This window comes from Vicugna pacos, unplaced genomic scaffold, assembly GCF_048564905.1.
Source record: "Vicugna pacos unplaced genomic scaffold, VicPac4 scaffold_19, whole genome shotgun sequence".
NCBI lineage: Eukaryota > Metazoa > Chordata > Mammalia > Artiodactyla > Camelidae > Vicugna > Vicugna pacos.
The window spans coordinates 52427167-52571345 of record NW_027328740.1 but is presented as its reverse complement, the minus strand read 5'-3'; the positions used below and the strand labels follow the sequence as shown (position 1 = coordinate 52571345).

At 45.9% G+C, this 144179-nt stretch overlaps 2 long non-coding RNA genes across 7 annotated transcripts; both read right to left on the bottom strand.

The window, feature by feature from the left end:
- Window positions 1-80596: 80596 nt before the first annotated feature.
- On the bottom strand, window positions 80597-128339 carry LOC140693104 (uncharacterized). 3 transcript variants are annotated; one of them, XR_012068762.1, is made up of 8 exons: window positions 128110-128339; window positions 125440-125554; window positions 120362-120496; window positions 105570-105682; window positions 93852-94026; window positions 93578-93675; window positions 86832-86955; window positions 80597-80774 (listed from the first exon to the last, which is right to left on the bottom strand). It is a non-coding gene; the product is annotated as an uncharacterized lncRNA (long non-coding RNA). The 3 variants fall into 3 exon arrangements; XR_012068760.1 differs by lacking the exon at window positions 86832-86955; XR_012068761.1 differs by lacking the exons at window positions 86832-86955; window positions 125440-125554 and having other exon boundaries at window positions 128110-128317.
- An 18-nt stretch (window positions 128340-128357) lies between these two features.
- On the bottom strand, window positions 128358-141015 carry LOC140693105 (uncharacterized). Of its 4 annotated transcripts, none has more exons than XR_012068765.1 (4): window positions 140847-141015; window positions 131359-131506; window positions 129143-129337; window positions 128358-128397 (listed from the first exon to the last, which is right to left on the bottom strand). It is a non-coding gene; the product is annotated as an uncharacterized lncRNA (long non-coding RNA). The 4 variants fall into 4 exon arrangements; XR_012068763.1 differs by having other exon boundaries at window positions 129143-129290; XR_012068764.1 differs by lacking the exon at window positions 140847-141015 and adding an exon at window positions 139961-140184 and having other exon boundaries at window positions 129143-129290.
- Between the last annotated feature and the right edge of the window lie 3164 nt (window positions 141016-144179).

The following is a 144179-nucleotide window of genomic DNA, read 5'->3' as shown; positions in this document are numbered from 1 at the left end:
CGCCTGGGTTCTAATTGAATCCCTTTGCTTGTCTTCCCTGATGGAAAGCCTAGGCGGGAGTGCGGGGGACAGTGTGGTTTGGGCTCCGAAACCAAATACTTGTGATGACCTCTCTATGGTTTGTGGAGGTGTTTAAACTACATCCCTAACCTGGGAACACCTGTGCCCCCATAAAGATCCGTGGAGTCTGTTTCCACACCTCCAGCACACACACGAACACTTGCACAGTTATCCTGAGAGTGGGCAGCCTCCTCCAACTGAGAGCAGGGCCTTGGTTCTTATACAATCGCTTAACTTGTCTACCCTGTTTGCTTGCCTGATACGGAGTGCTGGGGAAAGGGTGGGTTGGGCTCTAAATCCAAGTATTAGCGAGTGCTTCTCCATGGGATTTGGAGGTAATTAAGCAAAAACCCACAACATGGGAATACCTGTGCTCCTTGAAAAATGCGTGGACTCTGTATCCCCACCCCCTGAACACACATGCAGAAGTGTTCTGGTATCCTGAGTGTGGGCTGGCACTTTCAGGTGACAGAAGCGGCTGGGTTCTAGTAGAATCCCTTAGCTTGTAATCCCTGAGTGTTTCCCTAGGACTGACTCTGAGAGAAACCTGGGGGTTGGGCTTTGAGGCCAAATAGTAGCGAGTGCCCCCCGATGGACTGAGGAAGTATTTAGATGAATTCTCCATAAAGGGAATCACCTGAGCACCCATTCATCTTCGTGGAGTGGGGCTTCATACCTCCCCACCACACAAGGATGGGTTCCAGTATCCTGACGGTGGGGTAGTTCCTTCAACTGACATCTGCGTCTTGGTTTTAATAGAATCCTTTTGCTTGTCTTCCCTGATGGTTTGCCTAGGGCAGTGTGTGGTTGAAAGTGGGATTTGGGCTCTAAAATTAAGTGTCAGCGTGTGCCTCTCCATGGGTAGTGGAGATGTTTAAACTACAACCCACAACTTTGGAATTACTGTGACCCCTGAAAAATGCGTGTTATTTGTTTCCCCACCTCCAGCACACACACGAAGTTTTCTGGTATCCTGAGTGTGGGGAGGCTTCTGCAACTGAATATAGCAGCTGGGATCTAATTGGATCCATTAGATTGAGTTCCCTGATTATTTTCCTTGGCCAGGTTTTCAGCGAAGTTATGGGTTGTGCTCTAAAACCAAGTATTAGCGAGTTCCTATCTTTTGGCAGTGGAGGTGGTTAAAGTATATCCCCAAGCTGGGAACACCTGTGCCCCCATAAAGATGTGTGGACTCAGTTTCCCTCCTCCAGCACACACACGATATCTGGCTCAGATGTTTGAGTGTGGGGAGGTTCCTCCAACTAACAGCAGCGCCTGGGTTCTAATACAATACATTTACTTGCCTTCAATGATGGCTTGCCAAGGGCGGAGTGCGGGGGAAATTGGGGGTTGGGCTGTAAATCCAGGTATTAGCGAGTGCTTCTCCATGGGAAGAGGAAATTATTCACCAAAATCCCACAACCTGGGAATACCTGTGCTCCTTGAAAAATGCGTGGACTCTGTTTCCCCACCTCCAGCACACACATGAAGAATTGTTCTGGTATCCTGAGTGTGGGGAGGCACCTCCCACTGACAGCAGCATCTGGGATCTAATAGGATCCCTTAGGTTATCTTCCCTGAGTGTTTTCCAAAGACGTGATGGGAGCGAAAGTGGGGGTTGGGCTCTAAAGCCAAGTAATAGCGAGTGCCTCTCTATGGGCAGTGGAGGTGTTTTAAGTACATTCCGTCCCTGGGAACACTTAGCCCCCATAAAGTTGCGTGGACTATGTATCTCCAACTACAGCACACACACAAAGATTTGTTCAGGTATCGTGAGTGTGGGGAGTCTCCTCCAACTGACAGCAGCGCCTGGGATCTAATAGAATCCCTTAGCTTGTCTTACCTGATGGCATGCCTAGGCTGGGAGTGGGGGAAAGTGGGGGTTGGATTTGAAGTCCAAGTAGCAACGAGTGCCCCCCGATTTACTGAGGAAGTACTTAGAGGATTTCACGCTAATGTGGAACACCTGTGCCCCCATTCATCTGTGTGGACTGGGTATCCACACCTCCCCACACACAAGGCTGGGATCCGGAATCCTGAGTGTGTGGAAGTTCCTCCAACTGACAGCAGCGCCTGCGTTCTAATAGAATAACTCAGCTTGGCTTCCCTAAGTTTTTTCCTAGACCTAGCAGTGAGCGATGGTGGGGAATGGGCTCTAAAGCCAAGAATAAGCTAGTGCATCTCTGTGGGCAGTGGAGGATTTGAAAGATCTTCCCCAACCTTGGAACACCTGTGCCCCCATAAAGATGCGTGGACACTGATTCCCCACCTCCAGCACACACACGGAGACGTGCTCAGGTATCCTGATTGTGGGGAGGCTCCTCCAAATGACAGCAGCGCCTGGGTTCTAATAGAATCCCTTAGCTTGTATTCCTTGAGTGTGTCCCTATGCCGGGCTGAGAGGGAAATCTGGGAGTTTGGCTTGGAGGCCAAGTAGCAGCAACTGACCCCGATGGAATATGGAATTACTTAGAGGACTTCTCTCTAATGGGAAACAAGTGTGACCCCATTCATCTACTTGGATTGTGGCTCCACATCTCCCCGCCACACAAGGTTTGCTTCCGGAATTCTGAGAGTGGGAAAGTTCCTCCAACTGAGAGCAGTGCCAGTGTTCTAGTAGAATCCTTAAGCTTCTCTTCCCTGATGGATTGCATAAGCTGGAGTGCGGTTCAAAGTGGGATTTGGGCTCTAAATCCAAGTATTAGTGAGTGCCTCTCCATGGGAAGTTGAGGTGTTTAACCAACAACCCCCAACAAGGGAATACCTTTCTTTGCCCCCTGGAATATGCGTGGACACTGTTTCTCCACCAACAGCACACACACGAAGAAGTTTTCTGGAATCCTGAGCATGGGGAGGCTACTCCAAATGACAGCAGCACCTGGGTTCTATTAGAATCCCTTAGCTTGTGTTCCCTGAGTGTTTACATAGGCCAGGCTTTGATCTAATGTGGGGTTTGGTCTCTATAGCTAGGTTTTAGCGAGTGCCTCTCTATGGGATTGGAGGTTTTTAAAACTACATCCCTAACCTTTAAACACCTGCCCCCCATAAAAATGCGTGGTCTCTCTGTCCTCACCTCCAGCACACCCACGAAGAATAGTTCTGGTATACTGAGTGTGGGTAGGCACCTCCAAATGACAGCAGCAACTGGGAACTTATAATATCATTTGGCTTGCTTTCCCTGAGTGTTTCCATTGGCCAGGCTGTGAGCGAAGTTGGGTGTTGGGCACTAAAGACTAGTAATAGCGAGTGCCTCTCTATGGGCAGTGGAGGTGTTTAAAATACATCCCCAAACTTGGAACAACTGTGCCCCCCAAAAAATGCGTCGACTCTGTTTCCACAACTCCAGCACACACACGAAGACGGGTTGAGGTTTCCAGAGTGTGGGGAGACACCTACAACTGACAGCAGGGCCTGGGTTCTAATACAATCCATTAAATTGTCTTCACTGTTGGCTAGCCTAGGCGGGAGTGTGGGGGAATGTGAGGGTTGGGCTCAAAAACCAAGTATTATTGAGTGCCTCTCCACGGGATTTGAAGTGGTTTAACCTACAACCAAATATTTGGGAATACCTGTGCCCCCTGAAAGTTGCAAAGACACTGTTTCCCCACCTTCAGCACACACACGATGTGGTGTTCTGGTATGCTGAGTGTGGGGAGACTCCTCCAACTGACAGCAGCACCTGGGATCTAATATAATCCCTATGTTTGACATGCTTCAGTGTTTTACTAGGCCGGGCTCTGAGCCTAGGTGGGTGTTGGGCTCTAAAGCCATGTATTGGCGTGTGCCTCTCTATGTTCAGTGGAGGTTTTTAAACTACATCCAAACCTGGGAACACCTGTGCCCTCATGAAGATGCGTGGACACTCTTTCACCACCTCCAGCACACACACGAAAATGTGTTCAGGTATCCTGAGAGTGGGAAAGATCTTCCAAATGACAGCAGTGCCTGGGTTCCAATAAAACCCCTTAGCTTGTATTTCCTGTGTGTTTCCCTACGCCGGACTGCGAGGGAAAGCTGGGGGTTGGGATTGGAGGCCAAGTAGCATCGAGTGCCTCCAATGGACTGAGGAAATATTTTGAGGAATTCTCCCTAACGTGGAACACCTGTGCCCCCATTCTTCTGCGTGGGGTGGGTCTCCACACATCCCCCAAACTAAAGGCTGGATTCCGGATCCTGAGTGTGGGGAAGATTCTCCAACTGACAACAGCGACTGGGTTCTAATACAATCCCTAAGTTTGCCTTCCCTGATGACTTGTCTATGCCAGAGTGTGGGGGAATGTGGGGTTCAGCCTCGACAAACAAGTACAATCGAGTGCCTCTCCACGGGATGTGGAGGTCTTTAAACTGCAATCCACAACCTGTGAATACCTGTGCCCCTTGCAAGATGTGTAGATCTGTTTCCCCAACTCCAGCTAACACACGAAGAACTCTTCGGCTATCCTAAGTGTGGGGAGGCTCCTCAAACTGACGGCAGCACCTGGGATCTAATAGAATCTCTTGGATTGACACCCCTGATTGTTTCCTTTGGCCGCGATATGAGTTAAGGTGGGGTTGGGCACTAAACCAAAATAATAGCGAGTGCCTCTCTATGAGCAGTGGAAGTGTTTACCTACATGCCCAACCTGGGAACACCTGAGATCCAATAAATAAACGTGGACTTTGTTTCCCCACCTCCAGGACACACATGAAGAACTTTTCTGGTATCCTGAGTGTGGGGAGGCTCCTCCAACTGACAGCAGCACCTGAGATCTAATATAATCACTTGGCTTGAATTCCCTGAGAGTTTCCATAGGCCGGTCTGTGACGAAGGTGTGGTTGGACACTAAACCAAAGTAATAGCGAGTGCCTCTCAATGAGCAGTGAAAGTGTTTAACTACATCCCCAACCTTGGTACACCTGTGCCCCATAAAGATGCGTGGAATCATTTTCCCCACGACCAGCACACACACGGAGACGTGCTCAGGTATCCTGATTGTGGGGAGGCTCCTCCAAATGACAGCAGCGCCTGGGTTCTAATAGAATCCCTTAGCTTGCCTTCTCTGATGGCATGCCTAGGCTGGAGAGTGGGGGAAAGTGGGGGTTGGGCTCTAAACCAAGTATTAGCGAGAGCCTATGCATGGGATGTGGGTTTTTAACCTACAAACCACAACCATGGAATAAATGTGACCCCTGAAAGATGCTTTGACTCTTTCCCTACATCCAGCACACACACGAAGATATGTTCTGGTATTCTGAGTGTGGGGAGGTTCCTCAAACTGACAGCAGCACCTGGGTTCTATTAGTATCCCTTAGCTTCTGTTCCCTGAGTGTTCCTTTAGGCCAGGCCATGAGGGAAAGCTGGGGGTTGGGCTTGGAGGCCAAGTAGCAGTGAGTGCCCCCTGATCCATTGAGGAAGTACTTAGAGGACTTCTCCCGAAACGGAACACCTTTTCCTCCATTCATCTGGGTGGAGAGGGGCTGCACATCTCTCCCACACCTAAGAATGAGTTCTGGAATTCTGAGTGCAGGGAAGTTCCTCCAACTGACAGCAGCGCCTGGGTTCTAATTGAATCCCTTTGCTTGTCTTCCCTGATGGAAAGCCTAGGCGGGAGTGCGGGGGACAGTGTGGTTTGGGCTCCGAAACCAAATACTTGCGATGACCTCTCTATGGTTTGTGGAGGTGTTTAAACTACATCCCTAACCTGGGAACACCTGTGCCCCCATAAAGATCCGTGGAGTCTGTTTCCACACCTCCAGCACACACACGAACACTTGCACAGTTATCCTGAGAGTGGGCAGCCTCCTCCAACTGAGAGCAGGGCCTTGGTTCTTATACAATCGCTTAACTTGTCTACCCTGTTTGCTTGCCTGATACGGAGTGCTGGGGAAAGGGTGGGTTGGGCTCTAAATCCAAGTATTAGCGAGTGCTTCTCCATGGGATTTGGAGGTAATTAAGCAAAAACCCACAACATGGGAATACCTGTGCTCCTTGAAAAATGCGTGGACTCTGTATCCCCACCCCCTGAACACACATGCAGAAGTGTTCTGGTATCCTGAGTGTGGGCTGGCACTTTCAGGTGACAGAAGCGGCTGGGTTCTAGTAGAATCCCTTAGCTTGTAATCCCTGAGTGTTTCCCTAGGACTGACTCTGAGAGAAACCTGGGGGTTGGGCTTTGAGGCCAAATAGTAGCGAGTGCCCCCCGATGGACTGAGGAAGTATTTAGATGAATTCTCCATAAAGGGAATCACCTGAGCACCCATTCATCTTCGTGGAGTGGGGCTTCATACCTCCCCACCACACAAGGATGGGTTCCAGTATCCTGACGGTGGGGTAGTTCCTTCAACTGACATCTGCGTCTTGGTTTTAATAGAATCCTTTTGCTTGTCTTCCCTGATGGTTTGCCTAGGGCAGTGTGTGGTTGAAAGTGGGATTTGGGCTCTAAAATTAAGTGTCAGCGTGTGCCTCTCCATGGGTAGTGGAGATGTTTAAACTACAACCCACAACTTTGGAATTACTGTGACCCCTGAAAAATGCGTGTTATTTGTTTCCCCACCTCCAGCACACACACGAAGTTTTCTGGTATCCTGAGTGTGGGGAGGCTTCTGCAACTGAATATAGCAGCTGGGATCTAATTGGATCCATTAGATTGAGTTCCCTGATTATTTTCCTTGGCCAGGTTTTCAGCGAAGTTATGGGTTGTGCTCTAAAACCAAGTATTAGCGAGTTCCTATCTTTTGGCAGTGGAGGTGGTTAAAGTATATCCCCAAGCTGGGAACACCTGTGCCCCCATAAAGATGTGTGGACTCAGTTTCCCTCCTCCAGCACACACACGATATCTGGCTCAGATGTTTGAGTGTGGGGAGGTTCCTCCAACTAACAGCAGCGCCTGGGTTCTAATACAATACATTTACTTGCCTTCAATGATGGCTTGCCAAGGGCGGAGTGCGGGGGAAATTGGGGGTTGGGCTGTAAATCCAGGTATTAGCGAGTGCTTCTCCATGGGAAGAGGAAATTATTCACCAAAATCCCACAACCTGGGAATACCTGTGCTCCTTGAAAAATGCGTGGACTCTGTTTCCCCACCTCCAGCACACACATGAAGAATTGTTCTGGTATCCTGAGTGTGGGGAGGCACCTCCCACTGACAGCAGCATCTGGGATCTAATAGGATCCCTTAGGTTATCTTCCCTGAGTGTTTTCCAAAGACGTGATGGGAGCGAAAGTGGGGGTTGGGCTCTAAAGCCAAGTAATAGCGAGTGCCTCTCTATGGGCAGTGGAGGTGTTTTAAGTACATTCCGTCCCTGGGAACACTTAGCCCCCATAAAGTTGCGTGGACTATGTATCTCCAACTACAGCACACACACAAAGATTTGTTCAGGTATCGTGAGTGTGGGGAGTCTCCTCCAACTGACAGCAGCGCCTGGGATCTAATAGAATCCCTTAGCTTGTCTTACCTGATGGCATGCCTAGGCTGGGAGTGGGGGAAAGTGGGGGTTGGATTTGAAGTCCAAGTAGCAACGAGTGCCCCCCGATTTACTGAGGAAGTACTTAGAGGATTTCACGCTAATGTGGAACACGTGTGCCCCCATTCATCTGTGTGGACTGGGTATCCACACCTCCCCACACACAAGGCTGGGATCCGGAATCCTGAGTGTGTGGAAGTTCCTCCAACTGACAGCAGCGCCTGCGTTCTAATAGAATAACTCAGCTTGACTTCCCTAAGTTTTTTCCTAGACCTAGCAGTGAGCGATGGTGGGGAATGGGCTCTAAAGCCAAGAATAAGCTAGTGCATCTCTGTGGGCAGTGGAGGATTTGAAAGATCTTCCCCAACCTTGGAACACCTGTGCCCCCATAAAGATGCGTGGACACTGATTCCCCACCTCCAGCACACACACGGAGACGTGCTCAGGTATCCTGATTGTGGGGAGGCTCCTCCAAATGACAGCAGCGCCTGGGTTCTAATAGAATCCCTTAGCTTGTATTCCTTGAGTGTGTCCCTATGCCGGGCTGAGAGGGAAATCTGGGAGTTTGGCTTGGAGGCCAAGTAGCAGCAACTGACCCCGATGGAATATGGAATTATTTAGAGGACTTCTCTCTAATGGGAAACAAGTGTGACCCCATTCATCTACTTGGATTGTGGCTCCACATCTCCCCGCCACACAAGGTTGGCTTCCGGAATTCTGAGAGTGGGAAAGTTCCTCCAACTGAGAGCAGTGCCAGTGTTCTAGTAGAATCCTTAAGCTTCTCTTCCCTGATGGATTGCATAAGCTGGAGTGCGGTTCAAAGTGGGATTTGGGCTCTAAATCCAAGTATAAGTGAGTGCCTCTCCATGGGAAGTTGAGGTGTTTAACCAACAACCCCCAACAAGGGAATACCTTTGCCCCCTGGAATATGCGTGGACACTGTTTCTCCACCAACAGCACACACACGAAGAAGTTTTCTGGAATCCTGAGCATGGGGAGGCTACTCCAAATGACAGCAGCACCTGGGTTCTATTAGAATCCCTTAGCTTGTGTTCCCTGAGTGTTTACATAGGCCAGGCTTTGATCTAATGTGGGGTTTGGTCTCTATAGCTAGGTTTTAGCGAGTGCCTCTCTATGGGATTGGAGGTTTTTAAAACTACATCCCTAACCTTTAAACACCTGCCCCCCATAAAAATGCGTGGTCTCTCTGTCCTCACCTCCAGCACACCCACGAAGAATAGTTCTGGTATACTGAGTGTGGGTAGGCACCTCCAAATGACAGCAGCAACTGGGAACTTATAATATCATTTGGCTTGCTTTCCCTGAGTGTTTCCATTGGCCAGGCTGTGAGCGAAGTTGGGTGTTGGGCACTAAAGACTAGTAATAGCGAGTGCCTCTCTATGGGCAGTGGAGGTGTTTAAAATACATCCCCAAACTTGGAACAACTGTGCCCCCCAAAAAATGCGTCGACTCTGTTTCCACAACTCCAGCACACACACGAAGAAGGGTTGAGGTTTCCAGAGTGTGGGGAGACACCTACAACTGACAGCAGGGCCTGGGTTCTAATACAATCCATTAAATTGTCTTCACTGTTGGCTAGCCTAGGCGGGAGTGTGGGGGAATGTGAGGGTTGGGCTCAAAAACCAAGTATTATTGAGTGCCTCTCCACGGGATTTGAAGTGGTTTAATCTACAACCAAATATTTGGGAATACCTGTGCCCCCTGAAAGTTGCAAAGACACTGTTTCCCCACCTTCAGCACACACACGATGTGGTGTTCTGGTATGCTGAGTGTGGGGAGACTCCTCCAACTGACAGCAGCACCTGGGATCTAATATAATCCCTATGTTTGACATGCTTCAGTGTTTTACTAGGCTGGGCTCTGAGCCTAGGTGGGTGTTGGGCTCTAAAGCCATGTATTGGCGTGTGCCTCTCTATGTTCAGTGGAGGTTTTTAAACTACATCCAAACCTGGGAACACCTGTGCCCTCATGAAGATGCGTGGACACTCTTTCACCACCTCCAGCACACACACGAAAATGTGTTCAGGTATCCTGAGAGTGGGAAAGATCTTCCAAATGACAGCAGTGCCTGGGTTCCAATAAAACCCCTTAGCTTGTATTTCCTGTGTGTTTCCCTACGCCGGACTGCGAGGGAAAGCTGGGGGTTGGGATTGGAGGCCAAGTAGCATCGAGTGCCTCCAATGGACTGAGGAAATATTTTGAGGAATTCTCCCTAACGTGGAACACCTGTGCCCCCATTCTTCTGCGTGGGGTGGGTCTCCACACATCCCCCAAACTAAAGGCTGGATTCCGGATCCTGAGTGTGGGGAAGATTCTCCAACTGACAACAGCGACTGGGTTCTAATACAATCCCTAAGTTTGCCTTCCCTGATGACTTGTCTATGCCAGAGTGTGGGGGAATGTGGGGTTCAGCCTCGACAAACAAGTACAATCGAGTGCCTCTCCACGGGATGTGGAGGTCTTTAAACTGCAATCCACAACCTGTGAATACCTGTGCCCCTTGCAAGATGTGTAGATCTGTTTCCCCAACTCCAGCTAACACACGAAGAACTCTTCGGCTATCCTAAGTGTGGGGAGGCTCCTCAAACTGACGGCAGCACCTGGGATCTAATAGAATCTCTTGGATTGACATCCCTGATTGTTTCGTTTGGCCGCGATATGAGTTAAGGTGGGGTTGGGCACTAAACCAAAATAATAGCGAGTGCCTCTCTATGAGCAGTGGAAGTGTTTACCTACATGCCCAACCTGGGAACACCTGAGATCCAATAAATAAACGTGGACTTTGTTTCCCCACCTCCAGGACACACATGAAGAACTTTTCTGGTATCCTGAGTGTGGGGAGGCTCCTCCAACTGACAGCAGCACCTGAGATCTAATATAATCACGTGGCTTAAATTTCCTGAGAGTTTCCATAGGCCGGGCTGTGAGCGAAGGTGTGGTTGGACACAAAACCAAAGTAATAGCGAGTGCCTCTCTATGAGCAGTGAAAGTGTTTAACTACATCCCCAACCTTGGTACACCTGTGCCCCATAAAGATGCGTGGAATCATTTTCCCCACGACCAGCACACACACGGAGACGTGCTCAGGTATCCTGATTGTGGGGAGGCTCCTCCAAATGACAGCAGCGCCTGGGTTCTAATACAATCCGTTAGCTTGCCTTCCCTGATGGCATGCCTAGGCTGGAGAGAGGGGGAAAGTGGGGGTTGGGCTCTAAACCAAGTATTAGCGAGAGCCTATGCATGGGATGTGGGTTTTTAACCTACAACCCACAACCATGGAATAAATGTGCCCCCTGAAAGATGCTTTGACTCTTTCCCTACATCCAGCACACACACGAAGAAATGTTCTGGTATTCTGAGTGTGGGGAGGTTCCTCAAACTGACAGCAGCACCTGGGTTGTATTAGTATCCCTTAGCTTCTGTTCCCTGAGTGTTAATTTAGGCCAGGCCATGAGGGAAAGCTGGGGGTTGGGCTTGGAGGCCAAGTAGCAGTGAGTGCCCCCTGATCCATTGAGGAAGTACTTAGAGGACTTCTCCCTAAACGGAACACCTTTTCCTCCATTCATCTGGGTGGAGGGGGCTTTACATCTCTACCACACCTAAGAATGAGTTCTGGAATTCTGAGTGCAGGGAAGTTCCTCCAACTGACAGCAGCGCCTGGGTTCTAATTGAATCCCTTTGCTTGTCTTCCCTGATGGAAAGCCTAGGCGGGAGTGCGGGGGACAGTGTGGTTTGGGCTCCGAAACCAAGTATTTGCGATGACCTCTCTATGGTTTGTGGAGGTGTTTAAACTACATCCCTAACCTGGGAACACCTGTGCCCCCATAAAGATCCGTGGAGTCTGTTTCCACACCTCCAGCACACACACGAACACTTGCACAGTTATCCTGAGAGTGGGCAGCCTCCTCCAACTGAGAGCAGGGCCTTGGTTCTTATAAAATCGCTTAACTTGTCTACCCTGTTTGGTTACCTGATACGCGGTGCTGGGAAAAGGGTGGGTTGGGCTCTAAATCCAAGTATTAGCGAGTGCTTCTCCATGGGATTTGAAGGTTATTAACCAAAAACCCACAACATGGGAATACCTGTGCTCCTTGAAAAAAGCGTGGACTCTGTATCCCCACCACCAGAACACACATGAAGAAGTTTTCTGCTATCCTGAGTGTGGGCTGGCACTTTCAGGTGACAGAAGCGGCTGGGTTCTAATAGAATCCCTTAGCTTGTAATCCCTGAGTGTTTCCCTAGGACTGACTCTGAGAGAAACCTGGGGGTTGGGCTTGGAGGCCAAATAGTAGCGAGTGTCCCCGATGGACTGAGGAAGTATTTAGATGAATTCTCCATAAAGGGAAACACCTGAGCACCCGTTCATCTGCGTGGAGTGGGGCTTCAAAACTCCCCACCACACAAGGTTGGGTTCCAGTATCCTGACGGTGGGGTAGTTCCTCCAACTGACATCAGCGTCTTGATTTTAATAGAATCCATTTGCTTGTCTTCCCTGATGGTTTGCCTAGGCCAGTGTGTGGTTGAAAGTGGGATTTGGGATCTAAAACTTAGTATTAGCGTGTGCCTCTCCATGGGTAGTGGAGATGTTTAAACTACAACCCACAACTTTGGAATTACTGTGACCCCTGAAAAATGCGTGTTATTTGTTTCCCCACCTCCAGCACACACACGAAGTTTTCTGGTATTCTGAGTGTGGGGAGGCTTCTGCAACTGAAAATAGCAGCTGGGATCTAATTGGATCCATTAGATTGAGTTCCCTGAGTATTTTCCTTGGCCAGGTTTTCAGCGAAGTTATGGGTTGTGCTCTAAAACCAAGTATTAGCGAGTTCCTATCTTTTGGCAGTGGAGGTGGTTAAAGTATATCCCCAAGCTGGGAACACCTGTGCCCCCATAAAGATGTGTGGACTCAGTTTCCCTCCTCCAGCACACACACGATATCTGGCTCAGATGTTTGAGTGTGGGGAGGTTCCTCCAACTAACAGCAGCGCCTGGGTTCTAATACAATACATTTACTTGCCTTCAATGATGGCTTGCCAAGGGCGGAGTGCGGGGGAAATTGGGGGTTGGGCTGTAAATCCAGGTATTAGCGAGTGCTTCTCCATGGGAAGAGGAAATTATTCACCAAAATCCCACAACCTGGGAATACCTCTGCTCCTTGAAAAATGCGTGGACTCTGTTTCCCCACGTCCAGCACACACATGAAGAATTGTTCTGGTATCCTGAGTGTGGGGAGGCACCTCCCACTGACAGCAGCATCTGGGATCTAATAGGATCCCTTAGGTTATCTTCCCTGAGTGTTTTCCAAAGACGTGATGGGAGCGAAAGTGGGGGATGGGCTCTAAAGCCAAGTATTAGCGAGTGCATCTCTGTGGGTAGTGGAGGGTTTTAAACTACTTCCCCAACCTTGGAACACCTGTGCCCCATAAAGATGCGTGGAATCTGTTTTCCCACCTCCAGCACACACACGGAGAAGTGCTCAGGTATCCTGATTGTGGGGAGGCTCCTCCAAATGACAGCAGCGCCTGGGTTCTAATAGAATCCCTTAGCTTGTCTTCCCTGATGGCATGCCTAGGCTGGAGAGTGGGGGAAAGTGGGGGTTGGGGTCTAAACCAAGTATTAGCGAGAGCCTATCCATGGGGTGTGAGTATTTAACCTACAACCCACAACCATGGAATAAATGTGCCCCCTGAAAGATGCTTTGACTGTTTCCGTACATCCAGCACACACGCGAAGAATTGTTCTGGTATTCTGAGTGTGGGGATGTTCCTCAAACTGACAGCAGCACCTGGGTTCTATTAGTATCCCTTAGCTTCTGTTCCCTGAGTGTTCCTTTAGGGCAGGCCATGAGGGAAAGCTGGGGGTTGCGCTTGGAGGCCAAGTAGCAGTGAGAGCCCCCTGATCCACTGAGGAATTACTTAGAGGACATCTCCCTAAACGGAACACCTTTTCCTCCATTCATCTGGGTGCAGTGGGGCTGCACATCTCTCCCACACCTAAGAATGTGTTCTGGAATTCTGAGTGCAGGGAAGTTCCTCCAACTGACAGTAGCGCCTGGGTTCTAATTAAATCCCTTTGCTTGTCTTCCCTGATGGAAAGCCTAGGCGGGAGTGCGGGGGAAAGTGTGGTTTGGGCTCTGAAACCAAGTGTTTGCGATGACCTCTCTATGGTTTGTGGAGGTGTTTAAACTACATCCCTAACCTGGGAACACCTGTGCCCACATAAAGATCCGTGGAGTCTGTTTCAACACCTCCAGCACACACACGAACACTTGCACAGTTTTCCTGTGAGTGGGCAGCCTCCTCCAACTGAGAGCAGGGCCTTGGTTTTTATAAAATCGCTTAAATTGTCTACCCTGTTTGGTTACCTGATGCGGAGTGCTGGAGAAAGGGTGGGTTGGGCTCTAAATCCAAGTATTAGCGAGTGCTTCTCCATGGGATTTGGAGGTTATTAACCAAAACCCCACAACATGGGAATACCTGTGCTCCTTGAAAAAAGCATGGACTCTGTATCCCCACCACCAGAACACACATGAACAAGTTTTCTGCTATCCTGAGTGTGGGCTGGAAATTTCAGGTGACAGAAGCGGCTGGGTTCTATTAGAATCCCTCAGCTTGTAATCCCTGAGTGTTTCCCTAGGACTGACTCTGAGAGAAACCTTGGGGTTGGGCTTTGAGGCCAAATAGTAGCGAGTGTCCCCGATGGACTGAGGAAGTATTTAGATGAATTCTCCATAAAGGGAAACACCTGAGCACCCATTCATCTGCGTGGAGTGGGGCTTCAAATCTCCCCACCACACAAGGTTGGGTTCCAGTATCCTGAGGGTGGGGTAGTTCCTCCAACGGACATCAGCGTCTTGGTTTTAATAGAATCCCTTTGCTTGTCTTCCCTGATGGTTTGCCTAGGCCAGCGTGTGGTTGAAAGTTGGATTTGGGATCTAAAACTAAGTATTAGCGTGTGCCTCTCCATGGGTAGTGGAGATATTTAAACTACAACCCACAATTTGGGAATTACTGTGACCCCTGTAAAATGCGTGTGCTCTGTTTCCCCACGTCCATCACACACAGGAAGAAGTGTTCTGGGGTTCTGAGTGTGGGGAGGTTCCTCCAACAGACAGCAGCACCTGGGTTTTAATAGAATCCCTTAGCTTGACTTCCCTAAGTGTTTTCCTAGGCCTAGCAGTAAGCGATGGTGGGGGATGGGCTCTAAAGCCAAGTATTAGCGAGTGCATCTCTGTGGGTAGTGGAGGGTTTTAAACTACTTCCCCAACCTTGGAACACCTGTGCGCCATAAAGATGCGTGGAATCTCTTTCCCCACCTCCAGCACACACACGGAGACCTGCTCAGGTATCCTGATTGAGGGGAGGCTCCTCCAAATGACAGCAGCGCCTGGGTTCTAAAAGAATCCCTTAGCTTGTCTTCCCTGATGGCATGCCTAGGCTGGAGAGTGGGGGAAAGTGGGGGTTGGGCTCTAAACCAAGTATTAGCGAGAGCCTATCCATGGGATGTGGGTTTTTAACCTACAACCCACAACCATGGAATAAATGTGCCCCCTGAAAGATGCTTTGACTGTTTCCCTACATCCAGCACACACGCGAAGAAGTGTTCTGGTATTCTGAGTGTGGGGAGGTTCCTCAAACTGACAGCAGCACCTGGGTTCTATTAGTATCCCTTAGCTTCTGTTCCCTGAGTGTTCCTTTAGGCCAGGCCTTGAGGGAAAGCTGGGGGTTGGGCTTGGAGGCCAAGTAGCAGTGAGTGCCCCCTGATCCACTGAAGAAGTACTTAGAGGACTTCTCCCGAAACGGAACACCTTTTCCTCCATTCATCTGGGTGCAGTGGGGCTGCACATCTCTCCCACACCTAAGAATGTGTTTTGGAATTCTGAGTGCAGGGAAGTTCCTCCAACTGACAGCAGCGCCTTGGTTCTAATTGGATCCCTTTGCTTGTCTTCCCTGATGGAAAGCCTAGGCGGGAGTGCGGGGGACAGTGTGGTTTGGGCTCCGAAACCAAGTATTTGCGATGACTTCTCTATGGTTTGTGGAGGTGTTTAAACTACATCCGTAACCTGGGAACACCTGTGCCCCCATAAAAATCCGTGGAGTCTGTTTCCACACTTCCAGCACACACACGAACACTTGCACAGTTATCCTGTGAGTGGGCAGCCTCCTCCAACTGAGAGCAGGGCCTTGGTTCTTATAAAATCGCTTAACTTGTCTACCCTGTTTGGTTGCCTGATACGGAGTGCTTGAGAAAGGGTGGGTTGGGCTCTAAATCCAAGTATTAGCGAGTGCTTCTCCATGGGATTTGGAGGTTATTAACCAAAACCCCACAACATGGGAATACCTGTGCTCCTTGAAAAAAGCATGGACTCTGTATCCCCACCACCAGAACACACATGAACAAGTTTTCTGTTATCCTGAGTGTGGGCTGGCAATTTCAGGTGACAGAAGCGGCTGGGTTCTAATAGAATCCCTTAGCTTGTAATCCCTGAGTGTTTCCCTAGGACTGACTGTGAGAGAAACCTGGGGGTTGGGCTTTGAGGCCAAATAGTAGCGAGTGTCCCCGATGGACTGAGGAAGTATTTAGATGAATTCTCCATAAAGGGAAACACCTGAGCACCAATTCATCTGCGTGGAGTGGGGCTTCAAATCTCCCCACCACACAAGGTTGGGTTCCAGTATCCTGAGGGTGGGGTAGTTCCTCCAACTGACATCAGCGTCTTGGTTTTAATAGAATCCATTTGCTTCTCTTCCCTGATGGTTTGCCTAGGCCAGTGTGTGGTTGAACGTGGGGTTTGGGATCTAAAACTAAGTATTAGCGTGTGCCTCTCCATGGGTAGTGGAGCTGTTTAAACTACAACGCACAACTTGGGAATTACTGTGACCCCTGAAAAATGCGTGTGCTATGTTTCCCCACGTCCAGCACACACAGGAAGAAGTGTTCTGGGGTTCTGAGTGTGGGGAGGTTCCTCCAACAGACAGCAGCACCTGGGTTTTAATAGAATCCCTTAGCTTGACTTCCCTAAGTGTTTTCCTAGGCCTAGCAGTAAGCGATGGTGGGGGATGGGCTCTAAAGCCAAGTATTAGCGAGTGCATCTCTGTGGGTAGTGCAGGGTTTTAAACTACTTCCCCAACCTTGGAACACCTGTGCCCCATAAAGATGCGTGGAATCTGTTTCCCCACCTCCAGCACACACACGGAGACGTGCTCAGGTATCCTGATTGTGGGGAGGCTCCTCCAAATGACAGCAGCGCCTGGGTTCTAAAAGAATCCCTTAGCTTGTCTTCCCTGATGGCATGCCTAGGCTGGAGAGTGGGGGAAAGTGGGGGTTGGGCTCTAAACCAAGTATTAGCGAGAGCCTATCCATGGGATGTGGGTTTTTAACCTACAACCCACAACCATGGAATAAATGTGCCCCCTGAAAATGCTTTGAGTCTTTCCCTACATCCAGCACACACGCGAAGAAGTGTTCTGGTATTCTGATTTTGGGGAGGTTCCTCAAACTGACAGCAGCACCTGGGATCTATTAGTATCCCTTAGCTTCTGTTCCCTGAGTGTTCCTTTAGGCCAGGCCATGAGGGAGAGCTGGGGGTTGGGCTTGGAGGCCAAGTAGCAGTGAGTGCCCCCTGATCCACCGAGGAAGTACTTAGAGGACTTCTCCCTAAACGGAACACCTTTTCCTCCATTCATCTGGGTGCAGTGGGGCTGCACATCTTTCCCACACCTAAGAATGAGTTCTGGAATTCTGAGTGCAGGGAAGTTCCTCCAACTGACAGCAGCGCCTGGGTTCTAATTGAATCCCTTTGCTTGTCTTCCCTGATGGAAAGCCTAGGCGGGAGTGCGGGGGACAGTGTGGTTTGGGCTCCGAAACCAAGTATTTGCGATGACCTCTCTATGGTTTGTGGAGGTGTTTAAACTACATCCCTAACCTGGGAACACCTGTGCCCCCATAAAGATCCGTGGAGTCTGTTTCAACACCTCCAGCACACACACGAACACTTGCACAATTATCCTGTGAGTGGGCAGCCTCCTCCAACTGAGAGCAGGGCCTTGGTTCTTATAAAATCGCTTAACTTGTCTACACTGTTTGGTTGCCTGATACGGAGTGCTGGAGAAAGGGTGGGTTGGGCTCTAAATCCAAGTATTAGCGAGTGCTTCTCCATGGGTTTTGGAGGTTATTAACCAAAACCCCACAACATGGGAATACCTGTGCTCCTTGAAAAAAGCATGGACTCAGTATCCCCACCACCAGAACACACATGAAGAAGTTTTCTGCTATCCTGAGTGTGGGCTGGCAATTTCAGGTGACAGAAGCGGCTGGGTTCTAATAGAATCCCTTAGCTTGTAATCCCTGAGTGTTTCCATAGGACTGACTCTGAGAGAAACCTGGGGGTTGGGCTTTGAGGCCAAATAGTAGCGAGTGTCCCCGATGGACTGAGGAAGTATTTAGGTGAATTCTCCATAAAGGGAATCACCTGAGCACCCATTCATCTTCGTGGAGTGGGGCTTCAAATCTCCCCACCACACAAGGTTGGGTTCCAGTATCCTGAGGGTGTGGTAGTTCTTCCAACTGACATCAGCGTCTTGGTTTTAATAGAATCCCTTTGCTTGTCTTCCCAGATTGTTTGCCAAGGCCATTGTGTGTTTGAAAGTGGGATTTGGGATCTAAAACTAAGTATTAGCGTGTGCCTCTCCATGGGTAGTGGAGATGTTTAAACTACAACCCACAACTTGGGAATTACTGTGACCCCTGAAAAATGCGTGTGCTATGTTTCCCCACGTTCAGCACACACAGGAAGAAGTGTTCTGGGGTTCTGAGTGTGGGGAGGTTCCTCCAACAGACAGCAGCACCTGGGTTTTAAGAGAATCCCTTAGCTTGACTTCCCTAAGTGTTTTCCTAGGCCTAGCAGTAAGCGATGGTGGGGGATGGGCTCTAAAGCCAAGTATTAGCGAGTGCATCTCTGTGGGTAGTGGAGGGTTTTAAACTACTTCCCCAACCTTGGAACACCTGTGCGCCATAAAGATGCGTGGAATCTCTTTCCCCACCTCCAGCACACACACGGAGACCTGCTCAGGTATCCTGATTGAGGGGAGGCTCCTCCAAATGACAGCAGTGCCTGGGTTCCAATAAAACCCCTTAGCTTGTATTTCCTGTGTGTTTCCCTACGCCGGACTGCGAGGGAAAGCTGGGGGTTGGGATTGGAGGCCAAGTAGCATCGAGTGCCTCCAATGGACTGAGGAAATATTTCGAGGAATTCTCCCTAACGTGGAACACCTGTGCTCCCATTCTTCTGCGTGGGGTGGTCTCCACACATCCCCCACACTAAAGGCTGGATTCCGGATCCTGAGTGTGGGGAAGATTCTCCAACTGACAACAGCGACTGGGTTCTAATACAATCCCTAAGTTTGCCTTCCCTGATGACTTGTCTATGCCAGAGTGTGGGGGAATGTGGGGTTCAGCCTCGACAAACAAGTACAATCGAGTGCCTCTCCACGGGATGTGGAGGTCTTTAAACTGCAATCCACAACCTGTGAATACCTGTGCCCCTTGCAAGATGTGTAGATCTGTTTCCCCAACTCCAGCTAACACACGAAGAACTCTTCGGCTATCCTAAGTGTGGGGAGGCTCCTCAAACTGACGGCAGCACCTGGGATCTAATAGAATCTCTTGGATTGACATCCCTGATTGTTTCCTTTGGCCGCGATATGAGTTAAGGTGGGGTTGGGCACTAAACCAAAATAATAGCGAGTGCCTCTCTATGAGCAGTGGAAGTGTTTACCTACATGCCCAACCTGGGAACACCTGAGATCCAATAAATAAACGTGGACTTTGTTTCCCCACCTCCAGGACACACATGAAGAACTTTTCTGGTATCCTGAGTGTGGGGAGGCTTCTCCAACTGACAGCAGCACCTGAGATCTAATATAATCACGTGGCTTAAATTTCCTGAGAGTTTCCATAGGCCGGGCTGTGAGCGAAAGTGTGGTTGGACACTAAACCAAAGTAATAGCGAGTGCCTCTCTATGAGCAGTGAAAGTGTTTAACTACATCCCCAACCTTGGTACACCTGTGCCCCATAAAGATGCATGGAATCATTTTCCCCACGACCAGCACACACACGGAGACGTGCTCAGGTATCCTGATTGTGGGGAGGCTCCTCCAAATGACAGCAGCGCCTGGGTTCTAATAGAATCCGTTAGCTTGCCTTCCCTGATGGCATGCCTAGGCTGGAGAGAGGGGGAAAGTGGGGGTTGGGCTCTAGACCAAGTATTAGCGAGAGCCTATGCATGGGATGTGGGTTTTTAACCTACAACCCACAACCATGGAATAAATGAGCCCCCTGAAAGATGCTTTGAATGTTTCCCTACATCCAGCACACACACGAAGAAATGTTCTGGTATTCTGAGTGTGGGGAGGTTCCTCAAACTGACAGCAGCACCTGGGTTGTATTAGTATCCCTTAGCTTCTGTTCCCTGAGTGTTCCTTTAGGCCAGGCCATGAGGGAAAGCTGGGGGTTGGGCTTGGAGGCCAAGTAGCAGTGAGTGCCCCCTGATCCATTGAGGAAGTACTTAGAGGAATTCTCCCTAAACGGAACACCTTTTCCTCCATTCATCTGGGTGGAGAGGGGCTGTACAACTCTCCCACACCTAAGAATGAGTTCTGGAATTCTGAGTGCAGGGAAGTTCCTCCAACTGACAGCAGCGCCTGGGTTCTAATTGAATCCCTTTGCTTGTCTTCCCTGATGGAAAGCCTAGGCGGGAGTGCGGGGGACAGTGTGGTTTGGGCTCCGAAACCAAGTATTTGCGATGACCTCTCTATGGTTTGTGGAGGTGTTTAAACTACATCCCTAACCTGGGAACACCTGTGCCCCCATAAAGATCCATGGAGTCTGTTTCCACACCTCCAGCACACACACGAACACTTGCACAGTTATCCTGAGAGTGGGCAGCCTCCTCCAACTGAGAGCAGGGCCTTGTTTCTTATAAAATCGCTTAACTTGTCTACCCTGTTTGGTTGCCTGATACGCGGTGCTGGGAAAAGGGTGGGTTGGGCTCTAAATCCAAGTATTAGCGAGTGCTTCTCCATGGGATTTGAAGGTTATTAACCAAAAACCCACAACATGGGAATACCTGTGCTCCTTGAAAAAAGCGTAGACTCTGTATCCCCACCACCAGAACACACATGAAGAAGTTTTCTGCTATCCTGAGTGTGGGCTGGCACTTTCAGGTGACAGAAGCGGCTGGGTTCTAATAGAATCCCTTAGCTTGTAATCCCTGAGTGTTTCCCTAGGACTGACTCTGAGAGAAACCTGGGGGTTGGGCTTTGAGGCCAAATAGTAGCGAGTGTCCCCGATGGACTGAGGAAGTATTTAGATGAATTCTCCATAAAGGGAAACACCTGAGCACCCGTTCATTTGCGTGGAGTGGGGCTTCAAACCTCCCCACCACACAAGGTTGGGTTCCAGTATCCTGACGGTGGGGTAGTTCCTCCAACTGACATCAGCGTCTTGATTTTAATAGAATCCCTTTGCTTGTCTTCCCTGATGGTTTGCCTAGGCCAGTGTGTGGTCGAAAGTGTAATTTGGGATCTAAAACTAAGTATTAGCGTGTGCCTCTCCATGGGTAGTGGAGATGTTTAAACTACAACCCACAACTTTGGAATTACTGTGACCCCTGAAAAATGCGTGTTATTTGTTTCCCCACCTCCAGCACACACACGAAGTTTTCTGGTATCCTGAGTGTGGGGAGGCTTCTGCAACTGAAAATAGCAGCTGGGATCTAATTGGATCCATTAGATTGAGTTCCCTGAGTATTTTCCTTGGCCAGGTTTTCAGCGAAGTTATGGGTTGTGCTCTAAAACCAAGTATTAGCGAGTTCCTATCTTTTGGCAGTGGAGGTGGTTAAAGTATATCCCCAAGCTGGGAACACCTGTGCCCCCATAAAGATGTGTGGACTCAGTTTCCCTCCTCCAGCACACACACGATATCTGGCTCAGATGTTTGAGTGTGGGGAGGTTCCTCCAACTAACAGCAGCACCTGGGTTCCAATAAAATACATTTACTTGCCTTCAATGATGGCTTGCCAAGGGCGGAGTGCGGGGGAAATTGGGGGTTGGGCTGTAAATCCAGGTATTAGCGAGTGCTTCTCCATGGGAAGAGGAAATTATTCACCAAAATCCCACAACCTGGGAATACCTGTGCTCCTTGAAAAATGCGTGGACTCTGTTTCCCCACGTCCAGCACACACATGAAGAATTGTTCTGGTATCCTGAGTGTGGGGAGGCACCTCCCACTGACAGCAGCATCTGGGATCTAATAGGATCCCTTAGGTTATCTTCCCTGAGAGTTTTCCAAAGACGTGATGGGAGCGAAAGTGGGGGATGGGCTCTAAAGCCAAGTATTAGCGAGTGCATCTCTGTGGGTAGTGGAGGGTTTTAAACTACTTCCCCAACCTTGGAACACCTGTGCCCCATAAAGATGCGTGGAATCTGTTTCCCCACCTCCAGCACACACACGGAGAAGTGCTCAGGTATCCTGATTATGGGGAGGCTCCTCCAAATGACAGCAGCGCCTGGGTTCTAAAAGAATCCCTTAGCTTTTCTTCCCTGATGGCATGCCTAGGCTGGAGAGTGGGGGAAAGTGGGGGTTGGGCTCTAAACCAAGTATTAGCGAGAGCCTATCCATGGGATGTGGGTTTTTAACCTACAACCCACAACCATGGAATAAATGTGCCCCCTGAAAGATGCTTTGACTCTTTCCCTACATCCAGCACACACGCGAAGAAGTGTTCTGGTATTCTGATTTTGGGGAGGTTCCTCAAACTGACAGCAGCACCTGGGTTCTATTAGTATCCCTTAGCTTCTGTTCCCTGAGTGTTCCTTTAGGCCAGGCCATGAGGGAAAGCTGGGGGTTGGGCTTGGAGGCCAAGTAGCAGTGAGTGCCCCCTGATCCACCGAGGAAGTACTTAGAGGACTTCTCCCTAAACGGAACACCTTTTCCTCCATTCATCTGGGTGCAGTGGGGCTGCCCATCTTTCCCACACCTAAGAATGTGTTCTGGAATTCTGAGTGCAGGGAAGTTCCTCCAACTGACAGCAGCGCCTGGGTTCTAATTGAATCCCTTTGCTTGTCTTCCCTGATGGAAAGCCTAGGCGGGAGTGCGGGGGACAGTGTGGTTTGGGCTCCGAAACCAAGTATTTGCGATGACCTCTCTATGGTTTGTGGAGGTGTTTAAACTACATCCCTAACCTGGGAACACCTGTGCCCCATAAAGATCCATGGAGTCTGTTTCAACACCTCCAGCACACACACGAACACTTACACAGTTATCCTGTGAGTGGGCAGCCTCCTCCAACTGAGAGCAGGGCCTTGGTTCTTATAAAATCGCTTAACTTGTCTACACTGTTTGGTTGCCTGATACGGAGTGCTGGAGAAAGGGTGGGTTGGGCTCTAAATCCAAGTATTAGCGAGTGCTTCTCCATGGGTTTTGGAGGTTATTAACCAAAACCCCACAACATGGGAATACCTGTGCTCCTTGAAAAAAGCATGGACTCAGTATCCCCACCACCAGAACACACATGAAGAGGTTTTCTGCTATCCTGAGTGTGGGCTGGCAATTTCAGGTGACAGAAGCGGCTGGGTTCTAATAGAATCCCTTAGCTTGTAATCCCTGAGTGTTTCCATAGGACTGACTCTGAGAGAAACCTGGGGGTTGGGCTTTGAGGCCAAATAGTAGCGAGTGTCCCCGATGGACTGAGGAAGTATTTAGGTGAATTCTCCATAAAGGGAATCACCTGAGCACCCATTCATCTGCGTGGTGATGGGCTTCAAACTCCCCACCACACAAGGTTGGGTTCCAGTATCCTGAGGCAGTGGTAGTTCCTCCAACTGACATCAGCGTCTTGGTTTTAATAGAATCCCTTTGCTTGTCTTCCCTGATGGTTTGCCTAGGCCAGTTTGTGGTTGAATGTGGGATTTGGGATCTAAAACTAAGTATTAGCGTGTGCCTCTCCATGGGTAGTGGAGATGTTTAAACTACAACCCACAACTTGGGAATTACTGTGACCCCTGAAAAATGCGTGTGCTATGTTTCCCCACGTCCAGCACACACAGGAAGAAGTGTTCTGGGGTTCTGAGTGTGGGGAGGTTCCTCCAACAGACAGCAGCACCTGGGTTTTAATAGAATCCCTTAGCTTGACTTCCCTAAGTGTTTTCCTAGGCCTAGCAGTAAGCGATGGTGGGGGATGGGCTCTAAAGCCAAGTATTAGCGAGTGCATCTCTGTGGGTAGTGGAGGGTTTTAAACTACTTCCCCAACCTTGGAACAGCTGTGCCCCATAAAGATGCGTGGAATCTGTTTCCCCACCTCCAGCACACACACGGAGACGTGCTCAGGTATCCTGATTGTGGGGAGGCTCCTCCAAATGACAGCAGCGCCTGGGTTCTAAAAGAATCCCTTAGCTTGTCTTCCCTGATGGCATGCCTAGGCTGGAGAGTGGGGGAAAGTGGGGGTTGGGCTCTAAACCATGTATTAGCGAGAGCCTATCCATGGGATGTGGGTTTTTAACCTACAACCCACAACCATGGAATAAATGTGCCCCCTGAAAAATGCTTTGACTGTTTCCCTACATCCAGCACACACGCGAAGAAGTGTTCTGGTATTCTGAGTGTGGGGAGGTTCCTCAAACTGACAGCAGCACCTGGGTTGTATTAGTATCCCTTAGCTTCTGTTCCCTGAGTGTTCCTTTAGGCCAGGCCTTGAGGGAAAGCTGGGGGTTGGGCTTGGAGGCCAAGAAGCAGTGAGTGCCCCCTGATCCACTGAGGAAGTACTTAGAGGACTTCTCCCTAAACGGAACACCTTTTCCTCCATTCATCTGGGTGCAGTGGGGCTGCACATCTCTCCCACACCTAAGAATGTGTTCTGGAATTCTGAGTGCAGGGAAGTTCCTCCAACTGACAGCAGCGCCTGGGTTCTAATTGAATCCCTTTGCTTGTCTTCCCTGATGGAAAGCCTAAGCAGGAGTGTGGGGGACAGTGTGGTTTGGGCTCCGAAACCAAGTATTTGCGATGACCTCTCTATGGTTTGTGGAGGTGTTTAAACTACATCCCTAACCTGGGAACACCTGTGCCCCCATAAAGATCCGTGGAGTCTGTTTCCACAACTCCAGCACACACTCGAACACTTGCACAGTTATCCTGTGAGTGGGCAGCCTCCTCCAAATGAGAGCAGGGCCTTGGTTCTTATAAAATCGATTAACTTGTCTAAACGGTTTGGTTGCCTCATACGGAGTGCTGGAGAAAGGGTGGGTTGGGCTCTAAATCCAAGTATTAGCGAGTGCTTCTCCATGGGATTTGGAGGTTATTAACCAAAACCCCACAACATGGGAATACCTGTGCTCCTTGAAAAAAGCGTGGACTCTGTATCCCCACCACCAGAACACACATGAAGAAGTTTTCTGCTATCCTGAGTGTGGGCTGGCAATTTCACGTGACAGAAGTGGCTGGGTTCTAATAGAATCCCTTAGCTTGTAATCCCTGAGTGTTTCCCTAGGACTGACTCTGAGAGAAACCTGGGGGTTGGGCTTGGAGGCCAAATAGTAGCGAGTGTCCCCGATGGACTGAGGAAGTATTTAGATGAATTCTCCATAAAGGGAAACACCTGAGCACCCATTCATCTGCGTGGAGTGGGGCTTCAAATCTCCCCACCACACAAGGTTGGGTTCCAGTATCCTGAGGGTGGGGTAGTTCCTCCAACGGACATCAGCGTCTTGGTTTTAATAGAATCCCTTTGCTTGTCTTCCCTGATGGTTTGCCTAGGCCAGTGTGTGGTTGAAAGTGGGATTTGGGATCTAAAACTAAGTATTAGCGTGTGCCTCTCCATGGGTAGTGGAGATGTTTAAACTACAACCCACAACTTGGTAATTACTGTGACCCCTGAAAAATGCGTGTGCTATGTTTCCCCACGTCCAGCACACACAGGAAGAAGTGTTCTGGGGTTCTGAGTGTGGGGAGGTTCCTCCAACAGACAGCAGCACCTGGGTTTTAATAGAATCCCTTAGCTTGACTTCCCTAAGTGTTTTCCTAGGCCTAGCAGTAAGCGATGGTGGGGGATGGGCTCTAAAGCCAAGTATTAGCGAGTGCATCTCTGTGGGTAGTGGAGGGTTTTAAACTACTTCCCCAACCTTGGAACACCTGTGCCCCATAAAGATGCGTGGAATCTGTTTCCCCACCTCCAGCACACACACGGAGACGTGCTCAGGTATCCTGATAGTTCGGAGGCTCCTCCAAATGACAGCAGCGCCTGGGTTCTAAAAGAATCCCTTAGCTTGTCTTCCCTGATGGCATGCCTAGGCTGGACAGTGGGGGAAAGTGGGGGTTGGGCTCTAAACCAAGTATTAGCGAGAGCCTATCCATGGGATGTGGGTTTTTAACCTACAACCCACAACCATGGAATAAATGTGCCCCCTGAAAGATGCTTTGACTGTTTCCCTACATCCAGCACACACGCGAAGAAGTGTTCTGGTATTCTGAGTGTGGGGAGGTTCCTCAAACTGACAGCAGCACCTGGGTTGTATTAGTATCCCTTAGCTTCTGTTCCCTGAGTGTTCCTTTAGGCCAGGCCATGAGGGAAAGCTGGGGGTTGGGCTTGGAGGCCAAGTAGCAGTGAGTGCCCCCTGATCCACTGAGGAAGTACTTAGAGGACTTCTCCCAAAACGGAACACCTTTTCCTCCATTCATCTGGGTGGAGTGGGGCTGCACATCTCTCCCACACCTAAGAATGTGTTCTGGAATTCTGAGTGCAGGGAAGTTCCTCCAACTGACAGCAGCACCTGGGTTCTAATTGAATCCCTTTGCTTCTCTTCCCTAATGGAAAGCCTAGGCGGGAGTGCGGGGGACAGTGTGGTTTGGGCTCCGAAACCAAGTATTTGTGATGACCTCTCTATGGTTTGTGGAGGTGTTTAAACTACATCCCTAACCTGGGAACACCTGTGCCCCCATAAAGATCCGTGGAGGCTGTTTCCACACCTCCAGCACACACACGAACACTTGCACAGTTATCCTGAGAGTGGGCAGCCTCCTCCAACTGAGAGCAGGGCCTTGGTTCTTATAAAATCGCTTAACTTGTCTACCCTGTTTGGTTGCCTGATACGGAGTGCTGGGGAAAGGGTGGGTTGGGCTCTAAATCCAAGTATTAGCGAGTGCTTCTCCATGGGATTTGGAGGTTATTAACCAAAACCCCACAACATGGGAATACCTGTGCTCCTTGAAAAAAGCACGGACTCTGTATCCCCACCACCAGAACACACATGAAGAAGTTTTCTGCTATCCTGAGTCTGGGCTGGCAATTTCAGGTGACAGAAGCGGCTGGGTTCTAATAGAATCCCTTAGCTTGTAATCCCTGAGTGTTTCCCTAAGACTGACTCTGAGAGAAACCTGGGGGTTGGGCTTTGAGGCCAAATAGTAGCGAGTGTCCCCGATGGACTGAGGAAGTATTTAGATGAATTCTCCATAAAGGGAAACACCTGAGCACCCATTCATCTGCGTGGAGTGGGGCTTCAAATCTCCCCACCACACAAGGTTGGGTTCCAGTATCCTGAGGGTGGGGTAGTTCCTCCAACGGACATCAGCGTCTTGGTTTTAATAGAATCCCTTTGCTTGTCTTCCCTGATGGTTTGCCTAGGCCAGTGTGTGGTTGAAAGTGGGATTTGGGATCTAAAACTAAGTATTAGCGTGTGCCTCTCCATGGGTAGTGGAGATGTTTAAACTACAACCCACAACTTGGTAATTACTGTGACCCCTGAAAAATGCGTGTGCTATGTTTCCCCACGTCCAGCACACACAGGAAGAAGTGTTCTGGGGTTCTGAGTGTGGGGAGGTTCCTCCAACAGACAGCAGCACCTGGGTTTTAATAGAATCCCTTAGCTTGACTTCCCTAAGTGTTTTCCTAGGCCTAGCAGTAAGCGATGGTGGGGGATGGGCTCTAAAGCCAAGTATTAGCGAGTGCATCTCTGTGGGTAGTGGAGGGTTTTAAACTACTTCCCCAACCTTGGAACACCTGTGCCCCATAAAGATGCGTGGAATCTGTTTCCCCACCTCCAGCACACACACGGAGACGTGCTCAGGTATCCTGATAGTTCGGAGGCTCCTCCAAATGACAGCAGCGCCTGGGTTCTAAAAGAATCCCTTAGCTTGTCTTCCCTGATGGCATGCCTAGGCTGGACAGTGGGGGAAAGTGGGGGTTGGGCTCTAAACCAAGTATTAGCGAGAGCCTATCCATGGGATGTGGGTTTTTAACCTACAACCCACAACCATGGAATAAATGTGCCCCCTGAAAGATGCTTTGACTGTTTCCCTACATCCAGCACACACGCGAAGAAGTGTTCTGGTATTCTGAGTGTGGGGAGGTTCCTCAAACTGACAGCAGCACCTGGGTTGTATTAGTATCCCTTAGCTTCTGTTCCCTGAGTGTTCCTTTAGGCCAGGCCATGAGGGAAAGCTGGGGGTTGGGCTTGGAGGCCAAGTAGCAGTGAGTGCCCCCTGATCCACTGAGGAAGTACTTAGAGGACTTCTCCCTAAACGGAACACCTTTTCCTCCATTCATCTGGGTGCAGTGGGGCTGCACATCTCTCCCACACCTAAGAATGTGTTCTGGAATTCTGAGTGCAGGGAAGTTCCTCCAACTGACAGCAGCGCCTGGGTTCTAATTGAATCCCTTTGCTTGTCTTCCCTGATGGAAAGCCTAGGCGGGAGTGCGGGGGACAGTTTGGTTTGGGCTCCGAAACCAAGTATTTGTGATGTCCTCTCTATGGTTTGTGGAGGTGTTTAAACTACATCCCTAACCTGGGAACACCTGTGCCCCCATAAAGATCCGTGGAGGCTGTTTCCACACCTCCAGCACACACACGAACACTTGCACAGTTATCCTGAGAGTGGGCAGCCTCCTCCAACTGAGAGCAGGGCCTTGGTTCTTATAAAATCGCTTAACTTGTCTACCCTGTTTGGTTGCCTGATACGGAGTGCTGGGGAAAGGGTGGGTTGGGCTCTAAATCCAAGTATTAGCGAGTGCTTCTCCATGGGATTTGGAGGTTATTAACCAAAACCCCACAACATGGGAATACCTGTGCTCCTTGAATAAAGCGTGGACTCTGTATCCCCACCACAAGAACACACATGAAGAAGTTTTCTGTTATCCTGAGGGTGGGCTGGCAATTTCACGTGACAGAAGTGGCTGGGTTCTAATAGAATCCCTTAGCTTGTAATCCCTGAGTGTTTCCCTAGGACTGACTCTGAGAGAAACCTGGGGGTTGGGCTTTGAGGCCAAATAGTAGCGAGTGTCCCCGATGGATTGAGGAAGTATTTAGATGAATTCTCCATAAAGGGAAACACCTGAGCACCCATTCATCTGCGTGGTGTGGGGCTTCAAATCTCCCCACCACACAAGGTTGTGTTCCAGTATCCTGAGGGTGCGGTAGTTCCTCCAACTGACTTCAGCGTCTTGGTTTTAATAGAATCCCTTTGCTTGTCTTCCCTGATGGTTTGCCTAGGCCAGTGTGTGGTTGAAAGTGGGATTTGGGATCTAAAACTAAGTATTAGCGTGTGCCTCTCCATGGGCAGTGGAGATGTTTAAACTACAACCCACAACTTGGGAATTACTGTGACCCCTGAAAAATGCGTGTGCTATATTTCCCCACGTCCAGCACACACAGGAAGAAGTGTTCTGGGGTTCTGAGTGTGGGGAGGTTCCTCCAACAGACAGCAGCACCTGGGTTTTAATAGAATCCCTTAGCTTGACTTCCCTAAGGGTTTTCCTAGGCCTAGCAGTAAGCGATGGTGGGGGATGGGCTCTAAAGCCAAGTATAATCGAGTGCATCTCTGTGGGTAGTGGAGGGTTTTAAACTACTTCCCCAACCTTGGAACACCTGTGCCCCATAAAGATGCGTGGAATCTGTTTCCCCACCTCCAGCACACACACGGAGACGTGCTCAGGTATCCTGATTGTGGGGAGGCTCCTCCAAATGAGAGCAGCGCCTGGATTCTAAAAGAATCCCTTAGCTTGTCTTCCCTGATGGCATGCCTAGGCTGGAGAGTGGGGGATAGTGGGTTTGGGATCTAAACCAAGTATTAGCGAGAGCCTATCCATGGGATGTGGGTTTTTAACTTACAACCCACAACCATGGAATAAATGTGCCCCCTGAATGATGCTTTGACTGTTTCCCTACATCCAGCACACACGCGAAGAAGTGTTCTGGTATTCTGAGTGCGGGGAGGTTCCTCAAACTGACAGCAGCACCTGGGATCTATTAGTAAATCTTAGCTTCTGTTCCCTGAGTGTTCCTTTAGGCCAGGCCATGAGGGAAAGCTGGGGGTTGGGCTTGGAGGCCAAGTAGCCGTGAGTGCCCCCTGATCCACTGAGGAAGTACTTAGAGGACTTCTCCCTAAACGGAACACCTTTTCCTCCATTCATCTGGGTGCAGTGGGGCTGCACATCTCTCCAACACCTAAGAATATGTTCTGGAATTCTGAGTGCACGGAAGTTCCTAAAACTGACAGCAGCGCCTGGGTTCTAATTGAATCCCTTTGCTTGTCTTCCCTGATGGAAAGCCTAAGCGGGAGTGTGGGGGACAGTGTGGTTTGGGCTCCGAAACCAAGTACTTGCGATGACCTCTCTATGGTTTGTGGAGGTGTTTAAACTACATCCCTAACCTGGGAACACCTGTGCCCCCATAAAGATCCGTGGAGGCTGTTTCCACACCTCCAGCACACACACGAACACTTGCACAGTTATCCTGAGAGTGGGCAGCCTCCTCCAACTGAGAGCAGGGCCTTGGTTCTTATAAAATCGCTTAACTTGTCTACCCTGTTTGGTTGCCTGATACGGAGTGCTGGGGAAAGGGTGGGTTGGGCTCTAAATCCAAGTATTAGCGAGTGCTTCTCCATGGGATTTGGAGGTTATTTACCAAAACCCCACAACATGGGAATACCTGTGCTCCTTGAAAAAAGCGTGGACTCTGTATCCCCACCACCAGAACACACATGAAGAAGTTTTCTGCTCTCCTGAGTGTGGGCTGGCAATTTCAGGTGACAGAAGCGGCTGGGTTCTAATAGAATCCCTTAGCTTGTAATCCGTGAGTGTTTCCCTAGGACTGACTCTGAGAGAAACCTGGGGGTTGGGCTTTGAGGCCAAATAGTAGCGAGTGTCCCCGATGGATTGAGGAAGTATTTAGATGAATTCTCCATAATGGGAAACACCTGAGCACCCATTCATCTGCGTGGTGTGGGGCTTCAAATCTCCCCACCACACAAGGTTGTGTTCCAGTATCCTGAGGGTGCGGTAGTTCCTCCAACTGACATCAGCGTCTTGGTTTTAATAGAATCCCTTTGCTTGCCTTCCCTGATGGTTTGCCTAGGCCAGTGTGTGGTTGAAAGTGGGATTTGGGATCTAAAACTAAGTATTAGCGTGTGCCTCTCCATGGGTAGTGGAGATGTTTAAACTACAACCCACAACTTGGGAATTACTGTGACCCCTGAAAAATGCGTGTGCTATGTTTCCCCACGTCCAGCACACACAGGAAGAAGTGTTCTGGGGTTCTGAGTGTGGGGAGGTTCCTCCAACAGACAGCAGCACCTGGGTTTTAATAGAATCCCTTAGCTTGACTTCCCTAAGGGTTTACCTAGGCCTAGCAGTAAGCGATGGTGTGGGATGGGCTCTAAAGCCAAGTATTATCGAGTGCATCTCTGTGGGTAGTGGAGGGTTTTAAACTACTTCCCCAACCTTGGAACACCTGTGCCCCAAAAGATGCGTGGAATCTGTTTCCCCACCTCCAGCACACACACCTAGACGTGCTCAGGTATCCTGATTGTGGGGAGGCTCCTCCAAGTGAGAGCAGCGCCTGGGTTCTAAAAGAATTCCTTAGCTTGTCTTCCCTGATGGCATGCCTAGGCTGGAGAGTGGGGGAAAGTGGGGGTTGGGCTCTAAACCAAGTATTAGCGAGAGCCTATCCATGGGATGTGGGTTTTTAACCTACAACCCACAACCATGGAATAAATGTGCCCCCTGAAAGATGCTTTGACTATTCCCTACACGCAGCACACACGCAAAGAAGTGTTCTGGTATTCTGAGTGTGGGGAGGTTCCTCAAACTGACAGCAGCACCTGGATTCTATTAGTATCCCTTAGCTTCTGTTCCCTGAGTGTTCCTTTAGGCCAGGCCATGAGGGAAAGCTGGGGGTTGGGCTTGGAGGCCAAGTAGCAGTGAGTGCCCCCTGATCCACTGAGGAAGTACTTAGAGGACTTCTCCCTAAACGGAACACCTTTTCCTCCATTCATCTGGGTGCAGTGGGGCTGCACATCTCTCCCACACCTAAGAATGTGTTCTGGAATTCTGAGTGCAGGGAAGTTCCTCCAACTGACAGCAGCGCCTGGGTTCTAATTGAATCCCTTTGCTTGTCTTCCCTGATGGAAAGCCTAGGCGGGAGTGCGGGGGACAGTGTGGTTTGGGCTCCGAACCCAAGTATTTGTGATGACCTCTCTATGGTTTGTGGAGGTGTTTAAACTACATCCCTAACCTGGGAACACCTGTGCCCCCATAAAGATCCGTGGAGGCTGTTTCCACACCTCCAGCACACACACGAACACTTGCACAGTTATCCTGAGAGTGGGCAGCCTCCTCCAACTGAGAGCAGGGCCTTGGTTATTATAAAATCGCTTAACTTGTCTACCCTGTTTGCTTGCCTGATACGGAGTGCTGGGGAAAGGGTGGGTTGGGCTCTAAATCCAAGTATTAGCGAGTGCTTCTCCATGGGATTTGGAGGTTATTAACCAAAACCCCACAACATGGGAATACCTGTGCTCCTTGAAAAAAGCGTGGACTCTGTATCCCCACCACCAGAACACACATGAAGAAATTTTCTGCTATCCTGAGGGTGGGCTGGCAATTTCACGTGACAGAAGTGGCTGGGTTCTAATAGAATCCCTTAGCTTGTAATCCGTGAGTGTTTCCCTAGGACTGACTCTGAGAGAAACCTGGGGGTTGGGCTTTGAGGCCAAATAGTAGCGAGTGTCCCCGATGGATTGAGGAAGTATTTAGATGAATTCTCCATAATGGGAAACACCTGAGCACCCATTCATCTGCGTGGTGTGGGGCTTCAAATCTCCCCACCACACAAGGTTGTGTTCCAGTATCCTGAGGGTGCGGTAGTTCCTCCAACTGACATTAGCGGCTTGGTTTTAATAGAATCCCTTTGCTTGCCTTCCCTGATGGTTTGCCTAGGCCAGTGTGTGGTTGAATGTGGGATTTGGGATCTAAAACTAAGTATTAGCGTGTGCCTCTCCATGGGTAGTGGAGATGTTTAAACTACAACCCACAACTTGGTAATTACTGTGACCCCTGAAAAATGCGTGTGCTATGTTTCCCCACGTCCAGCACACACAGGAAGAAGTGTTCTGGGGTTCTGAGTGTGGGGAGGTTCCTCCAACAGACAGCAGCACCTGGGTTTTAATAGAATCCCTTAGCTTGACTTCCCTAAGGGTTTTCCTAGGCCTAGCAGTAAGCGATGGTGTGGGATGGGCTCTAAAGCCAAGTATTATCGAGTGCATCTCTGTGGGTAGTGGAGGGTTTTAAACTACTTCCCCAACCTTGGAACACCTGTGCCCCATAAAGATGCGTGGAATCTGTTTCCCCACCTCCAGCACACACACCTAGACGTGCTCAGGTATCCTGATTGTGGGGAGGCTCCTCCAAATGAGAGCAGCGCCTGGGTTCTAAAAGAATTCCTTAGCTTGTCTTCCCTGATGGCATACCTAGGCTGGAGAGTGGGGGAAAGTGGGGTTTGGGCTCTTAACCAAGTATTAGTGAGAGCCTATCCATGGGATGTGGGTTTTTAACCTACAACCCACAACCATGGAATAAATGTGCCCCCTGAAAGATGCTTTGACTGTTCCCTACATCCAGCACACACGCAAAGACGTGTTCTGGTATTCTGAGTGTGGGGAGGTTCCTCAAACTGACAGCAGCACCTGGATTCTATTAGTATCCCTTAGCTTCTGTTCCCTGAGTGTTCCTTTAGGCCAGGCCATGAGGGAAAGCTGGGGGTTGGGCTTGGAGGCCAAGTAGCAGTGAGTGACCCTGATCCACTGAGGAAGTACTTAGAGGACTTCTCCCTAAACGGAACACCTTTTCCTCCATTCATCTGGGAGCAGTGGGGCTGCACATTTCTCCCACACCTAAGAATGTGTTCTGGAATTCTGAGTGCAGGGAAGTTCCTCCAACTGACAGCAGCGCCTGGGTTCTAATTGAATCCCTTTGCTTGTCTTCCCTGATGGAAAGCCTAGGCGGGAGTGCGGGGGACAGTGTGGTTTGGGCTCCGAACCCAAGTATTTGTGATGACCTCTCTATGGTTTGTGGAGGTGTTTAAACTACATCCCTAACCTGGGAACACCTGTGCCCCCATAAAGATCCGTGGAGGCTGTTTCCACACCTCCAGCACCCACACGAACACTTGCACAGTTATCCTGAGAGTGGGCAGCCTCCTCCAACTGAGAGCAGGGCCTTGGTTCTTATAAAATCGCTTAACTTGTCTACCCTGTTTGGTTGCCTGATACGGAGTGCTGGGGAAAGGGTGGGTTGGGCTCTAAATCCAAGTATTAGCGAGTGCTTCTCCATGGGATTTGGAGGTTATTAACCAAAACCCCACAACATGGGAATACCTGTGCTCCTTGAAAAAAGCGTGGACTCTGTATCCCCACCACCAGAACACACATGAAGAAGTTTTCTGCTATCCTGAGGGTGGGCTGGCAATTTCACGTGACAGAAGTGGCTGGGTTCTAATAGAATCCCTTAGCTTGTAATCCCTGAGTGTTTCCCTAGGACTGACTCTGAGAGAAATCTGGGGGTTGGGCTTTGAGGCAAACAAGTAGCGAGTGTCCCCGATGGACTGAGGAAGTATTTAGATGAATTCTCCATAAAGGGAAACACCTGAGCACCCATTCATCTGCGTGGTGTGGGGCTTCAAATCTCCCCACCACACAAGGTTGGGTTCCAGTATCCTGAGGGTGGGGTAGTTCCTCCAACTGACATCAGCGTCTTGGTTTTAATAGAATCCCTTTGCTTGTCTTCCCTGATGGTTTGACTAGGCCAGTGTGTGGTTGAAAGTGGGATTTGGGATCTAAAACTAAGTATTAGCGTGTGCCTCTCCATGGGTAGTGGAGATGTTTAAACTACAACCCACAACTTGGGAATTACTGTGACCCCTGAAAATGCGTGTGCTATGTTTCCCCACGTCCAGCACACACAGGAAGAAGTGTTCTGGGGTTCTGAGTGTGGGGAGGTTCCTCCAACAGACAGCAGCACCTGGGTTTTAATAGAATCCCTTAGCTTGACTTCCCTAAGTGTTTTCCTAGGCCTAGCAGTAAGCGATGGTGGGGGATGGGCTCTAAAGCCAAGTATTAGCGAGTGCATCTCTGGGTAGTGGAGGGTTTTAAACTACTTCCCCAACCTTGGAACACCTGTGCCCCATAAAGATGCGTGGAATCTGTTTTCCCACCTCTAGCACACACACGGAGACGTGCTCAGGTATCCTGATTGTGGGGAGGCTCCTCCAAATGACAGCAGCGCCTGGGTTTTAAAAGAATCCCTTAGCTTGTCTTCCCTGATGGCATGCCTAGGCTGGAGAGTGGGGGAAAGTGGGGGTTGGGCTCTAAACCAAGTGTTAGCGAGAGCCTATCCATGGGATGTGGGTATTTTACCTACAACCCACAACCATGGAATAAATGTGCCCCCTGAAAGATGCTTTTACTGTTTCTCTACATCCAGCACACACGCGAAGAATTGTTCGGGTATTCTGAGTGTGGGGAGGTTCCTCAAACTGACAGCAGCACCTGGGTTGTATTAGTATCCCTTAGCTTCTGTTCCCTGAGTGTTCCTTTAGGCCAGGCCATGAGGGAAAGCTGGGGGTTGGGCTTGGAGGACAAGTAGCAGTGAGTGCCCCCTGATCCACCGAGGAAGTACTTAGAGGACTTCTCCCTAAACGGAACACCTTTTCCTCCATTCATCTGGGTGCAGTGGGGCTGCACATCTCTCCCACACCTAAGAATGTGTTCTGGAATTCTGAGTGCAGGGAAGTTCCTCCAACTGACAGCAGCGCCTGGGTTCTAATTGAATCCCTTTGCTTGTCTTCCCTGATGGAAAGCCTAGGCGGGAGTGCGGGAGACAGTGTGGTTTGGGCTCCGAAACCAAGTATTTGCGATGACCTCTCTATGGTTTGTGGAGGTGTTTAAACTACATCCCTAACCTGGGAACACCTGTGCCCCCATAAAGACCCGTGGAGTCTGTTTCCACACCTCCAGCACACACATGAACACTTGCACAGTTATCCTGAGAGTGGGCAGCCTCCTCCAACTGAGAGCAGGGCCTTGGTTCTTATAAAATCGCTTAACTTGTCTACCCTACTGGGTTTTCTGATACGGAGTGCTGGAGAAAGGGTGGGTTGGGGTCAAAATCCAAGTATTAACGAGTGCTTCTCCATGGGATTTGGAGGTTATTTACCAAAACCCCACAACTTGTGAATACCTGTGCTCATTGAAAAAAGCATGGATTCTGTATCCCCACCACCAGAACACACATGAAGAAGTTTTCTGCTATCCTGAGTGTGGGCTGGCAATTTCAGGTGACAGAAGCGGCTGGGTTCTAATAGAATCCCTTAGCTTGTAATCCCTGAGTGTTTCCCTAGGACTGACTCTGAGAGAAAACCGGGGGTTGGGCTTTGAGGCCAAATAGTAGCGAGTGTCCCCGATGGACTGAGGAAGTATTTAGATGAATTCTCCATAAAGGGAAACACCTGAGAACCCATTCATCTGCGTGGAGTGGAGCTTCAAATCTCCCCACCACACAAGGTTGGGTTCCAGTATCCTGAGGGTGGGGTAGTTCCTCCAACTGACATCAGCGTCTTTGTTTTAATAGAATCCCTTTGCTTGTCTTCCCTGATGGTTTGCCTAGGCCAGTGTGTGGTTGAAAGTGGGATTTGGGATCTAAAACTAAGTATTAGCGTGTGCCTCTCCATGGGTAGTGGAGATGTTTAAACTACAACCCACAACTTGGGAATTACTGTGACCCCTGGAAAATGCGTGTGCTGTTTCCCCACGCCCAGCACACACAGGAAGAAGTGTTCTGGGGTTCTGAGTGTGGGGAGGTTCCTCCAACACACAGCAGCACCTGGCTTTTAATAGAATCCCTCAGCTTGACTTCCCTAAGTGTTTCCCTAGGCCTAGCAGTAAGCGATGGTGGGGGATGGGCTCTAAAGCCAAGTATTAGCGAGTGCATCTCTGTGGGTAGTGGAGGGTTTTAAACTACTTCCCCAACCTTGGAACACCTGTGCCCCATAAAGATGCGTGGAATCTGTTTCCCCACCTCCATCACACACACGGAGACGTGCTCAGGTATCCTGATTGTGGGGAGGCTCTTCGAAATTACAGCCGCGCCAGGGTTCTTATAGAATCCCTTAGCTTGTCTTCCCTGATGGCATGCCTAGGCTGGAGAGTGGGGGAAAGTGGGGGTTGGGCTCTAAACCAAGTATTAGCGAGAGCCTATCCATGGGATGTGGGTTTTTAACCTACAACCCACAACCATGGAATAAATATGCACCCTGAAAGAAGCTTTGACTGTTTCCCTACATCCAGCACACACACGAAGATGTGATCTGGTATTCTGAGTGTGGGGAGGTTCCTCAAACTGACAGCAGCACCTGGGTTCTACTAGTATACCTTAGCTTCTGTTCCCTGAGTGTTCCTTTAGGCCAGGCCATGAGGGAAAGCTGGGGGTTGGGCTTCGAGGCCAGGTAGCAATGAGTGCCCCCTGATCCACTGTGGAAGTACTTAGAGGACTTCTCCCTAAACGGAACACCTTTTCCTCCATTCATCTGGGTGGAGTGGGGCTGCACATCTCTCCCACACCTAAGAATGTGTTCTGGAATTCTGAGTGCAGGGACGATCCTCCAACTGACTTCAGTGTCTTGGTTTTAATAGAATCCCTTTGCTTGTCTTCCCTGATGGTTTGCCTAGGCCACTGTGTGGTTGAAAGTGGGATTTGGGATCTAAAACTAAGTACTAGCGTGTGCCTCTCCATGGGTAGTGGAGATGTTTAAACTACAACCCACAACTTGGGAATTACTGTGACCCCTGAAAAATGCGTGTGCTGTTTCCCCACGTCCAGCACACACAGGAAGAAGTGTTATGGGGTTCTGAGTGTGGGAGGTTCCTCCAACAGACAACAGCACCTGGATTTTAATAGAATCCCTTAGCTTGACTTCCCTACGTGTTTTCCTAGGCCTAGCGGTAAGTGATGGTGGGGGATGGACTCTAAAGCCAAGTATTAACGAGTGCATCTATGTGGGTAGTGGAGGGTTTTAAACTACTTCCCCAACCTTGGAACACCTGTGCCCCATAAAGATGCGTGGAATCTGTTTCCCCACCTCCAGCACACACACGGAGACGTGCTCAGGTATCCTGATTGTGGGGAGGCTCCTCCAAATGACAGCAGCGCCTGGGTTCTTATACAATCCCTTAGCTTGCCTTCCCTGATAGCATGCCTAGGCTGGAGAGTGGGGGAAAGTGGGGGTTGGGCTCTAAACCAAGTATTAGCGAGAGCCTATCCATGGGATGTTGGTTTTTAAAGTACAACCCACAACCAAGATATAAATGTGCCCCCTGAAGTATGCTTTGACTGTTTTCCTACATCCAGCACACACGCGAAGAAGTGTTCTGGTATTCTGAGTGTGGGGAGGTTCCTCAAACTGACAGCAGCACCTGGGTTCTATTAGTATCCCTTAGCTTCTGTTCCCTGAGTGTTCCTTTAGGTCAGGCCATGAGGGAAAGCTGGGGGTTGGGCTTGGAGGCCAAGTAGCAGTGAGTGCTCCCTGATCCACTGAGGAACTACATAGAGGACTTCTCCCTAAACGGAACACCTTTTCCTCCATTCATCTGGGTGCAGTGGGGCTGCACATCTCTCCCACACCTAAGAATGTGTTCTGGAATTCTGAGTGCAGGGAAGTTCCTCCAACTGACAGCAGCGCCTGGGTTCTAATTGAATCCCTTTGCTTGTCTTCCCTGATGGGAAGCCAAGGCGGGAGTGCGGGTGAAAGTGTGGTTTGGGCTCCGAAACCAAGTATTTGCAATGACCTCTCTATGGTTTGAGGAGGTGTTTAAACTACATCCCTAACCTGGGAACACCTGTGCCCCCATAAAGATCCGTGGAGTCTGTTTCCACACCTCCAGCACACATACGAACACTTGCACAGTTATCCTGAGAGTGGGCAGCCTCCTCCAACTGAGAGCAGGGCCTTTGTTCTTATAAAATCCCTTAACTTGTCTACCCTGTTTTGTTGCCTGATACGGAGTGCTGGAGAAAGGGTGGGTTGGGCTCTAAATCCAAGTATTAGCGAGTGCTTCTCCATGGGATTTGGAGGTTATTAACCAAAACCCCACAACATGGGAATAGCTGTGCTCCTTGAAAAAAGCGTGGACTCTGTATCCCCACCACCAGAACACACATGAAGAAGTTTTCTGCTATCCTGAGTGTGGGCTGGCAATTTCAGGTGACAGAAGCGGCTGGGTTCTAATAGAATCCCTTAGGTTGTAATCCCTGAGTGTTTCCCTAGGACTGACTATGAGAGAATCCTGGGGGTTGGGCTTTGAGGCCAAATAGTAGCGAGTGTCCCCGATGGACTGAGGAAGTATTTAGATGAATTCTCCATAAAGGGAAACACCTGAGCACCCATTCATCTGCGTGGAGTTGGGCTTCAAATCTCCCCACCACACAAGGTTGTGTTCCAGTATCCTGAGGGTGGGGTAGTTCCTCCAACTGACATCAGTGTCTTGGATTTAATAGAATCCCTTTGCTTGTCTTCCCTGATGGTTTGCCTAGGCCAGTGTGTGTTTGAAAGTGGGATTTGGGATCTAAAAATAAGTATAAGCGTCTGCCTCTCCATGGGTAGTGGAGATGTTTAAACTACAACCCACAACTTGTTAATTACTGTGACCCCTGAAAAATGCGTGTGCTGTTTCCCCACGTCCAGCACACACAGGAAGAAGTGTTCTGGGGTTCTGAGTGTGGGGAGGTTCCTCCAACAGACAGCAGCACCTGGGTTTTAATAGAATCCCTTAGCTTGACTTCCCTAAGTGTTTTCCTAGGCCTAGCAGTAAGCGATGGTGGGGGATGGGCTCTAAAGCCAAGTATTAGCGAGTGCATCTCTGGGTAGTGGAGGGTTTTAAACTACTTCCCCAACCTTGGAACACCTGTGCCCCATAAAGATGCGTGGAATCTGTTTTCCCACCTCTAGCACACACACGGAGACGTGCTCAGGTATCCTGATTGTGGGGAGGCTCCTCCAAATGACAGCAGCGCCTGGGTTTTAAAAGAATCCCTTTGCTTGTCTTCCCTGATGGCATGCCTAGGCTGGAGAGTGGGGGAAAGTGGGGGTTGGGCTCTAAACCAAGTGTTAGCGAGAGCCTATCCATGGGATGTGGGTATTTTACCTACAACCCACAACCATGGAATAAATGTGCCCCCTGAAAGATGCTTTTACTGTTTCTCTACATCCAGCACACACGCGAAGAATTGTTCGGGTATTCTGAGTGTGGGGAGGTTCCTCAAACTGACAGCAGCACCTGGGTTGTATTAGTATCCCTTAGCTTCTGTTCCCTGAGTGTTCCTTTAGGCCAGGCCATGAGGGAAAGCTGGGGGTTGGGCTTGGAGGACAAGTAGCAGTGAGTGCCCCCTGATCCACCGAGGAAGTACTTAGAGGACTTCTCCCTAAACGGAACACCTTTTCCTCCATTCATCTGGGTGCAGTGGGGCTGCACATCTCTCCCACACCTAAGAATGTGTTCTGGAATTCTGAGTGCAGGGAAGTTCCTCCAACTGACAGCAGCGCCTGGGTTCTAATTGAATCCCTTTGCTTGTCTTCCCTGATGGAAAGCCTAGGCGGGAGTGCGGGAGACAGTGTGGTTTGGGCTCCGAAACCAAGTATTTGCGATGACCTCTCTATGGTTTGTGGAGGTGTTTAAACTACATCCCTAACCTGGGAACACCTGTGCCCCCATAAAGACCCGTGGAGTCTGTTTCCACACCTCCAGCACACACACGAACACTTGCACAGTTATCCTGAGAGTGGGCAGCCTCCTCCAACTGAGAGCAGGGCCTTGGTTCTTATAAAATCGCTTAACTTGTCTACCCTATTGGGTTTTCTGATACGGAGTGCTGGAGAAAGGGTGGGTTGGGGTCAAAATCCAAGTATTAACGAGTGCTTCTCCATGGGATTTGGAGGTTATTTACCAAAACCCCACAACTTGTGAATACCTGTGCTCGTTGAAAAAAGCATGGATTCTGTATCCCCACCACCAGAACACACATGAAGAAGTTTTCTGCTATCCTGAGTGTGGGCTGGCAATTTCAGGTGACAGAAGCGGCTGGGTTCTAATAGAATCCCTTAGCTTGTAATCCCTGAGTGTTTCCCTAGGACTGACTCTGAGAGAAAACCGGGGGTTGGGCTTTGAGGCCAAATAGTAGCGAGTGTCCCCGATGGACTGAGGAAGTATTTAGATGAATTCTCCATAAAGGGAAACACCTGAGCACCCATTCATCTGCGTGGAGTGGAGCTTCAAATCTCCCCACCACACAAGGTTGGGTTCCAGTATCCTGAGGGTGGGGTAGTTCCTCCAACTGACATCAGCGTCTTTGTTTTAATAGAATCCCTTTGCTTGTCTTCCCTGATGGTTTGCCTAGGCCAGTGTGTGGTTGAAAGTGGGATTTGGGATCTAAAACTAAGTATTAGCGTGTGCCTCTCCATGGGTAGTGGAGATGTTTAAACTACAACCCACAACTTGGGAATTACTGTGACCCCTGGAAAATGCGTGTGCTGTTTCCCCACGCCCAGCACACACAGGAAGAAGTGTTCTGGGGTTCTGAGTGTGGGGAGGTTCCTCCAACACACAGCAGCACCTGGCTTTTAATAGAATCCCTCAGCTTGACTTCCCTAAGTGTTTCACTAGGCCTAGCAGTAAGCGATGGTGGGGGATGGGCTCTAAAGCCAAGTATTAGCGAGTGCATCTCTGTGGGTAGTGGAGGGTTTTAAACTACTTCCCCAACCTTGGAACACCTGTGCCCCATAAAGATGCGTGGAATCTGTTTCCCCACCTCCATCACACACACGGAGACGTGCTCAGGTATCCTGATTGTGGGGAGGCTCTTCGAAATTACAGCCGCGCCAGGGTTCTTATAGAATCCCTTAGCTTGTCTTCCCTGATGGCATGCCTAGGCTGGAGAGTGGGGGAAAGTGGGGTTTGGGCTCTAAACCAAGTATTAGCGAGAGCCTATCCATGGGATGTGGGTTTTTAACCTACAACCCACAACCATGGAATAAATATGCACCCTGAAAGAAGCTTTGACTGTTTCCCTACATCCAGCACACACACGAAGATGTGTTCTGGTATTCTGAGTGTGGGGAGGTTCCTCAAACTGACAGCAGCACCTGGGTTCTACTAGTATACCTTAGCTTCTGTTCCCTGAGTGTTCCTTTAGGCCAGGCCATGAGGGAAAGCTGGGGGTTGGGCTTCGAGGCCAGGTAGCAGTGAGTGCCCCCTGATCCACTGTGGAAGTACTTAGAGGACTTCTCCCTAAACGGAACACCTTTTCCTCCATTCATCTGGGTGGAGTGGGGCTGCACATCTCTCCCACACCTAAGAATGTGTTCTGGAATTCTGAGTGCAGGGAAGATCCTCCAACTGACTTCAGTGTCTTGGTTTTAATAGAATCCCTTTGCTTGTCTTCCCTGATGGTTTGCCTAGGCCACTGTGTGGTTGAAAGTGGGATTTGGGATCTAAAACTAAGTACTAGCGTGTGCCTCTCCATGGGTAGTGGAGATGTTTAAACTACAACCCACAACTTGGGAATTACTGTGACCCCTGAAAAATGCGTGTGCTGTTTCCCCACGTCCAGCACACACAGGAAGAAGTGTTATGGGGTTCTGAGTGTGGGAGGTTCCTCCAACAGACAACAGCACCTGGATTTTAATAGAATCCCTTAGCTTGACTTCCCTACGTGTTTTCCTAGGCCTAGCAGTAAGTGATGGTGGGGGATGGACTCTAAAGCCAAGTATTAACGAGTGCATCTATGTGGGTAGTGGAGGGTTTTAAACTACTTCCCCAACCTTGGAACACCTGTGCCCCATAAAGATGCGTGGAATCTGTTTCCCCACCTCCAGCACACACACGGAGACGTGCTCAGGTATCCTGATTGTGGGGAGGCTCCTCCAAATGACAGCAGCGCCTGGGTTCTTATACAATCCCTTAGCTTGCCTTCCCTGATAGCATGCCTAGGCTGGAGAGTGGGGGAAAGTGGGGGTTGGGCTCTAAACCAAGTATTAGCGAGAGCCTATCCATGGGATGTTGGTTTTTAAAGTACAACCCACAACCAAGATATAAATGTGCCCCCTGAAGTATGCTTTGACTGTTTTCCTACATCCAGCACACACGCGAAGAAGTGTTCTGGTATTCTGAGTGTGGGGAGGTTCCTCAAACTGACAGCAGCACCTGGGTTCTATTAGTATCCCTTAGCTTCTGTTCCCTGAGTGTTCCTTTAGGTCAGGCCATGAGGGAAAGCTGGGGGTTGGGCTTGGAGGCCAAGTAGCAGTGAGTGCTCCCTGATCCACTGAGGAACTACATAGAGGACTTCTCCCTAAACGGAACACCTTTTCCTCCATTCATCTGGGTGCAGTGGGGCTGCACATCTCTCCCACACCTAAGAATGTGTTCTGGAATTCTGAGTGCAGGGAAGTTCCTCCAACTGACAGCAGCGCCTGGGTTCTAATTGAATCCCTTTGCTTGTCTTCCCTGATGGAAAGCCAAGGCGGGAGTGCGGGTGAAAGTGTGGTTTGGGCTCCGAAACCAAGTATTTGCAATGACCTCTCTATGGTTTGAGGAGGTGTTTAAACTACATCCCTAACCTGGGAACACCTGTGCCCCCATAAAGATCCGTGGAGTCTGTTTCCACACCTCCAGCACACATACGAACACTTGCACAGTTATCCTGAGAGTGGGCAGCCTCCTCCAACTGAGAGCAGGGCCTTTGTTCTTATAAAATCCCTTAACTTGTCTACCCTGTTTTGTTGCCTGATACGGAGTGCTGGAGAAAGGGTGGGTTGGGCTCTAAATCCAAGTATTAGCGAGTGCTTCTCCATGGGATTTGGAGGTTATTAACCAAAACCCCACAACATGGGAATACCTGTGCTCCTTGAAAAAAGCGTGGACTCTGTATCCCCACCACCAGAACACACATGAAGAAGTTTTCTGCTATCCTGAGTGTGGGCTGGCAATTTCAGGTGACAGAAGCGGCTGGGTTCTAATAGAATCCCTTAGGTTGTAATCCCTGAGTGTTTCCCTAGGACTGACTATGAGAGAATCCTGGGGGTTGGGCTTTGAGGCCAAATAGTAGCGAGTGTCCCCGATGGACTGAGGAAGTATTTAGATGAATTCTCCATAAAGGGAAACACCTGAGCACCCATTCATCTGCGTGGAGTTGGGCTTCAAATCTCCCCACCACACAAGGTTGTGTTCCAGTATCCTGAGGGTGGGGTAGTTCCTCCAACTGACATCAGTGTCTTGGATTTAATAGAATCCCTTTGCTTGTCTTCCCTGATGGTTTGCCTAGGCCAGTGTGTGTTTGAAAGTGGGATTTGGGATCTAAAAATAAGTATAAGCGTCTGCCTCTCCATGGGTAGTGGAGATGTTTAAACTACAACCCACAACTTGTTAATTACTGTGACCCCTGAAAAATGCGTGTGCTGTTTCCCCACGTCCAGCACACACAGGAAGAAGTGTTCTGGGGTTCTGAGTGTGGGGAGGTTCCTCCAACAGACAGCAGCACCTGGGTTTTAATAGAATCCCTTAGCTTGACTTCCCTAAGTGTTTTCCTAGGCCTAGCAGTAACCGATGGTGTGGGATTGGCTCTAAAGCCAAGTATTAGCGAGTGCATCACTGTGGGTAGTGGAGGGTTTTAAACAACTTCCCCAACCTTGGAAAACCTGTGCCCCATAAAGATGCGTGGAATCTGTTTCACCACCTCCAGCACACACACGGAGACGTGCTCAGGTATGCTGATTGTGGGGAGGCTCCTCCAAATGACAGCAGCGCCTGGGTCCTGAAAGAATCCCTTAGCTTGTCTTCCCTGATGGCATGCCTAGGCTGGAGAGTGGGGGAAAGTGGGGGTTGGGCTCTAAACCAAGTACTAGCGAGAGCCTATCCATGGGATGTGGATTTTTAGCCTACAACCCACAACCATGGAATAAATGTGCCCCCTGAAAGATGCTTTGACTCTTTCCCTTCATCCAGGAAACACGCGAAGAATTTTTCTGGTATTCTGATCGTGGGGAAGTTCCTCAAACTGACAGCAGCACCTGGGTTGTATTAGTATCCCTTAGCTTCTGTTCCCTGAGTGTTCCTTTAGGCCAGGCCATGAGGGAAAGCTTGGGGTTGGGCTTGGAGGCCACGTAGAATTGAGTGCTCCCTGATCCATTGAGGAAATACTTAGAGGACTTCTCCCTAAACGGAACACCTTTTCCTCCATTAATCTGGGTGCAGTGGGGCTGCACATCTCTTCCACACCTAAGAATGTGTTCTGGAATTCTGAGTGCAGGGAAGTTCCTCCAACTGACAGCAGCGCCTGGGTTCTAATTGAATCCCTTTGCTTGTCTTCCCTGATGGAAAGCCTAGGCGGGAGTCCGGGGGACAGTGTGGTTTGGGCTCCGAAACCAAGTATTTGCGATGACCTCTCTATGGTTTGTGGAGCTGTTTAAACTACATCCCTAACCTGGGAACACCTGTGCCCCCATAAAGATCCGTGGAGTCTGTTTCCACACCTCCAGCACACACACGAACACTTGCACAGTTATCCTGAGAGTTGGCAGCCTCCTCCAACTGAGAGCATGGCCTTGGTTCTTATAAAATCGCTTAACTTGTCTACACTGTTTGTTTGCCTGATACGGAGTGCTGGGGAAAGGGTGGGTTGGGCTCTAAATCCAAGTATTAGCGAGTGCTTCTCCATGGGATTTGGAGGTTACTAACCAAAACCCCACAACGTGGGAATACCTGTGCTCCTTGAAAAAAGCGTGGACTCTGTATCCCCACCACCAGAACACACATGAAGAAATTTTCTGCTATCCTGAGTGTGGGCTGGCAATTTCAGGTGACAGAAGTGGCTGGGTTCTAATAGAATCCCTTAGCTTTTAATCCCTGAGTGTTTCACTAGGACTGATTCTGAGAGAAACCTGGGGGTTGGGCTTTGAGGCCAAATAGTAGCGAGTGTCCCCGATGGACTGAGGAAGTATTTAGATGAATTCTCCATAAAGGGAAACACCTGAGCACCCATTCATCTGCGTGGAGTGGGGCTTCAGATCTCCCTACCACACAAGGTTAGGTTCCAGAATCCTGAGTGTGGGGTAGTTCCTCCAACTGGCATCAGCGTCTTGGTTTTAATAGATACCCATTGCTTGTCTTCCCTGATGGTTTGCCTAGGCCAGTGTGTGTTTGAAAGTGGGATTTGGGATCTAAAACTAAGTATTAGCGTGTGCCTCTCCATGGGTAGTGGAGATGTTTAAACTACAACCCACAACTTGGGAATTACTGTGACCCATGAAAAATGCGTGTGCTATGTTTCCCCACGTCCAGCACACACAGGAAGAAGTGTTCTGGGGTTCTGAGTGTGGGGAGGTTCCTCCAACAGACAGCAGCACCTGGGTTTTAATAGAATCCCTTAGCTTGACTTCCCTAAGTGTTTTCCTAGGCCTAGCAGTAAGTGATGGTGGGGGATGGGCTCTAATCCAAGTATTAGCGAGTGCATCTCTGTGGGTAGTGGAGGGTTTTAAACTACTTCCCCAACCTTGGAACACCTGTGCCCCATAAAGATGCGTGGTATCTGTTTCCCCACCTCCAGCACACACATGGAGACGTGCTCAGGTACCCTGATTGTTTGGAGGCTCCTCCAAATGACAGCAGCGCCTGGGTTCTAAAATAATCCCTTAGCTTGTCTTCCCTGATGGCATGCCTAGGCTGGAGAGTGGGGGAAAGTGGGGGTTGGGCTCTAAACCAAGTATTAACTAGAGCCTATCCATGGGATGTGGGTTTTTAACTTACAACCCACAGCCATGGTATAAATGTGCCCCTGAAAGATGCTTTGACTGTTTCCCTACATCCAGCACACACACGAAGATTTGTTCTGGTATTCTGAGTGTGGGGAGTTTCCTCAAACTGACAGCAGTACCTGGATTCTATTAGTATCCCTTAGCTTCTGTTCCCTGAGTGTTTTTTAGGCCAGGTCATGAAGGAACGCTGGGGGTTGGGCTAGGAGGCCACGTAGAATTTATTGACCCCTGATCCACTGAGGAAGTACTTAGAGGACTTCTCCCTTAAGGGAACACATTTTCCTCCATTCATCTGGGTGCAGTGGGGCTGCACAACTCTCCCACACCTAAGAATGTGTTCTGGAATTCTGAGTGCAGGGAAGTTCCTCCAACTGACAGCAGCGCCTGGGTTCTAATTGAATCCCTTTGCTTGTCTTCCCTGATGGAAAGCCTAGGCGGGAGTGCGGGGGACAGTGTGGTTTGGGCTCCGAAACCAAGTATTTGCGATGACCTCTCTATGGTTTGTGGAGCTGTTTAAACTACATCCCTAACCTGGGAACACCTGTGCCCCCATAAAGATCCGTGGAGTCTGTTTCCACACCTCCAGCACACACACGAACTCTTGCACAGTTATCCTGAGAGTGGGCAGCCTCCTCCAACTGAGAGCAGGGCCTTGGTTCTTATAAAATCGCTTAACTTGTCTACCCTGTTTGGTTGCCTGATATGGAGTGCTGGGGAAAGTTTGGGTTGGGCTCTAAATCCAAGTATTAGCGAGTGCTTCTCCATGGGATTTGGAGGTTATTTACCAAAACCCCACAACATGTTAATACCTGTGCTCCTTGATAAAAGCGTGGACTCTGTATCCCCACCACCAGAACACACATGAAGAAGTTTTCTGCTATCCTGAGTGTGGGCTGGCCATTTCAGATGACAGAAGCGGCTGGGTTCTATTAGAATCCCTTAGCTTGTAATCACTGAGTGTTTCCCTAGGACTGACTCTGAGAGAAACCTGGGGGTAGGGCTTTGAGGCCAAATAGTAGCGAGTGTCCCCGATGGACTGAGGAAGTATTTAGATGAATTCTCCATAAAGGGAAACACCTGAGCACCCATTCATCTGCGTGGAGTGGGGCTTCAAACCTCCCCACCACACAAGGATGGGTTCCAGTATCCTGAGGGTGGTGTAGTTCCTCTAACTGATATCAACCTCTTGGTTTTAATAGAATCCCTTTGCTTGTCTTCCCTGATGGTTTGCCTAGGCCAGTGTGTGGTTGATAGTGGGATGTGGGCTTTAAAACTAAGTATTAGCGTGTGCCTCTCCATGGGTAGTGGAGATGTTTAAACTACAACCCACAACTTGGGAATTACTGTGACCCCTGAAAAATGCGTGTTTGTTTCCCCACCTCCAGCACACACACGAAGTTTTCTGGTATCCTGAGTGTGGGAAGGCTCCTGCAACTGACAATAGCACCTGGGATCTAATTGGATCCATTAGATTGACTTCCCTGAGTATTTTCCTTGGCCAGGTTTTGAGCGAAGTTATGGGTTCTGCTCTAAAACCAGGTATTAGCGAGCTCCTCTCTTTTAGTAGTGGAGGTGGTTAAAGTATATCCCCAACCTGGGAACACCTGTGCCCCCATAAAGATGTGTGGACTCAGTTTCCCTCCTCCAGCACACACACGATATCTGGTTCATATGTTTTGTGTGTGTGGAGGTTCCTCCAACTAACAGCAGCACCTGGGTTCTAATACAATACATTTACTTCTCTTCAATGATGGCTTGCCAAGGGCGGAGTGCGGGGGAAATTGGTGGTTGGGCTGTAAATCCAAGTACTAGCGAGTGCTTCTCCATGGGAAGAGGAAATTATTCACCAAAATCCCACAACCTGGGAATACCTGTGCTCCTTGAAAAATGCGTGGACTCTGTTTCCCCACCTTCAGCACACACATGAAGAATTGTTCTGGTATCCTGAGTGTGGGGAGGCACCTCCCACTGACAGCAGCATCTGGGATCTAATATGATCCCTTAGGTTATCTTCCCTGAGTGTTTTCCAAGGACGGGAAGGAGCGAAGGTGGGGGTTGGGCTCTAAAGCCAAGTTATAGCGAGTGCCTCTCTATGGGCAGTGGAGGTGTTTAAAGTACATTCCCTCCCTGGGAACACCTGTGCCCCTTAAAGTTGCGTGGACTATGTATCTCCAACAAAAGCACACACACAAAGACTTGTTCAGGTATCCAGAGTGTGGGGAGCCTCCTCCAACTGACAGCAGCGCCTGGGTTCTAATACAATCCCTTAGCTTGTCTTACCTGATGGCATGCCTAGGCTGGAGTGTGGGGGAAAGTGGGGGTTGGTTTTGAAGTCCAAGTAGCAACGAGTGCCCCCCGATTTACTGAGGAAGTACTAAGAGGATTTCACGCTATTGTGGAACACCTGTGCCCCCATTCATCTGTGTGGACTTGGTATCCACACCTCCCCCACACAAGGCAGGGATCCGGAATCCTGAGTGTGTGGAAGTTCCTCCAACTGACAGCAGCGCCTGCGTTCTAATAGAATAACTCAGCTTGACTTCCCTAAGTTTTTTCCTAGACCTAGCTGTGAGCGATGGTGGGGAATGGGCTCTAAAGCCAAGAATAAGCGAGTGCATCTCTGTGGGCAGTGGAGGATTTGAAACTTCTTCCCCAACCTTGGAACACCTGTGCCCCCATGAAGATGCGTGGACTCTGATTCCCCACCTCCAGCACACACACGGAGACGTGCTCAGGTATCCTGATTGTGGGGAGGCTCCTCCAAATGACAGCAGCGCCTGGGTTCTAATAGAATCCCTTAGCTTGCATTCCTTGAGTGTTTCCCTATGCCGGGCTGAGAGGGAAGTCTGGGAGTTTGGCTTGGAGGCCAAGTAGCAGCAACTGCCCCCTGATAGAATATGGAATTATTTAGAGGACTTTTCCCTAATGGGAAACAAATGTGACCCCATTCATCTACTTGGATTGTGGCTCCACATCTCCCCGCCACATAAGGTTGGCTTCCGGAATTCTGAGAGTGGGAAAGTTCCTCCAACTGAGAGCAGTGCCAGTGTTCTAGTAGAATCCTTAAGCTTCTCTTCCCTGATGAATTGCATAAGCTGGAGTGCGGTTCAAAGTGGGATTTGGGCTCTAAATCCAAGTATTAGTGAGTGCCTCTCCATGGGAAGTTGAGGTGTTTAACCAACAACCCCCAACAAGGGAATACCTTTGCCCCCTGGAATATGCGTGGACACTGTTTCTCCACCAACAGCACACACACGAAGACGTTTTCTGGAATCCTGAGCATGGGGAGGCTACTCCAAATGACAGCAGCACCTGGGTTCTATTAGAATCCCTTAGCTTGTGTTCCCTGAGTGTTTACATAGGCCAGGCTTTGATCTAATGTGGGGTTTGGTCTCTATAGCTAGGTTTTAGCGAGTGCCTCTCTATGGGATTGGAGGTTTTTAAAACTAAATCCCTAACCTTTAAACATCTGCCCCCCATATAAATGCGTGGTCTCTCTTTCCCCACCTCCAGCACACTCACGAAGAATAGTTCTGGTATACTGAGTGTGGGTAGGCACCTCCAAATGACAGCAGCAACTGGGAACTTATAATATCATTTGGCTTGCTTTCACTGAGTGTTTCCATTGGCCAGGCTGTGAGCGAAGTTGGGTGTTGGGCACTAAAAACTAGTAATAGCGAGTGCCTCTCTCTGGGCAGTGGAGGTGTTTAAAATACATCCCCAAACTTGGAACAACTGTGCCCCCCAAAAAATGCGTCGACTCTGTTTCCACAACTCCAGCACACACACGAAGACGGGTTGAGGTTTCCAGAGTGTGGGGAGACACCTACAACTGACAGCAGGTCCTGGGTTCTAATACAATCCATTAACTTGTCTTCACTGATGGCTAGCCTAGGCGGGAGTGCGGGGGAATGTGAGGGTTGGGCTCTAAATCCAAGTATTATTGAGTGCCTCTCCACGGGATTTGAAGTGGTTTAACCTACAACCAAATATTTGGGAATACCTGTGCCCCCTGAAAGTTGCAAGGACACTGTTTCCCCACCTTCAGCACACACACGATGTGGTGTTCTGGTATCCTGAGTGTGGGGAGACTCCTCCAACTGACAGCAGCACCTGGGATCTAATATAATCCCTATGTTTGACATCCTTCAGTGTTTCCCTAGGCCGGGCCCTGAACCTAGGTGGGGTTATGTCTCTAAAGCCAAGTATTAGAGTGTTCCTCTCTATGTTCAGTGGAGGTGTTTAATCTACATCCAAACCTGGGAACACCTGTGTCCTCATCAAGATGCGTGCACACACTTTCACCACTTCCAGCACACACACGAAAGTGTGTTCAGGTATCCTGAGAATGGGGAAGATCTTCCAAATGACAGTAGTGCCTGGGTTCCAATAAAACCCCTTAGCTTGTATTTCCTGTGTGTTTCCCTACACTGGACTGCGAGAGAAAGCTGGGGGTTGGGATTGGAGGCCAAGTAGCATCGAGTGCCTCCAATGGACTGAGGAAATATTTTGAGGAATTCTCCCTAACGTGGAACACCTGTGCCCCCATTCTTCTGCGTGGGTGGGTCTCCATACATCCCCCACACTAAAGGCTGGATTCCGGATCCTGAGTGTGGGGAAGATTCTCCAACTGACAACAGCGACTGGGTTCTTATACAATCCCTAAGTTTGCCTTCCCTGATGACTTGTCTATGCCAGAGTGCGGGGGAATGTGGGGTTCAGCCTTGACAAACAAGTACAATCGAGTGCCTCTCCAAGGGATGTGGAGGTCTTTAAACTGCAATCCACAACCTGTGAATACCTGTGCCCCTTCCAAGATGTGTAGATCTGTTTCCCCAACTCCAGCACACACACGAAGAACTATTCGGCTATCCTAAATGTGGGGAGGCTCCTCAAACTGATGGCAGCACCTGGGATCTAATAGAATCTCTTGGATTGACATCCCTGATTGTTTCCTTTGGCCGCGATGTGAATTAAGGTGGGGTTGGGCACTAAACCAAAGTAATAGCGAGTGCCTCTCTATGAGCAGTGGAAGTGTTTACCTACATCCCCAACCTGGGAACACCTGTGATCCAATAAATAAACGTGGACTTTGTTTCCCCACCTCCAGGACACACATGAAGAACTTTTCTGGTATCCTGAGTGTGGGGTGGCTCCTCCAACTGACAGCAGCACCTGGGATCTAATAGAATCACTTGACTTGACTTCCCTGAGTGTTTCCATAGGCCGGGCTGTGAGCGAAGGTGTGGTTGGACACTAAACCAAAGTAATAGCGAGTGCCTCTCTATGAGCAGTGGAAGTGTTTATCTACATCCCCAACCTGGGAATACCTGTGCCCCCAGAAAGATGCCTGGACTCTGTTTCCCTCCTCCAGCACACACACGGCATTGGGTTCAGATGTCTTGAGTGTCGGGAGGTTCTTCCCACTAACAGCAGCGCCTGGGTTCTAATACAATACCTTAACTTGTCTTCCATGATGGATTGAAAAGGCCGGTGTGCAGGGGAATGTTGGCATTTGGCTCTAAACCAAGTATTAGCGAGAGCCTTTCCATAGGATGTGGGTGTTTGACCTACAACCCTCAACCGTGGAATAACTGTGCCCCCTGAAAAATGCGTGTGCTATGTTTCCCCACCTCCAGCACACACAGGAAGAAGTGTTCTGGGGTTCTGAGTGTGGGGAGGATCCTCCAACTTACAGCAGCACCTGGGATATTAAAGTATCCCTCAGCTTGACTTCCCTGAGTGTCTTCCTAGGCTGCGCTTTGAGCAACCGTGGGGGTTGGGCTCTAAAACCAAGTATTATCGAGTGCATCTCTATGGGCATTATAGGTGTTAAATAACATCCCTAACCTATGAACAACTCTGCCCCCATAATTATGCGTGGACTCTATTTCCCCACATCCAGTACAACACACAGACTTTTTAAGGTATCCTGATTGAGGGGAGGCTCTTCCAAATGACAGCAGCGCCTGGGTTCTAATAGTATCCCTTACCTTGTCTTCCCTGATGGCATGCCTAGGCCGGAGTGCGGGAGAAAGTGGGGTTTGGGCTCTAAATCCAAGTATTATGGAGTGCTTCTCCATGAGATGTGGAGTCGTTTACCTACAACCCCCAACCTGGGAATACCTAAGCCCCCTGAAATATGTGTGGACTCTGCTTCCCCACATCCAGCACACACATGAAGAAGAGTTCTGATATTCTCAGTGTTGGGTGGCTCTTCCAAGTGACAGCAGCACCTGGGATCTAGTAGAATCCCTTTGCTTGACTTCCTTGAGTGTTTTCCATGCCGGGCTGTGAGCGAAGGTGGGGGTTGGGCTCTAAATCCAAGTATTAGCGAGTGCCGCTCTATGGGCAATGAGGTGTTTAAACAACATTCCCAACCTGCAAAAACCTGTGACCCAAAAAAGATCTGTGGACTCTGTTTCCCCACCTCCAGCACACACACGAAGACATGTTCAGGTATCCGGAGAGAGGGGAGGCTCTTCCAACTGACAGCAGCCCCTGTGTTCTAAAAGAATCACTTAGTTTGCATTCCAGGAGTGTTAACCTATGCCTGGATGCGTGCGAAAGCTGGGGGGTGGGCTTGGAAGTCAAGTAGAAGCGAGTGCCCCCTGATGGACTGAGGAAATATTTAGAGGACTTCTCCCTATCAGGGAACACCTGTGCCCCCATTCATCCGCGTGGCTTAGCGCTCCACAACTCCCCCACACAGAAGGCAGGTTTCCAGAATCCTGAGTGTAAGGAAGATCCTCCAACTGACATCAGCGCATGTTCTGTAATAGGATCCCTTATCTTATCTTCCCTGATGGTTTGCCTAGGCCGGGGTGCGAAGGAAAGTGGGTTTGGTCTCTAAAACCAAATATTAACGAGTTCCACTCCATGGGAATAGGAGGTTTTTTTCCTGCAACCACCAACGTGAGAATATCTGTGCGCCCTGAAAGCTGCGTTGGCTCTCTTTCCCCTCCTCCAGCACACACACGAAGAACTGTTCTAGTTTTCTGAGTGTGGGTGTTTCCTCCAACTGACAGCAGCCACTGGGATCTAATAGGATCCCAAAGGTTGACCTCCCTGAGTGTTTTCGTATGCCAGTCTTTGAGCGAAGGTGGAGGTTGGGCTCTAAAACCAAGTATTAGCGAGAGCCTCTGTATGGGCAGTGAAGATGTTTAAATTGCATCCCAAACCTGATAACACCTGGCCCCCATAAAGATTCGTGGACATTCCTTCCCCAAATTCAGGACACACACGAAGGCCTGTTCAGTTATCCTGAGCCTGGGGAGGCTGTTGCAACTGACAGTAGTGCCTGGGTTCTAATAGAATACCTTAGCTTGTATTCACTGTGTTTCCCTAGGCCTGGCTGCGAGGGAATGCTGGGGGTTGGGCTTGGAAGTCAAGTAGAAGCGATTACCCCCTGATGGACTGAGAATGTATTTAGAGGGCTTCTCCCTAACAGGGAACACCTGTGCCTCCATTAATCTGCGTGGATTAGCGTTCCACAACTCCCCCACACAGAAGGATGGTTTCCGGAATCCTGAGTATATTGAAGATCCTCCTACTGACAGCAGGGCATGGGCTGTAACAGATTCCATTATCTTACCTTCCCTGATGGAATGCCTAAGCCGGATTGCGATCGAAAGTGGGTTTGGGATCTTAAACCAAGTATTAACGAGTTCCACTCCATGGGATTAGAAGGTGTTTTTCCTGCAACCACCAACCTGAGAATATCTGTGCGCCCTGAAAGATTCGTGGACACTCTTTCCCCAAATCCAGGACACACACGAAGGCCTGTTCTGCTACCCTTAGTGTGGGGAGGCTCCTCCAACTGACAGCAGCGCCTGGGTTCTAATTAAATGCTTTAACTTGTATTGACTTTCTGTTTCCCTAGGCCGGGTGGCAAGGGAAAGATAGGGGTTGGGCTTTGAGGCCAAGTAGCAGCGAGTGCCCCCTGAAGGACTGACGAAGAACTTAGAAGACTTGTCCCTAACCGGGAACACCTGTTCCCTCAATCATCTGCGTGGTCTGGGGCTCCACTACTTCCCCACACACAAGGCTATGTTCCAGAATCCTGAGAGTGAGGAAGATCCTTCAACTGACAGCAGCGCATGGGCTGTAATACAATCCCTTATCTTATCTTCCCTGATGGTTTGCCTAGGCCGGAGTGCGAAGGAAAGTGGGTTTGGGCTCTAAAACCAAGTATTAACGAGTTGCACTCCATGGGAATAGGAGGTGTTTTTCCTGCAACCACCAACCTGAGAATATCTGTGCGCCCTGAAAGCTGCGTTGGCTCTCTTTCCCCTCCTCCAGCACACACACGAAGAACTGTTCTTGTTTTCTGAGTGTCGGTGTTTCCTCCAACTGACAGCAGCATCTGGTATCAAATTGGAGCCCAAATGTTGACCTCCCTGTGTGTTATCATATGCCGGTCTTTGAGCAAAGGTGGAGGTCGTGCTCTAAAGGCAATTATTAGCGAGAGCTTCTCTATGGTCTGTGAAGATGTTTAAACTGCTTCCCCTACCTGGGAACACCTGGCCCCCATAAAGATTCATGGACACTCTTTCCCCAAATCTAGGACATACACGAAGGCCTGTTCAGTTATCCTGAGTGTGGGGAGGCTGCTGCAACTGACAGCAGTGCCTGGGTTCTAATAGAATACCTTAGCTTGTATTCACTGTGTTTCCCTAGGCCTGGCTGCGAGGGAAAGCTGGGGGCTGGGCTTGGAGGCCAAGTAGCAGCGAGCGTCCCCTGATTGACTGAAGAGCTACCAAGAGGACTTCTCCCTAATGGGGAACACCTGTGCCCACATAAATCTGCGTGGTGTGGGGCCCCACATATCCCCCCCACTCAAGGCTTAGTTCCGAAATCCTGAGTGTGGGGAAGTTCCTCCAAATGAAAACAGCGCCTGGGTTCTAGTAGAATCCTTTAGCTAGACTTCCCTGATGGTTAGCCTAGGCCAGAGTGCAGGGTGAAGTGGGATTTGAGCTCTAAAACCAAGTATTATCTAGTGCCTCTCCATGGGAACTGGTGGTGTTTAACCGGCAACCACCAAACTGGGAATACCTGTGCCCCCAGAAAGATGCGTGGACTCTGTTTCCCCACCACTAGCACACACACGAAGAAGTCTTCTGGTATCCTGAGTGTGGGAAGGCTCCTCTAACTGACAGCAGAACCTGGGAACAACCAGGATCCCTTAGCTTAAAATTTTGAGGGTTTCCCTAGGCCTGGCTGTGAGCGAAATCTTGGGGTTTGGCTTGGAGGCCAAGTAGAAACTTTTGCCAACCGATTGACTGAGGAAGTATTTAGGGAACTCCCCTACCGGGGAACACCTTTGTCACCATTCATCTGCGTGGATTGGGGCTGAACACCTCCCCCACACACAAGAGTGTCTCCGGAGTCCTTAGTGTTGGGAAGATCCTCCAAGTGACAGCAGCACCTGGGTTCAAACAATCCCTTTGCTTGTCTTCCCTGATGGCTTGCCCTGCCAGGAGTGCAGGGGAATTTGGAGGTTGGGCTCTAAAACGAAGTATTAGCGAGTGCCTATCCATGGGATGTGGAGTTGTTTAACCCACATCCTACAACCTAGGAATATCTGTGCCCCAAGTAAAATGCGTGGACTCTGTTTCCACACCTCCAGCACACGTGCGAAGAAGTTTTCTGGTTTCCTGAGGGTTGGGAAGCTCCTCCATCTAACAGCAGCACCAGGGATCTAATAGAATTCCTTCGCTTGAATTACATGAGCGTTCTTCTAGGCTGGGCTTTGAGCGAAGGTGGGGGTTGGGCTCTAAGCCAAGTAATAGCCAGTTCCTCTCTATGGGCAGTGAAAGTGTTTAAACTACATCATCTACCTGGGAATAACTGTGCCCCATAAAGATGCATGGACTGTGTTTCCCCACTAACAACACACACACGAAGAAATGTTCAGGTATCCTGAGTGTGGGCCGGCACTTTCAAAGGACAGCAGCTCCTGGGTCCTAATAGAATCCGTTAGATTGTAATCCCTGAGTGTTTCCCTAGGCCTGGCTCTGAGGGAAAGCTGGGGGTTGGGCTTTGAGGTCAAATAGTAGCGAGTGTCCCAAAATGGACTCAGGAACTATTTAGATGAATTCTCCCTTAATGGGAACACATGTGCCCACATCCAACTACGTGGAGTGGGGATATACAAATCCCACCCCCACAAGACTGGCTCCCAGAATCCTGAGTGTGGGAAAGTTCCTCCAACTGACAGCAGTGCCATTGTTCTAGTAGAATCATTAAGCTTCTTTTCCCTGATGGATTGCATAAGCCGGAGTATGGTTCAAAGTTGGATTTGGGCTCTAAAACCGAGTATTAACGAGTGCCTCTCCATGGGAACTGGTGGTGTTTAACCGGCAACCAGCAACCTGGGTATACCTGTGCCCCCAGAAAGATGCGTGGACTCTGTTTCCCCACCACTAGCACACACACGAAGAAGTCTTCTGGTATCCTGAGTGTGGAAAAGCTCCTCTAACTGACAGCAGCACCTGGGAACTACTAGGATCCGTTAGCTTGAAAATTTTGAGTGTTTTCTTAGGCCGGGTTGTGAGCAAAAGTGGGGTTTGGGCATAAAGCCAAGTAATAGCAAGTGCCTCTCTATGGGCAGTGGAGGTATTTAAACTACAGTCCCAACCCGGGAAAACTGTGCCCCCATAAAGTTGCGTGGACTCATTTTCCCCAACTCCAGCAAACACACGAAGACGTGTTCAGGTATCCTGAGTGAGGGGAAGCTCCTCCAACTGACAGCAGCCCCTGGGTCCTAATAGAATCCCTTAGCTTGTATTCCCTGAGTGTTTCCCTAACCTGGGCTGCATGGGAAAGCTTGGGGTTGGGTTTAGGGAGTCAAGTAGATGCGAGTGCCCCCGATGGACTGAGGAAGTATTTAGAGGACTTCACCCTAATGGGGAACACCTGTTCCCCCATTCATCTGCGTGGATTGGGGCTCCACAACTCCCCCACACAGAATTCTTGTTTCCGGAATCCTGAGTGTACGGAAGACCCTGCAACTAACAGCAGCACCTGGGCTGTAATAGAATTCCTTAGATTGTCTTCCCTGACTGTTTGCCTAGGCCACAGTGCAGGGGAAAGTGTGGTATGGGCTCTAAAACCAAGAAATTACGAGTGCCTCTCCATGGGATTTGGAGGTGTTTATTGTAGAACTCCCAACCTGGGAATACCTGTGCCCCCTGAAAGATGAGTGGACTCTGTTTCCCCACCTCCAACAAACACACGAAGAATTCCTCTGGTATCCTGAATGTGGGTAGGCTCCTCCAACTGACAGCAGCACCTCGGAGCTAATAGAATCCCTTAGCTTGTATTTCCTGAGTGTACACCCAGGCCAGGCTGTGAGGAAAAGGTGGGGGTTGGGCTTGATGGCCAATTAGCATGGAGTGCCCACTGACAGACTGAAGAAATACTTAGAGGAAATCTCCCAAATGGAGAACACTTTTGCCCCCATTCATCTGCGTGGATTGGGGCTCCACACTTCCTCCACACACAAGGTTTTGTTCCGGAATCCGGAGTGTGTGGAAGTTCCTCCAACTGACAGCAGCGCCTGGGTTCTAATTAAATGTTTTAACTTGTATTGAATTACTGTTTCCCTAGGCCTGGTGGCAAGGGAAAGATAGGGGTTGGGCTTTCACGTCAAGTAGCAGCAAGTGGCCCCTGAAGGACTGACGAAGAACTTAGAGGACTTGTCCCTAACCGGGAACACCTGTGCCCCCATTCATCTGGGTGGACTGGGGCTCCACTACTTTCCCACTCACAAGGCTGTGATACGGAATCCTGAGAGTGGGGAAGTTCTTCCAACTGACAGCAGCGCCTGGATTAAAATAGAATCCCTTAGCATGTCTTCCCTGATGGTTTGCCTAGGCCAGAGTGCGGGGGAAAGTAGGGGTTGGGCTCTAAACCCGAGTATTAGCGAGTGCCTCTGCATGGGAAGTGGAGGTGTTTAACCAACAACCCCCAAACTGGGAATACCAGTGGCCCCTGAAATATGCCTGAACTCTGTTTCCCCACTTCCAGCAGACACACGGAAAAGTGTTCTGTTATCTTGAGTGTGGGGAGGATCCTCCAAATCACAGCAGAAACTGGGATCTAATAGGATCCCTTAGGTTGAAATCTTTGAGTGTTTTCCAAGGACGGGTTGTGAGCAAATGTGGGGTTTGGGCATAAAGCCAAGTAATAGCAAGTGCCTCTCTATGGGCAGTGGCGGTTTTTAAACTGCAACCCCAATCCGGGAAAACTGTGCCCCCATAGAAATGCGTGGACTCATTTTCCCCAAATCCAGCAAACACAAGGAAACTTGTTCAGGTATCATGAGTGGGGGAGGCTCCTCCAACTGACAGCAGCCCCTGGGTCCTAGTAGAATCCCTTAGATTGTATTCCCTGAGTGTTTCCCTAACCCGGACTGCATGGGAATGCTGGGGGTTGGGTTTAGGAAGTCAAGTAGATGCGAGTGCCCCCCGATGGACTGAGGAACTATTTAGAGGAATTCTCCCTAACGGGGAACACCTGGTCCCCCATTCATCTGCGTGGATTGGGGCTCTACAACTCCCCCACACAGAATTCTTGTTTCCAGAATTCTGAGTGCACAGAAGAACCTGCAACAAACAGCAGCGCCTGGCTGTAATAGAATTCCTAAGCTTGTCTTGCCTGATTGTTTGCCTAGGCCGCAGTGCCGGGGGAAGTGTGGTATGGGCTCTAAAACCAAGAAATAACGAGTGCCTCTCCATGGGAATTGGAGGTGTTTATCCTACAACTCCCAACCTGGGAATACCTGTGCCCACTGAAAGATGCTTGGACACTGTTTCCCCACATCCAGCAAACACACGAAGAATTCCTCTGGTATCCTGAATGTGGGTAGGCTCCTCCAACTGACAGCAGCACCTCGGAGCTAATAGAATCCCTTAGCTTGTATTCCCTGAGTGTTTACATAGGCCAGGCTTTGAGGAAAATGAGGGGGTTGGGCTTGATTTCCAATTAGCATGGAGTGCCCCTGACAGACTGAAGAAATACTTAGAGGAAATCTCCCAAATGGAGAACACCTGTGCCCCCATTCATCTGTGTGGATTGGGGCTCCACACTTCCCCCACACACAAGGTTGTGTTCCAGAAACCGGAGTGTATGCACGTTCCTCCAACTGACAGCAGCTACTGGCCTCAAATGGAATCCATTAGTTTGGTTTCACTGAAGCTTTGCCTAGAACGGAGTGCGGGACAACGAGGGGTTTGGGCTCTTAAGCCAAGTATTAGCGATTGCCTCTCCATTTGATGTGGAAATTTTAAACCTACATACCACAACCTAGGAGTATCTTTGCCCCCTGTATTATGCGAGGACAATATTTCCCCAACCTCAGCACACACACGGAGAGGTGTTCTGCTATCCTAAATGTGGGGAGGCTCCTCCAACTGACAGCAGTGCCTGGCTTCTAATAGAATTCCTTAGCTGGTTTTCCCTGATGGCTTGCCTTGGCCGGGGTCCGGGGGATAGTGGGGGTGGCCTCTAAAACCCAATATTAGCGATTGCCTCTCAATGGGATGTGGAAAAGTGTAACATACAACTCCCAACCGGGTAATACCTGTGCCCGCTGAAAGATGCGTGGACTCTATTTCCCCACCTCCAGCACAGTCACGAAGAAGTGTTATGTTATCCTGAGTGTGGGGAGGCTCCTGCAACTGACAGCAGTGCCTGGGTTCTAAAAGGATCCTTTAACTTGTATCCCCTGAGCGTATCCCTAGGCCGGGATGCGAGGGAAGCTGGGGGTTACTCTTGGAGGTCAATTAGCAGCGAGTGCTCACAAATGGACTGAGGAAGTGCTTAAAGGGCTTCTCCCTACCGGGGAAGAGCTGTGCCCCCATTCATCTTGGGTGGGTTGGGGATCCACACCTCCCACACACAAATTTGGGTTCTGGAATCCTGAATGGGGGAAGTTCCTCCAACTGAGAGCATTCCGTGCGTTCTAATAGAATCTTTTGTTTGACTTCACTGATGGTTTGCCTAGGCCTGAGGGCGGGCGAAAGTGAGGTTTGGGCTCTTAAACCAAGTATTAGCGAGTTACTCTCCATGTGCTATGCAGGTGTTTTACCTACAACCCCCAATCTGCGAATACCTGTGACCAATGAAATATGCGTGGACTCTGTTTTCCAACCTCCAGCAGACTGACGAAGAATTGTTCTCGTGTCTTGAGTGTGGGGAGGCTCCTCCAACTGAAAGAAGCTCCTGGGTTCTAATTAAATGCTTTAACTTGTATTGAGTTTCTGTTTCCCTTGGCCGGGTGGCAACGGAAAGATAGGGGTTGGGCTTTGAGGCCAATTAGCAGCGAGTGCCCCCCTGAAGGACTGACGAAGAACTTAGAGGACTTGTCCCTAACCAGGAACACCTGTGCCCCCATTCATCTGCATGGACTAAGGCTCCCTACTTCCCCACAGACAAGGCTTTGTTCCGGAATCCTGAGAGTGGGAAAGTTCCTCCAACTAACAGCAGCGCCTGGGTTCTAATAGAATTCCTTAGCTTGTCTTCCCTGATGTTTTACCAAGAACGGGGTGAGGAGGAGAGTGGGCGTTGGGCTCTTCAACCAAGTATTAGTGAGTGCCTCTCTATGGGAAATAGACGTCTTTAAACTACAACCCCCATCCTGGGAATACCTGTGCTCCCAGAAAATTGCGTGGACTCTGTTTCCTAACCTAGAGCACACACACGAAGAATAGTTCTGATATCCTGAGTGTGGGGAGGAATCTCCAACTGACAGCAGCAACTGGGATCTAATAGCATCCCTTAGGTTGACTTCCCTGACTGATTCCCTTGGGTGGGCTTTGAGCGAAAGTGGGGATTTTGCTCTAAAACCAAGTATTAGCGAGTGCCTTTGTATGGGCTGTGGAGTTGTTTATCCTACATCCCCAACCTGGGAACACCTGTGCCCCCATAAAGATGCGTGTAGTCTCTTTCCCCACCTCCAGCACACACACGAAGACGTGTTCTGGCTTCCTGAGTGTGGGGAGGATCCTCCAAATGACAGCAGCGCCTGGGTTCGAATAGAATCCCTTAGCTTGTATTCCCTGAGTGTTTCCCTAGGCCGGGCAGCGAGGGAGAGTTACAGGTTGGGCTTGGAGGGCAAGTAGCAGCGAGTGCCCCCTGATGGACTGAAGTAGAACAAAGAGGAGTTCCCCCTACGGGTAACACCTGCACCCCTATTCATCTGCGTGGAGTGGGGCTCCAAAACCCCCCCAAAAAAGGCTGCGTTCAGAATTCCTGAGATTGTGGAAGATCCTCCAACTGACAGCAGCTACTGGCCTCAAATTGAACCCATTAGCTTGGTGTCCCTTTTGCTTTGCCTAGAACGGATTGCGGGGAAATTTGGGGTTTGGGCTCTTAAGCCAAGTATTAGCGAGTGCCTATCCATTTGATGAGGAGATCTTTATCCTACATGCCACAACCTGGGAAGACCTTTGCCCCCTGTATGATGCGAGGACAATTTTACCCCAACTTCAACACACACACGGAGAGGTGTTCTGCTATCCTTACTGTGGGGAGGCTCCTCCAACTGACAGCAGCGCCTGGGTTCGAATTAAATGCTTTAACTTGTATTGACTTTCTTTTTCCCTAGGCCGGATGGCAAGGGAAAGATAGGGGTTAGGCTTTGAGGCCAAGTAGCAGCGAGTGCCCCCTGAAGGACTGACGAAGAACTTAGAAGACTTGTCCCTAACCGGGAACAAATGTGCCCCCATTCATCTGCGTGGACTGGGGCTCCACTACTTCCCCACACACAAGGCTATGTTCCGGAATCCTGAGAGTGGGGAAGTTCTTCAAACTGACAGCAGCGCCTGGATTAAAATAGAATCCCTTAGCATGTCTTCCCTGATGGTTTGCCTAGGCCAGAGTGCGGGGGAAAGTAGGGGTTGGGCTCTAAAACCGAGTATTAGCGAGTGCCTCTGCATGGGAAGTGGAGGAGTTTAAACAACAACCCCCAAATTGGGAATACCAGTGGCCCCTGAAATATGCCTGAACTCTGTTTCCCCACTTCCAGCAGACACACGGAAAAGTGTTCTGTTCTCTTGAGTGTGGAGAGTTTCCCCCTAATCACAGCAGAACCTGGGGTCTAATAGGATCCCTTAGGTTGAAATCTTTGAGTGTTTTCCTAGGTCGGGTTGTGAGCAAATGTGGGCTTTTGGCATAAAGCCAAGAAATAGCAAGTGCCTCTCTATGGGCAGTGGAGGTATTTAAACTACAGCCCAAACCCGGGAAAACTGTGCCGCCATAAAGATGCGTGGACTCAGTTTCCCCAACTGCAGCAAACACACGAAGACGTGTTCAGGTATCCTGACTGAGGGGAGGCTCCTCCAACTGACAGCAACCCCTGGGTCCTAATAGAATCCCTTAGCTTGTATTCCCTGAGTGTTTCCCAAACCCGGGCTGCGTGGGAAAGCTGGGGGTTAGTTTAAGGAAGTCAAGTATATGCAAGTGCAACCCGATGGACTGAGGAAGTATTTAGAGGACTTCTTCCTAATGGGGAACACCTGTTTCCCCATTCAACTGCGTGGATTGGGGCTGCAAAACTCCCCCACACAGAATAATTTTTTCCGGAATCCTGAGTGTACGGAAGTCCCTGCGACTAACAGCAGCGACTGCACTGTAGTAGAATCCCTTAGCTTGTCTTGCCTGATTGTTTGCCTAGGCCACAGTGTGGGGGAAAGTGTGGTATGCGCTCTAAAACCAAGAATTATCGAGTGCCTCTCCATGGGAATTGGATCTTTTTATCCTACAACTCCCAACCTGGGAATAACTGTGCCCCCTGAAAGATGCTTGGACTCTGATTCCCCACCTCCAGCAAACAAACGAGGAATTCTTCTGGTATCCTGAATGTGGGTAGGCTCCTCCAACTGACAGCAGCACCTGGGATATAATAGAATCCCTTAATTTGTATTCCCTGCGTGTTTACATAGGCCAGGCTGTGAAGAAAAGGTGGAGGTTGGGCTTGATGGCCAATTAGCATGGAGTGCCCTCTGACAGACTGAAGAAATACTTAGAGGAAATCTCCCAAACGGAGAACACCTGTGCCCCTAATCATCTGCGTGGTTTGGGGCGCACACTTCCCCCACACAAAAGGTTGTGTTCCGGAATCTGGAGTGTGTGGAAGTTCTTCCAACTGACAGCAGCCCCTGGGTTCTAATAGAACCCCTTAGCTTGTCTTCCCTGATGGTTTGCCAAGAACGGAGTGCGGAGGAGAGTGGGCGTTGGGCTTTTCAACCAAGTATTAGTGAGTGCCTCTCTATGGGAAATAGACGTCTTTAAACTACAACCCCCATCCTGGGAATACCTGTGCTCCCAGAAAAATGCGTGGACTCTGTTTCCTAAACTAGAGCACACACACGAAGAATTGTTCTGGTATCCTGAGTGTGGGGAGGATCCTCCAACTGACAGCAGCGCCTGGGTTCTAATTAAATGCTTTATCTTGTTTTGAATTACTGTTTCCCAAGGCCTGGTGGCAAGGGAAAGATAGGGGTTGGGCTTTGAGGCCAAGTAGCAGCGAGTGCCCCCTGAAGGACTGACGAAGAACTTAGAAGACTTGTCCCTAACCGGGAACACCTGTGCCCCCAATCATCTGCATGGACTAAGGCTCCCTACTTCCCCACACACAAGGCTTTGTTCCGGAATCCTGAGAGTGGGGAAGTTCTTCCAACTGACAGCAGCGCCTGGATTAAAATAGAATCCCTTAGCATGTCTTCAATGATGGTTTGCCTAGGCCAGAGAGCGTGGAAAAGTAGCGGTTGGGCTCTAAAACCGAGTATTAGCGAGTGCCTCTGCATGGGAAATGGAGTTGTTTAACCAACAACCACCATATTGGGAATACCAGTGGGCTCTGAAATTTGCCTGATCTCTGTTTCCCCCCTTCCAGCAGACACACGGAAAAGCGTTCTGTTATCTTGCGTGTGGGGAGGCTCCTCCAAATCACAGCAGAAACTGGGAGCTACTAAGATCCCTTAGGATGACTTACTTGAGAGTTTGCCCAAGCCGGGCAGTGAGCGAACGTGGAGATTGGGCTCTAAAGCCAAGTGTTAGCGAGGGCCACTCTATGGGATGTGGAGGTGTTTAAACTACATCCTCAACTTGGGAACACCTGTGCCCACATAAAGGTGAGTAGAATCAGTATGCCCACCTCCAACACACACAAGAAGACATGTTCATGTATCCTGAATGTGGGGAAACAACTCCAACAGCCAGCAGCGCCTGGGATCTAATACAATCCTTTAGCTTGTATTCAGTGTATTTTTCCCTAGGCCAATCTATAAGGAATAGCTGAGGGTTGGGCATGGAATCCAAGTAGAATCAAATGCCCCCCGATGTACTGTGGATGTACTTAGAGGACTTCTCCCTAACGGGGAACACCTGTGCCACTATTCAACTGCGTGAAGTGGGGCTCCACATTTCCTCCACACACAAGGATGGTTTCCGGAACCCTGAGTGTGTGGAAGTTCCTACATCTGACAGCAGCGCCTGCGTTCTAATAGAATAATTCAGCTTGTATTCCATAAGAGTTTCCCTAGGCCAGGCTGCGAGCAAAACTGGGGGTTGGGCTTGGAACCAAGTAGCAGCTTGTGCCCACCGATTGACTGAGGAAGTACTTATGGAACTCCCCTACCGGGGAACACCTCTGTCACAATTCATCTGCGTGGATTGGGGCTGCACACCTCCCCCACACACATGAGTTTCTCCGGAGTCCTCAGTGTTGGGTAGTTCCTCCAAGTGACAGCAGCACCTGGTTTCAATACAATCCCTTAGCTTGTCTTCCCTGATGGCTTGCCCTGCCAGGAGTGCAGGGGAATTTGGAGTTTGGGCTCTAAAACGAAGTATTAGCGAGTGCCTATCCATGGGATATGGAGGTGTTTAATCTACATCCTCGAACCTAGGAATACCTGTGCCCAAACAAATATGTGTGGACTCCGTTTCCACACATCCAGCCCACGTGCTAAGAAATGTTCTTGTTTCCTGAGTGTGGGTAGGCTCCTCTAACTAACAGAAACACCAGGGATCTAATAGAATTCCTTAGCTTGTCTTCCTTGAATGTTCTTTTAGGCCGGGCTTTGAGCGAAGGTGGGGGTTGGGCTCTAAAGACAAGGATTAGCGAGTGCCCCTTTATGGGAAGTGGAGGTGTTTAAAACAAATCCCGAACTTTGGAACAACTGTGCCCGCATAAAGATGCGTGGAATGTCTTTCCCAGCTCCAGAACACACACGAAGGTTTTCAGATATCCTTAGTGTGGGGCGTCTCCTCAAAATGACAGCAGCGCCTGGGGTCTAGTAGAATGCCTTCTCTTGTAATACAAGTGTTTCCCTCGTCCAGGATGTGAGGGAAACCTGGGGGTTGGTCTTGGAGGACAAGTAGCAGTGAGTGCCCCCTGATGGATTGAGGAAGTACTTAGAGGACTTCTCCCTAAAGGGAACAATTTGCCTCCATACATGTGGGTGGAGTGGGGCTGCACAACTCCCCCACACACAAGAATGTGTTCTGGAATCCTGAGTGCAGGGAAGTTCCTCCAACTGACAGCAGCGCCTGGGTTCTAATTGAATCCCTTTGTTTGTCTTCCCTGATGGTATGCCTAGGCGGGAGTGCGGGGAAAAGTGTGGTTTGGGCTCCAAAACCAAGTATTTGCGAGTACCTCTCTATGGTTAGTGGAGGTGTTTAAACTACATCCCTAATCTGGGAACACCTGTGCCCCCATAAAAATCCGTGGAGTCTGTTTCCACCCTCCAGCACACACACGAACACTTGCACAGTTTTCCTGATAGTGGGCAGCCTCCTCCAACTGACAGGAGGGCCTGGGTTCTAATAAAATATCTTAACTAGTCTTCCCTCTTTGGTTGCCAGATACGGAGTGCGGGGGAAAGTGGAGGTTGGGCTCTAAAACCAAGTATTAGCGAGTGCATCTCTGTGGCCGGCGGAGGGTTTGAAACTACTTCCCCAACCTTGGAACACCTGTGCCCCCATAAAGATGCGTGGACTCTGTTTCCCCACCACCAGCACACACACGGAGACGTACTCAGGTATCCTGATTGTGGGGAGGCTCCTCCAAATGACAGCAGTGCCTGGGTTCTAATAGAATCCCTTAGCTTGTATTCCTTGAGTGTTTCCCTAGGCCGGGCTGAGAGGGAAAGCTGGGAGTTTGGCTTGGAGGCCAAGTAGCAGCAACTGCCCCCCGATGGAATGTGGAAGTACTTAGAGGACTTCTCCCTAATGGGGAACAAGTGTGACCCCATTCATCTACTTGGATTGAGGCTCCACATCTCCCCGCCACACAAGTTTGGGTTCCAGAATCCTGAGTGTGGGGAAGTTCCTCCAACTGTCAGCAGCGCTTGTGTTCTACTTGAATCCCTTAACTTGCCTTCCCTGATGGTTTGCCTAGGCTGGAGTGCAGGGGAATGTGGGGTTTCGGCCCTAATTCCAAGTATTAGCCAATGCATCTACATGGGAAGTTGAGGAATTTTACCTAAAACCAGCAACGTGGGAATACATGTGCCACCTGAAAGTTGCCTGGACTCGGTTTCCCCACCTCCAGCACACAAATGAGGAAGTGTTCTTCTATCCTGAATGTGGGGAGTTTCCTCCAAATGACAGCAGCACCTGGGGTCTAAGAGAATCCATTAGCTTGACTTCCTTGAGTGTTTACCTAGGCCGGGCTGTGAGCGAATGTGGGAGTTGGGCTCTAAAGACAAGGATTAGCGAGTGCCCCTCTATGGGCAGTGGAGGTGTTTAAACCAAATCCCCACTTTGGAACACCTGTGCCCCCATAAACATGCGTGGAATGTCTTTCCCAGCTCCAGAACACACACGAAGACTTCAGATATCCTTAGTGTGGGGGGCTCCTCAAAATGACAGCAGCGCCTGGGTTCTAATAGAATCCCTTAGCTTGTAAAACGAGTGTTTCCATGATCCGGGATATGAGGGAAAGCTGGGGGTTGTGCTTGGAGGCCAAGTAGCAGTGGGTGCCCCCTGATCGATTGAGGAAATACTTAGAGGACTTCTCATTAAAGGGAACACCTGTGTCACCATTCATCTGGGTGGAGTGGGGCTGCACACCTCCCCCACACACAAGAATGTGTTCCGGAATCCTGAGTGCAGGGAAGTTCCTCCAACTGACTGCAGCGCCTGGGTTCTAATTGAATCCCTTTGCTTGTCTTACCTGACGGTATGCCTAGGCGGGAGTGCGGGGGAATGTGTGGTTTGGGCTCCAAAACCAAGTATTTTCGAGTACCTCTCTATGGTTAGTGGAGGTTTTTAAACTACATCCCTAACCTGGGAACACCTGTGGCTCCATAAAGATCCGTGGAGTCTGTTTCCAGACCTCCAGCACACACACGAACACTTGCACAGTATCCTGATTGTGGGCAACCTCCTCCAACTGACAGGAGGGCCTGGGTTCTAATAAAATCGCTTAACTTGTCTTCCCTGTTTGTTTGCCTGATACGGAGTGCGGGGGAAAGTGGGGGTTGGGCTCTAAAACCTAGTATTAGCGAGTGCTTCTCCATGGGAAGTGGAGGTTATTAACCAAAAACCCACAACCTGGGTCTACCTGTGCTCCTTGAAAAATGCGTGGACTCTGTTTCCCCACATCCAGCACACACATGAAGATGTGTTCTGGTATCCTGAGTGTGGGGAGGCACCTCCAACTGACAGCAGCATCTGAGATCTAATATGATCCCTTAGGTTGACTTCCCTGTTTTCCAAGGACGGGCTGGGAGCGAAGGTGGGGGTTTGGCTCTAAAGCCAAGTAATAGCGAGTGCCTCTCTATAGACAGTGGAGGTGTTTAAAGTACATTCCCTCCCAGGGAACTCCTGTTCCCCCAGAAAGATGCGTGGTCTCATTTTCCCCACATCCAGCATCCACACGAAGAAGTTTTCTTGTATCCTGAGTGTGAGAATGTTCCTCCAACTGACAGCAGCACCTGGGATCTAACATAATTCCTAAGATATAATTCCCTCAGTGTTTCCCTAGGCTGGGCTGCGAGGGAAAGCTGGGGTTGGGCTTGGAGGCCAAGTACCATTGAGTGCCCCCCGATGGAATGAGGAATTACTAAGAGGACTTCTCCCTAATTGGGAACACCTTGGCCCCATTCATCTGCGTGGAGTCGGACTCCAAATCTCCCCCCTACACAAGGATGGGTTTTGGAATTCTAAGTGTGGGGAAGCTCCTCCACTGACAGAAGTGGCTTGGTTCCAATAGAATCCCTTAGCTTGTCTTCCCTGATGGTTTTCCTAGGCAGGAGTGTGGGGGAAAGTGGGGTTTGGGCTCAAAAATCAAGTATTAGCTACTGCCACTCCATGGGAATTTAAGGGGTTTATCATTCAACCCACATCCTGGGAATACCTGTGCCCCCTGAAAGATGCAAGGACTCTACTTCCCCACCTCCAGCACACACATGAAGTGTTCTGATATCCTTAGTGTGTGGAAGCTCCTCCAACTGACAGCAAAACCGGGGATCTAATAATACACCTTATGTTGACTTCCCGGAGTGATTTCCTTGGCAGGGCTTTGAGCGAAGGTGGGGGTTCGGCTCTTAAGTATTTGCAAGAGCCTCCCGATGGGCTGTGGACATGTTTAAACTACATCACCAACCTGGGAACACCTGTGCCCCATATAGATTCGTAGACTCTGTTTCCCCACGTCCAGCACACACACGAAGAGTATTCAGTTATCTTGAGTTTGGGGAGACTACTCAAAATGACAGCAGCGACTGGGTTCTAATAGAATCCATTAGCTTGTATTCCCTGAGTGTTTCCATAGGCCGGGCTGCGAGGGAAAGCTGGAGGTTGGGCTTGGAATGAAATTAGCAGCGAATGTCGCTCGATGGAGAGAGGAAATACTTAAAGTAGTTCTCCCTAATGGGGAACACCTGTGCCCCATATATCTGCGTGAAGTGGGGCTCCACAGTTCACCCCGCACAAGCCTCGCTTCCGGAATCCTGAGTGTGGGAAAGTTCCTCCAAATGAGAGCAGCACCTGTGTTCTAATACAATCCCTTAGCATATCTTCCCTGATGGTTTGTCTTGGCCGAAGTACGGGGAAAGTGGGGTTTGGGCTCTGAATCAAAGTAGTAGCGGGTGCCTCCACATGGGACGAGGAGGTGTTTAACCTATAGGCCCCAACTTGGCAATAACTGTGCACCTTGAAAGATACGTGGACTCAGTTTCCCCACCCACAGCACACACACGAAAATTTGTTCTGGTATCCTGAGTGTGGGGAGGCTTCTCCAACAGACAGCACCACCTGGGATAAAACAGTATCCCTTAGCTTCACATCCTTGAGTGTTTTCCTAGACCGGGATGTGAGCGAATGAGGAGGTTAGGCTCTAAAGCCAACTGTTAGCGAGAGCATCTCTATGGGCTGTGGATGGGTTTAAACTACTTCTGCAACCTGGGAACATCTGTGCCCCAATAAAGATGTGTGGATTCTGTTTCCCCACCTCCAGCAAGCACACGAAAATATGTTCAGGTATCCAGACTGTGGCAATTCTCCTCTAAATGACAGCAGCGCATGGGTTCTAAAAGAATCCTTTAACTTGTATCCACTGAGCGTAGCCCTAGGCCGGGATGTGAGGGAAGCTGGGGGTTACTGTTGGAGTTCAATTAGAAGCGAGTGCTCACTAATGGAATGAGGAAGTGCTTAGAGGACTTTTCCCTAACGGGGAACAGCTGTGCCCCATTCTTCTGCGTGGGGTTGGGATCCACACACAAAGTTGGCTTCTGGAATCCTGCGTGAGGGGAAGTTCCTCCAAATGACAGCAGTCCGTGGTTTCTAATAGAATCCCTTAGCTTGACTTCCTTGATGGTTTTCCTAGGCCTGAGGTCAGGGGAAAGTGAGGTTTGGGCTCTAAAACCAAGTATTTGAGAGTTCCTCACCATGTGCTATGCAGGTGTGTTACCTACAACCCCCAAACTGCGAATACCTGTGCCCCATTGAATATGCGTGGACCCTGTTTTCCCACCTCCAGCACACACACGAAGAAGTGTTCTCGTGTCTTGAGTGAGGGGAGGATCCTCCAACTTAGAGCAGCACCTGGGATATTACAGTATCCCTCAGCTTGACTTCCCTGCGTGTTTTCCTAGGCCGCGCTGTGAGCAAAGGTGGGGGTTGGGCTCTAAAACCAAGTATTATCGAGTGCATCTCTATGGGCATTGGAGGTGTTTAAATAACATCCCCAACCTGTGAACAACTCTGCCCCCATAAATATGCGTGGACTCTGTTTCCCCACATCCAGTAGAACACACAGACTATTTAAGGTATCCTGATTGATGGTAGGCTCCTCTAAATGAAAGCAGCGCCTGGGTTCTAATAGTGTCCCTTACCTTGTCTTCCCTGATGGCATGACAAGGCCGGATGCGGGTGAAAGTGGGGTTTGAGCTCTAAATCCAAGTATTATTGAGTGCTTCTCCATGGGATATGGAGTCGTTTACCTACAACCCCCAACCTGGGAATACCTAGGCCCCCTGAAATATGCGTGGACTCTGTTTCCCCACCTCCAGCACACACATGAAGAAGTGTTCTGGTATTCTCATTGTTGGGTGGTTCCTCCAAGTGACAGCAGCACCTGGGATCTAATCGAATCCCTTTGCTTGACTTCCTTGAGTGTTTTTCTATGCCGGGCTGTGAGCGAAGGTCGGGGTTGGGCTCTAAATCCAAGTATTAGCCAGTGCCTCTCTATGGGCAATGGAAGTGTTTAAACAACATCCCAAACCTGGAAGCACCTGTGCTCCCATAAAGTTGCGTGGACTCTTTCCCCACCTCCAGCACACACAAGAAGACGTGTTCAGGTATCCTGAGTGTGGGGAGGCTCCTCCAACTGTCAGCCGTGCCTGGCATCTAATTGTATCAATTAGCTGGTTTTCCCTGATGGCTTTCCTTGGCCGGAGTCCGGAGGATAGTAGGGGTTGGCCTCTAAAAGCAAGTACTAGCGAGTGCCTCACCATGGGATGTCGAGTTGTTTAACCTACTACCCCCAACCGGCTAATTCCTGTTCCCCCTGAAAGATACGTGGACTCTGTTTCCCCACCACCAGCACATACACGATGTTGTGTTTAGTTATCCTGAGTGTGGGGAGGCTCCTCAAACTGACAGCAGCGTTTTGGTTCTAAGTGAATGCTTTAACTTGTATTGCCTTAGTGTTTCCCTAGGCCGGGTTGAGACGGAAAGATGGGGGTTAGGCTTGGAGGCCAAGTAGCAGTGAGGGCCGCCTGATGGACTGACGAAGAACTTAGAAGACTTGTCCCTAACTGGGAACACCTGTGCCCCCATTCATCTGCGTGGACTGGGGCTCCACTACTTCCCCCCACACAAAAATGTGTTCCGGAATCCTGAGTGTGGGGAAGTTCTTCCAACTGACAGCAGGGCCTGGATTTAAACAGAATCCCTTAGCATGTCTTCCCTGATGGTTTGAATAGGCCAGAGAACGGGGGAATGTAGGGGCTGGGCTCTAAAACCGAGTATTAGCGAGTGCCTCTGCATGGGAAATGGAGCTGTTTAACCAACAACCCCCAACCTGGGAATACCAGTGGCCCCTGAAATAAGCCTGAACTCTGTTTCCCCACTTCCAGCAGACACACGAAAAAGTGTTCTGTTATCTTGAGTGTGGGGAGGCTCCTCCAAATCACAGCAGAACCTGGGATCTAATAGGATCCCTTAGGTTGACTTCCCTGAGTGTTTCTCTAGGCTGGGCTGTGAGCGAAGTTGGGGGTTGGTCTCTAAAGCCAAGTATACTCGAGTGCCTCTCTATGGGCAGTGGATTTGTTTAAACTACATCTCCAAACAGGGAAAACCTGTGCCCCCATAAAAATGTGTGGACTCTGTTTCCCAAACTCTAGAACACACACGAAAACGAGTTAAGGTTTATTGACTGTGGGAAGGCTCCTCCAACTAACAACATTGCCTGAGTTCTAATATAGTCCCTTAGCTTATATTCCCTGAGTGTTTCCCTAGGCCGGGCTGCGAGGGAAAGCTGGAGTTTGGGCTTGGAATGAAATTAGCATCGAGTGTCCCCGATGGACAGAGAAAAATACTAAAAGTATTTCTCCCTAATGGGGAACACCTGTGCCCCCATTAATCTGCGTGGATTGTGGCTGAACAACTCCCACCATCACAAGACTGGGATCCAGAATCCTGAGAGTGGGGAAGTTCTTCCAACAGACAGCAGCGCCTGGGTTCTAACAGAATCCCAAAGCTTGTCTTCCCTGATGGTTTGCCTAGGCCGCAGTGCGGGGGAATGTGGGGTATGGGCTCTAAAACCAAGAATTAGTGAGTGCCTCTCCATGGGAATTGGAGTTGTTTATCCTACAACTCCCAACCTGGGAATGTCTGTGCCCCATGCAAATGCGTGGACTCTGTTTCCCCACCTCCAGAACACACACGAAGAAGTCTTCTGGTATCCTGAGTGTGGGGAAGCTCCTCAAACTGACAGTAGCACTTAGGATCATATAGAATCCCTTAGCTTGACTTCCTTGAGTGTTTTCCTAGGCCGGGCTGTCAGCGAAGGTGGAGTTTGGGCTCTAAAGCCAAGTATTTGCAAGGGGCCAGTCTATGTGCAGTGGAGGTGTTTTAACTACATCCTCAAACTGGGAACACCTGTGCCCACATAAAGATGCGTAGAATCTGTATCCCCACCTCCAGCACACACTAAAAGACGTGTTCAGGTGTCCTGAGTGTGGGGAGGCTCCTCCAACTGACAGCAGCGCCTGGCTTCTTATAAAATCCTTTAAATTGTATCCCCTGAGCGTATCCCTAGGTCGGGATGCGAGGGAAACTGAGGGTTTGGCTTGGAGTTCAATTAGCAGCGAGTGCTCACTAATGGAATGAGGAAGTGCTTAAAGGACTTCTCCCTAACGGGGAACAGCTGTGCCCCATTCTTCTGCGTGGGGTTGGGATCCACACCTCCCACACACAAAGTTGGCTTCTGGAATCCTGCGTGAGGGGAAGTTCCTCCAAATGAGAGCAGCCCTGGGTTCTAATAGAATCCATTAGCTTGACTTCCCTGATGGTTTTCCTAGGCCTGAGGGCGGGGGAAAGTGAGGTTTGGGCTCTAAAACCAAGTATTAGAGAGTTCCTCTCCATGTGCTATGCAGGTGTGTTACCTACAACCCCCAAACTGCGAATACCTGTGCCCCATTGAATATGCGTGGACCCTGTTTTCCCACCTCCAGCACACACATGAAGAAGTGTTCTGGTATTCTCATTGTTGGGTGGTTCCTCCAAGTGACAGCAGCACCTGGGATCTAATCGAATCCCTTTGCTTGACTTCCTTGAGTGTTTTTCTATGCCGGGCTGTGAGCGAAGGTCGGGGTTGGGCTCTAAATCCAAGTATTATTGAGTGCTTCTCCATGGGATGTGGAGTCGTTTACCTACAACCCCCAACCTGGGAATACCTAGGCCCCCTGAAATATGCGTGGACTCTGTTTCCCCACCTCCAGCACACACATGAAGAAGTGTTCTGGTATTCTCATTGTTGGGTGGTTCCTCCAAGTGACAGCAGCACCTGGGATCTAATCGAATCCCTTTGCTTGACTTCCTTGAGTGTTTTTCTATCCCGGGCTGTGAGCGAAGGTCGGGGTTGGGCTCTAAATCCAAGTATTAGCCAGTGCCTCTCTATGGGCAATGGAAGTGTTTAAACAACATCCCAAACCTGGAAGCACCTGTGCTCCCATAAAGTTGCGTGGACTCTTTCCCCACCTCCAGCACACACAAGAAGACGTGTTCAGGTATCCTGAGTGTGGGGAGGCTCCTCCAACTGTCAGCCGTTCCTGGCTTCTTATTGTATCAATTAGCTGGTTTTCCCTGATGGCTTTCCTTGGCCGGAGTCCGGAGGATAGTAGGGATTGGCCTCTAAAACCAAGTATTAGCGAGTACCTCACCATGGGATGTCGAGTTGTTTAACATACTACCCCCAACCAGGTAATTCCTGTTCCCTCTGAAAGATACGTGGACTCTATTTCCCCACCACCAGCACAGACACGATGTCGTGTTAAGTTATCCTGAGTGTGGGGAGGCTCCTCCAACTGACAGCAGCGCTTGGGTTCTAATTGAATGCATTAACTTGTATTTCATTATTGTTTCCCTACCCTGGGTTGGGAGGGAAAGATGGGGGTTAGGCTTGGAGGCCTAGTAGTTGCGAGTGCCCCCTGACGGCCGGACGAAAGACTTAGAGGACTTCTCCCTTACCAGGAACACCTGTGCCCCCATTCATCTGCGTGGACTGGGGCTCCACTACTTCCCCACACACAAGGCTGTGTTCCAGTGTCCTGAGAGTGGGGAAGTTCTTCCAACTGACAGCAGCGCCTGGATTAAAATAGAATCCCTTAGCATGTCTTCCCTGATGGTTTGCCTAGGCCAGAGTGAGGGGGAAAGTAGGGTTTGGGCTCTAAATCCGAGTATTAGCGAGTGCCTCTGCATGGGAAGTGGAGCTGTTTAACCAACAACCCCCAACCTGGGAATACCAGTGGCCCCTGAAAAATGCCTGAACTCAGTTTCCCCACCTCCAGCAGACACACGAAAAAGTGTTCTGTTATCTTGATTGTGGGGAGGCTCTTCCAAGTCACAGCAGAACCTGGGATCTAATGGGATCCCTTAGGTTGACTTCCCTGAGTGTTTCTCTAGGCTGGGCTGTGAGCGAATTTGGGGGTTGGTCTCTAAAGCCAAGTATAATCGAGTGCCTCTCTATGGGCAGTGGATATGTTTAAACTACATCTCCAAACTGGGAACACCTGTGCCCCCATTTATTTTCATGTACTCTTTTTCCCAAACTCTAGAACACACACGAAAACGTGTTCAGGTTTATTGAGTGTTGGAAGGCTCCTCCAACTTACAACATTGCCTGGGTACTATTACAATCCCTTAGCTAATATTCCCTGAGTGTTTCCCTGCCGGGCTTCGAAGGAAAGCTGGAGGTTGGGCTTGGAATGAAATTAGCATCGAGTGCCCCCCGGTTGACTGAGGAATTACGTAGAAGTTTTCTCCCTAACGGATAAAACCTGTGCCCCCATTCATCTGCGTGGTTTATGGCTTCACCTCTTCCTCCAACACTAGGCTATATTCCGGAATCCTGAGTGTGGGGAAGTTCCTCGTACTGACAGCAGCACCTGTGTTCTAATTGAATCTATAAGCTTTCTTGCTGATGGTTTGCCTATGCCGGTGTTCGGGGGATAGTGTAGATTGTGCTCTGATACCAAGTATTAGCGAGTGCCTCTCATAGGACGTGGAGGTTTTTAACCTAAAACCACCAGCCTGGGAATAACTGTGCGCCCTGAAAGATGCGTGGACTCAGTTTCCCCACCTTCAGCAAACACACGAAGTGGTGTTCTGGTATCCTGAAAATGGGTAGGCTCCTCTAACTTACAGCAGCACCTGAGGTCTAATATTATCCCTTTGTTTCTATTCACTGTATGTTTCCATATGCCAGGCTGCAAGGAAAACCTGGGAGTTGGGCTTGTAGTCCATGTAGCAATGACTGGCCCCCGATGGATTGAGGAAGTACTCAGAAGACATCTCCCATACGGGGAACACCTGTGCCCCCATTCATCTGCGTGAATTGGGGCTCTTCAACTCCCCCACACACAAGTCTGGGTTCCCGAATCCTGAGTGTGGGGAAGTTCCTCCAAATGACAGCAGCGCCTGGATTCAAGTAGAATCCCTTAGCTTGTCTTTCCTGATGCTTTGCCTAGGCACTGTGTGAGGGAAAGTGTGGTTTGGGCTCTAAAACCAAGTATTAGCGAGTGCACCTCCATGGGAAATGGAGGTGATTTAATTACAACCCTCAACCTGGGAATACCTATGCCCCCTGGAAGATGAGTGGACTCTGTTTCCCCACATCCAGCACACCAACGAAGTTCAGGTATCCTAACTGAGGGGAGGCTCCTCCAACTGACAGCAGCGCCTGGGTTCGAATAGAATCCCATAGCTTCTCTTTCCTGAAGTTTTGACTTGGACGGTTTGCGGGAGATGTGTGGGTTGGGCTCTAAAACTAAGCTTTTGTGATTGCCTCTCTATGGTCAGTGGAGGAGTTTGAACTACATCCCCAAGCTGGAAACAGCTGTGCACCCATAAAGATACGTGGAATTTGTTTCCCCACCTGTAGCACACACACGAAGAAGTGTTCTGGTATTCTCAGTGTTCCGTGACTCCTTCAAGTGACACCAGTACCTGGGATCTTATAGAATCCCCTTGCTTGACTTCCTTGAGTGTCTTCCTAGGCCAGGATGTGAGCGAATGTGGGGGTTGGTTTTGGAGGCCAAGTAGAAGCGAGTGCCCCCCGATGGAATGAGGAAGTACTTAGAGGACATCTCCCTAACGGGGAACACCTGTGCCCCTATTCATGCGCGTGGTGAGGGGCTCCACAAATCCCACCCACACAAAGTTTTCTTCCAGAATCCTGAGTGTGGGGAACTTCCAAAAACTGGGAGCACGAATACGTGTTCAGTTATCCTGAGTGTTGGGAGGCTCCTCCAACAGAGAGCAGCACCTGATTTCTAATAGAATCCCTTAGCTTGCCTTCCCTGATGGCTCTTCTAGGTCGGAGTGCGGGGTAAAGTGTGGTTTAGGCTCTATAGACAAGTATTAGGGAGCGCCTCTCCATGGGAAGTGGAGTTCTTTAAGCTACAACCCCCACCCTGGGAATACCTGTGCTGCCTGAAAAATGCGTGGACTTAGTTTCCCCACCCCCAGCACACACACGAAGAAGTGTTCTGGTATCCTGAGTGTGGGGAGTTTCCTCCAAATGATGCAGCACCTGGTATCTAATAGAATCCCTTAACTTGAGTTCCTTGAGAGTTTCCTTAGGCCGGGCTGTGAGCGAAGGTGGGGTTGGGCTCTAAAGCCAAGTATTAGCGAGTGCCCCTCTATGGGCTGTGGAGGCGTTTAAACTACATCCCCAACCTGGGAACAACTGTGCCCTCACAAAGATGCGTGGACTCTGTTTCCCCACCTCCAGCACACACACGACGAAGTGTTCTGGTTTCCTGAGTGTGGGGAAGCACCTCCAACTGACAGCAGCCCCTGGGTTCTAATAGAATCCCTTGGCTTGTATTCCCTGATGGTTTACCTAGGCCAGAGTGCGGGGGAAAGTGTGGTTAGGGCTCAAAAACCAAGTGTTTGCGAGTGCCTCTCCATGAGAGGTGTAGGTGTTTAAACTACAAACCCCAACCTGGGAATACCTTTGCCCCCTGAAAGATCCATGGACTCTGTTTCCCCACCACCATCACACACACAAAGACGTGTTCAGATATCCTGAGTGTGAGGAGGCTCCTGCAACTGCCAGCAGCACCTGGAATCTAATAGAATAACTTAGCTTGACTTCCTTAAGTGTTTTCCTAGGCCGGGCTGTCAGCGAAGGTGGGGTTTGGGGTCTAAATCCAAGTAATAGCGTGTGCCTCTCTATGGTCAGTGGAGGTGCTTAAACTACATCCCCAACCTGGGAACACCTGTGCCCCCATAATGATGCGTGGATTATTTTTCCCCACCTCCAGCACACTCACGAAGATATGTTCAGGTATCCTGAGTGTGGAGAGGCTCCTCCAACTAACAGCAGCAATTGGATCCTAACAGAATCCCTTAGCTTGTATTCCCTGAGTGTTTACCAATCCCGGGCTGCGAGGGAATGCTGGGGGTTGGGATTGGAATTCAAGAAGCAGCGAGTGCCCCCCCGATGGACTGAGGAACTATTTAGAGGACTTCTCCTTTACAGGGAACACCTGTGATCCTATTCATCTGCGTGGAGTGAGTCTCCACAGCTCCCCGCCGCACAAGGCTTGGTTCCGGTGTCCTAAGTATGGGGAAGTTCCTCCAACTGACAGCAGCGGCTGGGTTCAAATTGTATCATTTAGCTTGTCTTCCCTGATGGTTTGCCTATGCCAGAATGCGGGGGAAAGTGAGGGTATGGCTCTAAATCCAAGTATCTGTGAGTGCGTCTCCATGGGACGTGGAGGTGTTGAACCTACAATCCCGAACCTCGGAATACCTGTGCCCCCTAAATGATACGTTGTCTATGTTTCCCCACCTCCAGCACACACACGAATAAGTGTTCTGTTTTCCTGACTTTGGAGAGGCTTCTCCAACTGAGAGCAGCACCTGGGATCTAAAGAATCCCTTAGTTTCTTTTCCCTGAGTGTTTTCCTTGTCCGGGCTGTGAGCGAAGGTGGGGTTTGCGCTCTAATGCCAAGTATTAGCGAGTGCCTCTCTATGGGCAGTGGAGGAGTTTAAACTACATCTCCCACCTGGGAATACCTGTTCCCCCATAAAATGCGTGGACGCTCTTTCCCCACCTCAAGAACACACACGAAAATGTGTTCTGGTATCCTGACTGTGGAGTGGCTTCTCCAACAGAGAGCAGACCCTGGTTTCTAATAGGATCCCTTAGCTTGTCTTCCCTGAGTGTTTTCCCAGGCCGGGCTGTGAGGGAAAGTGGGGGTTGGGCTCTAAAGCCAAGTAGTAGCCTGTGCCTCTCCATGGGTAGTGGAGCTGTTTAACCTACATCCCCCATCCTGGGAAAACCTGTTTCCACTGAAAGTTGCGTGGGCTCTGTTTCCCCACATATAGCACACACATGAAGTCTTGTTCTGGTATCCTGACTGTGGAGAGGCTCCTCCAACTGACAGCAGCAACTGGGATCTAATAGTATCCCTTAACTTGACTTCCCTGAGTGTTTCCCTAGGCTGGGCTGTTAGCAACGGTGGAGGTTGTGCTCTAAACCAAGTACTAGCGAGTGCCTCTCTATGGGCAGTGGAGGTGTTTAAAAAACATCCCCAACCTGGGTACATCTGTGCCAACAGAAAGATGCGTGGACTATGTTTCCCCATCTCCAGCACACACACGAAGACTTGTTCTGGTATCCTGAGTGTGGGGAGGCTCCTGCAAATGACAGCAGCGCCTGGGTTCGAATAGAATCCCTTAGCTTGTATTCACTGAGTGTTTCCCTAAGCCGGGCTGCGAGGGAATATGGGTTTTGGTCTTGGAGTCCAAGAAACATCGAATGCCCCCTGATGGACTGAGGAAGTACTTAGAGGAGTTCTCCCTAACGGGGAACAACTGTGTCCCCATTCATCTGCGTGGAATGGAGCTCCATAACTCCCCCCAACACAAGGCTTGGTTCCGGAATCCTGGATTTGAGGATATTCCTCCAACTGATAGCAGCGCCTGGCTTCTAATAGAATCCCTTAGCTTGTCTTCCCTGAGTGTTTTCCTAGGCCGGTCTTACAGGGAATGTGGGGGTTGGGCTCTAAGCCAAGTATTGGCGTGTGCCTCTCTATGGGCAGTGGAGGTTTTTAGCCAATATCCCCCAGCCTGGGAACACATGTGCCCCCAGAAAATGTGTGGAATCTGTTTCCCCACCTCCAGCACACACACGAAGTCAAATACGGTGGAATGACTGCTGTTATTTTAGGTTCTACAAACTCTTAAATGGATTGATTTCTATCTCCATTATACAAGCACTCCTGGGTAACCTTTATATTCATGTGAGGATCAAAAGAGTACTCATTAATACTATTACCATACTTTTACTGAATTAACTCTTCTGTAACAGTATAATGGCCACACTTCTTAACAACTGCCTCTGTAAGGGTCTTGTAAGTCACAAATATTTATTATAAAGAAATTATATAAAAAATAATAACAATTACAACAACTATGTTGTTTATAACGATGATAGTGTTAGCATCTCCCTCTCATATTAAACAATACCCATCACTGGATTCCTTAGGAAGCAACGCCAATGCATTTTTGGACTCTTCTAAGTCTTCACCCAATGAAGCCTTTTTACTCACGCTGGTCCACCACAGCCAGAATTGCTGTTACTTTCATGGTTGACTGCCACGCTGTGATGTTCTGGGCTTTTTCTGGCACCATGCATCTATAATTTGTAGTCAAGTTTCCACGTACCGAGTCTGATTTCCAATATATTGTTCTCCAGAGCCAACAGAGGGGCCACTGGAAAGAGGCCACAAATAATCTGGTGAACCCAAACTGAATACCTGTTTAAGGAATGGACACATAACATGGAGTGGTAGACGGATGGAAGGACAACATCAATTCCTTTACTCCTGTAAAGAGAGAGGGGCAAATGGTGAACTAAATCCCAAAGAGAAAACATATTCACGGTAATAATAATGTTTAACAGTGAAAGAATCCAAACAAAAGGCAAATATAATATCTCTGGGAAGAAGACTTATTTCAAACTGTTTCTTTCACGTATATACCCTTAGTAGGAATAACATACTTAAAAATCTTCAACCAACCATAGTTATTTGCTCATAATAAACTTGGGAATCTTGAAGCATATTATTCACTCTCAGTGTTGAAATAATGCAATCTTGGAAGATGATTTGTAATTGAGGATTAAAAAAAGAATATTGTGGATTTATCTAACAATTTAAATAGAAATAAGAAATGTACCTTTGGGAAAGCTCTGCATAGAGAATGCTGGAGGAAATGCACTGAAAATAGGCAAGTGAGCAAGCTCCCTTGAGTCTGGGAAGGTGAGTACAGCACATTCAGAGAGTCTATGAAGTTATTACAAGTCACAGAAAGGTATGCAATTAAAGTGTCTTCCTAAGAAAAATATTCTTATTCAGGAATTTTTATCTTGATATTTCTATGGTCTGTGTGGTCACAGGAAGTCAAAGTTGTGGTGGTGGCTTAGAAGTTCTTTTCTCTCTGTCTGTAATTTACAGGGCATTGCTACAGATGGGGCAGCAGAGATCTGTGGTAAGCTATTCCATGGGGTGGGGGAGCAGTTAGAAATGATAAGGCCAGAAATCTAAAAGACTTTTAGACCCTCCCCTCCTAACTGGCAGACCTTTAAAGTAAACTAGCACAGGTATGTAACTAAGCCAGAAGATGAGAGGCAAATTTAAAGTCCATTTACTGTTACTGATCAGTCAAGGGGTAGGGACCACTCTGGCCAGGAACGGCAAGACCGTGGATGGGGTGGATGTGTAGGAGGAGCTGACATTTGCTTGTGACCTGAGAGGCAGGGGTGTGTTGCATAAAAGCCGACAGTGCTGGAAAGATGCAGTAGGTCCACAGCCCAAAAGGAGCTGTCATATTCAGGGAGGTCAGAGAGCAAGAACCAGAGTTAGTGATGCCACAGAGTCAGCAGTGTGGCAGCAGTGATATCAGTATCTGTGTCCATAACCCACCTAACCCTACATGAACTCATCTGCCTACAGGGGGCAGGTAAGTAGCAGAAATGTGTGGAGTGGGTGCAGCCACTGGCAAATTGGCAAGTGGACATCCTAAGGTAACACACTGCTCACAGTCACCATATTGGAAAGAGTGCCCCACACTGTCAGATCTCCTTCTCATTGCCAGAAATTAGGAGTTTATTAGCAATCAACCCAGTTAAAAACCCAGAAAAGATATCATTATAATGACAACAAAGGCACAGACTATTCAGAAATAAATTAATTAAAAATGTTAAGATGATTCTGATAAATGACTTAAAAAAAAGAAAAAAATATGATGATTGAATGAGCAGTAGAATGCACCATACTCTTCATTGGGCAGACTCAAGCTTGGGGGACATAGAACATTATTTCTCCAAAGTAAATTTAGAATCTGAATGCAAATTTAGTTAATAATCCAAAATGGATTTAAGAAAAATATCTGAAGGGTGATCGTATTGTTCTTCCAGAAATATACACAAATATACAAATAAAATAATGAGGAGGGAAGTTTGAACTTGCAGTGTTAGGGATATTCTGGAAAAAGATTAAATAGGACCAACTCTAGGAGGCATTAATCTATGGTCGTGGAAAAAGTATAGAAATAGTGCACTGAGAGTATGAATGTAATACAATGCATTTCAAGAATAGACGTGGATATATTTGAGATTTTAGTAATATTATAAAACTGACACTTCAAATCAGTGGATTCAAGTACTGGAGTAATTAGCTAAATCATTGGAAGACCTGGCACAGTGTCCTCACTTTTGTTATTAAAATAAATTCCAGATAATTTATTAATTAAAAAATAAAATACCAGAAATAACCCAACATGATTTAATCTGTTCAGATATTCAAACGAGAAGAACTTTCTAAAAAGCTTTTGGAACAAAGACCAATAACAGCAAAGGCCTAGGAACTCATCAAGGCCAGAAACGCCCACTGTAAAACAAAACTAACCCTCGCCCAACCCTCTCTCACGGCCCTGTGTTGCTCTCTGATACTTTCTACTCTTTCTTCTTCCCTTTAAAGTCCAGTCTCTTGGAGAAGTGCCTGCGCTGATGACTCCTCCAGGGCTCGGAGCCCTGCATCCCCCACGGCCCTCACCGCGGCACTGAGACAGGAGTTGCACTGCCGGTGGCTGCGTGTTTCAAACCAGTGGGCATTCTCAGCTCCTGTTTATTTGATTACCAGGTAGCTTTTGCCATGGACAAATATTTTCCTCTCAGTGGAGTGTTTTCCCCCCTTAATTTTTGTTTTACTTAAATAAATTTAAAAAGCCCAGGCAGAAAAGTGTGTGTGCACATATGCACACACACAGATACACACAGATCTGTTTTTTAAAGGCTACCTTAGTCCTCCTCCTCCCTTTCCCCAGTCTCGGCAATTAAAGGTGGGAATTAGCCCTTGCTTTTTTGCCCCACAAACCCCCCGTTTCTCACTATGCTCCCTTTAGTCAGTGTTCAAATCCCTCTTAAGCCAGGTTACAGCCTTCTCTGTGTTGCCTCAACTAGCTTTCTCCCAACTGCTCTGCTATTCTTCTCTCTCTTGGTGGATTTCTCGTCTCCCATTTGCCATGTTCATGGCCCTTTTCCCCAGGGCCTCGTCTTCAGTCCTCCGCCTGGCAGGACTGAATCGCCCCCACGGCCTCACCCACAGCTCCTCTGAGCTCCTGACTGGTGAATCCAGCTTAACAACAGACATCACCCCTCAGATGTCCCATAGACACTTTGCACTCAAACTGCCACACACAGAACCATCTTGAAATCAGCTCTTCCCCTTACACTGCCCCTGCAGATCCTCTTTCAAGATGGGTCACTGGAAAGTCACCTCAGCAGCTCTGCGGCCCGCCGCCCCAGCCCTGCAGTCCCTACTGCAGCAGTCATCACTTCTGCCTCCCATGTCCCTCTCCCTCTGCCCAGGGCCTCTCTGCAGGGGTGTGACACTTGTTGTCTGGGTTACCTGGGTTGTTCCCAAAACATCATTTCCCCCCAAAGTATGGGCCTCTCCCAAAAATAGTATCTTCCATTCTGCTGCTAGAATAACCAGATATTCTTCAACATAAATATTATGCAATTCTCTTACTTACAAATATTCCAATATATACCTGTTTCATTAAGGATACATTCAAGTCTAAGCACACAAGGCCCATCGTGACAGAGGCCATGTGCACCTGATATTCCCACCTATGGATCCTTTGCTCTAGCCCTACTTGTTGTTCTTCAGTCTAGCCGAGCCAGTTCATGCCGTGTACACTTATGTCTCTACCTCTCTGCATGAAGTGTCCACTCCCTCTACCACACATTAGAGAGCTAACTTCCTTTCACCTTTCAAAATTCAGTTCAAATATTTCTAGCTCTAGGAAGTCCAATTTGTGTTCACCTGGTTAGCAATCCATCAACTACTCGCCAAGTCTCGCCTGGCCTGGGGAGTGCAGACACCAAGTCTTATCTGTCTTGGTCTCCCCAGCAGCTGATACAGTGTTTGGCATAGCAGGTGCTCAGTGTTTTTTGGATAGATAAACGAATGAATCGGTAAAGAGATGAGAGGTCTACAATCCCCCCCAGTTACTCAGCTGCCATTTTGGGAAGTTCATTCTGCAGAGTTAAGGAAATGTCAGTGCAGGTGGTGGGCAGACAGAACAGAGGTGAGGGCGTGGGGGAGACAGGCCTGGTCCTGGAGAGCGCAGGAGAGGCGTGGGTGGGAGAGCACTGGAGAGAGAGGGAATGGACGGTTCGGGTGCAAGGAGATGTTGAAGAACAACTGATATTAACTGCAATAAATTAAATGGAGAACATAATATATGAAGGGAAGATCAAGTTAACACAGCAAGGGTGGAAAAGGCAGTACCAGAGACAAAGAGCTCTCACTTCATCCCTCACAGCATTTCACTTATGGCGCCCGCCCTCTGGGAAGGCAGCGTCAAATTTTTGAGAGACTGGTGTTTGTGCTGTGGGTGCTCTAAGTGCAAAACGGTATCTTATGGCTTCCAGATTTTAAGACTGATAGATTATTTCTCTTATGTCCCATGTCTGAGTTCTCAGACAGCAGGATCTTTCGCTGGTGTGGGGAGAGCTATTGTGGTTAACAACTCAGGGTTACTCTAATAATCTCAAAGGACAGTGGGGAATTCACTAAAACAAATAAAAGAGAAATTTCACTCAGAAAAAGCCATATGCCATATAGAACCTTGTGGGGGCCTTGGGGGCAATATTACCGCCAACTCATCTAACAGTTTTATGTGAGTGTGCTGAAACTCCAAGCTCAAGTCACTTAAACACATATGAGGCCCAGGGTCCAGGCTGTGGTGCTCCAGACAATGATGGGAGGATGAAAAGCCTGACTACAGCCTCCAACAGGATCAGTCCAGCCACGAAGCACAATGGACACGGACACGATCATGCACCATCAAGACAAGAATCAAGTGCAATTCATGCCTAGACAGGAGAGCAGATAATCTCTAAAAAGTGGAGGGGTCCCTGCCAAGGCTTGGCAAGAGTCCTTCCAGGCAGAAAAGCAGAGAAAGATACTTCAGGCGAAGGAGACTAGGGTTGGTGGCTGGGTGCGAGGCCTAACGAAGCACAGGTGGAGGACTCCAGGGTCATCTGTCAGTAGCTGTTCCCCTTCAGCAGCTAAGAGGCATAACTAAAAAGGCAGGTGGGGTGACATTAATGATCATGGGAAAAACTGGGAGGAGGAAACTGAGGTCAGGAGATCACCACCAAAGGCAATTTATTTTAGAGGAACAAAAATAATTCAAAAAGCACTTGGAAATTCTACCTCCCATGAATGAAAAGAACACAATATAAGTTTCACTCCAGCGTTGAATACAGAAAAACAGACTGCCTACTCTCAGAAATGGATTCAATTTTCTAATTCATCAGGGATTATTTAGATAATAGGAAAACAAATAAATCTGAACAATCTCTCTAGAATAGCTGTTACTCCATCCTGTTATGTAGGGAGAATGTAATTTAGGAAAAAGTAAACTCCCTCTATCTGTAGACTTATAAACAGGAAGCACAAAGGGGTGCCTTTGCAGACATGAACCCGCATGCATAAATGCAAAGCCTATTGACCCAAATCCTTTCTTGTCTCCTAAGCTTAAAAAAAAAAAAAACTACTTCAAGGCAGTGGTGAGCTGAAAGGGCTCAGATACAAAACGTGCACTTCATCAGCCTTCTAGTAGATAAAAGTGCGCCATGCATAATAGAAAAGATAACGTTTCCTATGGAAATCTATTTTGAGATGCAACAATTTAAAGGCAAATGAGAGCTCAAAACCAAGTTCAACCAAAGAGAAACCAAGCCCAAACAAATGTACAGAAATGGACAAAGACATTGGAGAAGGAGGGGATGTGTGCTCTACCGAAACTCCAGATCAACAAATTCATCTTGAATTCAAGCCAGTGATGTGCCATGAGGTCACTCAAGGAATCAGGCAGAAACCATATCAAAGGCAGGTGTGAGATGTGGAAGGGGTGACCCTGTGAACCTTGCTGCAATGAGGCAGGATGCCCTTGCGGGCTTTCTGCACAGGCCGGCTGGCTCACATGACTCTGTTTAGAAGGATATCAGCCAGCAGCTGTGCCACACGGGCTACAGCCCGAGCTGAGTCACATCTAGTAACGGTTCTGAGTTCATCTTCAAACGACATGACCAGAAGGATCTGAGAATCAATGGTGGAGACGTATCTGAATGAGTATTCCATTTCATTCCTTGGCAGTAAACATTCAGCTTTGTACAACATAAATATTGACAAAGATACACACAGGCACCCTATTTGAAAGCCTGACTGCATAATTGCATCTAATGGAGAAAAGCGGGCTCCGTGTCGGTATGCTAGGTCATTGTTTGGCTCGGTAACCGATGCTTCTGAGACCCAAAGCATATTCTAGTATAACCGACAGCACAGAAATCTCCACTGATGACTTACTCATTTCAGGGTATTCATAAAATAACCCCAGTTTGCCCATGGGATACAGACGGTTGTCCCATTCCCATCGTGGGGTGGTCTGTTCTGCTTCTGGAACTGTGGCACCATTAGATTAATGACCCAGCTGTCAAACAGATCAAATTATAAGGCAGGATATTATCAGACCAAGGTCATAAAAGTATTACTGACATTTCAAGCTGAACACATCATCTTCCCAAGAATTTAATTTCTTGTTTTCAGGATAAATTTCTTTTTATTGCTGCCTCCCTACCCTCAAAAATTGTGAAAACTAGTCCTGACCACGTACCTTGGGTTTACCAAAATTGTTAAGACTACTGCTACTTTATCTCCTACCTCCTTTTCAGGTGGGCATTTTAGGTTTTAGAAGATGCCTTCCCTCATTTGTCTTTTTTACCCCCATTTCTCTGCTATTATCCACCATGGCCTTTCCAGTCTGAAAATCTCACAGAAAATAAGTAAAAGACAGAAATACAGGGTCTGTGAGCCGGTGATAAGTGCTGCGGAGGAAAATAAAGGAGGGTGAGGAATGTGTGCTAGGGAGGAGTGGGGATGGGGCAGTGACCTTTGAATAAGGCAAAGAAGGAAACAAAGGGGTGGGCAGAGGAGGGGCAGAGGGAAAAGTGATTACAGGCCTGGAGGTCTCTCACGCTGGAAAGACAGCATGGAGACTGGTGTGGGCCACAGTGAATAGGAAATAAGTGGTGGTTTTGGGGGTGGAGCCTTAGAGGCTGCCATGAGGATGTGGGCATTTTTCCCTCTGAAGGAATTGCGGAGCCATGGAGGGTCACCGAGCAAAAAAGTGATACTCTAACGTTCGATAGAACAGGTCCAAGACCCTAATTTAAGCTGAACAAATCAAAGGCCAGAGAAGTGGCATGCCACCTCAAATTCAGTGCAGAGCTTGAAAGAAACACAGCCTCGACTCGCAGCCCAGTGCTCTGCCCCCTTCTGGATGCTGTCCCACAGAGCTGACTCTAACGTTATGTTTTTTCCTCACTCAGAGGCTTGTGGGCCAACTGAATGCTTTCCCCTTTTTCAAATGGCAATTTTTCCTGAAAGGAAATCAGAGTTGGCAGTGAAACAAGGCATGGACCTGTAGCCTACAGAGCTGTTGTCCCTGAAAGCAACAGCTGGCGCGTGGTTTACTCGTGGAGTTCAGCAGAAGAGACAGAGCAACAACAGACAACTTAGCGTCTGGCTGAGCTTCGACTGACTGCACTGCACGTTTGGATGGATTTCAAATTTGGACAGTGAGGCGGCTTCACATGAAAGGCAGGTGTATACATCATACATGCCCACACGTCTGTATGCATACACACGTAGACACACACAGAGCATATGATGTGACTTGTAAAGAGCTGCCTCTGCTTGGTTTCCCACGGCCTCTAATCTCAGCATTAAGCTTTCACTGGCCATGCTCCCAGGTTTGCTACGAGATTTCTTTGCAATGGAACATGCCCTTCGCTTCACAAACTTTCCCCACTTCTTTCAATGACATTAGGGGAAGAGCAGGGAGCACTGGGAAGTGCTGGGGATATGGACTCGAGATACTCCTGAATCTGAATCCACACTTCATGGCTTATTTTTTATTTAACTTTATTTACATTCAAAATGCAACTGTTGCAGATCTCAGAAGATGATTTACACTCACTGCTATGGCAGAATGTTGCGGTTAGTAGACCCACCACTGGATCCTCTTATTCAACACATTCTTCCAATAATTCAGATATTACTGTATCACAAATGCCCATTTCTATATTTTGATATCTGCTTTCCAGTATAATTATCTTCCTTCTTTATTCTCTAAATCTTATGATTTTAAAACATATTTCTGAGAAGTGTTCCACAGGCACTTTGCATATGGTAATTTGATAAAGAGATCCTGGAGATCAAAACCACATTTAAATCCTGAGATAAACTCAACTGTGTCATATACATGTCTAGGTTTAGTCTGCTTACTTTGTTACTTTGTTTAGTAATTTTTGTTTCAAACAACAAGATCCTTCTGTATAGCACAGGGAACTACACTCAATAACTTTTAATAGCCTATAGTGGAAAAGTATATGACAAGGAATATATATATATATATATATATATGAATCACTATGCTGTACAGCAAGAATTAACACAATATTGTAAACCAACTATACTTTCAACAAAAAAAGTTGAAATAAAATTGAGAGATGAAACTTCAACTGCCCAGGCTGCTGTCAGGATGAAATGATTCAAAGCAGGCCAGGTATTAGCAACCCCCCTGACACATCAAAACCCCATGGGGGATCTTCCTTTTGAGCAGCACTGGCTAACCGGCTGTGGTCACCTGTAAATAGGGTTAAAGTCACTTAGACCCTTGGCTTGGGATCACCGTGGCCACAGGGTTGGGGGTCACTGCAGCACCTACGAGAATGATGGGGCCAGCCTGCTGCTGAAGCCGCTCCCCAGGCCACAGCCCAGAGCACTGCAGGCAGGTCTGAGGTCCGGCCGGGGGCGCGCAGCTCCACAGCCACTCGGAGCCCTGCGGTGGGGGTGGTGCTGGGACCATGCTCGTCCATCACCCTCCCTATCACCCAGACTCGGGATTCTCCTGGGGGAATTTTTCTCTGCCTCATACTTCCTGTCTCAGCCTCTTGTGGAATCCGGTCCATGCCACAGGGAAGCAGGGCTTTAACCCTCCGGGACCTAAATCAATCACGGTATGGATCCAGGGTGAAACTTCCATGTTAAATCACCTGGCGCTCCCTTCTTGTGCTGAAATGCCCTCCCCTGTCGATGGCATTAGGTCGTATTAGAAGTCCCGACTTGCTTGTCCTTAGCTAAGACTCTGAGCTTCTTGCTCAGTCTTCCTGAGTGGAACCACTCATCTGTGGCAGAAAAGCTTGGGCTCTCGTCTACCTATCATTGTCCACGGTCTTTTGGGTTTTCTGTTGGTTTAAGGTTCTCGTGCAGGGATATCAATTTGCACATGAGAAGCACCTGTAGACATTTAAAAAAATACAGACACTGGATCCTCCCCCCTCTCCAGCCAAGGCTGGAAGCTTTCTTCCTCTAGCAGGGGTTACACAATCATTTCCTTGGGAATTGACCACACATATTGGCATAATCATAGAAAATTGCCCTTTACACTGTGCTTGCCACGTGGCATTTTCTACTTCATGTTGTCTTTTTACCTTCATTATCACATTTAATCCCTGAATTATAGATTATCACCATTTCTGTTGAGGACACTCCTACTTGCTAATCTTGAATACAAGTATCTTTGATTCTCTTAATCTATTTCATTCCTGAGTTTCCTTTTCCTGAATTTAAAGAGTGAATTATGGACACATGTATTTAAGATTCTCTTATTATATGTATCTGACTCATCCTCTAACCAAATCATATCTGGAGAAGAGAGATTTTCTCTTTTAAACATTTGCTTTTTCTTATTATATAGTAGTGCATACACACAGTGGAAAATGTAGAAAACATATAAAGTAAGAAAATTACAGCCATACATTATCTAAACACCAAAGGACAATGCTATGTCATTTTGGGCATTTAATTATTTTTCTTAATATTTTATCATAAAATTTCCCTAGGAAAGTTGCTTAACCCTGGAATTGTACTAGCCTTTTGTCCAGTACAGAATAACATTCCCAGAAATGACCCCAACATCAAAATAGTATGTGAGGCTGGGAAGGCCACAGGGCACTCAGCTTATTCTCTGAGTCCTACAAAGAATGCTGTTAATTCACTGATGTTACGCATTCGATGCCTGTGAGTCACTCACTCACTCAGCTGGCTTGGACTGAGACCTACGTTATACCAGGTGCCAATCCAAGTGCTGGGGAGACCCCAGAGGGAGCCTGGATCACGGCATCACTCTCCTTCTTCATTTACTCCCAGATTCCTACTCAAGAAACCCACATGGGATTGGGGGGGTGGAGGCAGGTGAGATATAGTGAAATTCATTTCATTATGTTCCTTTAGACATATTTGAATAGCATGAAAATAGTCGCTAATTTTGATAAGTTTTCTTTTCCCTTCCTATGTATTTTTGAGGATGGGTATAGCTTTGGTGCAGCAAGAGTAATTGATAGATCTTTGGTATGTTAGGATTTTATATGAAAAATTAAGAATGAAACTGCACTTAAACAAAGAGAAGAGGCAGTGAGGAAAACACAAGCCACCCTCGAACTTGGCTACAATTCAGAATTCCTGGTTTTCAAAAAAGGAAATCATAATTCAAAATAAATTCCCTAAATATTTTAGCCCATATTAGAAATACATGGAGGCAAAGTTCAGCTCACTGGAACCTAGAAAAATGTGCTTACTTAAGCGAAGGTATAAACAGACCACAGATACTATAATGCATCCTTTAATTTAAACTAGTTCATGTGAGCAAGTTTCATTTCACATGAATTGCTCAGTACCAGTTTAGGAAATATATCCTTCTTGATTGGTAAAAATAGCTCACGGATAACCAGATTCAACAAAATTTAGTGTTCAATAATTTACTTATTTCCTTCAGGAAATGCTTTTGAGTAATCTGAGTTAAGTATTTCCTCTATCTGATCTATTTCTTTTCACAGAGAAAAGTAGTACTATTTGCACATGACCTACTTTTACTCCTCTGGAAATATCTGACTGTGAGCTCAGGGTAAGTGTTGTCTACTGCACAGTAGGGAGAAAAAAAGATTCATTTCACAGCGAAGATCAGAATCTTTTTTTGAGGGGCGTAGTGAGCTGGGGGACAAGGGAAATGCCTTTGGTTTCGAGACAGACCCCAGGAATCCATACTGAAGCTGAAAGATGAAGCCCTTGTGAAGAAATGTGGAAGGACACACTGACACCCAAAGGTGTTCACTCTGTAAAAACACAAAGAAAGAAAGAAAAAATAATTTAACTGCCCTATAAAGAGAATGGACAGAAACTTGGTAATAAGGGAGAGAGAAGGAAGGTTAGGGAATGGAGGAGAAACAATGAAAGGGAACTTGGATGCGGTGGGCAGAATAGCAGGTTTCTGGAGCCTACAATGAAGGATGATAAGAAAAAAAGTAAAGTTTAAAAAAGTTACAAAGTTTTAAATAGTTTAAAAATTAAAAAACGAAGTTAAAAAATAAATTTTTTTATAGTGGCATGGAAGATTTTAAAATCATGGAGGTTTTTTATTTCAAAATTCAAGTTGTTTGAGTTTCTCCCCCATTCTCCAAACAACAGTAAGACCTGCTTGTGTAAGTGGTTTTGGGGGACACCACAGAGAGGGGCGAGCTCAGCAGTTAGGTTGGCCAGGAGCAGAATGCTGGTGTGGAAGGCAAGACAGAAGAGAGTTCAACAGTTTCATGAAAACAGAAACTCAAAGCCAGAAATTATCTTAAAAAGGTTAGTGTGGTAGGCAGAAAAATGTCACCCCCCAATATGTCTATGTCCTTATCCCCAGAACATAGGAAGAGGTCAGATTCCCTGGCAAAGGGTACCTATGGTTGCAGATGTGGTTAAGGTTGCTAACCAGTCGACCCTAAGAGAGACCAGCTGGATTATAGATGTGGGCCCAGTGTAATCACCAGAGTCGTTAAAGGAGGAAGAAGGAGGCAAAAGAGGGGAGAGAGGAGAGGAGATCTGACCACAGGATCAGAGTCAGAGGCACACAAACATGCTGACCTTGAGATTGAGAAAAGAGGTCACTGGCCAAGAGATGGAGGTGGCCTCTGGAAGCCAGAAAAGTCAAAGATACAGGTTCCCCTGAGACCTTCAGAAACAGCCGTGCCAACACTTTGACTTCAGCAGGCTTCTGCGTTCAAGAAAACTACAAGTTTAAATTTGTGTTGTTTAGTGGAGACTTTTTCTTTTTTCTTCCTACTACCATGATGTTTGGGGATACTAGTTACAACAGCAACAGAAAGCGAATACAGTAAGCTCCTTGAAATGTTCAGAAATTGCAGATAACACTGGACAGTCCACTTTGATGTGGGATTGGGCTTATGTGAAAATCAAAAGGACAGTGTGACCTTGGCTAACATCTGCTTTTCTCATTTTTAGGAAGAGAACAATAAGTCAAAATCTCTGTAGTTATTATTTTAGACAAGTGTTTCTTAAAACGTTATGTAACCCTGTGCCTTAGGAACCCAAGAGAGTCTCTGTTCTTAGACGAACATGGATTCAGAGAGATAGGGTTTTACATCTGAGTCCCACAGTGGTCTCTTATTGGCAATGAGAGCTTGGGCAAATCAGTTACCCTCTTTAAGCCACAGGATCTTCATTTGCAAAAGGAAGATAAGAATAAGGATTGTTTGGGTGATTAAATTGTACACACACACACACACGCACACATACATATATGTACAACATTTAATACAGTGACTAGCACATACTAGGCACTCAACAAATTCCTGTTATGGATTTTTAAATGCATATATAAAAGGAGGAGAAATTTGCAGGAAGTTGTGGGAAAACTTAGTTCATGGCCCCAAAAAGGGCCATCTCTCAATGGGCTCTGATCCGTCAGTCCCCAGTGGTGGGCTAATAAGCAGAGACTATAGCACTTGAGGATTTATGTTAAACATAAAAAGGAAGGCATTTAAACATAATTATTAAACAGCAGGTACGTTTATACTGTTGGCTGTATCATCCTATCTGGAGAGCTTTAATAAGCAGAGAGTCTCCCCTGTTCTAGAGATGGCCAAGCAGGAAAATGACGTGGGTTGGTGGGCCGTTCTCACCCCAAGAACACATGACTGAGTACTCACAGAAGCAACACCTCTTGTATGTTATTCCAGATGGACTGTCCTCCCATGATTATTGTCAGCTGTGTCATCAGTTCAAGGAGACAGCCACTTGGGTCACACTGGAATATTAGAAAGAAAATCTCATTTAAATTTTAGATAGCTCTAACATGAAATAAAGTCATTATTTTATGCCTAAAAAAATCAAAGGAACAGAGAGTAAAGACACTCTTCATTGGGCAACTAAGAGAAAACCTGAAACAGATTAGACTGTCAGAACACAAAGCTGTATTCACACCTCTTCATTTCTGTATTTTTACAGGGAATACATCAGATCTCATGGATAAGTCACAAATCTGCCCTTAAAGAATGTGATGTAGAAACACGAGGAGTAGTAGTTGACAAAATGGAACAAGAGCACCTTCATGGCTGGGTTTTTCTCATAGTCAGTCTGGTCCTTGGGAGCTCTGCAGCTAGAATAAAGAAAAGGTAAGTCTGTAAAACTGTGAACGGCTTTGAGACCCTAATCAAAGCCATGGACACATGAGTTAACACAATAAATATGTATGTATGTATGTATGTATATATATATATATATATATATATATATATATATATATATATATATAACGCAATTCACACTGTTTTCATATCAGCTGTTTTGAATTTCTTAACATATCCACTATGTTAATTCCAACTGTACACAGTGTTGTAAGAGTTTCTCCCACTAAGAACGCAATATCCCACAAGGCAAAAAAAAAAAAGTCATCCGTTCCTTAAAATTTATAAGCACAACAGTATCCAATGGGCAAGAACTGTCCTCTGTCAGGTGTAATTTGAAAGAAAGCTACTTCTAAACATCCTGCTAAATAATATTCTCTTGTCTCCCTGAACGGCAGTAAGGTAGGACTATTGAAGAAGACAAACAAAACACGGGGCAACTTGCTAGAAGCATTTGGGGAACAGAAAACGGGTCATCCTCCTAGTTCAGAATTTGAATTGGTCTTAGTATTTTCAGAAGATGACCACTGAGCAGACCACTGGGAGAACCACCCAGCCACATGCAATGTGTGGGAAGCACTTAACTTAGGCCGCTAAGCCGCTGGGTGGGATACAAGCCAGAGAGAAGAAACATTTATTATAGAAGCCGCAGCTGATGAAAATGGAGCTACACTAACAGGAACAGCATGGGGGGAAGACACATAAAACTGTGATTATCTGTCCTCTCCGTAACGCACAAGCAAATCTCCCACTGGAACCACGACACTCTTCCACTTATTTGCAATACAGAGACTATTTACTTTCAACAGTAGGGTACATTATCTAATGTAATTGAAATTATTATTAAACACTGACATATTTACACAGAGCTTGGACATTCTAAAGCGTCCTTTGTCCCTTTTACTAATGCAAAAATGGAGCTAATTCACTTCTCATATAGGCTAGAGGAAATACGTTTACACTTGAAGTTAACTAAAGACTGTAATGTACTGCAATTGAAGTGCCTAAAAGATAGTCTCTGTTTTGACCTGGTTCTAAAACTTGTGTAGAAATTATCTCAGCTGCAGGAGGAGCTTACCAGAGTCAGTCATCATGACTGCCACTTTCTCATATATGGCGTTCAGGGTCATGAAGATGATAAAACTGATGAGGGAAGCAGTGATGGGCGTGGCCCACCTGCACAGTCAGGTACTTTTGGATTGGGTCTGTTCCACTCAGGTTCTTGGGAAGTTTTGCAGGAAATACAGTGAACAGTGAAAGTCCGTAGACAATGATCCCAATAACTGAAGCAATGGTCAACAGGACCTGACAACCCAAAAACCCAGCAGCATGAGACTCACTAATGATCGTATTTTTACACAGAAAACTTGCCCCCAACCCAGCTTAAACAGAAAACATGCATGTGTTGTAAACCTCACATAAACGTGAGATGTGATATAAATCACACGTAAATGCATAAGAGACGTGAATATCAGGCATGTTAAATTTTAGGGGAGGAGGAATGCAAGATGTCAAAAAGAATGAGTGCATCCACTAATGTAATACGCTGACAGCAGGAGCCTCTGTGTGCAGGGCGTAGGGAATATATGGGAACTCCAATTTCTGTGAATTTTTCTGTAAACCTAAAACTGCACTAAACAAGGAAGCCTGTTAAGTATATTTTAATGGGTGAAAATGGGGTAACTATTGGCATGTTCTTTTGGAGGGAAGTCTGTGATAGCAGAACCAATGAAAGTATCCCTTCTACATCTGTAGAATTACTTAGGTTATGAACTAGTTGTAACCCATGAAGGGGATATTCTTCCTTTCAAGGGAGAACCTATCACCGATTCAGGGGTCAGCAGGTACTAGCTGACGTCTTCATTCTGAATAGGACCAGTGAAGCTGTGGGCATGCCCTGAGGGAAACAGTGGAAGTGACAGCAGGTCTCTGCTGATGAAAGCTTCACATGCTTTTCATACTCATTGAGATCTTAAAGTGGCAGTTATTCCTACTCCCTGCATTTGCACAAGATTCATGTCCCTGATCCACTGTAGATCTGACTGCGTGGACCCAAGGGCAGCGGGGTTGTCTGAAGCATAACTTGCACGTGGCTGATAGGGTTTCAGTTCCTCACTAGGCAGGTTTTTTTCTGGCCACTGAAGAATGCACATTAAAGATCCCATTTTTAAACTGTTTTCCTTCCATCTACCTTCTTGGTCATAGTCCAGAAGCATGTACTCAGTGTCCCTGGCTGCTCCTGATGGCTGCCCCAGAGAGAAAGCTACAAAGAATGTGAATTTCAGGACTAAGTGAACCACATCATGTTATTTATAGTAACAGTGGGCCGCTGGCTTGCACCTGCAGGGGAGAGCAGTGGGAGTGTTTACAAGCACCTCCCGGAGCCACACTCCTGCATCTGGATCCCAGCTCCGAAGCTAGCTGTGGGGCCTTGTGTAAATTTCTTAACCTCAAGGGGCTTCAATCTCCTCACCCATATAATGGGGGAATAACAATAGCAATTTATAGGACTATTGTGATGAATCAATTATTTACTAATTGTGAAAAAATTTGAAACATTAACCACAGGCATGTGAAAAACTCTACCTAAGTATTAGCTACAAATATGGTGACCAAAGTCTTAAAAAGGTGTTTTTCTTAGTTTTTAAGCCATCAGTTTGTAGAGAAAGCATTTTATTTTCTCCTCTACTCTCTTTCATCATCCTTTTCTTCACAGTTAAATCTTCATGCTTGTGAAAGGAATAACTTTTTGGTGTGTGTGTGATTAAATGTGAAAATTAGTTAAGGCTGAGAAAAATGTATTATAGAAGGTATATTAAGCCTTCCTCTCTTGTACAGCACATAAAGGCCATTTAAATAGTATGCATTTTTTAAAAGTCTGCATAATAATTTTTTAATTATGTATTAAGTAAACATAATAGTTAAGATTCCTTAAATGCTTACTATTGCTTCAGCACACATCTATTTTTCAAAATCCTCACAATCACCCTGTGGGGAAGGTAATATTATATCTCTTTTACAGATGAGGAAATAGAGCCACCTGGAGATGATGCAATTTGCCCCAAATGAAGCAACTTTAAGTGAAAGTACTGAAATACTCAGAGAACCCAAAGACACACTAACTGTATAGCACTGTCTCCTACATGGTCTGTAAAATAAATTCTAATTCATTTCAGAACTTTTACAAACTTGACACATTTCCATTATTCTTTGAAACACTTAATGGGTTCAATATTTCTTAAGAAACAGGAAAGCTTTCCATTCTCCTTCCTCAAGTTTCTTCTTATTTATCATCTTTTCTGATCATAAATTTAACATTTGCTCATTAAAGAAAATTTGAAAGTACTCAGTAGTGGACAGAACTGCTGTCCTGGATCTGTCCCCAGTCTTAGAAGAGGACCCAGAACTTGCTTTAGGATAAGTAACCTCCATTTTGTTTCTAGTCCTGTGATTTAAGCTCGATTGACCCACTCTTTCTGAAGCACCAGAAGTAGATCTCAATTGGTTTAAGACAAATAATACCCCTCATTCTATTGGCCTCGCACATGATTGGAGAATTGGCAAATAACCCAGGAAGAGCCACTATTATGTGAGGAGATACGTGCTGGTGCCCATGTGAATCATAAGCTTCCTCTATCAAGAGAGGAAGCTGCCAAAAGAGACCTGTCTTGGTTTGGATGGATGATCTGGGATACTGAGTGCCCAGAAGCATCATGCTGAGATATCTTTAGATACAGAATGAAGACAGGACAAAAGCAGACCTTGACATCATCTGGGCTAGAGTATCTCTCCTTGACTGAAGCCAGACCTCAGACCTGAGGTTTTCATTTACAGGAACCAATAAATCCCACGCATCCCCATTTTTTGGTTGTTGTTTAAACACATTGGAGATTGATTTTGTCACCTACAATCAAAAGACTCCAACTCTGAAAATGAATAAAAAATAATAATGAATAATGCTTCTACCTATAGACATAATTCCTTCAGAACGGTGCATTGTTTGTATATTACAAATCATTTTATATATTAATTTTATTCTCAAATCTATCATAAGCATAACACTTTGACATGTCATAAAATATTTTCATCGACACACTTTTTCGTGGCTGCATACTATTCTACTTTGTGAAGTGTTGGAAGAATATTTTGGCTGAGATTTTATATATATATATATGTCTGTGACTTGCATCCATACTGAATTTTCCCTGCCATTTTGAAATAATTACTGATTAAAAGTTTTTCAAAGCTGAATTAGTGGATTAAAACATATGAATATTTTTGACTCTTGATATCAACTGCCAGACTGCTTTCTAAGAAGGCTTGAGGAGTACACCAGAAGTTAACACAGCATTGTAAATCAACCATACTTCACAAAAAATTATCCAGTAACCTAGGCATGGGATTGGTGATCACTGTCATTTTATCCTCATAAACAGAGCTGTTTCACTTGAGAGGTGGAAAACTATTTCATTTTGATGTGCACTGAGTGAATTACCATTGAAGTGTGACATCTATTTTTTCCTTTGTGAATGTGTGTTCATCTTCTCTGCCTTCTACGCTCCTGAGATATTTTGATGTTACATTTGAAGTGATCTGAACTCTCTATGTATTGAAGGAATTAGCCCCTTGTCGGATTTGTAAACAAATAACATCCTCTGGTGTTTTGTTTAAAATTAGGATGCTTCTGATGCATGGAAATCTTTGTATACTTTCCTCTGAAACTTACTGTTCATCTAGAGGTTGTATACTCATCCATATTTATTTCTAGTTTTTTTTTCTAATTGTGTTACTTTTTAAATGTTTCTGGAATTTATCATAATATATGGTTCACTGTATGATTTCAATCTTTTCTTTTCCCCCCAAGTAGATAACAAGTGCTCCATTCACTGAATAACCTTTATTTATCTCCCTGATTTGTAATGTCTTCCATCTCTTATATTAAATTATTATTGATATCAGAGCCCATATCTGGACTTCCTGCCCTATTTTCTAATCTGGCTATTCTTGAACTAGTAAAACTCTCATTATCTTATTAATTATTATATTACTAATATGATTTTATTCACAATAAACCCAAATCAATTTTATAACTTCTGATATTTTGGAGATATGATCTTTTAATCTAGAATCATGTGATTAAAGAAACTTTTATATCTTTCAGTAGTTTCTACTTTTATTTTTAGATAGTTCCTACTATCCTTTTGTTAGGCTATTCTTAGATATTTTACCTTGGTTGTTACTGTTGGAAAATTTTAGAACCCTTAATGCCTCCATCTGGTCTCTTAATCAGACCCTGGAGAATCCTAAACCACTGATCTGATTTGAACAAATGAGGTGAAAAGAATTGGGGGAAGCACTGTGTACAGAAGAGACTGTGGAACCTCCAGAGTGGCGCCCTGCGTTGGCTCAGATGTTCTCTGGAAAAAGTTTTCTCTATGAGACTACATAGTTCCCAGCTTGACTTTCATTTTTCTCAGCATTTCACATTAGATTTTAAAAGTCTGTGGTAGGTTCTTACACAGAAAAGAGCACTTGCACAAAGGTTTATATGTATACACCTTTCCCCGGGTGGTAAATGGAACACGCTCTTCTTCCTAATTAAAAAAGCATGTTCAGTCAATCAAGGGATTACACCAATGAAATGATATTTCTCCTAACTGGTCACTAAATCCTAAACATAATATAAAAAAATAATAATTTTCAGACATAGCCTCCTTATTTGTAAATGCATGGGATTTTTCCTGTTTTTTCTTTTCTTTTCTTTTCTGTTAACGATGTCAAACACACAACAAAATATGTACAGTGTTCGTTTAAATACTATTTTTTGAAAATGCACATGTGAACAGTAAACTGTTTCCCTGCCATGGTCTGAGCACCTGACGAGGCCAAGATTTAAAGCTCTATTCCTTAGTTTGCCTTTGATCTCAGAAGTGACGGTAGTGGCAGCTTAGAGTCTGTGCAGGACAGAAAGTATCACAGGTGTCTGCAGCTAAATGGTCTCCACTGTGTGTTTCTTCGTTGAGCTTTATGTGTTAATTAGCTACAACTATGAAGTTTAAGAGTTTCCATTTTAGAGTTTATATTTAGAATTTTTTAAGAGATGAAATCAGTAAGACTCAAGATTTACCTGGATTATAAAACCAGATATAGTATAATAATAGCTGTAACTAAGTACATGGCCCTTCCTCTGTGCCAGGAAGCCTTCCAAGTAGATTCTGTACATTACTTCGACCCGTCCTTACCACTGTCATGAAGAAGCAACTCTCTTTTTCTTATTTTATAGGAAACTATGGCACAGAGAAGATAAGTTGTCCAAAATCACTCAGGAAGCAAGCTGCTGTGTTCAAATATGAATTTAGGCAACTTCATTCGCAAGATCTCACTACCACAAAGCTGGCCTCTCTAAACAATGGAGCATGCTTTCACAAGTAAAGCAAAATACTTCAAATAAAAAACTAAAAAAAAACATAATAAGGAAATTTTTTAAATAAGGAAGAACGATAAAGTTAAATGAGTCTTCATCTTCAATTTTTCAACAAGCATGTTCCAATGAAAATTTAAACTTATTAGCTGGCAATTTTAAATTTAAACTTGGCAGTTTAAATGACCAAAAACTTTTCTTCACTATTTTTTGTATGCTGCCAATATGATAAGTTTTTGTTTTTCAGGACTCAAAAGCATTATGAAAATCTAATTTTGTCTAAGTTTCAGCTTTCATCTCTGAATGTACAGTCTTTCACCAATATATGCTTTACCCCCATCTTCAGTTGTAAACAATGGGAACAATTCATAATGGGGATTATTAGAAGCTTATTACATTGTAAAGACAGATGTCACTTTCTATTGGTAGCTGAACCTCATTTTTTTCCATTTATAAAAAGAGGAGTTTGACCTGCTCCCTCCAGACTTTTTCAGTGCCAACATTCTGTAGATCTGTGATTCAATTTATTAAATCTATATTTGGAGACATTTTCAGATGCTCCTAGTAAAGGCATTTTTTTCCCAAGTGTTATTCATGCTCACAACATACTGTCCTGCTGCTGCTGACTGCAAGCACCAGCAGCTCTGAATTATCTCAGCTGATGGAAAGAAGCAATAATACAGATGACTCAGAAATCATCTTTTCATAGCTCTGAAATGTTGATACAAAGATATATAGTTTTATTTTTTTAATTTTGCAGCAGAAGTGGCAGCAATAAATTTACATTTCCAATTATGTAAAATGCCTTGCTCAAACACTGCTCAAACACTGATGGCACCTCAACAAATGTTTCCCTGCTTCTTCTACCCTTTTTCTGACTTTAGGATGAGAGCCATGCTTCTTTGTGCACATCCCAACAGGAAGGGGGAGCAGTGACCGGGACTTAGTTCAAGACAAATGGGCACCTAGTCTGTGATGAAAAGGAGGCCACAATAATGAAGGCGCATGTGAAAAAATGGGAGTCAACTATAAAAATTTGTAGAAGGAAAGACAAATCCCTCTGTCTCTTCTGTCCAAAGGACCTGAGGGTGGGGAAGGGGATGAAAATGCTTTAGTAGCCCCTGCATTTCTATTTTCCACCACCCCAGTCACACAAACTTAAAATAATATTCTTAAATACGGAAAACTGCCATTTTCCTCAATCATCGGTAGGGTAATTTTTAGAAATCGTCATTCTGTTTTAAGACTCGTAACTTCAAATAGTAGACAAAAACAACATGAAATGTTAATTGAAAATGTGGCTTCAGGGGAAATCCCCTAAGCCCTTCTTCCCACCAGACTGTTACCCCTAGGCCCCAACTCTAGAGAAATTGCAGAATAACCACTGTTCCCTCCACCATTGTATCTGAGTCTCTACAATGCTCTGAGAATAAAGAGGAGAAAGACACAGTCCCTGATTCCGGGAGCTCCTAGGAGCACAGGACTCATTGTAAAGTGATGGCTGAGGAGGCGTGTTAAGAGGGCTTGGAGAACAGTCAGCAGAGAGTGCTCGGGGCAGAGAGCCGGAACTGTAGCCAAGGCTCTCCCAGAGAAGGGAACCACTGTGGTGAGCTCTGAGATGCCCTAGAATTGATCAGGTGAACCTATAATGTTAAGGCCATTTCTCCCTGGGGAGCTGCGCATGCAAAGGAGGGAGGCCAAAGAGAGCCAGGTCCCTTCCAGGAACTGCAAATAGTCTACAAGTGAGCACAGGGTGTGGGAGGCAGATGAGGCAACCAGGTGGAGAGATCACAGGTGCACATCACAAAGGACTCTGTGTGCCTCCAAGGTAGAGGAGACAAGCAAAGTGATCTATAAAGAGACAAGATAGAGGCAGGGAGGCCTATTGGCAGGTTCATGTGAAGGCCTGCTGAGGCCCTGCCAGGAGGAGAGAGAAGAAAACATTTCAGCAGGTGGACGGATTGGCCACAGGTGTGATGGAAGGGCAGGAAGAGGTCAAAGATGCCGGCCAACTTTCTGGCTTTGGCAGTGTCTAAATTATAGTGCCATTCCATGAAATAAGAAGGGTAGGAAGAGGGGCAAGTCATGAGAGGAGACAACTGATTCAGTTCTGGCTGGGTGCCTGTGGGCTCCAGGAGAGATGTGCAGTAGGCAAATAAGAGTCTAGAATTCGGGAGAAAGTTCTAGGCTGAGCCAAGTAGTTTTCTAGTTTCAAGAGGCTAATGTGTGTGAGTGGACAAGCTCACAAGAGGTGTATAGGGATAGCTTTCACCCTCCTGCATATGGGAAGCATCTGGGAGCCTTTAAAAAATAGTGCACCCCAGCTTGGAGTGGGGCCTTTGTACTCTTTATTGTTTATTAAATACTTTTTTTCTTTTTTGGGGGGATAGTTAGCTTTATTTATTTTAATGGAGGTACTGGGAATTGAACCCAGGACCTCTTGCATGCTAAGCACGGCTCTACCACTGAGCCGAACCGTCCCCACCTTTTTTTGTTTTTAGACAATAGCTCTACCGAGCAGTCATGGTTGAGAATCAACCTGTAGAGAGCAGAGATCCTTGGGGGTAGAGAACAAGGAGAAGCTGCCCAGAGCCCTGCAGACCCCACCAGGGGCAGCCGGAGACGCAGGGGGCCTCGGACGGGCTGCGAGGAACGTGAACTCAACACTCCCCAATGGCGAAGACGTCAAACATGTTTCAAGCTCCCACTTCCCAGCAGTGTTTGTTGTGACTTTACTAGACTTCCAGTAATACTGAGCGAGAATAGAAATTATCTGGACACAGGGATCAAATTCAAATCCTGAATATGACCAATCTTAGCTGCGTGATTACTGATTAAAAGGTTACTCGTCTGCCACGTGTAAAATGGGGGACCTAGCACCGTGCTCGTGGGCTGCTGTGAGCGTAATGGAATGACATCTATAAAGGCCCTCCTGCCTCTCAGAGGTAATTGCTACTATTGTCCCCATTTGGGACACCAGGAAACAGAGTCACAGAAAGCTTCAAACATTTGCCCAAGATGAGGGTTGAGGTCAGGAATCAAGCCAATGACTTCTTGGATCCAGAGCCCAGGATCTTCTTACAAACAACACGGCACTGCCCAGGCTCCCTGCTCCAAAACCAGCCTCCCTTTGGCTCAGTTCCATGGCACCTGCGCTGCACAGATGTCCTCACTGCCTGCCTGCCCTCCCGGTGTCTGACCCCGGCACTCCTCCCTCTGTCCCACACAGCGCTTCCTTGGGCACACCATCGCTCACGAGGCCATTGCTGGGGCTACTCGGATGTTTACACGGAAACGCAGGTGGTAGCCCAGCTTTTTGCTATAGATGCTGCTGTCAGTGGAGGCAAAGAGCTCACAGTTGGTGGGGGAGGCCACTTGTGGTCTCCTCCTTGGCTGGAGAGCTGGATGAAATCCAGTTTCCCTTTGCAACTTAGGCATCCAGCATGAGAGATATGTAAGGCCATCTGGCCTCTCAACATAGAAATTATGCCCCCGCAGTCGTTCTTAACATTGTAATCTCCTGGCTCCACCAGGGAGCAGAGGCCATGGCCTGTTGTCCACCAAGTTTTGTTTCCTTGCACAACAGCTACAATGGGGTGAGTTAACACTGGACCAGAAAATCTACAAAGCCCTCATGTACAATTTCCTGACACTTGCAGGTCACCCAAATACCCCAGATCCTCCAAGTAAACAACTAGTAAGAGGAATTGAGCTGGCTTGTCTGTCAGACCCCTGAGGGCAGGACTGATTTGGCCTCTCCTGCTCTCGGGATGATCCGTTCTCCTTCTGTGTGCCCTTCCCCGAGTGAAAGGGACTGTTCTTTGTTTATGGGCTAGGGAGTATTTGTGGCTGTCTGACCAGAACCTTCAAAAGTAGAGCTCTTGGTGAGAGTGGAAGCATGGCACCCACGTCTCATGAGCTCAGCTACTCAACAGCCTCATCTAGCCAAGACTGTGGCCAACACCAGGGATCCATGCTGTTGAGTGTTGGGTCTGGAGAGCAATGCCTTCGCCACTGAGAAGCTGCCCCACCACTTGTGACCTTGTCCCCATCGAGGGGGAGGTGACGCATCCATGGGATGAAAGCCGCGAGGGCACTAGGTGACTGTGGACCAAGCTGTGACTGGCTGGTCCTGCCCCCCATGTGACCCATGTTAGCCTCAAGTGCAGAAAATCCCCAAAGAGACCCCTGCTTGAATGAATGGGTCACCTATAAGCCAACTGTCCTCGGGCCGCCTAAGAAGCAACACAGTATACACAGTGAGACACCCACTCACTGAAGTCCCGAAGGCTCACAGCTCCCTAATGTGAGACCAGGTACCCCCAGCAAACAGAAGACCCTTACTTTATAATTCACTTGAGAATTCTACTACCAACACTGCCTTCCACCTTCCACTTATAAAGTTCTTTCCACTCTGTCCCCTGCTCTGCAATTGTGCAATCAGTCCAGAGCTCCTTCATGAGACAGGAGGGAAGGGGGCCGGGTACAGCCATTAAAAGATTGGCACAGTCATTAGCACCGAGACGGTGGAAAAGTCAACTCCCAGTAGATCTTGAGCTTCAATACACACTCACTGAAATACAGCAGGATGCTAAATGGCACTCCCACAGGTGCCAGGACAGGTTCAAGGCTGACCATAAAAGGTTAAAGGGTGAGTGGTGGCCCAATTTCTGGGAATCCCAACACCTTCCCTAAAGCGGTTGGAATATTCCTCCCACTTATTAGCATATGAAGATACTGAGGGCATAAAAACTAACAACCACACCTCGTGGCTGCTCTCTCTGCTGAGGGAGACAGTTCACACTATGTCTGTGGAGTGTGTATCTACTTTTAATTTAAACTGGAGCACCCAACCCCCACGCCTCATGGCTTTTCTCTTGCCTTCTGAAACAGCCCACTCTGTGTGTGGAGTATATATCTATCTGAATAAATCTACATTTACTGAACTGTGGCTCTCTCTTGGATTCGTTCCTGTGCAAACCAAGGACCCACACTTCACGAGGTGCATCCCAGGGACCCAAATAAGACCTGGGATACGTCCATTCTCTCCCCCACATTTTCCTGTATCATACATTCCTTCCCAAAGGATCTCACCTTGTGCACTCCAAAGTAGAAAGCACTCATGTGTCCTGACCTGGATCTGCTTCTGCGTTTATCATTTCTTATGTCCACTAGAACGTCACCTTCATGAGGACAGGGATATGGTTCTGTTTACAAAGGAAACACCAGAACATCACTGATGCTGGAGAAGTATTAGCTGAATGAATGAGCTGTGGAAAATCCTGGGAATTCAACCTGGAACTCCTAGCCACTTGGGTCCCAGCTGACTCCAGTTGCTCCCTCCTACTCATGGCTGACCTCTTGCCACCACTCTCTGCTCTGCCATCACCTGAGCCTGGATGAGCTGAGATGAGCACACACCCCGGAGAGCACGGTGAATGGTTCATGTCATTGCAACACACTCGCCCTCTGACTGCCAGGGGTTACTTACGATGGACAAACTGAAGGCAGCACCATGAGCACTGCCCTACCCTACAACTCACTTGAAGCACCAGGACTGCACATAGGGGAAACGCTGGCCCTTTCCAACCTAAGGAGAGGGATTATAGGTGAGAAGAGGGTCTCTGTCAACTAACAGTCTCTTTACAAGCCCAGTCTTAGAAAAGCTCTTTAAAGACACTTTTGGTATCTTCCTTGTGTTTCTGTAATCCCTCTAGATTTTGTCATTTTAATCTATGCATCAGAAATACAGATGCTCTTGAAATCTCTATTGATTTTTCAATGAAGAAAATCCTCAATTTCCTTCTCTGCTAAGAAAATTACTGCACTTTATATTAAGAAAAGCAGCTTCCTTTCATGAGTTTGTATCTTCAAACACCTAATTTCACAAGAATCAGTGAAGCAGGACATGAAAATCTCGCTGTGCTTTATCTCCTACAGGTGGGCAGGAATGAAATGAATGAGTACTGATCTCATGAGACAGGAAGGCTGGGGCTGTCTTATTCCTGCTACAGATGGAAGGGTCCATATCTGTGAGGGGGAGGAAGGACCAAGGATGAGAAATCAACATTTTCTAACCCATTTCTCTTTCTTCAGAGTCCCAGACAAAACAGTGTGATTGTATCAACAAAACAAGGACATCTGCACCCTTTTGAAAGCACGCTACAACTTTACTACTACACACGGCACTCTGTCATTGACCTAAAGGCTGATGGCAGCCAAGAAATTTGCAGGGATCTTATTTTGTGCTCATCCCTTTTTGTCTTTGGAACCTCAGGAAGTTTGCCTCCTCTCCTTGAGTGTCATTTTCCTCATCCTTCAAATGGGAGTGTAACAGTCATTCATTTGCTCAGTGTCTATTTGACAACAGGAGATGCCTTATGAAAACAATAATAAAAAAAGGAAAACAGCAATTCTGATCTGTGCTGTCTTCCTCCTCCTCCCTGAACTTGAACTTACAGGCTAAAATGGCATCTTTCACTAAATCCCGAATTTATGGAGCAGTTCTGATAAGGAAGTCACAGGACTGCCCTGTAACCGAGAAATGACCCGGTGAAAAAGAATGAGTTGCCAGTAAAACCTCAAAACCCGTAAGGGTGCAAACCCTGGGAGCTACAGCCATGGGTGGGAGTTCCTTAGTTCCCCATTTCATGAAGCCGAGAACTTTGCAGGGCCCATGAAAGACACAGATAGCCCAGTACAACCACACCATGTTTTGGAGTACACCGGGGCCACATCGCTGCTAACCTGCACTTCTGTGTGTCCCAGAGCAAGAGCCCTGGGCGGGGGTGACTGTGTTTGAGGCTGGACAAGAACTTCGTGTTCTGTCTCTTTTGCTCTCTCTCTTCCTGCAATAAAACAACTGGTAGGACTTTGGTGGGGAGCACTGCACCCACATTCTCTGGCAAACCACACACCAGGCAGCTCTAGCTGATGTGAGAGAGGACTCTTTAATGAACACATATATACCAAAGTCAGGCAGAAGGCTGCCTGTGACCTTGGGAATCCAAACCAGCTTGTCCTGTTAATCAGGATATTACACATCTAAAGAAAGTGTGCACCAGATGAAGACGATGCCTTAGACAGCGTCGGTGGTTATGTCCAGCAGTGTCTAAGGACAAGTCATGCTCTGGTAGATGGGAGCATTTTGGTTGCTTTAAGAGTTTGCTGCTGAAGGGCTGGGACATTTCATTGGGCCTTGAAACTCCAGACCCCTTTACTCATAAAGGCAGACAAGTAAGGTGAGCCAGCTCAGCCTTTATTCCAACTTCCTAACCAAAAGGCTATGAGGTTGAAAATATATTTCTCAGACTCTTCTGCAACAAGGGTTCCAGATGTGGCTTTAAAAATGCCCATTAGAGATTGAGATTTGCAAATATTAACTACTATATATAAAAATAGCTTAAAAAACTAAATTTCTTCTATATAGCACAGGGAACAATATTTAATATCTTGTAATAAACTTTAGTAAAAAAATATGAGAAGGAATTCATACATATATATGTGAATATGGAGGACTGGAACATTGTGCTGTACATCAGAAATTGACACATTGTAACTGACTATACTTCAATTAAAATATATATATATATATAATGCCCATCAGCAGCATCTGAGTGTCACTGAAAGCAGAAACCCAGATGAATGGAGGCAGAGGTGGTTGGAGGAGCTACGTTATTTTGCTGGGGTGGATGCAGTCGGCATGGCAGATATCTAGAAGGATTGCTCACAATAGCCACTCACTTATCTGCAAGTAAGTTAGGTTAACAGCTTTCTGAAATCCTCCCCACCCCTCCTGATGAGCCAGGTGTCTGGTGTTTTTCTGGAAATCACTAGGCGCAGCCTGGAACTCAAAGGTAAAAATTAAAAACTGCAGTCAGGCAGCGAAGAGACGGGGCAGGACGCGTTGGACAAAAGTATGTCAGAATCAACAAGGAATGGGGAGGGGATAGAACGTGTGCTGAGGATCCTGACTTCAGGGGGTGGATTGTCTATGTTGAGGACTCTGAGTCAGTATGAGTAGATGGATTGGTGTGGACTAAAATGGTGGCCATTGTTCAGATAAGTGTGTGATTTGAAGTATATTTATTTGAGGAGGGTTTTTTTCCCCTTCAAAATTGATCATTTCTAGGGAGCAGAAGAATACTCTGCCACACAACATCTAAGTGCAAAAGAGATGCTATGGGATGATGGTGATATGAAAAATTTAAGTACTGCAGTTTCAAGCTTTCCTTAATGAGGTGCAGAGCAGTAGGTACTTAAAATAAGGTACTTATAATAAAGACATCATCATATGTACATATCCTTAAAGATACACATATGGTGCTATAAGTGGGTCTGAAATGTGTTCTGTATTCTAAAATCTGATGAAATAAAATCAGTAGCTTAATATGCCTGTCGGCTCTAAAAACATGATGTAGCTCATGATCACAGAAAGCAAGATCAGCAAGGAAATTTGAGATTTGTCTTTTCCAGTGTCAAAGTTAATATTTTTTTGCTTTACTTAAAAAGCATTTTTTTAATTAGGGCTGCCAGCATCCATTGGTATACGGTGTTCAGTAGATGTGTTCAGATGCTTTAGACAGTGAATCAGAGCAAAGACTGAGGTTTAGACAGTAGTTAAATGCCTCACCCGTGTGATCAGCATCCACAAACTGCTATACTGAAAATTCTTAAAAGTGAGAATTTCATCAAAGCAACGAAAAGTGAGGGGAAAAAATAGCCACAGACTAGTGGAAGTTTCATAACTTGTAAAAATGACAAAAAGCTATTCATTAGCATATTTTTAAATACCCCTACACTTTAATAAGAAAAACAACAATCTGACAACAGGTTGCACACTGCTCCCTGTAGGAGAAGCCATGCAGGTGGACTCTTATGTGAATGGGGCTGGAGCTATAGAATTAGTTAGTCTTGTAAGTAACTCAGTTAAACACAAATGCAAATGGGATACACTTCTAGAATATCTGAGGAAATATCTTGGAAAACTTACTCCTCTATGAAGCAATGACAATGGCAAAATTTGTCAAAATTAACCTCTGTAGAACTCTGGAAATTAAAGCAAAACTTCCAGCAATCCAGGGAGTCTTTATTTGAGAAAAAATAACAGCTAAATCTCCATAAAGATAGTGAGTTTTGTGGTATTGTAACTTGATCTACCCCATCCCTGTATCCACACCTAAATGGTGGCCTTTAAAAGCAATAGTCTCACAATCAAGGTAGGGGCAGAAGTGATTTAAAGTTACCCAAAAAATCCGCCCCCAGAGAGCTGTCACTATTTGACCTTTCACAAACTCATGCTGTGCAACAGCCTGTCCCCAGAGTGTTTGTGGAAAACAATCAGCAGTGAGTATTTAACATTACAACTGCCTGAGGCAATGGTACCAGTAGAGGCTAACTAGATGCTGACTAGGAAATTTAGAAGGCAAAATTGGGTAATGAGACGTTCTGGGGGTGAAGGTAGGGTTAAAAAGCTCCAAAAAATTCTGAGAATTGTAGAAGGCCGTACACATGTGTGGCACAGGGCAAGGAAAATCTGAGATAATCTTAAGCCTTCAACTCTGGCTGAACTTGAGGTTCTGCATAAGCAAGAACTAAAGGCTATGGAAGAGCTGCAGACTGCCTGCCGTTGCTGAGGGCATCCCTCAGCACGCAGACACACAGCCACCGGGCAACAGCTCAAATGATTGGCTCCAGGCATTGAAAGAAATCACTGTCCAATCATTATTATAGTGATGACAACTAGGCATTCTTCACACACACTGATCTCATGGCCATGCATGATAAAGGATACAGACTTTACAGAATTTGTTCAGGAAAGTAACTAAATAAATAGCTGCAGCAGCAATGACAATGGAAGCAACAATAAACCCTTGAGATGAGGAAAATCTGGCTTTCAGATCTGCCACAATGTAATATTTTAAATGTCCAGCTTTCAAAAGAAAATTACAAAATGTATGAAGAAACAGAATAGTTTGGCCATAACAGGGGAAAAAGTAGTCAATAGAAACTCCCTGAGGAAGCCCAGACACTGGACTTACTAGACAAAGACATAAATAAGCAATTACACATATGTTCAAAAAACTAACAGAAACCATGCCTAAAGAATTAAATTATGTGAACATCTCATTGTACAGAGAATATCAATAAATAAAATTTATATTTTAAAACCAACCAGAAATTCTAGAAATACAAATATAATGACTAAAATGTAAACTTCAATAAGAGGTTTCTCTGTAGATATGAACTTGTTGAAGAAAAAGTCAGTTAAATTAAAACTACTGAGATTATGCAGTCTGTGGATCAGAAAGAAAAAGGAATGAAAAAAATGAACACTGTGTCAGAGATAGGTGGGACACCATCAACAATACCAATACACACATAATGGGAGCGCCAGAAGGTAGGAGAGAATAAAAGGGGCAGAAAGAATAAATAAAGAAATAATAGCTGAAAACTTCACAAATTTGATGAAAACATTAATTTGTACATCCCAGCAGCTCAACAAACTCCACGTGGTATAAACATAGAGACATCTAAAATAGGCACATCAGACTCAGTGTGTCAAAACAGAAGAACAAAGGATCTTGACAGCAGAAAGAGTAATGTGGCTCAACATATAGAAAGGCTCCTCAGTAAGACAGTTGATTTCTCATCAAAAACCATGGAGACTAGAAGGCAGTAGGACGGTATCGTCAAAGTGATAAAAGGAAAAGACTGTCACCAAGTATTTTATAGCCAGCAAAATGATTCTTTAAAAAAATTAAAGGAGAAATTAAGACACTGCTACAAAATCAAAATCTGAAAGAATCCATTGCTAACAGGCCTGCCCTACAAGAAATACTAAGGATAATCCAGCAGGTGTAAATGAAAGGACACTCACCTGAAAAATAAAGATCACTACAACATGAGTAAAAAAATAAAACAGTATAAATCGAGTATTACATGTAAATGCTTGGTTGTATTTGATGTAAAGGACAACTGCATAAAACAATACTTATGAAACTGTGTAGATGTGCTTATAAATGCATAAAGGTGTAATTTGTAAGACAGTGACAGCATGAGGAGGGGGAGGGAAAAGATTGATACCAAAGCAAAGTTTTGGTGCACTACTGAAATGAAGTTGGCATTCATGTGAACTAGATTGCTTTAAAACAAGATGTTAATTATAATCTTCTGGGCAATGGAGGAGAAGTAAGGAGGAGGAAGAGAAGGAGGAGGAGGAGGAAAAAAGATAAAATAAATAACAAATTAAAATGGAACACTTGAAAATGCCTACTTTAAACAAAAAAGTGTAGTAATAGAGGAATGGATAAAAAAAGACATATAGAAAGCAGATAGCAGATGTACCTTCAACCTGATAAGAAATTACATTAATGTAAATGAATTAAACATTCTAATCAAAATACTAAAGGCAGAAATAAATGGAATAGAGAATAGATGAACAACAGAGAATAATAAACAAAAAGAAAAGTTGCTTCTTTGAAAAGATCAACAAAATTGACAAATTTTTAGCTAGTATTAAAAAAAAAGAGAGGATTCAAATTACTAAAATGAGAAATGAAAGGAAGGATGTCACTACTGCCCTTACAAAGATAACAAGTAATATAAGGGAATATTGTGGATAATTATATAGCCAATAAATGAGATAATTTAGATGAAATTGATAAATTCCTAGAAGGACATAAATGACTGAAGCTAATTCAAGGAGAAATAGAAAACTCAAATAATCCTACAGTAATTAGTGATGAAAATAGTAATCCAAAACATTCCTACAAGGAAATGCTAGGCCCGTATGGCTTTGCTGGTGAATTCCATCAACTACTTAAAGAAAAAACAAACAAAAAAAAGAAAACAATGCTTCACAATCTCATCTAAAAATAAAGAGTTGGGAACACTTCCCAATTTATTCAATGAGACTAGTACACACTGATACCAAAACCAGACAAAGGCATCACAAGAAAACTAAAGACTATCTCTTATGAATATAAATGCAAAAATCCTCAACAGAATACAAGCAAATCCAATCCAGTAACATATAAAATAGACCACAATTAAGTGGGATATATCCAGGTATGCAAAGGGAGTTCAACATACAAAAGTCAATTCATGTAATATGCCATATTAATAGAAAAAATGTATAAAAACTAGAAATAGAAGAGAACTTCCTCAATTTGACAGAGAACAACTATGAAAAACCTGGAGCAAAGATCATACATAATGTTGAAAGACTGAAATATTTCCTCACACAATCAACATTGTACTAGAGGTTCAAGTCAAAGCAAACAAAGAAAATAAAGCATCTAGATTAGAAAGAAAGAAATAAAACTGTTTTGATTCCAGATGACATGATATTATATATTAAAATCACAAGGAATTGACAAAGGAAAATAAAGAGAGTAAAGAAAAAATTCCTATTATATTTAATAACCCAGTCTGACCAAAATTGTAAGACACAAATCAATATATAAAAAAGTAATTATATTTCTATACAACAGCAGAGAATAATGTAAAAATAAAATGAAGGAAACATTTTCATTTACAATAGCATCAAAAAAATAAAATACTTAGGAATATTAAGAAAAATATGTGGAATACTGAGAAAAATGTCTGAAACATGTATATAGAAAACTAAAATACTACTGATAGAAGTTAAAAATGACCTAAAATAAATGGAAAGCTCTTCTGTGTTCATGGATCAGAAGCCTTATTATTGTTAGGATGGCCATTGTCCTCAAAATGACCTATAGATGCAATGCAACTCTGGCTTTTTGGCAGAAATGAACAAGCTGATCCTAAAACTAATATGGAAATGCAAGATACCCAGAATAGTCAAAACAATCTTGAAAAAGAACAAAGATTTCAAGTTTCCAAATTCAAAACTCACTAACAAAACTAACCCACACAGTGTGGTACTTGCATATAGGACAGACAAATAGATTGAGAGAAAAGAACTGAGAGTCCATAAACAATCTCTTACACGTAGCCAAATAATTTTTGACAAAGGTGCCATGACAATCCAATGGGGAAAAAATAATCTTTAGAAAAATGATGCTGGAACGCCTGCACATACACCTGGAAAGAAAGAAAACTGAACTTTTATCTTAACACCATTTATGAAAGTTAACTGAAAATAAATCACAGACCTGAAAATATAAAACTTTTAGAAAATGAACAATGAGAAAATCTTCAGGACTTTGGATTACAAATACTTGTAATATATGACACCAAAAGCACAAACAACAAAAGAAAAAAATCAAGTAAACTGGACTTCAGTAAAATTAAAAACTTCTGTGCTTCAAAGGGCTTCATCAAGAAAGTAAGAAGACAATCCACAGGATGGATGAAATTATTTCCAATATTTTCCCTGATAAGGGACTTTTATCCAGAATAGACAAAGAAGACTTAAAACGTGACAATACAAAGACAAATACAATTAAAATGGGCAAAGAATTTAAATAGATGTTTCTCCAAAAAAACATACGAATGGGAAATAAGCACATAAAAAGATGTTCAACATCAGTAGGCATTAGGGAAACAGAATCAAAAGCACAATGACATGCCACTTCATACCAACAAGGATGACAAATATATATGATATAGGATATATAAATATGTATCTATAAACCCAGTAATAAAGTGTTGATTAGGATGTGGAGAAACTGGACTCCTCATACATTACTACTGGAAATATAAAATGGTGCAGTCACTATAAAAACTACTTTAGCAATTCCTCAAAATTTTAAAAGTAGAATAAATCCCAGCAATTCCATTTTCTGATATATCCTCAAGAGAACTGAAAATATGTGTTCACACAAAAACTTGTCCATGAGCATTTACAGCAGAATTATTCATCATCAACTGATGGATGGATAAGCAATGTGGAGTATTTATAACAATGGCATATTATTTGAACACAAAAAGGAATTTGGGTACTGATATATGCTACACCATGGATGAGTCTAGACTACGTCACACTAAATGAAAGATGACAATCAAATAAGGCAGCATACTGTACGATTCTACTTATATGAAATGCCCAGAACAGGCAAACCCATAGAGGCAGAAAGTAGAGTGGTAGCTGCTGGGGGCTAAGGGAAAAGGAAGGTTAGGGACTGACTTACTAAAGGGTACCAGTTCCTTTTGGGAGTGATGTCTACAAAGCCCTGAAATGTACTTAAAACACTAATGCACACTTTCAAATGCTGCATTTTATGGTATGTGAATTATACCTACATAAAGCTGTTATTCTTGAAGCTGAGCCCACCTATGGAGCAACTGGCACAGCACTGACTGTGGCTTCTGGAGGGGGAGTAACCCACCTGCCCACCACGAAGGAGAGCAGCACCTGACCCAGTGTTGGAGGTGCACGATATTCTTGCTGACGGACACTGTGAGTAGCACAGACGAGGGGGCCAAGAGAGCAAGCTGATTTCGTGAAACAGGGCGAAGACACAAAGACCTCTCAATAAAACCATTAAGAGTGCACAGTCTCTAGGAGAATGCATCTTTGTTTTTTAAATCTTTTTATACCTGTTTTATTTTCTGTTACCTTTTTAATCCTTAGTTTTTAAATAGTTCTATACATTTACAGTTCTCATTTCATTTTTAATTCTCTTGGTTTTGATCTGTTATTGATTATTCACAGGTTTTAAATATTGTGTTTTGATATTTTTCTTCATTTTATTAAGGCTTTAAAAAGACATCTCAACTCGACTGCTATTCTGCTTCTACTTGCTCTTCTATTGTTGATTATACACTGTTTTCAAACCTTCTTTTCCTCCATTTTTTTAAAATTCTCTCTCTCTCTCGTTTTTAAGTTTTATTTCCACATAGGCTTTAGATAGATAAATAAATAAACTCCTTTAAGGACCACAATAGATAACTGATACTCCTTAAGCCACAGTGCCAGAGAGATATGAGCAGTATGAAAAAGCAGAAGTATTCCCAATTAAAAGAGCAAGAGAAATCCCCTGAAAGAATGATCAATGAAATAGACATTGATGGCCTACTAGATCAAGATTTCAAAAAAGAAGTGATCAAATTACTGAAGGAACTAAAAGAGATAGTGTTTAGAGACATAAAATATGTCAAAAACAAAATAGTAGCTATAAAGAAGAGCCAATTAGAATTGGTAAATTAATTGGCTGAAATGAGATCTGACCTAAAGGCTGTAAAAATCAGGCTAGATAATGCAGAGGAACGAATAAGTGACCTAGAACACAGGACAACAGAAAGCACCCAATCAGAACAGCTGAGAGAAAAACAAATATATAACAATGAAAGCAATATAAGGAACCTATCTGATAATATAAAGCATGCCAATCTATGCATAATAGGGGTTCCAGAAGGGGAAGAAAGAACAAAGGGGATGGAAAAGGTATTTAAAGAAATCATGACTGAAAACTTCCCAAACCTAAAGAAGGATTCAGACACCCAAGCACAGGAGGCTCAGAGGTTCCCAAACAGGAAGAGCCTAAAGAGACCCACACCAAGACATATCATAATCAAGATGGCCAGACTGAAGGATAAAGAAATGATCCTAAAGGCAGCAAGAGAAAAACAAAGAGTGAGTTACAACAGAAGGCTCTCAGCTGATTTCTCTACAGAAAAACTATAGGCCAGAAGGAAGTGGCAAGATATATTCAAAGTTCTTAATGAAAAAAAGGATGCAGCCTAGGATACTTTCTCCAGCAAGGCTATCCTTTAGAATAGAAGGAGAGATAAAGAATTTCACAGAGAAGCAAAAACTAAAAGACTTTAGCAACACTAAACCCATGCAAAAAAATATTGAAAGGTCTACTCTAAATAGAAAAGAAGCAGGATGCTACAGGAATGAGAACTCATAACTGGAAAGGTGATAACTACCATGAATTACAAATAGAATAAACATGAAACTGTAAAAGAAGATATCTAAATCATTGAGTGGGAGAGGGAAGCAAGAAAATATAGAGTATTTTTTCTTCCTTCTTCTTTTTTTTTAAATATTGTATTCTCCATAGGATGGGTTTGAGATTACATTTCTATCTGTTTAGTACACACAGTTACAGTAATTGGTTAACAAACTTACAAAAAAGTGTAACCACAAGCCAAAAACTTACAAGTGAGTCACAAAAACTAAATACAATCCAAGATGATACAAAACAAAGTTACCATACCACAAAAGGAAGAAGAAAGGAACAAAGAAGAAATACCAAATCAACTGCAAAAATAAGTTCAAAATAGCAATAAACACTCATCTATCATTAATTATTGTAAATGATGGACTAAATCCTCCAGTCAAAAGACAGAGTGGCAGACTGGATAATAAAGCAAGAACCTTCAATACACTGCATACAAGAGACACACTTTAGGGAGAAGGACACATATAGATTGAGAGTGAATGGACGGAAAAGGATATTCCATGCAACTGGAAATGCCAAAAAAGCAGATGTAACAGTACTGATTTGAGACAAAATAGACTTTAAACAAGGGCCATAAAGAAAGATAAATAAAGACATTTTATAATGATTAAGGGAGCAATACAAGATGAGGATATTACAATCATTAGTATATATGCACCCAACATGAGCACCTAAGTACATAAAACAACTACTAACAAAGATAAAGGGGGAAATTGATGGGAATACAATCATTGTCAGAAATTTTAACACCACATTAACATCACTAGACAGATCTTCCAGACAGAAAATAAAGAAGGCAACAGAGAAATTAAATGATACAATAGAAAAATTAGATTTAGTGGATATTTTCAGAGCATTACAACACCCTAAAATAGGATATATATTCTTTTTAAGTGCGTGTGGAACATTTTCTAGGATTGATCATGTACTTGGTCACAAAATAAGCCTCAACAATTTTAAGAACATAGAAATTATCTCAAGCAACTTTACTGACAACAATGCCATTGAAACTAGAAATCAACTAAGGAGAAACAAAAGAGAAAAAAAGGAAAGCATAGAGATTAAACAACGTGCTATTAAAAAACCAATGGGTCAATGATGAAATCAAAGCTGAAATTAAAGAATACCTTGAGACAAATGAAAATGAAAGCACAACCACACAAAACTTTTGGGACGCAGCAAAAGCAGTGCTAAGAGGAAAGTTTAGGGCGATACAGGCCTTCCTCAAATAAGAACAATATCAAATATACAATCTAACCCACCAGTTAAAAGAACTAGAAACAGAAGAGCAAAAACACCCAAAAGTCAGCAGAAGGAAGGAAACATTAAAGATCAGGGAGGAAATAAAAAAATAGAGATTAAAAAAATAAAAAAATATTCAAACCAAAAGCTAGTTTTTTGAAAGAGTAAATTAAATCGACAAACTTCTGGCCAAACTCACAAAGAAGAAAAAAGAGAGAACACAAATTTGCAAAATAAGAAAGGAAAATGGAGAAATTACATCAAATAACATAGAAATACTGAATATCATATGAGAATATCATGAAAAACTACATGGAAAAAAATGGATAACCTAGAGGAGATGGACAAGTTTCTGGAAACATACAGACCACCAAGTCTGAATCAAGAAGAAACTGACCACTTGAACAAACTGATCACTAGGAATGAAATCGAATAAACAATAAAAAAAAATTCCCTACAAATAAAAGTCCAGTAGTGGACAGCTTCACCGGGGAATTTTAACACACACACAAAAAAGAACTCATACCAGTCCTTTCCAAACTCTTCCAGAAGATTGAAAAGAAGGAATATTCCCAGACACTTTCTATGCAGCCACCATCACCCTGATACAAAAACCAGGCAAAGACACCACCAAAACAGAGAATTACAGACCAATATCACTGATGAACACAGATGCAAAAGGTCCTTACCAAAATACTAGCAAATAGAATCCAACAGAACATAAAAAAGATTATACATCATGCTCAAATGGGGTTCATCTCAGGGAAACAAGGGTGGTTCAACATATGCAAATCAATCAATGTAATACTTCACATCAACAAGAGAAAGGACAAAAACCACATGATCATCTCAATAGATGCATAAAAGTTTTTGATAAAGTTCAACACCCATTTATGATAAAAATTCTCACAAAAGTGGGTATTGAGGGAGCATATCTCAACATCATAAAAGATATATATGACAAGCCTACAGCCAGCATAGCACTAAACGGTGAAAAACTCAAAGGCTTCTCACTAAAATCTGGGACAAGAAAAGGATGCCCACTATCACCACTCCTACTCAACATAGCCTTGGAAGTCCTGGCCACAGCAATCAGGCAAGTAAGAGAAGTAAAAGTGGTCTAAATTGGAAAAGAAGTGGTAAAAGTGTCACTATATGCAGATGACATGATATTATATATAGAGAACCCTAAAAGTTCCACACAAAAACTACTAGAGCTGATCGAAGAATTTAGCAAGGAAGCAGGTTACAAGATTAATGTTCAAAAATCAGTTGCATTTCTTTTCACAAATGATGAATCAACAGAAAAAGAAAGTAAAGAAACAATCCCCTTTAAAATAGCACCCAAAGTAATAAAATATGTAGGAATAAATCTAACCACAGACGTGAGAGAATTATACACAGAAAACTATAAACCACTGGTGAAGGAAATTAAAGAAGACTTTAAAAAATGGAAAGGTATCCCATGCTCTTGGATTGCAAGAATCAATACTGTTAAAATGGTCACACACCCCAAGGCAATCTACAGATTTAATGCAATCCCTATGCAATTACCCTGGACATATTTCATAGAACTAGAACAAATCACAATAAAATTTATATGGAACCATCAAAGACATAGAATTTCCAGGGCATTACTGAAGAAAAATAAAGAGGCTGGAGGAATAACTCTCCCAGCCGTCAGACAATACTGTAGAGTTAGTCATCAAGACAGCGTGGTATTGGTACCAAAACAGACATATGGACCAATGGAACAGAATAGAGAGCCCAGAAATGAACCCACAAACTTTTGGTCAACTAATCTTCGACAAAGGAGGCAAGAATATACAATGGAATAAAGACAGTCTCTTCAGCAAGATAAACATAAGACAAGATACAATAAACATCCTAGAAGAAAATACAGGCAAAATATCTGACATACATCTCAGAAATGTTCCCTTAGGGCAGTCTACCCAAGCAATAGAAATAAAAGCAAGAATAAACAAATGGGACTTAAGAAACTTACAAGCTTCTGTACAGCAAAGGACACCATAAGTAAAAAAAAAGACAACCTACAGAATGGGAGAACATTTTTGCAAATGAAACTGACAAAGGCTTGATCTCCAGAATATATAAGCAGCTCATATGACTTCATAAGAAACAACCAAATAACCCAATCCAAACATGGGCAGAAGACCTAAACAAGCAATTATCCCATGAAGACATACAAATGATCAATGGGCACATGAAAAAATGCTCAATATCACTAATTATTAGAGATGCACAAATCAAAAGTACAATGAGGTATCACCTCAAAGCAGTCAGAATGGCCATCATTCAAAAATCCACAAATGACAAATGCTAGAGAGGTTGTGGATAAACGGGAACCTCCTACACTTCTGGTGGGAATGCAGTTTGGTGCAGCCACTGTGAAAAACAGTATTGAGTTTCCTCAAAACACTACGAATAGACTTGCCATGTGACTCAGGAATCCCACTCCTGGGCATATATCCTGAAGGAACCCTACTTCAAGATGACACCTGCACCCCAATGTTCATAGCAGCAGTATTTACAATAGCCAAGACATGGAGACAGCCTAAATGTCCATCAGCGGATGACTGGCTAAAGAAGTGGTATATTTATAAAATGGAATACTACTCGGCCATAAATACTGACAATATAGGCCATTTGTAGCAACATGGATGCTCCTGGAGAATGTCATTCTAAGTTAAGTAAGCACGGTAACAAGGAATAAAGAGAAATTACCTCCAGGTACAGTTATGTTGATTAAAATATCCATACAGAAAGCAAGTCACCCCCACGACTGCTGCCAGGAGGAGCATCTGAGTGTAATAGCCCAGCCAAGCAAAGAAGATTCAGACCTTCTTCCCATAGAATTTCCTGCAGAAAGACAGAAGGAAGTTTCAGAAGACACATATAATCACTCTGTAGCTTCATCCTCAAGTTAATTTCTTTTTTCTTTGTTTTTTGGGGGGTCATAATTAGGTTTATTTCTTTATTTTTTAAATGGACGCATTGGGGATTGAACCCAGGACCTCATGCATGATAGGCATGCAGTCTACCACTGAGCTATACCCTCCCTCCATCATATTAATTTCTGATTCTAAATCAAGGTGGCTTTACGTTTAAACCTCTGACAATTCACACTTAAAACATATGCCTTTTTATAGCAGCCCCGAAATTCTACCGTGAAATAAGAAATGTTTTACATATCATAGAAGTACTGATCACTGGTTCACCTGCTGATGAGAGATAAATGAGAAAAGAGCAATGGAGGGGACGAGGCCGACTCCAGAGCAGTTGCAGGGGATCATCACCACTCACTGGACAGTCTGGCACATTCAACAAATCCCCCCAAAGATCATTCTTAACAGGCTTCACACAGTGGACACCAACAACTGGCTCAGTCATCTGCTCCTGCCTTATCTCGGGAACTTCCCTGGAGCAAATGAATCGTAAACCACAGATAATAAGGAAATGGCTGATAATAATAACAACTGGGAGTGCAATGTCTGTCTGACAAAATATTTATAAAACTCATTGTGGGAATGGGAGAGGGCAGGAGGGATGTGACTGAGGAAGGTACTGCCCTGTATTCTTTGTATCTAGCACGACTGTTCTTCCTAGGTTTTAAAAACCCTTCAATGTTTCTCAGTTAATCTGGAGTAGATGGAACAGGCCAGGGAGGCAAGATTAGAAGAAAGGAGGCAGAGCATGAAGCGGTGCCAGGCTGGTCCTGACAGGGAGACGGAGACAGACACAGACAGGCAGACACAGAGGGTTTAGGGTTGAGGCGGAACAATGAGACGGCGGCTCAGGTGTGTCTTGCTTTTGCTGATAATTCCCTCAACTGGCTCACTGCTGACTAGGCAGTGCTGGGTAAAACCTGTGGATTCCCTCAGCTCTGAGTTCTCTCTGAGGCTTCCGGCTCAGGCTGGAGCTTCCCGCTAGGGGGGACTCAGCTCAGAGGAAAGCCTGTAGTCCTGGGAAACTTCACGCAGGAACCCCCTTGGGCTGGACCAGTGCTCACAGGGCTGCTGTGAGACCAGCTCCATCATCAGAGACCTGGGCTTGGACCATCCCATGGGGAAAAGGGCTGAGCCCGATGCCAAATCAGATAGGAGTGACAAAGTGTGTTCATTCTCATGTGACTGGGCTTTGTGGCCTGGCTCACAGATGGCAGTCTCAGGATGGTATCTGGCAGAGAAAACCCTGGCAATGGGTTTGAGGTGTATTGGACTCTTTCTTGTAAAGCTTTTTGTAATAAATACTTATCAACTATCCGTCCTGAAAATGCCACATTCAAAACTGAAAGAATGTTAGAAGTTGCCTGCTCCAACTGGCCAATGGTAAACACACCCTGCTACAGTTAGAGAGCTGGTCAGGCAGCCTCTGCCTGGATATTTACAGTGACGGAGTGTTCATTACTTCCAAAGGTTACATGTCGGCAAGAAGGTCAGAAAGAATTTTTGAACCTTAAACAAATGCCTGCCTCCTAGTCCTTGCTGAAATGCTAGGAATAATGAGGATCCCTTCAAATGTAGTTTTGTCTAATTGTTATCTCTCTCTGTCAAAAACACCCCAATTCTTAACATCAATTTTTCAAAATTCAGCTTTGATTTCCTTTTATCAAATTTATACCACACATTCATTAAATAGTCAAACCGTTCTCGAAAACCGATTGTAAAAAGGAGCAGTTCCCAACAAACGCCCCATTTCCTGGCCAGAAGCAACCACGTTCAGTTCCTACTGCTGACTTTTAGAATAATTACTCCCTATCTCTGACTAATATCCTTGTAACACAGCCTACAGACTTTTTCATCTTTATGTATCACCTATTTAACTTTCTATTTTGGAAAATGAGGATTCAGCTCTCTTTCAAACACCATCTCATCTACACACCCAAACCTTCATTCTTCCAAACTTTTGATACAATTACATTATAATTTTGATCAGCTCAGTATCCTTGCTTTACATTATTAGGACTCTGTACAGACTGTTCACAGGTGTAGCAAGTTGTCTGCTAGCCTTACTTTTTCCTTCCCTACTTTGTTTTCCCTGGAGTTAATAATTGTCTTGGTGGTTCATAGCTTAGATTTCTGTGCACATAACAATTCAACCCCAGACCTTCTCCTAATGAATAACTTTCTCAAAACTTTCCAATACATTGTCTTCAAATTTCATCTCCTTGAATAAATCTCTTCAGATCTCCTTCAACCTGGATTAAAGACATGCTAGTCTTGTCACAGAGATCAAGGGGTCACTAGTGGGAAGCAACAAAGGGAACACATGGACCAGGAGCAGGGAACAGATCAACATATTTTCCTTAGTAAAACATACTTAAACTAGTGGGAAAATTGTTTTCTTTACAAACACAAACACACACACAAACCCCAAAAGCCCATAAAGAATGATTAAAGAGCCATCAAACCCATTGCCCTGCAGTCAAATTCTGTGTAACATAAAACAAAAATAACAGAAGGAAAATATCATATAAACATTAATCTCAAGGGGGATGGGGTACACTCAGTGCCAGAGTGTGTGCTCAGCATGCAGAAGGTCCTAGATTCAATCTTCAGTACCTCCATTAGAAAAAGAAAATTAAAAGAAAAGAAAAATGTATCAACTTTAAATATTTACATATGTACAAACATCCTCTTAAAACTGTGTTCTACACGATACACTGGTTAATGAGAAAGTGCCTCTTCATGTCTGTGATCCTGCTGATAATTGAAGGAGAAAATAAGAGTATGACCACATGAAATAAAATCCCTTATGAAATAATGATCCCGGGTGACAATCATTATTGACTGCTGTCACCAAAAAAGAGTTAACTGGACAATATGTACCTTATGACAGGAGTACAAAACTTCACAGAACAAGTATTCTTGCACAAAGTTGAACCTCAATCAGATCAAGATTTTAGGGGAGGATCAAATCACTTAGCTAAAGCCAATACATAGGATGTAGAAACAAGTCTAACACCACAGGGGAGAATGAAATCAGACAAACAGGAAATAGAGGAACCCCTCAGAAATTTCAAGGAAAATGAGAAACAGGAAAATTATAGATTAGAACCCACTTGAGAGATATGCTAGCTGCAATGTCTGAACCTATTCTGGATCCTGACTTCAACCCCAAAACTACTTAAAAGTGTATTTTTGTGACAATCAGGGAATTATTTTGTAACCCTTAAAAAAAAAGGAATATTCCAATTGTATTAGAAAGAGACCATGTCATATCACTAATGAAAGGTTAAGCTATGTAGGATTGTCTTCAAAATGATCCCATAGTGGGGGAAGGGAGGAGGTGGAGATGAAAGGTGCAACAACAGTGACTCTGAGTTTATAATTCTGGAGCTGGGTGACTGATACAGGCAGGCTGGCTGTGCTGTTCTCTCTACTTCTGTACATGTTTGAATCTTTCCAAAAAATGTGAAACAAACACAAAGACTTCCATGTTATAAAACCTTCATTTTGAAAGTTAAGAGGTTTGCCAAAGTAGGTACACCTGCATGGGGCACTGAGATGAGAAAGAACAGGCACCTGGCTCCAGGCCGACCTGGGGCTAACTTGACCCTCCTCTTCTCCTCACCATCCACAGCCAGCCCATAACTGCATCCTGTCAGCTCCACTCCCCAAACGCATTCCTCCCTGGCTCCCACCATCTCTCATCTGGCCCACTCCAAGTGCCTCCTACCCGGCCTCCCTTCTTCCTGGATCCCTGCAATTCATTCTCCACATTATCTTTGAAAAATTGTGAGTGAGAGAAAATTACTTTAGTGCTTAAACTATCATGACTGCTTCTCACTGCACTTAGAGTCTACACTCCTTTCCATGTTCCTGAAGCCCTTCTAAACCTTGCGTCTCAGCACTCTCACCAGCGCTGGCTCCAGTATCTCCTCAAACCTGCTGAGTACATTTGTGCCTCGGGGCCAATGGACAAGCTGCCTCTATTCCTGGGGTGAATTTTCCCAAATCCTCAAAGTCCAGCCTCCTTATCGCCATCTCAGCTCACATGTAACCTACTCAAAGATAGCTTTCTTGACTCACTTCCCCCCAAGCCTCCCATCTCAAAACTGTGTTAATTCCTTCTTTTCAATCTTACATTTTTTCCTTATTCGCCCGATTATTTTTGTTTGCTCGGTTCTCCTTGGCCTCCCTCCCCCCAGTAGCCTTGCCCAAACAGCATAATCTCCCGGGGAGCAGCCGGCACTGCTGCTCTGAGAAGACATGCTGAGCGCGACATTACAGTCACGTGGTGTAGTGAACCGGTGTCAAACATCAGATACAGCAAAGCAGTGAGAATTTCTCTCTTATTTTATAATTTAAGTGAAATCGAACATTTACTACTATTTAATGAAGAATTTGGTAGGTCTTTGATCCCAGTTCCTGAACAACCCCTAAAGCCTTTAAATTTTCCAAGTAGGAGTGCCTTTGCAATTCATGGTGGACCCTTGGATGGCTTGTGTCCATGAGACGACTCAGGATGGGGACTGGCCTGTCAGAGACACCAACCATGTGATTAGAGGAGTGGGGCTTTGAGCTTTGTGACAAGTGAGTGACCACCAGGAGATGAAGGGGCTCAGCGTTTTGGGCTAAGGAAAGTTTTGACTTACAATTAGGGTTTGGGTTAGCCATGTTGGTAGTGACCCAATAAATTATGTCTTTTTAATAAAGCCTCCAGTAAAAACTTGGGGGCAACAAAGCTCAGAGCTCCTGTGTGCTTCCTGGTTGGTAATACTCTTGGAGGACTGTCACACTCAGATGCTGTGAGGGCAACCCTGAGCTCTTCCCACTGGAGTGCTCTCCACAACAGCTCACCTGAGGAGATCTAAGGGCTGCTTCTTGTCTGTGCTTCAAGGAGGAGCCCATTCCCTGTACAGAAGGCCCTGTTCGCTGGGGCAGCTGAGGTCCTCTGACATAGGCTGAAGTTGCACTGGGAAGCAGAAGCAAACAGGTGAGCATCACTGTCACCACGTGTTCACGTGTTCTGTTGATAAAATGTGGTGCTAACATTTCGTGGTCATTTGTAAATAAGGGGCCCTCACTTGCCAGAAGGGATGGAGGTACCATATAATTTTTCATAATTCTCACCCAGGATTAATACTAACCCCCTGAGGGTCATTTGTAAACGTGGGTGGAAAGGAATGCTTGGATGTCACAGTCCTAGGACCACCGTGGGTACCTGGTGAGAGCCTTGCAGATGCTTAATGTCCTACAACCGAGCCAGTCTTCCACAGCAAAAAATTTAGGCCAACCAAGTGCCCAAACTGCTGCAGTGGAGGGACACCTGATGGTTCAGCCCCCTCCTTGGACACCCAGAGGAACCTGGACTCTGGCAGGTTGGGGGCAGGGTCAATTCTAAAACCCAGGCTTTTTGTCCCCACAATTCAGTAGTTATTCGGTGACAGCGCATGGAATATAAACAACAAAGAAACTTGACATGCTGTTATATAATTAGCTTACTCAAGAACCAAAATTTAAATCCAGTCATTCTCCTTCCCACCTGACCTACTTTCCTTTCTCCTGTACTAGCACCAGATTATTACCCACCCAGCCTTAACATGGGTCCTGACTCCACTTATCTCCCTCCCAAACACCACATGAGATGATTCCTCAGCCTGGATGTGGGACCAGCAATTACAAGAGGCTTTAGTGGAAAAGAACTGGTTGTGCGCAGCTGCCAACTAAACACTGTAGAATCCTGGTGTCCCACATTAGTAATCATGACAGCTGTTTGCAAGTGTCCCCAAAATTCATTTCAGACTCTCACTGCTAATATTGCTGGGACATAAATATGAATCATATGGACTGCTGGGCTGGACTGCTATGCTGGGTCTCTGATCCAGGAAACTCAGTGTTTGCTCCCTGCACCCAGCTCCCTGTTCTGTTCGTGCATGTGCATCAAGCAGCAATTTAGTGTCTATTTTAATATCTTAAACAGTACATTTCAGTATTGTCTTCATCCACAAATATGTGTACCACACAGTAGTAATGATCAATTCATTCTTTGCTTTCTTTGGTCTTAGAGAGTCAGATAAATGGATAGCAAAGATAGCAAAGTCATAGAACGCTATAATATAGTATTTCCTTTATTTCAATGAAAGGATTTATTTAAAGAGCTTAGATAGAACATCCTTGCATCTATGGCATCATTAAGCGTCTGAAGCTGTTACATTTTAAAAACTTCATTTCAAGCGAGATGTTATCAGTTAGAGAAAGCGCTCCTGAATTTGAGGGGTCGCTGTCATCTCACACAGAGTCCCTAAAAAATGTCAGCACTCTGCAGTATTGCCGTCATGACAAGAACCCAGACAGATGAAATTTGGAAAAACTTGTGGCTTTCTAGTGCACAGACAGAAAATGGTATTTCAGAGGGAAAAGCCTGAATTACAGAAAATGATAAATGAAATGGTCTAACATGCATTTCCCTTACAAAGAACTAATACTTCTTTGGTCGATAATAACATCTGTCAGCAATTATGAAAAAAGCTGACAGATGCATAGTACTTAATATTAGCCAGGACTGTTCTAACATTGACATAGATTCATTAATCTCCATAGCAGCTCTACGAGGTGGGTGCTAAAATTATCCCCATTTTATTGGTGAGGAACTTGAGAGACACAGAGGCTAAGTGACATTTACAAGGTCGACAGCGAGAAACCAGCACATGTATTCCAGCATGAGTCTACGCTCTTGGCCTCTTCTCTTTTTTTTCTTTTTTGGTGGTGGGGAGATAATAAGGTAATTCTGGTGGGGCATGGGGAGGTAATTAGGGTTATTTGTCTATTTTAGAGGAGGTGTTGGGGGCTGAACCCAGGACCTTATGCTTGCTAAGCATGCACCCCATCACTTGAGCTGTACCCTTCCCTCTCGAGTCTATGCTCTTAGCTGCTAATCCTCACTGTCCCACATGGTAACTCTGGGGGGACTACAGTTCATTCATTCACTCGTTAAACTCAGCCTTCCCGGTGCCTTGGATTCAGCAGTGAACAAGGCAACATGGTGCCTGCCTTAAATGAGCTTGTCGCCTCCTGATATATTATCTTCATTTTACCCAGGAACAAACAAGGTCCAGAAGATTAGCCTTTTCCTGTTAACACCGGAGGAGATATGTGGTGCTTTATTTCATTTTTGCCATTTGACTTACACCATGGGGAGGGAAAGCTGCCTTGCAGATCCTGGAGCTCACAAGCCTGTTAATCCTGAATTTTTTTTAACACTGTCCCTTACTTGATACTTGATCTGAGAAAGGATGAAGTAAACCTAAAAAGATTCTAAGAGAGCGTGTGGTTTACACAGGGTAACTAACCAGACACTGTTTACTATCCTAACAGGAATCTCTAGGCATATTTCTTTTCTTTCTCTTTTTTCCTTTTTATGGGCAGCTTTTAAAAACCAAACCAAACCAACCAAACCAAATCACTGATAATTCAACAGCAGGTTCTAAATCACCCCCAAGACAGCAGCTAAACTCGGTTTAGACTTACAATGCGGCCTCTGGTGGTGGGATTGAAGAATATATCTCTATCCTGAATATAAAAGTCATTCACGCAGCTCTTCTCAAATAGGGCAATGAAAAATTCTTGCTTCGGCTTGATGATATTTTGATCCACTTGGAGGACTTTCATAAAACAGCTGAAATTACCAAAGGCTGAGGACCGGGTTTTCAGATCATTGGGCTTCAGAGGCAATATTATGTGCAGTATCTCAGCGTATGTACAGAGCACCTCCCACAGGGTGTATACTTTTGCAAATAGAAGCTTGTCACCCAAAACCTATATTGGGAGAATGAAAACACAAACCAGGAAACTATTTTCACATTTTTAGTACACAGATTTTTCTTACATTGCTGGTAGTTAAAGCACTTGTGTAAACACACACACATATGACACTGGTAAAGGTGAAGATATAATAAAAATTGATTTGCAAACTATCATATATTTTTGCCTTAAAGATAATTTCTTTGTTGAAATTACTGAAAAGTTATTTAAAATCCTTACAGTTCATTCATAAAATAACCAATGTTTTAGATGAAAAAAGCAAACTTGTTAATTTTTAGTCCAAATTAGTAACTAAAAATAGAAACACCAAAATATTCTTTGCAGTGGCATTGCAATGACAATTTTATAAATTTCTGAAACCTAGGACTATTTACATATCTGTTCAATATAGTGTTAAACAGTCATTAAAAGGGATTTAAAAGAATTATATTTATTGATATGGAATATATAATAAAAGGAGAAAGCAAAAAATGTGAAATAATAATTTTCCTTTTTGGAAGGGAAAAATATCTTCATTTGAACAAAAAAATGTTTAGAAGGATTTTAAGATTCTTTATGTATAATTAAGGTACAGATGATTTTTAATTCCACTGTTCTTTCATTTTCAATTTTGGGGGGTAAGTTTTATAATAAAAAAAATCTTTAAAACAGTTCTTACATAAATACATTAATAGATATATTTATGACTATATTCTCTGGCTATTAAAAAAGATCTCCTAGCTGTGGATCTGAAACATACATTCCATAATGCAGATTCTGACTGACTCGCCTCCCAGCCCACAGCGAAGGCACGGCTAGTGTGACATGTTTCAAATATCATTCCAGGTAATATGCAGGCTCCCAGCCAGTGGCTGCAAGGGGACTGACACTGATCTGGTTGCTCCCAGCTGTAGACCAACACAGATGAAGTTAGATTCACAGGCTCATGTTTCCTCTGTCAAAAGAAATCAGAAAATGTTAGGCTTTTACTTTCACCAAGGGAACAAGAAGTTGTTTGATTATTTTTATGGAAAAAAAAACAACAAACCAATTTGAACCTGTTGAAAAGACATTTGCTCAAAATAGTACAGTAGCAATGATGGTGCTCTGGCTGGCAGGGACTTACTGGATTCCTGTGAGTGCTGGACTCCTCACATGGAATTCCCTTGGCACTCCAGAAGGCCTGTGGTTGTCCCCATGGGTTTGTGGCCATATGTGGCACAAAAAAGCCTCTGGCTTTGCCACAATTTCAATGCCTTTTTTGGCTTATGAAAGTTTTGCACTCAAATGGAGTATTCTTGAGTCCAGTCACTGATGTCATTCACCAGAGTTATACTCCAGATCTGACATTCTAGACTCTTAAATTCTTGCAGACATTCAAATGGTTCAGGTTTGGATGTGTATTCACCTCTGGAGGCCTGGACCATATTCGCTAAAGCCACCCGGTCAAGTTCAGCAAAATGCAAAGAAATTTTTCTCTCTGCAAGACTGAAATGTCTGTGAAGGTATAAAAACTTCTGCATCTACAAAAATAGGGAACCAACTTATCAATAACATATCTATCCATAATGAATGGACATTTAAAAAATTACTGTATTTACTTCTATCAAATTCTATCTGGCTTTTGCCAAATTGTGTCCTAAACTGTAAGGAAAGTATATAAATGTAGTGAATTTTTGAACTTTTAAGAGAAAAAGGAACCCTCCTACTCGGTTGGTGGGAATGTAAATTGTGCAGCCACTTTGGAGGACAGTATAGAGGTTCCATAAAAAACTGAAAATAGACTTCCGTGTGATCCAGCAGTCCCATTCATGGGCATATGTCTGGAGAAAAATATAATTCAAAAAGACACATACACCCCAATGTTCACAGCAGCACTATTTACAATAGCCAAAACACTGAAACAAACCAAGTGTTCACTGAAACAACACAAGTGTTCACTGACAGATGACTGGATAAAGAAATTGTGGTATATTATATATATATGTATATATACATATATATACACATACATATACACACATGAACACACACACACAATGGAATACTGATCAGCCATAAAAAATAAAATAATACCATTTGCAATAACATGGATGGACCTACAGGGTATTATGCTAAGTGAAATAAGTCAGAGAAAGAAAAACAAATATTCTATATATTAACTTATATATATATATATAAAATAGAACAAATTAATTACTATAATAAAACAGAAATAGACTCACAGGTATATAGAACAGACTGGTGGTTACAAATGGGGAGAAGGAGGAGAGGGGAGGCAGGAAGGGGGTAGGGGATTGAGAGGTAAAAATTACTATGTATAAAATGGATAGCTTACAGTGCTGTATCATACAGCACAGGGAAATATAGCCATTATTTTATGGTGACTTTAAATGGAATATAATTTATAAAAATGTTGAGCCTCTTTGTTAGACACCTGAAAATAATATGATGTAAATCAACTACTCAATTACAAAATGTTTAATAAAAGTTTTCTTTTCATATTATTTGCAATAAGTTGGAAGCCAGAACTGTCAATAGAAATATAGTGCAAGTCACAATTTTCCAGTAATACCATTTAGAAAATAAAAAGGAACAAGTGAAATTAATTCCAGTAATAATTATATTTATCCCAAAATATCCAATATACAATCATTTCAAAAGTGTGACTGACACTTTTAAAACTTATTAATAAATATTTTACATTAGTTTTGTTGTACGAAGTCTTGAAGATCTATTATGTATTTTCCACTTATAGAACATCTCAATTCAAAATAGCCACATGTGGCTAGTGGCTACCATACTAGACAGAGCAGATTACACCATTCACACTTCTGATAAATTACCTTCTGTTACTTATTTTAAAAACTTGCAGAAAAGGCTTTAGATATTCCCTACATCAAACAAAACAACCTTGACGGGTTGGAAGTATCTTCATTATAAAGTGAAAAATAAAGGTAAGAGAGCCATGGTTACATGTATGTTAATGTAACAATAACTTCTTAAATCATTCAGGACTTTACAATCTTTCTTCATATGCCAAGGATTCACTGTCACTGCACAATATTTTTCACTGTTATTATCTTTGGAATTGACAGGCTTCTGATGATCCTGCTTTCTGCATCTGTACATAAAAGAAAACAACAAAACAGAGAAAAAGACCTTGTTAAAGATAGTTTGGGGGGAGGGTATAGCTTAAGTGAAAGATCATATTCTTAGCATGCACAAGGGCCTGGGTACAATCCCCAGTACTTCTTCTAAAAATAAAATAAATAAAAACCTAATTACCACCCCCCTGCAAAAAATTAATTAATTACTTTAATTAAAAGTTAAAAAAAGATAATTTAGTGCAGGCTTATCAGGCTACAAGAGCTACAGTGAATGCCCCCCCATTAATTTAGAAGAAGTCTCACAGTATTTCCCAACATAAAGGCTAAAATATAATTGAGAACAGTTTCTGATGGTCAGCATGATTTTAACAAAAAAGTAGATAGTTACTTCCCTGGTGTCAAAGCTCTGTCAGAGATGGGCACAGAAAATTTAGTAGAAATGATTTTGCATATACCTTTGAAAGAAATGCTAAGAAATGATCTTTTCTGTTGGAAATTAGCCTGCTTTTACATTCTGCAGTAGGCATACATGTTTACAAACCAGGCAGGAACTGGATCATATTTTACACATAATTTAGAAACTGATTTGAATTTTGCTCTCTGTCTGCAAGGCTATTTCTTAGGTAATTACATAAGCTGGCAACTATACTAAATTTTGTTTCCCTGTTTGCTTAATCCTCACAACAACTCTGTAAGCTGCTATTATTACCCCCATATAACAGATAAAGAGCTTGAGGCAGAAAATAATCTGGGTAACTTGGTAAATGGTGGAGCTGAGTATGACTGCAGCCAGTCTGACACTCAAGTCCATTCTTCCCACCGATGTCTGATACTGCTACCTACATTCAGCAATGACCGCTGATTTCATATTTAAGTATGTCATTTCTAAAAGTGCAAAGATATATTAGTACTGCTGTGTAAATTATTCTTTTGAGATGTGATTGCCAAAAAAAACATAAAATCACGGTTCCACTGAGGGGAGGGCAAACTGCATATAGACGGACACAAGGGGACTTTGTGAGGACACAGTTGCACAACTCTAGAAATAGCTAAAATGGCTGACTTATACAATTATAATGTGTGAATTTTATGGCCTGTAAATTACACCCTAATACAGCTATTAAATTAAGAAACTTGATACCAAATTAAGACTAAAACACATATATATATATATCACACAAAGAACAACAGGCAAATATCATTATTTACTGCACCATTCTTTCATGCAGCTTCCTTTCCTCACTCGTTCCTGAAAGGATGACTCATTTTTAAAATAGTCTTTTAATTTATTTAGCAAATAATTTTTGACAGCCTACTATGTACCCAGGACTAATCTAGGCACTTGGAATAGATCAATAAACAAAACAAAATTCCTGTCCTCACGGAGCTTGGTTGGAGTCTAGCTGGAGTGGGGGGTGGAGATGACAATTCACTCAACAGAGCAGCAGAGGAGGTGGCATGATAGGAAAGAGGAACCATGGAAAAATCAAAAAAGGGCAAGGTAAAGAGAGTTTAGGGTATGGGATGATGGTGATGTTGTATTAAATACCAGAGCAGGCCACACTGAGGACTGAGGTTAGAAATAAGACTAGGAGGTGACAAGTCCCAGGTGGATGGAATAACCATCACCAAGGGCAGCGTGCACCTCGCATGTTCCAGAATGGGGGCACGGCTGGAGCTGTGGAGAAGGGTCAGTGCAGATCCTGTACGGCCTTGGAGGACGTTGTAAGGACTGTGGCTTTTACCCGTAGTGAAATGGGGAGGCACTGCAGAAGGAGGACACAATCTAACTTAGGTTTTCAAGGCTCATTTGACTGCCGGGTGAGAATAGGCAAAACGGGTCAGAGATGAAAGGAGGGAAGCCTCTGAGAAGGGCTGTGCAGGAGGAGAGGACAGTGGCTCAGGGCAGGGAAGCAGCATTGGAGGCAGGAGCCATGGTGAGAAGTGGCTGTGCTCCGGATAAGTTTTAAAGTCAGTGTTAAACCAGGTCTATTGACAGAATTCATGTGGTATGTCAGTGAAAGTCAGAATAACTCCAAGTTTTTTGACCCAAGCAGCTGGAAGGATTAAGTTTCCACTAACTGAATGGGGGAGGTTGCAGAAAGGACCAGTTTGGGGGGTAGGAGGACCAAGAGCTCAGTTTTTACACATGTTGGTTTTAGGATATCAGAGTTCCAAATGAAGATGGCAAATCAGCAGAAGATTGTAAGAGTTCAGAGTTGGAGAGAAAAAGTCTAGCGGGAGACAGAAATGTGGGAATCATGGGTCACACAGGTGGTAGAGGAAGACATGAAACCCAGGTACTCAAACATTAAGATAACCTGGCATTAACCATAGAAGTTTTCCTTGAGGGCCTGCCTACTAGGTGTGGATATCAGTCCTATTTCCCGACCACTCGAGTTTTAAAAAGGAACTTACAAATGAATTCGTGCAAGACACTTCCTCCAGGGGTTGGGTCCAGAGCAGGTGTGGGAGAATGGGATGGTGCACGCTACTCCCTAAGGCAGAATGTGTGTGTGTGTGTGTGTGTGTGTGTGTACGCATGTGAGTGTGCACAGGGGGATGAGACACACCTGGCTTAAGAAAAAGAGCTAGAAAGTCTAGAAGCCGAAAGATGAAAGAACATCCAGATCTGGTAGAGGGAACAGGGGAAACACTGTGTACTGTAAGACATATCCCCATACTGCCATTTCCCACCATCCTTTCATCAGGAACACAGTTGGAAAGGGGGAATTATGTAGATACGTGTGATGTACACAATCTTTCTGACTATGTAACACTGACTATCTACATATGTAGCAAGTTAATGATATTTATATCTGCTTCAAGTTTAATAACATGTTCACAACAGAGAGAAAATAAAATATTGATGACTGGTAGAAGCATCATAGAAGGCCTTTCAATGCTCAGAATGGAAGCAAAAGCAGCTTCAACCCACAAAGAATGTCAATAAGAGTCAAGAATGTTTATATTTGCTTAAGAAATTGAGAGTTACAACTTCCTGCTTTAAAGAATTAACATAAGACAGATACCACACTATAAGCAACGTCTATACTGGAGCTTTCATAAAGCTATTTTTAGTTCCTGTTTGTTCTGATGTACTCCAGAAACTCTGCAATGAAATCCTTCTTTTCAAAGGCTTAAAGGAATAAAAAAAGAAATAACACTGCATTCTTTTAAGTGTTCCCTGTACTGAAAGTCACTTGCAAATGCAACACCCTGCCACAGGTCAACATTTTTAACAATAAAGTACTTTGCGCAGTTTTTCAATTTCTATGTGTCTTTGTGTCAGTCTCTCACTCAGAAGCAGAATGGAGTATCAGAAAATGATACATTATGTCTAAAACTACAGATGTAGGAGATGAACGTCCACCAGGAAACAGCTAAGTGTGAGGGCAAGGTTTACCTTTTAAGTTACCGTAAGTGCAGTTACACCTGCTCCCTGCTTCCCCTGTGAAGAGCTAGTCTTTTCCAGAAAAGCTCTCATTCTGAGAACTGTCTTCTTTAAAATATTCGGAGATTCTCTTTTAAGGCTCTTTCACTTTTAAGTCTTTCCCCAACTCTACATCCTATAACAAGTGTTAAAATTATCCAATAGCCTATTGTTACAGAACATGCTCTACAAAAGCTGAGGTTTCCCAGGGTTTGGATCCCAGAACTCTGCTACCAGATAATCCTAAAGCCTTCCTTCCATAATTGACTCTTCTGCCAATTCCCAGCTGCGGGCAAATTCGGCTTCTCAGACCAGGTAACTTAATAATTCTGCCTTCAAACACTCTACTGTCAGTAAAGGAACTCTCAGACAGGAAGCACACAAAGCCCCTAGTGAGGGTTGCCTCCTTCAAACAATCAAGATGCCATCACCAAGCAAATAATTAAACCTACTGCAAAACTTCTGAAGACAATTACAAACAATATAGTTTGTATAGTTGCATACTATTTGCTCTGGAATAGTCATTTCCAATGGAGGGAACAAAGGACCTCATGACCCAAGCAATTTTTTTAAACTGCACGAAACCATCCCTCATCACGTGAGGATTCAGGCAAGCCCATCTTACAGGCCTAGGAGTAACAGAATGACAGCACCTCTAGGAGTAGGATGAAAAGCAGCGAGGTAGACTTCTAGTGAAAGAGGGTGATGTAATAGGCCCCATTGCCCACTTACCTCCCACCACAGGACAATTATCTTATATCGAGAACAAACACTTTGGGAAACAGAGGTTGTTTATGTTTTTATGGTTTTCTGGTGGAAATAATGCCCTGAGTCATGTGAAGTTGTGGCTGCAAAATTGAACAGGGGACCAGATATTTTCACATTCAGGACACAAATAGCCCCCGGGTAGCCATCATATCTGCTCTCCCCTTTGCCTGTTCATTCCAAAAGCTGCAGGACTCTCCTGCTTGCAATGGCACCCACCACTTCTCACAAATTCTTGACAAGTTCACGTCAGCAGCTGGTGGTGTCAAAGTCACCATTTGTACTGCTCTGAAGTACCTCCATTACTTTATATCCCTTCTATTTTCTCTGTTGTCTTCCTAGCTACACTTGCATTCACAAGTTGGTTACCGCACTAACATTGCCTCTGTAATCAGTCCAGGACATAGGAAGTAGAGATTCAAGTGTAACCAGTAACAGAACACTTGTCATGCCACTCTAGTTTCCCAACAAAATACTCTGGCGTCCCTCATCTCACCCAAAGAACCACCGCATGACTTAGAGGTTGTAAATGTAGAGGGCTTTCTCTACTGGGAAACACTGTGGCTTGTGGTAGAGTTGCGATTTCAGTTTTTGCAATTAGTTACAGGCAAAAAGACATGGTCCGCAAATTTTCTTCAAGCGTTTGGAATTTAAACTTTTATTAGATACAGAGCCGGCGGACTAACCGTAATCCATGAACATATGGTCATATTATCAAATAATGTTCATGTCTGCCTTACAGATATGTAAGAACTTGAATTACACTTGCAACCTGTAGGCCTTTGGAATTGGATGTGAAGCATCCTGTGAGTCAAAAACCTCCTATCCAGTTACAGAACACCTTAAAGACAACATCACATTAATGCCACTGAATACATTAGTATAGCCCATGTATGGTTAAGTTACATCTCCGACTTCTCAGAGTTGGAAACGAGATGTCTAGAAAAGCTGGAAAAGGCCAATTACCAAAACAGCTCAAAAGATAAAGCAGACTCTTGCACCTCCCAGAGCGGAGGGCGGAGGGGGCATTGGTCACCACCCTGTCCTCCCCCAGGACGTGGCATGTGGGGAAGCAGGCAAGAGTGGGTGGCTGGGACTCGGAGGTGGAGAGGTGATGAAAACAAGAGTGGAACTGCTCTGATCCTAGAACAACAGAGCTGTAAAAAACTCGGCTTCAGTTCAACAAGCTCCCTCTCCCACATTCCCTCCCACCTACATGACAAAAAGAACAAGTCAGGCACTTTCTGCCCATGACGGTGACTACTAGCAGGAAAGGGACCAGGATAAAAACATGTCATATAAAAGATCAGTCTGATTTTAAAGACAGTGTTATAAACAGTGAACATCACTGTCAGAGTGGGGCACGTGAGACGCTCAAATAGGGAGGAGGAGGTTGAGGATCCCTTTCCAGCACTTCCATGTCTTTTATCACTCCTATTTCTGACCTTTCCTTTGCCACTTTTTGTAGCACTTCTATCAATGGCAGGTAAAGGTGCAGCAATGTGACTTGGCCGTTTGGCCGATGGGGCTACATTTCCCAGCACTGGAATGAAAAGGCACTGGAAAAGGATCAGCTGGAAGATGTGAACTGCGGTCCTGGCCTGTGCCAAACACTAACCAGGTGACCCTGGGTTAGGCTCTTAGTCTCTCTGGGCTTCCGCTGTTTACTTATAATCGAAGGTTTTGTCCTTGCACAAATATATCCAATATGAAATGTAACGTAAAAGTCAAACATAATGACATCTCACCTGCTTGCCTCAGGGAACTGTACAAGCATTGAACACTATGTGAATGTAAACACAGAGTTAAGAAAACTGTTGTGGTAAAGCGCTAAACTAAACATGGAGATAAAATTTAATGGATATTCTTGGCTTTTTTTTTTTAATTGCAACACTGAATTAATAGCTATTAGCTATAATCCACACCACCACCCCTGCGAATAAATAAAGTAGGTAAGCACTGCCTGGATGCCTGCTATTGCCCAATGCTAAGCAGGGTGAGGGGTATAAAGGAGGCTGAACAAGGGAGTCTTCTCCAGTTACCAGCTAAGTGAGGAGACACATTGGAAATCACCCGGGAATGTTACCAAGTCAGTACTCAAAGTCAAGAATACAGGCTACCGATCATAAACAGTGCAGGAATACAAAGAGCAGCTAGAAGTATTTAGAGTAAATAGGGAAGACTCTATGAAGGAAATGGGACTCCAACTAGTTCTCAGGGTAATTCTAAGCTGTTTTAACTGAGGACTGGATAGGAAAAGGCTGGTGACTCCTGGTTTTTAATAGGACACAGGTTATCCTAGGAGGCTAAGTTACAAAATGATTGGAAAACATAAGGTAAGTCCAAAATGATGAAGGGTCAAGACTACCTGGCTCAGATCTGGTTGTGGTAAGTCTTTGACTTGACTCTAGATGTTGGAGCGTCAAAACTGTAGGTTGACTGAAAGGGGGGGAAGAGAATATCCAAGAACTCAGCAGAAGGAATAATTCATGTATCAGGGATGAAAGCTATTCATCAGAGTATCAGGAATCAGAATAGACACTTGAAACCAAAAACATACAGTTCCAGAAGCCGACAATATGTGGAGGGTGGTGAGAGGAAGATAAATCAAAGACCATTCCAAGCCTTTGGGTATTTAAGACCAGAAGAATGATTATCCCACTGAATAAGTGAAGACGCTGCAAGAAAAAAGATTATGAAATCAGCTTTAGACATGATGAATCTGACATATGAGCTAAGAGTAGGAATTATCTAAGAAGCTCAAAATTCAAATTTGAAGCACAGATCTAGAGTACAGGCTTAAGATACAGATGGACAAGACATGATAAAATTCATAAAAGAAAACATAGGCAAAACATTTTCTGAGATAAATCTTAGCAACGTTCTCCTAGGGCAATCTACCCAGGCAATGGAAATAAGAGAAAAAAATAAACAATAGGGACGTAATTAAACTCATAAATTTCTTCACAGCAAAGGCAACCATAAATAAAACAAAAGGAAACAATAACCTACGAATGGGAGAAAATATTTGCAAATGATACGAGTAACAAAGCCTTAATTTTCAGAATATATAAACAGCTCATACAACTTAATAACAAAAAAACAAACAACTGAATCCAAAAATAGGCAGAAGACATAAACAAGCATTTCTCCAATGAAGACAGAAATGGCCAATAGGCACATGAAAAAATGCTCGGTATCACTAATAAACAGAGAAATTGAAATCAAAACTACAATGAAGTATCAGCTCACACCATTCAGAATGGCCATCACTCAGAAATTCATGAATGATAAATACTAGAGAGGCTGCAGAAGGAAGGGTACCCTCTTACACTGCTGGTGGGAATCCAGTTTGGTGTAGTCATTATGGAAAGCATGGAAATCCCTCAAAAAACAAAAAGTAGGCTTGCCCTATGACCCAGCAATCCCACATCTTTGTATATAACTGGAAAGAACTCCAATGTGAAAAGATACCTGCACACCAGTATTCATAGCACCAATGTATACAATAGCCAAGAAATGGAGGCAAGCTAAATGTAGCAACAGATGACTGGATAAAGAAGTTGTGGCAAATTTATACACTGGAATACTACTCCACCATGAATAGGACAAAATAAAACCATTTGCAGCAACATGGATGGAGCTAGAGATCGTCATTCTAAGTGAAAGCAGCCAGAAACAGAAAACTACCAAATGATACCACTCATATGTGCAATGTAAAAAAAGAGAGAAAAAGACACTGTGAACCCATCTACAAAACAGAAACAGACTTGCAGACTTAGTAAACAATCTTAAGGTTACAGGGGAAAGGGGATAGGAAGGGATAAATTTGGGAGTTTGAGATTTACAAATGCTAGCCACTACATATAGAAAGAGATTTTAAATAAAGTTTCTTCTGTATAGCAAAGAAATCTATGTTCATTATCCAGCAATAACCTATAATGAGAAAGCCGATACAGCCTCCAACTGAGGAAGCAAGAGAAGAAAGGAGAGTTAGTTATGCTGGGCTAGAGCCCACTTCTAAAATCCTTGTCAGCCACTGAGGCTGCCCCAAGTACACTGAGCCCTCCTCCCACGGACAGGCTGACATGACATGCGTCCTGCAAACCTGGGGCAGCAGAGGCCGTCCCCAGGTCTGGCCCTGGGGGAGATGGGAGCAAGTCCACTTGCTCCCCTTGGGGCAGCACCCCTCCCCGCAGCCCCCGCCACCTGACTGCACCGCGCCTGCCTCACAGGAACCCACTGACTTGAAAACAAGTGATCCACGAACCTGGGGCAGCGGCAGGGAGATGGGCAGCGAACTTGCAAGCTGGTGGACTTGCCCCCATCTCCCCCACGGCCTGTCCAGGGCTCGGCCTCTGCTGCTCCAGGCACGGTCCGCAGGTCAGCCTGCTCCCGGGAGGAGGGCGCGGTGTGGTCGAAGGCAGTGGCGGGTTATGGAGTGTGCCCATGGGAGCCCATGGATTTGCTTCAAACTCCCCAGCGCATGGCCTGAGCTTGGCTTCTGCTGCTCCAGATTCGTGGAACTCAGGTTACAGGTAGCCTGCTCCTGGAAGGCGGGTGCTGTGCTGTCAGGGAATGGCGGCAGCTGCGATGGCGGGATTGGGGCTGCCCTGTGAGAGCGCGGGGGTTGCGACCATTTCCCGCTGCTGCTGCAGCCATCCCAGCACACTGACCTCACCGCCCCCACCTCCCAGGAGCAGACTGACCTGTAACCTGACTCCCACGAACCTTGGGCTTTAGAGGCCGCCCCCTAGGTCAGGCCGCGGGGAAGATGGGAGCAAATCCAGGGGCTCTCATGGGGCAGCCCCCATTCCATCCGTGGCCCTGCTACCGCACCGCACCCGCCTCCCAGAAGCAGGCCATGATCTGGGGGCCAATCGGAGATGCTCCTGGGCCTTCCGGCGCCCTCCCACCTCCCGGGGCTGTACCTGATCTCCTAAACCCGGGTTTAAGCTGCGGCACAAACGCGAGGTCCAGGAACTACTAATAGCGGGGTTACCACGAACCACAGCGGCGGCTGGGACCCGCCTCAGGGTCCTAACGTGCTGCACGGCCGGGACCTCATCTCCGCACCCCTCCCTGTGCGCTTCCTCAGCTGCACAGCCCAGGCGTCACCCGCCGGCTCCCCGAGCAGAGCGCCCCCACCAGCGCACCCTTATCTGACCGGCAGCGGCAGCCAAGCCTACGGAAAGCGGCGGCCCAGACCCCAAGCTGTGTTCCTCTTCCAGGAGATGGTACAGGAGCAACCGGCTGCCGCCAGCTTCCACGCATTCTGGGCGGGTTCCGGCGTCCGCGCGTCTGTCCTTCTGCGCGTGCGCGCCCCTCCTCCTCCCGCCTGCAGCGCAAACTGCTCGGGTGGGTCTCCTGCTTTAATGGACCTGGCCACTGGGGCCGGGAGGAGCCAGGTGGGGCCCCTCCCTCTTGTCCCTCCGGTCTCCATCCCCAGAGCCTTCACCCCGCCACCAACTGGGTCATGGCACTGTACTAGAACCACGACTGTCCTGGGCCACTCCACATCCCGCCAGCCCCACTTCCCCTTCTCACCTTCCCCTCCCTGTTACTACCCTCCCACCCCTGGCCAGGCCCAGTCTCCCACCAGACCTTGAAGACAGGGCTTCTTCTCCTCACACCGAGGTCCATGCCCTGACACTCCGTCCTGCTAGATCTTAACCTATGGCCCCTACACCCTCGTGCCTCACCACAGGACACCAAACTTCCTGAAACTGTCCCCCTCACTTCTCAGCCAGGTTAGTTCTACTCTGAGTGGGCCCCACACTCCTCAACATATGACCCCTCACCATGGGATCTCCTTCACTCTGAGTGCACCCATACCCTGAGCTCACTCCCTCACCCCTCACCCTATGGTTGGGGGTGGGGAAATCCGGGCTCCAGTAATGATGACTACTGCCACCAGTGGGGGACACAGCCTAGTGTGCACTTTCATAGTTAATGTCTGAGGCTACAAGGCGAGGCAGGCTGGGCTGAAGGCGGTTCCAATTCCCGCCCTGGCACCCTGATCCCTGCACCCAGTGTCTCATCTGACCCGATGGGTCAGGTTGATCCCAGGCTGCCAGGCACTGGCCTTGGGATTTGGGTGGTTGATGGTCCTGATGGTGATCTGGACCCCTAGGGCGAAGGCACTGGGCACGCAGACCTTTGGGGTGGGGGAGTTCAGAGTGTCCACTTGAGCCCAGGGGTAGACAGCAGATGGTGGGCTGTGTGCATGGGGCTGTGTGTGGCCTGGTCTCAGCCCTGGTGGGTGCAGGAATCTTGTTCATTCACACCAGGCCAGAGGGAAGAGGGACGGGAGCTTTCAAAGCATCAAAGTTAGGAAGCCAAGACTGGAGAGCAAAATAGGAAGGTGCACTGTCCAGGCCACCATGGATCCCGCTGCGACACTGGTCCGATGCATCAGGGGAGAATGACAGTTGACTGGTGAATGAGACATCCTCTACTGTGGTATAGTTTACAGGCAATTGAAGGGGTTTTGACAGGTAATTTTAATCCAATAATTGTCACTTTCACTGTGGGAGATCAGGTCCAAAGTCATGGGGAATCTGGCAGTGATTCTGCCTGAACTTCAGCCTGGGACAGTGGAGGACCCTCCCAGGAATCATCATCTTAGCTCTCACCAAAAATCACTGTAATAGAGAAGAACAAATCTGACTCCATTTTGGATCTGTTCATTTTCCTTTAACCTTCTGCCATGTTTTCTAGGCTTAGTCTTGCTAGCTCTGCTCCTTTTGAAAAACAATGTTGCCTTTAGCCTGAAATAAACAGGAGAGCCTATTCTCAGGGCTCTGAACGTTAAGAATATTAACACTTTTGCACTCCTATAAAGATAACAAGTTGCAGAATAGAAAAAGTTTGTTTTGTTGCACGTTTACAGGAACACCATGATCTGAACCACGTGGATAGCTGCAAAGAATTCCATGAACAAAGAAATCCTACAATGAGAAGTTTGCAACAACCAACCACAGCCCCTCCCCTTTTTAGTAGAAAAGGAGCCTGAAGTCTGATGGGCAATATGGTTCTCCAAGTCTGCCATTATCTTGGTCTGCAGCTGTCTACGAAGACCAGGTCATAGTGCCTCTGTAAAATCTCTAACAAAAGCAAAAGTTATTTTCTATTCTGCAACTTGTTGTCTTTATATGAGTGCTAAAGTGTTAATATCCTTAATGATCAGAGCCTTGAAAATAGGCTCTCCTGTATATTTCAGGCTAAAGGCAACATTGTTTTACAATATGTGCAGAGCTAGTAAGACTAAGCCTAGAAAAGAGGGCACAGGGTTAAAGCCAAAAGGACAGATCTTCTATGGAGTCAGATTTTTTTCTTTTCTATTATAGAATATTCAATTTTTCTTTTAAGATAGTAAGAATAAAGTTTAGCCTTTTCCCATTTTAAATTGTGCAATTTTCAGGAACATTAAGTGCATTCACAATGCTGTGAGACCAACACCACTTGTTTCAGACTATTTCCTTCCTCAAAGTAAAAGCTTGTATACAAAGAGCACCCCACGTCCTACCTCCCCCAGCCCATGACAAGCCCTAATCCCCTTTCTCTCTCTATGTCTTTACCTATCCTGGAGGTTCCCTATCAATGAAATCATATAAAAGTTGGCTTTTTTTTTTTGTTTGTCTGCCCACATATCTTAAGTAGGAACGGGTGAAATTTTGTTTGTTTCCACGTGAATTAGCATTTTTGTATTTTGAGAGGAAAACCAGCTGGATTAAAGATGAGACGTACCAAATGAAGCCCTTTTAGTAACTCAAGCATAATCTTGGAGTAGGCACTGCTGTTCTAAGTGTGAAACCAGAGCCAGAAGGGAGATGCTTAGCTCTTCTTGTGGCAAAATAAAAGCAAACAAAAACAGAAAACAAAGGCCAAGAAAGACAGATGGAAAGACAAACCACAGCCTGGAAAAACCATTCCTCATTACCCAAGGTCAGAGAAAAGCTTCACATCCCTGTGGTCCAAAAACCTCTTGAAGCCCAGTGTTCTGAAAAGAAACAAAACACACACAGAAAGTTCCAACGAGAGGCAGTTCAGGTGGCCAGTGTCTGCTAGAGATGTTCGACCTCTCAGGTGAGGACACAGGCAGACGGACAGACTGCAGAGACAGCATTGGCCACCATCACACTGGTAGTTCTTTAGCCCGGTGACAACCAGCCCTGGTGACAACGTGAGCAGGCAGAGGCCCCAGGAGTTCCCCTGGAGGGAAGAGCAAATGGACGCTCCTCTCCGGCAGAACAAGGTGCAGCATACATCAAAGTGCCACAGGTGCATCCCTTCCCTAGCAGTGCTGATCCTTAGAGGAGATCCCACCAACGTTCTTGCACAATTTTCAAAGATAATTTTTCTTCAGTAACATGAATTCAAAATAATCAATATGTCATCAAGGGATTTTCAGAAGTGACCTGCCGTGGGCCCGAAAAATACACACACATAAATACACACATATGCACATAAATATATATATATATATA